At 33.2% G+C, this 144,179-nt stretch overlaps 13 protein-coding genes, 1 long non-coding RNA gene, 1 other non-coding gene and 1 pseudogene across 19 annotated transcripts; 4 read left to right on the forward strand and 12 right to left on the reverse strand.

Annotated features, from left to right (window-relative positions):
• The first annotated feature begins 6,215 nt into the window (after window positions 1-6,215).
• LOC123916146 (transcription factor MYB83-like) lies at window positions 6,216-9,789 on the forward strand. The gene is made up of 2 exons (XM_045967526.1): window positions 6,216-6,794; window positions 8,295-9,789. Exons 1-2 carry the CDS (start codon window positions 6,490-6,492, stop codon window positions 9,013-9,015), a joined length of 1,026 nt encoding a protein of 341 aa, XP_045823482.1. The 5' UTR covers window positions 6,216-6,489; the 3' UTR covers window positions 9,016-9,789.
• A 6,872-nt stretch (window positions 9,790-16,661) lies between these two features.
• Window positions 16,662-17,080, reverse strand: LOC123917312 (annotated as a pseudogene).
• A 6,919-nt stretch (window positions 17,081-23,999) lies between these two features.
• On the forward strand, window positions 24,000-33,562 carry LOC123913926 (protein DETOXIFICATION 43-like). Of its 2 annotated transcripts, XM_045964850.1 has the most exons (13): window positions 24,000-24,240; window positions 28,422-28,588; window positions 29,438-29,559; window positions 29,846-30,121; window positions 30,329-30,525; window positions 30,635-30,770; window positions 31,249-31,345; window positions 31,433-31,533; window positions 31,942-32,105; window positions 32,264-32,452; window positions 32,585-32,680; window positions 32,778-32,899; window positions 33,024-33,562. In XM_045964850.1, the coding sequence occupies exons 2-13, from the start codon at window positions 28,509-28,511 to the stop codon at window positions 33,076-33,078; spliced, it is 1,635 nt and encodes a 544-aa protein (XP_045820806.1). In that variant the 5' UTR covers window positions 24,000-24,240; window positions 28,422-28,508; the 3' UTR covers window positions 33,079-33,562. The 2 variants fall into 2 exon arrangements, with proteins under 2 accessions (XP_045820806.1, XP_045820805.1); XM_045964849.1 differs by having other exon boundaries at window positions 24,091-24,240; window positions 32,264-32,680.
• On the reverse strand, window positions 31,528-35,021 carry LOC123913927. The gene is made up of 3 exons (XR_006811749.1): window positions 34,832-35,021; window positions 31,909-33,990; window positions 31,528-31,761 (listed from the first exon to the last, which is right to left on the reverse strand). It is a non-coding gene; the product is annotated as an uncharacterized LOC123913927 (long non-coding RNA).
• Window positions 34,901-35,003, reverse strand: LOC123919165. The gene has a single exon (XR_006813080.1). It is a non-coding gene; the product is annotated as a U6 spliceosomal RNA (small nuclear RNA).
• A 6,073-nt stretch (window positions 35,022-41,094) lies between the features above and the next one.
• On the forward strand, window positions 41,095-46,033 carry LOC123915314 (ETHYLENE INSENSITIVE 3-like 2 protein). The gene is made up of 9 exons (XM_045966449.1): window positions 41,095-41,387; window positions 42,329-43,554; window positions 43,949-44,011; window positions 44,103-44,165; window positions 44,242-44,301; window positions 44,384-44,446; window positions 44,529-44,588; window positions 45,015-45,080; window positions 45,447-46,033. Exons 1-9 carry the CDS (start codon window positions 41,095-41,097, stop codon window positions 46,031-46,033), a joined length of 2,481 nt encoding a protein of 826 aa, XP_045822405.1.
• Window positions 46,034-48,333: 2,300 nt separating this feature from the next.
• LOC123914000 (poly(ADP-ribose) glycohydrolase 1-like) lies at window positions 48,334-57,806 on the reverse strand. Its single transcript, XM_045964956.1, has 12 exons — window positions 57,668-57,806; window positions 53,537-53,783; window positions 53,177-53,374; window positions 52,727-52,830; window positions 52,282-52,486; window positions 52,081-52,185; window positions 51,500-51,618; window positions 50,670-50,813; window positions 50,273-50,348; window positions 49,969-50,166; window positions 49,391-49,453; window positions 48,334-48,756 (listed from the first exon to the last, which is right to left on the reverse strand). The coding sequence occupies exons 2-12, from the start codon at window positions 53,771-53,773 to the stop codon at window positions 48,601-48,603; spliced, it is 1,605 nt and encodes a 534-aa protein (XP_045820912.1). The 5' UTR covers window positions 53,774-53,783; window positions 57,668-57,806; the 3' UTR covers window positions 48,334-48,600.
• LOC123913999 (pentatricopeptide repeat-containing protein At3g24000, mitochondrial) lies at window positions 53,970-57,000 on the reverse strand. The gene has a single exon (XM_045964955.1). It carries the CDS (start codon window positions 56,998-57,000, stop codon window positions 54,037-54,039), a length of 2,964 nt encoding a protein of 987 aa, XP_045820911.1. The 3' UTR covers window positions 53,970-54,036.
• Window positions 57,807-58,014: 208 nt separating the features above from the next.
• Window positions 58,015-60,377, forward strand: LOC123914001 (small RNA-binding protein 11, chloroplastic-like). The gene is made up of 4 exons (XM_045964957.1): window positions 58,015-58,307; window positions 59,693-59,761; window positions 59,848-59,954; window positions 60,056-60,377. The coding sequence occupies exons 1-4, from the start codon at window positions 58,031-58,033 to the stop codon at window positions 60,116-60,118; spliced, it is 516 nt and encodes a 171-aa protein (XP_045820913.1). The 5' UTR covers window positions 58,015-58,030; the 3' UTR covers window positions 60,119-60,377.
• Window positions 60,378-63,723: 3,346 nt separating this feature from the next.
• LOC123915315 lies at window positions 63,724-68,910 on the reverse strand. Its single transcript, XM_045966450.1, has 7 exons — window positions 68,787-68,910; window positions 68,528-68,599; window positions 68,344-68,430; window positions 67,802-68,234; window positions 66,779-67,707; window positions 65,489-66,691; window positions 63,724-65,384 (listed from the first exon to the last, which is right to left on the reverse strand). The coding sequence occupies exons 1-7, from the start codon at window positions 68,908-68,910 to the stop codon at window positions 63,724-63,726; spliced, it is 4,509 nt and encodes a 1,502-aa protein (XP_045822406.1).
• Window positions 68,911-72,245: 3,335 nt separating this feature from the next.
• On the reverse strand, window positions 72,246-74,643 carry LOC123915316 (replication protein A 70 kDa DNA-binding subunit B-like). The gene is made up of 9 exons (XM_045966451.1): window positions 74,479-74,643; window positions 74,081-74,360; window positions 73,880-73,976; window positions 73,678-73,799; window positions 73,505-73,589; window positions 73,121-73,414; window positions 72,931-73,033; window positions 72,643-72,831; window positions 72,246-72,416 (listed from the first exon to the last, which is right to left on the reverse strand). Exons 1-9 carry the CDS (start codon window positions 74,641-74,643, stop codon window positions 72,246-72,248), a joined length of 1,506 nt encoding a protein of 501 aa, XP_045822407.1.
• Window positions 74,644-79,327: 4,684 nt separating this feature from the next.
• Window positions 79,328-82,002, reverse strand: LOC123917460 (replication factor A protein 1-like). Its single transcript, XM_045969186.1, has 9 exons — window positions 81,808-82,002; window positions 81,425-81,692; window positions 81,230-81,326; window positions 81,010-81,131; window positions 80,782-80,866; window positions 80,332-80,619; window positions 80,076-80,193; window positions 79,810-79,998; window positions 79,328-79,695 (listed from the first exon to the last, which is right to left on the reverse strand). Exons 1-9 carry the CDS (start codon window positions 81,979-81,981, stop codon window positions 79,450-79,452), a joined length of 1,587 nt encoding a protein of 528 aa, XP_045825142.1. The 5' UTR covers window positions 81,982-82,002; the 3' UTR covers window positions 79,328-79,449.
• A 1,081-nt stretch (window positions 82,003-83,083) lies between these two features.
• LOC123917461 (zinc finger CCCH domain-containing protein 30-like) lies at window positions 83,084-88,114 on the reverse strand. 2 transcript variants are annotated; one of them, XM_045969188.1, is made up of 2 exons: window positions 86,850-88,114; window positions 83,084-85,927 (listed from the first exon to the last, which is right to left on the reverse strand). In XM_045969188.1, exon 2 carries the CDS (start codon window positions 85,914-85,916, stop codon window positions 83,724-83,726), a length of 2,193 nt encoding a protein of 730 aa, XP_045825144.1. In that variant the 5' UTR covers window positions 85,917-85,927; window positions 86,850-88,114; the 3' UTR covers window positions 83,084-83,723. The 2 variants fall into 2 exon arrangements, with proteins under 2 accessions (XP_045825144.1, XP_045825143.1); XM_045969187.1 differs by having other exon boundaries at window positions 87,609-88,091.
• A 9,628-nt stretch (window positions 88,115-97,742) lies between these two features.
• LOC123915317 lies at window positions 97,743-102,684 on the reverse strand. The gene is made up of 3 exons (XM_045966452.1): window positions 102,032-102,684; window positions 101,525-101,967; window positions 97,743-99,085 (listed from the first exon to the last, which is right to left on the reverse strand). Exons 1-3 carry the CDS (start codon window positions 102,682-102,684, stop codon window positions 97,962-97,964), a joined length of 2,220 nt encoding a protein of 739 aa, XP_045822408.1. The 3' UTR covers window positions 97,743-97,961.
• A 2,243-nt stretch (window positions 102,685-104,927) lies between these two features.
• LOC123912699 (putative F-box/kelch-repeat protein At5g24040) lies at window positions 104,928-124,781 on the reverse strand. Of its 3 annotated transcripts, XM_045963253.1 has the most exons (3): window positions 124,552-124,771; window positions 105,832-106,874; window positions 104,928-105,208 (listed from the first exon to the last, which is right to left on the reverse strand). In XM_045963253.1, the coding sequence occupies exons 1-3, from the start codon at window positions 124,618-124,620 to the stop codon at window positions 105,109-105,111; spliced, it is 1,212 nt and encodes a 403-aa protein (XP_045819209.1). In that variant the 5' UTR covers window positions 124,621-124,771; the 3' UTR covers window positions 104,928-105,108. The 3 variants fall into 3 exon arrangements, with proteins under 3 accessions (XP_045819209.1, XP_045819211.1, XP_045819210.1); XM_045963255.1 differs by lacking the exons at window positions 105,832-106,874; window positions 124,552-124,771 and adding an exon at window positions 123,565-124,531; XM_045963254.1 differs by lacking the exons at window positions 104,928-105,208; window positions 105,832-106,874 and adding an exon at window positions 121,643-121,954 and having other exon boundaries at window positions 123,565-124,781.
• A 2,987-nt stretch (window positions 124,782-127,768) lies between these two features.
• On the reverse strand, window positions 127,769-136,362 carry LOC123915318. Its single transcript, XM_045966453.1, has 5 exons — window positions 135,205-136,362; window positions 135,146-135,157; window positions 134,625-134,742; window positions 129,601-130,787; window positions 127,769-128,179 (listed from the first exon to the last, which is right to left on the reverse strand). Exons 1-5 carry the CDS (start codon window positions 136,311-136,313, stop codon window positions 128,110-128,112), a joined length of 2,496 nt encoding a protein of 831 aa, XP_045822409.1. The 5' UTR covers window positions 136,314-136,362; the 3' UTR covers window positions 127,769-128,109.
• Window positions 136,363-144,179: the final 7,817 nt, after the last annotated feature.

Raw genomic sequence — 144,179 nt, forward strand, 5'->3', positions numbered from 1 at the left:
CGCAAGATAATTTTTTGTCATAAGTGCAAATTGTTTAAAATACAAACATAATTTTGTCCTATGTTGTTTCCTGCCGTATTATGTTATGTACTTATCTTTTGTTACGAAGTTTTAGCATCAAAAATATAAATGTGATACTATGTAAGTTATAAATATTGTCTACATTTTTTTTTTGTCGATTTCTGTAGCTTTTAAATCACCCATAAACCGTGTTTGTCAAAAAAGAAAAATCACCCTTAAACCGGTAGAGAGAAGAAATGGAGAGAAAATGAAAAGAAAAAAAAAAAATCCATTTTCACAATTTTGCAAGAAAATTAGACTTGCACACTATGGGTGCGTTTGATTTGCTAAAAAATAAGGGGCAAGACAAAAATAATTGTCCGGCGTTTGATTAAAAAAAAGAAGGAAGGACAGCACAAAATAAATGCTGATGGACAGGACAACTAAGTGATTTTTTGTAAGTTACAATGGCAACAGAACCCGTACCCGCGGGTACCCGCCCGAACCCACCCCGAATTTGACGGGGAAAAACCGATTTGACTGGGTTTGGGTTCGGGTTTGGGTTTTCCCCGATTTCAAAACATGGGGATGGGGCGGGTAACGGAGATATTGGTACCCACCCCGAACCCGTCCCCGAACCCGCCCGTTTATATAAAATTACTATATTACGCCTATTTATTTATTTATAATGTCACATATCATATAATTTATCTACTTGAGTTAGGATTTTTAATGAACAATGGTTCTTAGTTATTTGTTTTTTTAGCAATTTCAGTGAACAATGATGTAGAACATTCTTGGTTATGTGGTTGTTTTGATGGTATTTTGGAATATTGGTTTGTACCGGTACTATTTTATGGTTTTGATAATTTTGGTTTGATATTTTGGAATATCATTTCATTTGTATGTTTAATGCATTGAAATTTTGATTTGTACTTTATTATTTGAATTTTTTTGTATTGTATGTATGTCAGTGTTCGGGAAAATTTTGCGTTCGGGTAAGGTTCAGCAGGGCAGGGCAAGGTTCGGGGATACCCGAACCCATTTGGGTATACCCGAACCCATTTGGGACGGGGATTGGGTTCAATTTTTCATCCCCGTCGGGTAATGGGCGGGGAACGGGTATTTATCAATGATTCGGGTATGGGGAACGGGGAAGGTAAAACCCGTACCCGCGGGTACCCATTGCCATGCCTATTTGTAACCCACTAAAGTGGGGGACAACTTTTTGTTCGGTGGACAACGGTTAAAAAATACTCTTTTATCATTTGCTTCTTTTTATTTCTTGCGTCTTCTTCCTCCTTTTGCTACAACTCTGCTACTGCATCCCTCTTCCCTCATCTCTTTCAAGTAGCATCTCTGATGTTCGATGTCGTCGCCATCGCCGTCAACTGCTTTCCTTCTCGGCTGTTAACCCACAGTGTCTCTTTCGACCAATACGTCATGTGGCGACTTGTTCCACTGCTCACACCCTTGTTCTCCCTATCACGCAGCCACTCTCTTCCACCTTGGCCGCCACTCACCACATATTTGTGTCGTGAACCAGGACGACAGAGAGAGATGAACCAAGGGGCAGAAACATCAATTAAAATTATTCAAAGTTCTTCACAACATGAAATATAGAAACTTTGTGGTGGGTATTGAGGAATAGAGTGAAACCATGGAGTGGTAGGTATGAGAGTAGAAGGAATTGCATTGTGATGAGGAGAAGAACCGGAGCGGCGGATAGAGAATTTGGAAATTTTTTTTCTTTCTTTTTGGTTAAAATAGTAATATTTTTTTTAATCAAAACAGTAAAATAATATTTTTTTTACGGTTAAAATAATATTATTTGTACCAAAAAATATATTATTTATTTAAAATTTTAGTATGTGTCTTTTTTTTTTTTGACAAGAATTATTATGTGTCTTTATACAATGTAAAATTAAATCGTAGATCACAAAGGGTATTATGGTACATTTTCTATTATTTTGTTCAGTACATTAACATATCAAACGAGGCACAGTACAAAATTGTTTGTCCTGTGCATTGATCATCAAACACAGTGAAGTACAAACAAATAGTCGTCCTATAACTCAGTCACTTGTCCAGTACTGTTCTGTCCTGTAACCATCTTTTGCAGATCAAACGCACTCTATAAGATTAGTGACAAATTGTTTTGGAATCATACCTGTGTTAATTAGTAAGTAGTTCTGTAGTTTGAGAAAATATTTTTGTAAAAGAAATAACAAAAGCAACTTTGAAAACACAGCGATAATATGAAAGATAGTAAAAATGCGAGGGACAGTTTATAATTAAGAAATTAAACAGAATGCATTCTTTCATACTAAACAAATTAAAGTGTTCATCTTCTTACATGCTTGAGGCTAGTTTATTGTAGAATAATGCTCTATTTCTATATTATTTAGTTACCCACGTTGGTTTGATTAAGATAATTCTCTTCATTTGGAACAATTTTGTTTGATTAAGATAATTTTTTTTGTCGCATAAATCAGACATTCCTGCAATTATAGAGACAAAATTTTCAAATCTTGTGGGATCCAAATAGACGACAAACTCTTCGTAAGAGTTTTAACTGTTGCATACTCAAGTCGGAAATTGAACCAACCTAAGACCCTGATTAAGCTAGAAGAGACTTACACAATATCATCTATGCATTCTTGGGTGATGACATAATTCAAGAAATTCAAGTCATGAATAACGTTTTTCTTAAATTTAGTATCTTAATCAAATAAATATTATTTTGACAAATAATTGATATTTAATATGGTATAGAGTTCAAATTCAAGACCTCACAATCGTGTGTGTGGATTTTAATGATATTTATTACAAGATAAAATGAAAAAAACAATACAATGTTGGGATTTTTCTGTTCAAATAAAATCATTCTATTTGGCATTCTAGTATAAGGGTAAAAGGAAATAAGGGTAGATAATGGTAAACCTCAACCTTGTACTTCCATGTTTGTTCTTTCAAAGTACTGTCACTTTTTTAGCTCTTGATTTTGTTCTAAAGTACAACTACTTTTTGGCATTCTAGTAACAGATTTTCTTACTATAAAAGTGTATACAATAATACAAGGTATAACACATAATCACTAGATGAGTTGTTTTTTCTTGTCTTTGTAACAAAGTAGAATGTTGCTTGAGATACCCTCATAAGCATTAAAAATAATAAAATTTTATTTATTAGTTTTTTATATACCCTTTTCATCTAGGACACCTGTAGATAGGAAAATTGATGCTTTAAAAACATTTGAGTATTTTGAGAGATTTCATATTGTACAAGTCTCTATCAAAATAGAGATTTGGGGAGAAATGATTAATAACTATATTGCCCTTGTAATATTCTATTTTAAAATTGACAAAGACTATTGGAAAATGACTAATATTTTAGGTTCATGATATTTTATTATTTTTGTGCAAAAATAATTTATATGTATATGTATATGTATGTAGGGGAATTAGGTAATGGAAAGGGAATCACTTATGGGGAGATACATAATTTGACAGCTAGGAAGAAAATGATGGATCAAAGAATGTGTCATAGTTTATCCACACAGTTGAAAAATCTTAAGAAATGGATTTACTAATAATCATGGATTTAAACAAGGTCAATTTTAATGAAAGCTGTAATAGATCACTTTGTTTATACGAGTGGTCTTGTTATAAAGCCAAAACTTTTCCATTGTTTTAATTTTTGTTGTAACTATATTATTGATATAAAATATCCACCTATTTTGTTAATGACTAAAATTATTCACTCGAATAAACTTAATATTGGTTTTTTGAGTATTGCAATTATCAAGATATTGCACATAAATGGTTAGATTAATTTTTTATTTGAAAATAAGTTAAGGGTAGGAAAAAAGATACATATATAGTAGAGTAGTTACTATAGATAAGAAATACACGTATAGTCCTTGAATGACAAGCACAAGTCCTTATCAAACCTTGAAGATGGAGTAAAATACCAAAAAAATTAACTACTTGAAGTTTTAGATTTAAATATAACTTTATCACAATTCTTTTACTTACATTTTGGTTCCTCAATTATGAAAATGCAAACAAATGTATTTTCTGTTAAAAAGTATTACATCGGTTGCGAGATAACTCAAATATATGTTTAAAAGTGAGGTTGAATTTGATTACCCCATATTCTGTTTAAAAGTCCCACAAATGTAGTTTTGATCACCACATATTCAGGTCATCTGTTAAAAAGTCCCACAAGCCGATTTTTTAGGATTGGGTTAAACTTAACTCTCAATTCTAAGATTTTCAATTACAATGTTGCTGGCAAAGAGCTCTAAAAGAAGAAACTAAATGATAAAATTCGAAATCATATCATATTTTTATATTAATTTATATTAAAATAAATATCATTTTAAATATATTTTGTCTATGAGTACTGGTATCCAACATGATGGATATCAAAATATTTACCATTATATATTATGGTTATATACAACATTTTAAAACTATAATTACATGTGCTTAATTAGATGATATTTTTAACTAAGGTTTTCAAAATGGAAAACCAAATTTTTTTTGAGGGGACAAACACATAAAACTAGTGCATTAATTGGAGACAAAGCATATTAATTATATGCCAAAGTTATCAGTATATCTCTCAATTCTTAACATCTCACAGGACCAACCTATGTTTTACTTTTTCATTTTTTTAAAACATTTTTAGGCCAACCAGCAGGCAATATATCTTCTGATTGATATTATTAAATCTTCATTCATGCAATCTGTTGCACCCAATTTAACTTTTGAAAAGAAGTACACATTAATTAAAAGAAAGAGAGTGCATAAATGCATTATTGTTCAAAATCAATGATCCCAATTATGTTGACACCTAAAGTATAACAAATCAACCAAAACATTGATCTTAAATGGTTAATGAACTCTCCCTAAAATGAATCGTTTAAGAGTTACTTCGCAGCTGAACTCTAGATTAGTAGCGTTCTCTTCCACCAAATAAAAGACGAATTTGCTACAAATATATAACTACAGCATATAACTACAATTGTCCTCATTGAGATCAATTAAATTCTGAAGGGCAGTAATGAATTTCAAAAAATTAAATGGTAAAAATTTGTGTACTTAAAAAATCTCAAAGTCATAATATCTTGTAATATGTCCTTTTCATCTTTACAGAATGAGAGCCTTAATCTCTAATGTATGGCAATGACAAAATTATGCCATGAAGAGAAAAAGATAATAAAGAGAGCATTGCTTTATTAGGGGGTGTTCATTGTTTGCTTATGAAGTATACCAATAAGTGGTTAGCTCCCTAATGAAACTCATGCAAAAAATGTAATCTTCACACAACTATATATAAAAATAATGTTTTCAATTAACAAACAAATGTATGCTAAAATTGTAAGCTACACACAACATATAAAAATAAATTTCACATTAACAAACAAATGTATCAAGCGTGCTACACTTTTGCCATTAAATTAAAATCCACATGCACTCAAGAATGAGAGATCACTACTTTCAAAAAAAAAAAGAAAAAAAAAGAATGAGAGATCATTCGGATCTTCCATAGCTTGATTCTTTTTAGTGATCGTGCGAATAACTACAAAGACTAATTTCTCGAATCAAATATATAAGATTACAATGGGCTGCAACACTTTTCCTCAAAAGTTTTAACACCACTGCATTTTTAGAACTGAATTCAAATTCAAACCCTTATTTAAGTCGGAAAGACTCGAACTATCTCTTTGGTCTCTCTAGCTTAATTAACACGGTAGTTTCAAATATGAATCCAACCTAATATAAATATATTCCATCAAAACTTTAAATTAAGAATTTTGTTGTATATCTATATAATTTTTTTAACTCGAGAGATTAATCTTCAGAGTAAATATCAGGGATGCACCATGCCAAATAAACAATTGATAGGCGGCAATGGCATAGAGCTCTTTCTATCTCTCTCTCTATAGCCTCAATACACGTGAAATTGAAGTTTAAAACCAAATGAGAAAAGAGAGAGAGAGAGAGAGAGTATATTATGTGAAGTGGAAGCAAAATATACAATTTGTACCACATACAATAAATAAAAGATGAAGAATGATTACCTTGTGAGTGAAGTAAAATGTATCGAAAAAGACAAGAATTGAGTCAAAGACAAGAAGACCAACCATCCCTCTCTTTCTCTCTTTCATCACTCTCTCTTTAGGGTCCCCCTCCAATCCGTTTTCCACTCTACCTATATCAACCAACACAATCCTCTCTCTCTCTCTCTCTCTCTCTCTCCCCAATGCGGCATATTCAAATTTTAAGCAAACCCCACAAACAATCACTACCATCATTACATTTTTCCCACCCCATGAAGCTTTCTTTGTTTGTCTCTTAAAACCATCATTCATCTATATAGCTTTCTCAAAGATCTCTTTCAAAAATCACTTAAAACAAGAAAAAAGCACTTATTTCTTCATAAGAACCACTAGACTTTCTCTCTTTTTTTCTCCCTCTAATGCAAATGAGGAAACCTGATTTGATCATGGCAAAAGAAAACAACAAAATGAACAATAATGTTAACAAGAGCAAGCTAAGGAAAGGGTTATGGTCACCTGAGGAAGATGAGAAGTTGATAAGGTATATGATAACTAAAGGACAAGGTTGTTGGAGTGACATTGCTAGGAATGCAGGTCTTCAAAGGTGTGGCAAAAGTTGCCGTCTTCGTTGGATTAATTACCTGAGACCCGATCTTAAACGCGGTGCATTTTCGCCTCAAGAGGAAGAACTCATCATTCATTTCCACTCTATTCTTGGCAACAGGTACAACATTCTATTTTCATTTTCACTTCAACATTTCATACTTGGTTGGACCGTTGATCATCTAACTAGTCCACATCGTAGTTTTAAATTGAAGTTGCATCCGTAATATAATGTTGTAAAAATCTATGCAAAATAACTAACTACAATTTATAATTGCGTGCACGTGTCTGTCGTGTTTTTATTTTACCACAATGTAAGCGTTAACAACGTAATTAGAACTATAACCACAATCTAAAACCATATTTCAACGTGAGAACGTGACAAGGATACTCTTAATCAAGAGATCTACGTCCGATCTCTCTCTAAAAACAAATTATCTCGAAGGAATGAATGATAGATACATGAAACCTTAACAAAACTATACCTACGAAGAATGAAACCTTTGAGAGATCCAAAATGAATATACAAGAATGATTTTTAAAAAGTATACAAACAATGGATGAAATGTCTTTGAAAGGAATTAGTTATTTAACAATTAAATGGGTATATGAAATTTAATTTTCATGGATATAAATGCATTATTAAAAGAGATCCTAAAATGCACAAAACCTTTTAAAGGGTTTGTCAAACAAAAAAAAACCCTCTAATAAAGGGAAAAATGTGCACATTTGAGATTTTATCCTTTAAAACAACTCTTTTAAATATTTTCTTCTGAAATTAATTTTCCAATACAAGTTTAATTTACATATGCATGTTCTATTATACGTGCGAAACATTTAATTTAATCATAAAAAAGAATTATTTCTACTAAACCATTCTTTTTTGACAAACTAAACCATCCTTTTTTATTATTGGTTTTTGGTTTTAACCATCTGATTTACAGGAGAAAAAAAAAATCTTATTTTGACTAACTGCTGCTAATCTAGACCTTAATATTTTTCCAGTAAATTTAATTGAATATAATTTTATAATTTTTCAAAAAAATAATTGATTGAAAATTTGCTTTAGTTCAATACTCCAATTGGCTGCATTATTATTATAATATATAAAATGACTTAGCATAAAAGCATGTCTGGGTTTGTGGCTGCATTAGGCATTAATGTCTATAGCTTTAAACTTAAGAAATGGTCTGACCCATAAAGGGTTGATTATTAATACTTGTAAAAGACTTTTTAATTACGCCCCTATTTTATTTTTATTCCTTGAATTTATTTTATGGATTTATCTCCATGTAACTTCTTTACCCAAAAAATGTAATCAATAAAAAATTGATAAAAATATATTATATTTCCTAAGTTGTTAAAAAGACTACAATTAATTTTTAAAGTCCATGAATTATGCATATTTACTACTTTTTATTTAATTCATCAACTATATCTATTGAATTATTATACAAAATTCCTTATAGAAGTATCAAATGAATTATAATTGATAAAAAATGAGAGTGCTTCTTCAACTATTAGTATTTCTATTTTAATAATTGTAACATATTTTGGATATAAATGGATTTTGGATTTTTCTTCTTTCGGCTTATTTATTTTTTACTTTGAACAATCTCAGATGGTCTCAGATTGCAGCACGTCTCCCTGGTCGCACCGATAATGAAATAAAGAATTTTTGGAATTCTACATTGAAGAAGAGATTGAAAACCAACAATAACTCCACTCCATCCCCAAACAATAGTGACTCATCAGATCAACCCATATTAGATGTTTTTGATATGAAAAATAATGTGATCATGCCAATTAATGAGCAAGAACTCATGACATTGTGCATGGACTCCTCATCTTCAACTTCATCATCATCCATGCAATCCATGCACATGCATGCTATGGTTTTAGCTGATCAATTTGATCCATTTTCCTTGTTGTCTACTAATACTCGTTATGACATGACAACAAGTTTCCATGATCATGACATGCCAACAAGCTTAACACAACAAGTTGGAATGGTTAATGATATTGGGCTTAGTGATGATTATGGGATTTTAGATGCTAACAAAATGGGGTTATTAGAAAATGATTTTGAACTTCCTCCACTAGAAAGTAGAATTAGCATTGAAAACAAGACTGCACCAATTGATCATAATGGGAAAAACCATATCAACCACTTCAATAATAGTTGCTTCAATAATACTAATCACATTCAAAATTCCAATGTAGAGGACTTGTTTGGGTTTGGAAATCATGGGCAAGGGGAAAATTTAAGAATGGGAGAATGGGACTTAGAGGGTTTAATGCAAGACATATCCTATTTACCTCCCCTTGATTTTCAAGTTTAAGTATCCTTCCATTAATTCTTTGGAATTTCCAATTCCACTATCATCTTTCTCTCCCTTATGTCTTTGTGAAAATGGGATCCTCTACGACCTCTCTCGCTTCTTCCAGAAAATCTCAGCTTTTGGATTAATTGATCATTGATAAATAAAACTATCAACTGTTAGATTAATTCAACAATTGAAATTTGACTGTAAGAAATAGACGAATTGAAGAAGATCCAATTCTCTATATTGAACCAAACACCTTAAGGAATATTAGGCACCCATTCTTTCTTGTCTTTAGTTCTTCCAAAATGTAAACAAAAACAAACCCCTTTTGCTTGATACATATATATATCATGTCTTGTCACACACATTGTTATTTTTCTTTCTTGTTTTACAAAATTGTAACCAAATTGTATTGTAGTAGATCTATATACATAGTTTGACAATGAAAATTGCCATATGTGTATAGGGTAGGATTTTTTTTTTTGTTGCATTCTTTAATTTGTGCCCTTGTGGGTAATTTCTTTGTGAAGCATTTTATATCATTTTTCGGTATTATATAGATTTGTAAAATAATCAAAGGATCACATCTTCAAGAGAAATGTGAATAGAGGTCATTTAGAGATTTCAAAAGAGGCAGAATAAAGCTATATAGCTTAAAAATGTATGTATCATTGTTTATAGCACTAGGAATAATGTGGAGTTGCAAGTTGTTATATGTTAGTGTTAGGTGGTGTACAAGATGCAATTGTAAACAGTATACACACCAATAAATATCAAATTTGAAATTCATTCACTTTGTCTCTCAGTTTATAGTGTGGTTAATTACTCTCCTTTTTTCCCCCACCATATATACAAAGGGTATTGTGAATTAAGGAAAATCAGTTACAAACTAAAGTTGGTAAAAGTTTAGGAAGATTTTGGGCCTATTTAGATAAACAACTTATTTATAGCTTATAATATAAGCGCTTATCATGATAAGTGTTTATATATATAAGCTTACTTATTTCTATAGCAAAATATAAAATAAAGTTAAATAATTTTGTATAGCTATAAATTGCTTACATAAGTTATCTTGAAAAACTAATGATATTAATTTGAAAAAAGTTATGAAAAGTGTTATAAGCTATTTTTATAAGTTCTCTCAAATATACTAACAAAATTTATGTTAGTAGATAAATTGAAATAATTCAACCCAAACAGGTTGATCATCACAAAGGGGTTCTATTAATATATGGTGATTCAGTATTTCACAAATATCAAATATCAAACATAAAAATTGCACTTCATCTATACTATATATATATAAACAGGATACATGAATTTTTGTGTGGACTTTTCATAATACCAACAATACCCTTGATTTTTTTAGTAGTAACAAAAATCTTTTATTAACAAACTCACTATAACATAAGACACATTTTTTAGCAGTAAAATTTTTTTATTAACAAACTTACCATAACATAAGACATTTTTTTTTGGACATAAGTTAGACACAGGCAGAGGCACGGTGTGCCTGGCCCGCTAGTGGATAATAATGAAAACATAGACAACTATTGACAACAGAAGAGAAAAGAAAAATGAAAATGATGATTCAAACTATTTGAGCGTTAAATAGTCTAAAAGTTAAATTTTGAATTTGAAATTTAAGAAAGAAAATACATTATGAAATATTATGATAATGGAAAAGACAATTTTTTGAAAGAAAAAAAAACCCAGTACAAAGAGGGTATATAAGAAACAATGGAAGTGCAAAGCGTAACGAAACTTTTTTCTTTCACAACTAGCCTCAAGTGAATCGACTTTATAAAGCCCAACCTGTTAGCCCAAATAATACAACAAAGCAATCGTAAAACAATTTTGTAATACAAATTAGGCAAATGCTAAATAGTGCCCCCGGGGCACTCTTTAAGCCTTTAAATAGTAAGTTTTTTATAGAATTTTTCTCGGAATGCGTAAAGTCAACGCATTGAAAATTGTAGTGTTTAACTTTTTGAATAAAAAGTTTCTTTAAATAGAATGCTTAAAGAGTGCCCCGGGGGCACTCGTTAGCAAGACCCTACAAATTAATTACAATAAAAAGTAAGACTTATTAACAAAAATTACTCGTTTCTTCAACGTATATTTATTTATTTATTTAAAAAACTTTCATTTGAGACTTGAGAGAGTGAAAAGGTTTGGCGGTTTGTTTTGCGTCAAATCCATCACGGTTTTGCTGGCACCATTACGACAGACAAACATGATTATGAAGCTCAATATCAATAGGACACCGTACGTGGTTTCCATATATACACTTATTAATGGGGCTGTGAAGAGCTAAATGCCATTTTCAAGTGCACATGCAATATAATATTAATATTTCTATATAATAATAATCTCTTCAGATTTTTTTTGTTGATATTTTTCATAAGATGCACTTTTTCTACTAGTATATGATTCTTACTTTTTTTTATTTAAATTTTTTATTTCTTAATAAACACATTTCTAATTATTTTAGGTTTTTAAAAAGATAATCGGTACAATATATCTCATGCGAGTAGGTTATAATACATGATATTATGGTCCATTTTATTGAGAGGATAAGAAAGACAAAATATGATATTTTTTTATACTCAAGAGATAATATACAATGAGTAGCATCTTGCGCTCCGCGCCACCTTGCCTTCATTTTTGCCAGTTTGTATTTGCTGTTTTTAGTTCACTAGTAAGGTTTGACGTGCCCCCTAGTCATTTATAATCCTTTTTATTTTAATCTATCGAGGGTTTGTAGATGTACCATCTTATACGATAATGTGACCATGTTAAACCGAAGAGTGACTCGAAAGTGCATCAAGCATAAAAGGGAGAGAAGATTGAAAAAACTTGAAAATGCATCGAGCAGTTTTGGTATGCTTTTATCAAAGAGCTTAATACACACCGGTAATTTGAATTGTCCTATCTCAAATTTAATTTTGAGATTAACCACTTGTGAACTCGATCGGACTGCAGGCCATCACCATCGAACAGAAAAATTATCAATTAAATATTATTTTTTGGTGACGAATGAGATTGAAAATATGGAAGCATCAATGAGAAATCTAATCTAATCTAATTATGTAAAAGGAGTATGGATGCAGAAACCCTAATCTTAGCCTATTAAATGTTGTTGTCAACTAGCAAATGATGAATTTCTCAACGATGTAGAACTGATTAACTACTTTGTACTTTCTCAACTAATGTCCATTATGAAAGCAATATAGTACGCTAAGAGCAAGTTTTTCCCACCAATCCACTAATTAATCTATGAAAATTAGTGAATATAGTAAGAGTAGTGGAAGCCGGACTACTTCTGTACGTTTCCGCACAATCAACTTATATAATCATTTCTCCATAACTACACAATGCATTTTGTCCATACATATTATGGCAGACAATTGAAAATTATCTGCACCAATTTACATTTCAGAATTTTTATGATGATTATACTTTTTTTTCTTAATGTTTTTCTTTATAAACAAATTTCATTGTCAAAAAAAAAAAAATTATAGTTAAGTTTGAGTAAATTATTATTCAAATTAGTAATCGATTAGAATACTACCAAAATGATTGACATTTCTAAGTTAAAATATAAACTATGAAAATCTACAAATTATTGATGGGTATTTAACCCTCTCACTTCGTGCAGTAGTGTCAACCTGTCTACCATATTGAAAGTATCGAAAAATTAAATCTACTCCGAGTATAACCAAAATTTATCTACATGCCGCTTTCATAGCAATGGCTTTTAGTTGGGGTCGGGATATCTAGTGGTACATATATCATTTATGCCGCTTTCATAGCAAATGACATTGAAATGGATCTTTGGTTATGCTCACTGGTCTACACTACTGCACGAGTTGAGGGATAGACCCATTTATTTTCTTGTAAGTTGAGTTTCTTAATGAGCATGTAGCGAGATATGTACCTTGGGGATGAGCATATACATTATCTCAGTCATTGGAGTGTAACAAAGTGATCTGTTGAAACCGCTCATTTTTACTCGTGTTACACCATCTTGTTCAAAACATCAAAGATAGTTGCAAGTTTTTTCATTCGTTATTGGTATCTTGATGATGATCGAGATTGTTATAGGGTCAGGGCCGGTTCCGATATTTTGGAGGTCCAGAGCAAATAATACAAATAGACCCTAAATAAAAAATATATTTTTTTTTAAAAAAGAACATCATTTATTTAAAATATAAATGACATCAATAATATAAAAATAGTTATATTCTAATCAATAATAAGAAAATACATTTTCAAACTAATATCATTAAAAATTGATATTGTTTTTAATAAAAATTGCAACATAATTTTAGAAATTAATTTTTTATTTTAAAAGAAATAAATTAAATATTTATTTTAAAAGAAATAACAAAATATAGTTTAAGAAAAATAAAGTAGTAAAATTATCTATGGATTATAGAGTGATTGTATTTATAGAAAAAACTTATAATTTTATAAAAAAGAACACAATTTTTTAAATAATTTATGTAAAGTTTAATATGGATGGATACAATTATTTGTTGGTGGTATGGTAGTAGTGGGTTCAATTTCCACGGTCTATTCTCTTACAATAAAAACAAAATGAAACAAAAAACAAACTATGTTGGGAATCAAACACGTTCGCTCACCCCCATGTACAATATGCTGTCCACTAGGCCAATTAGGATTTCTTGAAATTTATCTGCAAAACTACTTGTTCTATTTTTAATATGTTGGGCTTGCAAAAAAAAAAATTTGAGGCCCCAATTTTTTAGAGGGTCAGGGCAAGCAGGGCCCTAGCCCAGGGCCCAAAACCGGGCCTGTGTAGGGCATTTAGGGAAAGTGGCAAAAACACTTGACATTATTTGAGAGTTGGGTCTTGAATTGAATATTAGTAGACTAAGATCTTCTGATCTTCATGTGATGACAATAAAGTTCGTGAGAGGTTGTTTCGTTGGACATTGAGAGGTCTGCTTCAGGGGTGAAATTTTTCGAAGAGGTTGTTAGTCGGGATAAAAGTTTTATCAAGAATTTGGTCATGCAGATAGCTGTCAGAATTTGGTCATGCAGATAGCTGTCATGATTGTTGAGTGAATTTCTTCTACTTCGATCATGCATGAGTATGGTCATACTTTTTTTTGACCTAAAGACATGCCAACCGGTTTACATGAGTAAGACATCTCCAGTTGCGGTTTATTGTAACTCGGCAAGACCCAACCTCTACGGACTCCACTGCATTTCATTCGCACCAGTCCTCGTCACAACAATTTTCTCCACAAAATTATTATTTTGATTGATTAAATTCCAAGTCAGCATGTCAGATAAAAAATTGACCTAAAATTGTTCAAAATTGAGAGTGATGAATTGAGAAACCTAAAAATGCAATCAAGGATATACTAAAAATGCAATCAAGGATATACTATGAGACTTAAATTCATCGTTTCAACATGTAGTGGCATCATATCATATACTCATAATGTCAACATGACAACATCGAACGGACATATGCACTTAATCAGCTCAGTTGCATTATATCTATAACAATATATAAAGGGGATAGGGGAATTTGGGCTGGATTTTTTTTGGTCAATTTTGTCCTTCACTATAATTTGAAATAACACATAACAATAATATCAACAATACCCTTGATTTCTTTAGTAGCAACAAATTTCTTTTTTATCAACAAACTCACAATAACATAAGACATATCTTTTTTTTTTTAAATAAGTTAGAGACAGGCGGACGCGGAACGCGCGTGCCTGGCCCGCTAGTTACTATTAAATAAATAATTGATTAATATAATTTCTCTTCTGCAAATTTTAGTGTTCAATGTCTCACAGCTGTTGCCATTTGGTTTTGAATCTATATATGAATATTCTATACTACTTGTACAGTTGTACTGCATGACCAAAAGTGAGGGTAGCACAATCTTTCAACTTCCGGTGCCAACAAAATTAATGGAAACAACAAAACTAGCTAGTAATATGGTAAGCGGCTTGGTATAGTGGTGAGAGGTTTGGTAGTATATTAGAGATTTTGAGTTTGATCATCAGCTTCATTATAAACAAACAAAAATTAGTAATATGCGCGTTCTCTGCATCCAATAGCATTATAGTTTCGTTTTGTTATATTAGTTACAATAATTGTTAAGTTTTAAATGCAGTTTTGATCACATACACACTTCATATTATATAATGTCAAGTGTGTGGCAATCATCAGACAAGTGTGTATTAATTAGAGTTCGAACTCTAACTTCAACAATTATAATATTCATACTATTTGAGTTATGATCACGTGGACAACATGCACTCCATATATATTTTAAGTTTAGCACACTAAAGAGAAAAAAGGTTTAGCATGCTACTTAAAGTTGAAAAATATACTACGTCTATATTGTTAACTTTATATGATTTCTTCTGGATCTGGTTTTATATGCTTTTTAAAAGAAAAATCGTATATATAATTTATAAATATTTGTCAAAAAGGTATTCCTATTTTTTATTGTTAAAGAAAAGAAGTATTCCTGAAATGTACTATAAACATAGAGGACATGGTGGACAACATCGTCCATTTGAGTATTTTACATAGGAAAGACTACTTTTTGAGAATTTTATATAGCTTGAACGCGTGGCTGACACACGAAAGTGGAAGTACCAAACTTGAGCAATAATTCCACTAAAGAAACACCTTTATGCAATAAAATGTATAAATATATAAGCAGTGTCTCCGGAATTTAGGAGGTCCTGTGTAAAATATAAAAGTGGTTCCTTAACATAAAAAATTTAATTTTTTTTTAAAAAAAAAAAATTGTCGATTTAAATTGCGTATAATATAAAAAAAATAATTTTTATTCTTGTAAACATATAGATTATCAATATTAAACCAATTGCATCAAATCAAATGGGATAAGAAATACAAAATAATTATCTTTGTATATAAGTCAAAAAGGAACCTCATAATCTAAGTTTAAATTTTATGAAAAGATTAAAATGGACTAAAACTATATTTATGAGTATAGATAATTAGTCTATTGATACTCATATGATATTATATGAACATTAACAATATATAACTATTAGTTTAGGGCCTAAAAATTAATCTATTAATAAATATCTGATATTTTATAGGTATAAATAATATATAAGTAATATTATAGGACCTCAAAATTTTGAGATGAGGTCCTCAAAATTTTGAGGCCCGATGCCGTCGCCCAACTTTACACATGTGTGCAAGCCGCCCTGCATATAAGTAATAATAAATGTTCTTTGTAAGTTTTGATCACTGAACTATACTATAAAAACAGATTAAATATGCTTTTCTCTCCATAAAATTATTAAATTTTGTTAATGATATCATTAATCAATATTATTCAATATCATTTAATATGCGAGTGCAATTCATATACTTGTATGTACAATATTCTTAATGATGTCTTCAATGTCATTAACATAATATCCGAAGACATAATATCTTTGTTAATCCTTTCATCAAAGGATCGCAAGATTTATTTCAATAAATTTTAAATATTCAATCAACCACATAGCCAAGTCTTTTACAAACTCGAAAATTTTATATATTAATCAACTATCACAAAATAATGACACTTTTGTCATTTTTTTTTAAAAAAAAATCAAGGTCAACTTTCATTCAAAACGATCAAATTAAGTAGGGCGGGGAGCTTGGCCGGACTGTCCAGGCCTTGGTGCATCATTCCTACGCCTGATGAAACATTGTGGAGGCTAACACTTCCTCCTATCAGTGTGTGATCCGACTCTCACAACATGAGAGTGAATGGCACAAGAAACACAGTACTGCATCTTCACATACAACTTAGGAAGAGTGTATTGATGATAAACACAAGCTTCCTGAACATCTCTAATAGCAGCCTGTTCAACAATGTTCCACACAAGAAAACGCTTAATAACCTTATCCTTAGGGCAGCATTTTTCGCAGTTAGAGCAACAAATGAATATGACATGGCCACAACCATGCTTGTTGCGACCTCCATTCCTACGCTTGAATGTCATTGTGGCCAAAACTGGGAGGTTGTTCGGCGGCAATCTGTAGCACAAGGATTAGGGTTCTGCCAACACTTTTGTCATTTGACCATTGTGTCGTATGCATAAATTTTATATCATTTTTCCCTTTCTATTACATTTTTAATATCCATTTCAATATGAAGTTCCACTACTAAGGAGCACTTAGATGAGATGACGCGAATCCTTTCAAACTTAACCAATGTCTTGGGTTTGATATCTAGTTTAGGCATGCAGCAACGTTAAAACTCTTAGGGAGAATTTGCCGCCCATTTGAATCCTACAAGACTCGATAAATTAATCTATGCCGTTGTGCGTAGAAGATACTTGATTTATGCCAAAAAAAAGTTGTACTCCACTTGAATGTATTAAAGATGTCATAACAAATATGATCATAAAAATTTGTCATGACTAACTTTTATTTCATGGGCCCACACATACAATTCATACACACCACAAAAATTAGATCTAATACTTTAGTATTTATTAAAAAAACCAATTTCATAGCATAACTAATAATTTGATCATTGTGTAAAAAAAAAACTAATAATTTGATCACAACCGTTAAGTATTGATCGAACAGTTCAAATTAATAAAGTAATATAATCACTTAAAATATAAATCATTATAAGTTTTAGCACACATTTTTTTTTTTTTAAATTCAACAGAACATTCTCCAATCGTTATGTGTGTTTATTATCTCTTCCAATATTTTTATTTGTATATACACAATACGTTTTCCTTAACTAACTACTGACAAGAACGTTGTCAAAATGTACCGATCATCTATCTTTAACTTATATATATATATATATATATATATATATATATATATATATATATATATATATATATATATATATATATATATATATATATTCAATTTTGTGTAAAAAAAAAAAACTTATATTAAATTTATAACTTAATTTCATTTTAATTTTAATTTTTAAAAGTTCACATTTCAAATAATTTTTTTTTTTGAAATTAACTTTGCTACTTTAAAATTAACTTATATTCAATTTTATGTTGATTTTAAAATTAACTTTGCTACTTTAAATTTTGCATTTGCAAATTTATAAAAAATTACATAGCATAGCTAGCTTGTATAAAATCAAACTGATTTGCTGCATGTAATTTTGAGAAATCCAATGTTATATCAAACATGTACGGATTTGGAAATTGTTTTTCCAATGAATGGTTATAATAGGTGGCGGCTGGAATATACATAACATATATATAGTGAGAGAGGAAAAAGAAATCCACAACTTGTTTTATATATAGTTTAAGAGATGATGATAATTCAAAACAAGTAGCTAATGTTGCACCATGATTAATGAAAAACAAGCAATCACCCATACGTAATCACAATGTATGTATAATACAAAAACTATACACATATTGAAAAATGAAACAAGATAAAAAAGTTAGGTCCTTAGTACACATTTTTAATTCCCAAGATTTTGTGATATTGGAACTTAATGGGATTCCCACGTTGCGCACAAGAGCACACGCTTTGATCCCCAACGAATGAGAAGCACCACATTTTGTAGCCTAAAGTAAGACATTATTATATATTACTACTATCCTATCAAATACAATAGACCTAAAATGACATGGAAACGTCGACACTACTAATATAAAAAATATAAAATATTCACACCGTTATATATTTATCAAAAATTTAAATTGAGAATCAAAATATATATATGTGCATCTAAATTAAGCAAGTTATATATTTGATCTTTATTTATTTATCTACTATCGAAAAAATAAAAAAACAAAGGATTTTTTTTTAAAACACTTGTCCGACACGTGTTGTACAAGTGTCTTACATGTGTCAAACACTGATTCAAGAGTGTCGAAATAAATGAAAGTGACTTTTTACACCTATTTATGCTACCTGACACATGTCGTACAAGTATCATACGAGTGTCGGACACCAAAGTATGTCGAACACCGGGAAACCCTATTTATATAGAGGTGTCCGTGGCTAATATCCTCTTCTTTTTTTTTTTAAGAATTTTGAACTTATAGCTAACTAATCATAATATATGTGATAGTGGACATCATCTTTGTTTCTAAGACAATTCTATAAACGACAAATATATAATTACCAGATTAATTTACATCTGAAATGTTGTGGGCTATGTTTAAACGTGTCCATCCTATAGCACACTAGAACATTTGTTTTGGTATTTATTTGTTTTTGGTGAATATTTTTTTGGTATTCAATAATTGTATATTTGGGAGCATTATTTGAGCACTTAGAAATATTTATTTTCATAAAAGAAAATGACAATATTTTGTAATAAAATATTAGATCATGCGGCGGCGGTGAATTATATTAAACTTTGTCGTAAAAATGGGTTTGACCTAAATCCATTTAAATTTCAATTTTTTTATGAAAATGTGTCTAAATTTGTGTAACTTCCTATACATGAATGATGTGTAGTTTTTATAAGGAGGGTTTCTATGTGATTTTGTACTTATAATTGTAAGTTAATAATCATCGGTCTTTTTTCTGTTTTAAATAATTATGATTTTCTCAAGGTAAATTAAGAGCATTATGGTCTCATAAGTATAGCTCAAATGGTAGTCACCAGAGATATTATTGGAGTGACCGGGATTCGAACTCCGGATTCTACACTTCTCCACATTTAAATGTACGAGAGTTTAGCAACTAGGCTACTTGACAAAAAAATAAAATTAAGAGCATTATAACATCATAATAACTATAAATTTTAGAGAGATATTTAGTAATGTCTATACATTGATTATTAATGTACAGATTTCACTGCTAAACTTCCTCAGTTGCTGACCTCTCAACTTATGCTTTCTCTATGAAAGATGTTCATAATCTTTTTAGAAACGACACGATGAAAAGCTTCTTACTTAGAGAATAGTTTCTCTTTTTGTTTTTTTTTCTTAGCTTTGTAAAGAAAATGCATACATTTTTTTTGTTGACAATGAATATGAGGATTGGACCCAAATATAATACTCAAACTCTTTACCACTAAATTAAATTTAATGACAAAAAAATGCATACATATAAAAGCGTGATAGTAAAGACTGTTCCACCAATTTAAAAACAAAAATTGTCTACATTTTGGGAAGTGATTGTCTCCCGTGAGAATTTCACCGGAGACAATCCGGTGTTATCCTTGCCTTTCAATATTTTTTTTTTATTGATTGGATTGCTTGCAAAAAAATAATCGATTGCTAAGATTTTATGGAGATAAATTTAATGGGAGAGAATCCCATCCCCAACATTTTCTACATGTGAACCAACCAAGACCACTTAATTTTTTCAACTATTTCTAGCACATATTGTCACCTTTACATTAATGTCATTTCTAATCAACCAACCAAATGAGAGAATGTCTTTCCACATTTACCATTTGCCAAGATGTTAAAAGCAAGAAAGTTTTCCACCCTCCAAATTCCACCTAATAGAAAGTCAATGAAAATGCTATATTAGTACTAACACCTCTTACTGCGTCAAACACTGATGCTTGACACTTTGCTTCCTTTACAAGAGATAGCACTCGCACCGTCTCTAATAATAAGACTTTTTCCTCTTTTGTCTCATAAGAGGTAACGCTGCCTATCATGTACCTTAAGAATATATGTTATCATCGTACTCCTCCCTCTAGTTGTTAATATAAAAAAATATTCATTTTTTAGATATATTGAAACATTAATGTATCTAAACTATATCATAGATTAAATACATCAATGCTCTAATGTATCTAAAAAATGAATGTTTTCTTATATTGACGACCGGAAGGATATATGTTAAAATTCTACAAATAGTAATTATTTATTGGAACAAACAACTTTTTATTTTAAAAATATAAAATACATAAATTTCAATATTGTCGTTAATTCGTCAATAAAATTGCACCAATGAAAACATGATGTGTGGAGCAATAGAACAATAACCAAATAATTAAGCGGAATAAACAATAATATAATAATCGAAAACAAGATAAAGGAGAAGAAAGAACACGGTAATTTGTTTACCCAGTTCGGTTAAATAATGACCTAGTATGGGGGAGAGAGCAGCTCATCCGTTCCACTATATCAAAGAGTAACTTTACAAAGAAATTCCCAATTGGGTTACAAGAAATAATCCTAATTCTACCCAAAACCCGAATCTCTTCCCGTGGCCAAGAGACTAAATTTGATAAGTGTTTCCCAAGGTTTACCACAAAGATAGTTCGCCTACCCTAGAGTTGTACCAAGAGAAAACTTTTTTTCCTCTCTAAAATTCTAGCCCTTGTGTGGTGGCAAACCCTAATCCTTGCCTCTACATCTCTACTCTCTTTCGCTCTCCATCCTCCTTGAACTCTCCCATTCAAGAACACCGGCCAAGTCCAAGTCCCACTTGAACCTTGACCTAGGTACCATCCTCCACCTCCTTCCCGCAAGCTGTACCTCCCCTTCATCCCTCGGAATGCCTTCCACCCTCATGAAGATCTTGTCTCCCACTACCATAGGATGTTTGGCAGCACCCACAATATTCACCGCACCCTCTTCAGACTCTGGAGTGATCAAGTCCGTACCTCCCTGAGAAACGCTTGTTCCCCACTATCATCGACATTTTAGATAGCTCAACAAAATTCACCACCCTTCGACCCCCGGAATGCCTTCCGTCCTCTCGAAGTATTGCTTGGCTCCAAACCAACTCTGGAATTTTAGGCGGTTCCACAAGCTGCAACATCAAACTCTTCTTGTATCCAACTACCTCCAGCAGTCTCACAAGTTACCAAGTCTGATTACCGTTGCTTTCAATTGCCTCCCTGAATATCCTCTCAAGGTCTTGCACTTCTTCAGCCACAATTGAAACATAACCCACAAGGTCTCCATGGTCACACCCCTTTGGTTCAATAATACCACTCTTCTCCCTATCTCCGATTAGATAGCCAAGAGTTAATGTTGACTGTTTACCACTATTGGAAAACTCCACCTCAAACTGAGTTTCCATTAATGTATACCCACCATGATCTCTACTTTGTAACACACAAGACCTCTCCAACTCCTCTGAAACATACTTCAAGCTATTGTTAGTCTACAACAATTCCAGTTCAGTTCGACACATAGTAAACCTTGTTCACTAGTCCAACTAAACCCATGTCACTAACAGGTTCACCCGAAGTCCCACAACTCAACCACATTATGAGAGTCACCACTAGTTATAGATGCATGACCAACTATCTTTGCATCTAAGTTCAGAAACATACCTCATATCGTGTAAAGAAACTCACGATTGTCAAACTTCGTAAGACAAACTGAACGCATACATTGAACCTTCAAGCTTTCCCGTTTTCAAGATGAACAACTCCACCTTCAACTAGCTCTAGAGTCTCAAAGTATTCATTCTTTGAACACATGTGAAAGGAGCATCCAACATCCATGACTCAACACTTCACCGAATCTCAACTTCCACTAGCACCTGAGTATTATTACCACCGCCTCTCCAGGTCGACCTTCTTCTTCACCATCTCCATTAACTTTTTATCTTCGAGGCACCGGGTAACAACACTCCATGTTTTATCCATCATTCTGAACATTAAAATTGCTTCCATCTTCACTTTTCACAATTCCAAATTGCTTTCGGAAAGTCCCTCGATATCCGACTTATAACCCATGGTGCTTGCTTCAAATTATTTCGATTGCCCCACAGTGGGCACCAATTATTGTGAATTCGTCTTAAAAATCACACATCAAGATTATTATTGGTGTGATTTTTAAGACGAATTCACAACAAATATAAATATTTTATCTTTGAGGATATACATTAAGGCACATGTTAGATTTTCTCTCATATAAGATCATGTACAAAACTTCACATATAATAATTTTTTATAAAAATGTTCAAGGCCGGCCCAACACTAAAGAGGGCCTAAAACGAACTTTAAAGGGAGACTTTTTTACTTATTAAAAGAAAGAGTAAAAGTGTAAAAAAAAAAAAATACAAATAGTCTTTTTTTAATACAAAAATCAAATATTTATACCATGCATGGAAACACTAGCTTTTTTTCGAAGGCCTTAGTCTTTACTCTGAGGTCATTTTCTTGTTGTAAACTTATGACTTATGAGAGACCGTTTTCTCTTGATAAATTTTATATATTTTTGGAGGCCTAAATCCCTTGCTTTATTTGCGCCGGCCCTGAAATGTCGACAGCTGGTCAAAGATATATGATAATAATAAATGGATAATAAAATTATATTTATTAAAATTTATTAAAAATAGTATATTAAACAAATAGTATGTATTTTACCAAAAAAAAATAGTATGTAGATAATTATCATTTTTTAAGAGATACTCCATCCGTTTTCTTAAAAGTATTCAGTTCTATCATATTTAACGTTTCCAATGAACTGTCCAGTTTGTGTTTTATGGATACAATTTGTTAATTATACCATTTGTCAATTATTGTTATCTTTTTCAATATATTTTTTTATATATATTTGAAAAACTAAAGTTTTTTTTTTAAAAAAAAAGAAAGTTTGTTCATTTTTATTTACGATAGTAAAGTTTGTTGCTTCTTTGTTATATTCATATTTAAACAGAATTTGTTACATATAATAATGGTTCATTGAAGATTTAAATAAGATGAGTACTAAGGTGCAAAAAAATATGAATTTATTGGTGAACTAAGATGAGAATATAATAGGAAGATAGAGTGCAAAAATCCACTTTCTTAATTTGGTGTTATCATTCTAACCGGACACTTTTAAGAAAACAGATGGAGTAATAAAAAGGAGGGGCTCAAGCTCTTGTAGCATATGGATGCAGGTGGCTCCTCCCCTAGTTGAATAGTCCCTCTTAATATTACCTTTGCTTCTTAGAATAACTAGACCATTTGTTACTTTGTGTCTTTTTCCTTTCTTCTTTAAATTACACCCTCAAAATAATATAACAAACAAAAATGCTTTTCACTCTCAAGCTCATATACCTTTTTTGCGCACTATTTATTGTTATCATATACACATTAATATATATTTTTAATTCAAATACTAGGGAAGATCGAGATAGAGGTTTAGTGGGGCATGCAAAGGGTACTTATAAAAGGGGTGTGGGAGGGCTATGTTTTCTAAGCAAGAAGAGTGTGTGACCTTTGTGAGGGAGAAGACTCTAAGAGGTTCTTTCATTCATCACTCTCTCCCATTTCAAGAATCAAACACTAGGAGCACTGAGGTATGTAAATTCCTTCAATCAGAAACTTTCTTCATGGTTGAGTTTATATAGATTCTAACATGTCTATTGTTGTTAGAAGTTGGTTATTCAACCAACGTCTCACGTAGCAATAAACATACCTAAGAAAAGTTGAAACAAATTTGAGAATGAAAAGATAAAATAAGTTTCTAAATTCAACTAATATAGTACTTGTGTACTTGTAAGGGTTTATTAATTTAAATATTTATCATAAAATATTATCAAGATATATATAAATGAGACAATTGAAATTTATCAATAGAACAACCGGCATATATTATTTTCTTGATATCTATCACTGCTAATGGTTAAATGATAATTAATAATAATAATAATAATAATATAAAAAAAGAGTATAATACTTAAACTCCTTGCAAACAAGTTTAAAGATGCAATTTATTGTCCGTCTATTTTTCATTCATTCATTCATGTATATATTTAATAACTAAATACACAACCTATATAAAACCCAACAATAAGCAAAACCCAAAAGACAACAAAACAATCAAGCAACTAATTAACAACCCAAAAGGCACTAGCTACATTTCTAATTGGCATTGCTTGTGCCTATTAGCTTTAACTTTTAATGAATTTGGCTTTTTTGAAAAAACGAATCTAGGCGCATTTCACATTTGAGAAGGTCTTTGATCAATGTATTTACTTTGCATTAAATTAATTGACACATAATTATTTAGATGGTTAACTTCAACTTCATATATTTTTTTCATTTTCATTCTTCCTTCTTAGTGCATATTTGTACTAGTGATGATATAGTGAAATCATACTAAGTCATTATAACTTTGGTATAAAATATACATTTAAACTTCCACAAAATTACGGTGTCACTATGATTATGTTAAATTCGAGTGCACTTAGTTTAAATTAACATCCATAAACTAAAAAGCCTGACAAACACACTATGATATTAACACTATTGACATGTCAAAATGGGAGTAGTGAATTATTTATTTCCGACAATGATGGGTACTTTTGTTTCACTAATCACTCTCATCATCCATGATCAATTCCGTGCTTAAAAATGTAGTAATTATTCTATGAATCCCACCAAAAAGAAAATATGTTAAAATAATAGTGATGTTTTGTTGTATTCTATTACATCTAATAATTTAAACCTACCTACTATAGCTATTAGCTTTAGTGAATAATCGTGAATAATCATATAAAAGAGAAGTCACTAAGTTTTGATTTAGTGGTGAGAAATTTGTGTAATATATACGAGGTCTGAGTTCGATTATCTGCTTCATTGTAAACAAAAAAAATAGGGAAAAAATTTAGTGCATTATTTTCATGTCATTCTTCAAGTCAAATTAAAATGCATTTTTATAATTTTAACAAATTTAAAAAATTTATGAATTTTAAAAATAATGATGATTAGTAATAACTATTTTAAGTGAAAAAAGACACAAAAAAACACCTCAAGAATGAAGTAAATTTTGTTTTAATGTGTAAGGACACTTTTTTTATATATAATAAATATAAAATTTTTCACATCAGCACACAAAATCCACTTAGTGGCAAAATCCAATAGTTATATCTATCTCAAATGCTTATGCGTGCAACTTGCATGCCACTTAGCTTCCATTTCTAAGTATCACTGCTCATTTTATGCTCATGATTAATTAGTCATATTTGTAACATACTTTTTAAACATCATATAACTTTGTGATTAATAATGTCTTTGTTAGTGTGATCCACATGTACGGATTATCTTAAGAGGCCCACTAATTATTGAATGAAAAAATAGTAAGAAAAAATTTAGTGTGAGTGAGTGATTTTCCTGTAGAAATTAGTGGAGTTTTTAATCTGAAATTTTTAGATTTAGAATCTGTCTTTTTACCACTAAATCAATCTATTAAAATTATTAAATGATAAATTCTTCCAATTTTTATTTTTATTAAAAAAGTCATGCTAACAAGTTTTTAGGTTAAGAAAAGTTGTGTTGGAAAAATAATTCTATATTTTCTTAAAAATCGACTACATATGATTTTAATAAAATGCTACTGTATTAGATTATTAACAAAAGCTCTTACGACAATTGTTAACATTTTATAAAATAAAAAGATGTTCAATGTATCCAAAAAATTTAAAAGGTGTTTTCTTATTTTTCTCACATATTATGGCTATTCAATTTTTTCCATGAATGGCCAAAACTTGTTCCAATTTAGTTCTTTCTTTTCCTTTTCTCATTCCGTAGTTGTTTAAACTTGTTCCACTATATTTACCACATAAATATTTCTAGATTTATAGTAAAATAAATTATATGTATGTTTAAATTCTTTTAAACTTGACTATGCATACCGGTTAATTTCATTATTTAAAAAGTATGAGAAATTTAATTTAATTTTATCGTTAGTAAATTTATTTTTTTTGTTTTATGAGCTTTTAATCATGTCCACAAAATAAAACTTTTAATCTTGATTTGCCATGTACAGATCTTCCTTTATCAATAGTCAATACCTTTATTTTAAGAGTGTTAAAAATGGACTCTATTCAGTATCCACTTTTTTGGAATTCAAATTATTAGAAATTTATATGGCGTCTAAATAATTTAGCATGACTCATTGTCGGATTTTAAGTGTGAGTGATTAAGTCTCACATCAACTATATATATAAATACGAAAAATGTTAAATTTATAAGAGAGATGATCGATTAACCTAATAGCTTAAAGTTTTGGGTGGAGATATGACGTCTCCCTCTTCATTTGAAATTCATAATGAAATTCAAGTTCATATTTTTTTGTAACAATTCTAATATGTATTACTTCTTCATTTGATTTTCATTTGAATCTCTTAAGTTACAATTAAATGGATTTCCACTCCCAACAGCCATGCAACTATAGAACAGATCCGTTCAAAACAACATTATCTATTTTGCAACAGAAATTGGGATATGTTACATCATAGAATTTTTTTAAAAAATTAATATAAAAGAATTATATTGTATCTAGCAATAGATTGTACCCACAAGGAAGATATTCAGTTATAAAGTATTATTTAAGGTATTTTACCCATAATTTGGTTGTGTGTGGTTCTCAATCAAGACATTTTTCTCTCAAATTGAATAAAAACAATTTTGATATATTAAGGTAGGCAATATATAACTAAAATTAGAACTACAAATGAAATATAATATGTTCTTCTGATGTAGAATTGATTTGATTAATACAATTGTTATCATACTAAATATTGTAACCAATATTAGAGCTTATTAGAGAAGGAGGGAGTAATATGTAGATACATTTATAAGTCATATTCAAACTTTTGGCTTTTTCTAGACTTAAAACTAAGATATTAGACTCAGGTGGTTAATCAGCTTTTCTTAGAATGAATTGTTCATGAGAATCCAAGTTCGATTCCTAATGAAAAGATTTATTACTAGATTTTACTTATCTCAGAGCTGAACTCTGAATTTATCGTCTTTTCTTCCCCTAAACGCTAGAGGAGTTAGTTAATACCAAAAAAACAAACAAGCACCCGAGCTACAATTAAGCTAAACTTTTCATTATCATAAAAATTATATAGATTTTCTGTTATGTTTCTATCAGGGGTGTATGGAACTAGGGAAGGTTTTTGAATTACAAGTTGTCACGTTCTTCTAAGTTGTTTCTAGCCATTTTTTAACACTTTCCATCTTATGGGGTTTGCTTATCTTTATTAAAGAATAATAGTTTGGCACTGTTACTTTATAAAGAGTTTCGTAGAACTATAGTAGAGGATGGTTCAATCATAAACATGATATAAACAACATTTATGCAACTATATAGTCTTCTACTCTTGCATTAACACTAGTTATATGCAACATTATAAATAGTTAAATACATCACTTTCTTGTGACCTTTCAATAAAGGTACCACATTATTTAGCTAATTTAGTGTATGTTTTAGTTTCACTTTAAAGGAGGAAAAATTGTTTCTAGAAGTTTAAAATTGATTTTAACATGTTTTGATGTTCTTCGGTATAGCTGATTGCTTTTGAAATTGATTTAACGTCCACTCACTTTAACATAAATCACTGTACATTCAACTTACTGTTAGTCAAAATCAATTTTACATAATTCATTCAAAATTATTTTGTTACCATATCATACTTGTTTCTTCATTTTGATGGTATAAATTATTGATCGAATCGCCTTAAACTTGCAGATTATTAAGATTTGGTTCAACCTCAAGGGACTTTGGTTTGCATAATCCTCTTCTTGTTTGAGTTGTTATCTAAAGATTTAGGATATCATGGACGATAATGGTATCACAAATAATGCAGTCAAGAACAAGTGGATAATGCCTCTATCAGTTTTCTTCAAAGATGCAAGGTACCCTTAATTTATCTAATCAAATTATGACCCTTGTTTCATGGAGGAACAGGATCATGCTAACTAGATTTATATAACATGATGATATATTATAATGCAAAGGTTATCTTCTTGTATATATATTGTTAGAGTCATTATATGTCATTATCTACCTAAAACAAAAATTACATGTCATTATATATTTTAATTTAATCTCACATGTCTCTCTAAAGCTTAGGTAAGGGCATTCATGTAATTTTACCAAATCTTAAATAACATTTTAGTCCTTTAATATATGCAACTATTATGGTTTTAGTCCTATAGATTTTTTTTATTAGTTTTAGTTTTAATACCTAAAGTTAGGAGGGAGTTTTTCTTTTCATGTGTTTTTTAAAAAAACCACACATGTTGTCGGAAATATGCTTTCAGATGAAGAAAAAAAATGTGCTTTCGTCTGAAAGCATATTTCTGAAGCACAAAAACAAAACTCTTTTTTAAGTATACTTGTCACATTTAGGTTGAAAAAAGAAGTTTCCAAAATAGGAAAACTCTCTAGTTAGTTATAGTTCGCACAATATTTGATTCGTGTTGAATTAGTCCTTATAATATGTGAATTTTATTCATTTTTGTCTCTAAAATATGACATCGGTTTTATCTTGCCGCCGAGACTAATAAAACATACACCTAACATTATAGGGACTAAAATCAAACAATGAGGACCAAAAGTATAAAAATTATATTTTAGGGACTAAAATCAACAAATAATTGTTTAGGCACAAAAACCAAAAACACTATATATTACAGGGACTAAAAGGTTCTTGTAAGTCTTTTACAAAGTACTAATAGTTGGTTCTATTAATGTGATTGTAGCCTTGTATTCAAGATGGACTCCCTAGCTAAGGAGATACTTGGGATTGCATTCCCATCTGCACTTGCTGTTGCTGCTGATCCAATTGCTTCTCTTATAGACACAGCATTCATAGGCCACTTGGGTACATTTCTTTCATGTCACTAGATCATGTTGTTAACAAGGATCATTCTAGAGAGCTTCTTTTCCCATTCCCGCGTTTCAGAAAATTGCACCTGTCCGGAAGTATACTTTTGGAGGCCCAAAAAACTGTGGTTTTGTCCAGAAGAAGTATACTTCCGGAAGGAAAAAAAAACTGTTTTTTTCAAAAGTATACTTCTGAAGTGACTTTGAAGGGTGGGAAAAGAAGCTCTCTCATGTTAATGTTGTGGCTTGTTTGAAACTAAACTTTCATTTTCTCATGTGTTTAGGGCCGGTGGAACTTGCGGCTGCAGGAGTTTCGATTGCTGTGTTCAACCAAGCTTCAAGGATTACTATTTTCCCGCTGGTCAGTATTACAACTTCATTTGTAGCTGAAGAAGATACTATTGATAAAATTAATAGCAGAGCAGCAGAAAAGCAATTCAATGAAAGCATTAAGCCAAAGACCAATGAAGTAATGCCTGATGATCATATGCTTCGAGACATAGAAGCTGGTGCAACCAAACAGGATTGTACCTTGAAAAATGAGACAAAAAATGGAGATGGTACTTTCTAACTTTCTCTTTCTATGTTTGTACATAAATGTCGACATGAACACAAATAATAATTTGAGAAAATGGTATAATTACAACGTGTTTGTGTCGAACACCGAACACGCCTTCAATATGAAGCGCCAGTGTTACATAGGATATGAGAGGGAAATGAATGTATTGCAAGTTTTGTTGTTCTAACATTCTAAATTTCCTTATCAGATACAAATTCAAAGATGAGCAAGTCTTCTATTGTTACTGGCAATGGTAACAAGAGTGAGTCAAAACCTATAAGCAAGAAGAGGCACATTGCTTCAGCATCAACGGCATTACTTTTTGGCACAGTCCTTGGTCTTATTCAAGCTGCAACCCTTATATTTGCAGCTAAACCTCTATTAGGTGCAATGGGTTTGAAATATGTAAGTATCTTTATCATTAAAAGTACTATGCTCAAATGTTTATTACTTCACTATCTTAAGTACATTGATGTAAGCTTTTGTTAAGTTGAGATATTTCTCTTTTTTGTAGGATTCTCCTATGTTACCACCAGCTGTTAAGTACTTAAGATTGAGAGCCTTGGGTGCTCCTGCAGTGCTTCTCTCCTTGGCCATGCAAGGAATCTTTAGAGGGTTCAAAGACACAACAACTCCTTTATATGTCATTGGTAGGTTCAAATAATGTATTTGACATGAAATTGAAGCCAAATTAGGACTTTGAGAACATGCAAAAGCATAAATTAAAACCGCAATCGTTAAGGCATGAAAATATGTTTATAAGTGGTGGGTAGTTCTCATCTTACAAGCCGTTTTATAAGGGTCGAGTTAGGCTCAATCTAAATCACAGCCTATCCGAGATTCATTAGGCCACCCCTATCGGGTCACTCGTTATTGGACCAATCGGGTCACATTAGATTAGGATATGGTATGAAATATGTTAATAAATGGTGGTCAATTCTCACCTTACAAGCTTATTTTGTAACGGGTGACTTAACCCAATCGCAATTCAAGAGGCATTTCAAATCTAAAGGAACATAAGAAACACATAAAGAACACCAAATAAAAAGTTAGATGAGAGAAGATTTGTTTTAAAATGTCAGTCTTTTTCCCTAACTCGGTTCATTTCTTTGTTATGTTTCAATTTAGTTTCCGGGTATACATTGAATGTTGCTATGGATCCACTACTTATATTTTACTTCAAATTGGGCATCAGAGGTGCAGCCATTTCACATGTGCTCTCTCAGTAAGTATTACTTTGTTTTATCCTAATAACAATGTTCAAACATTTTTATTCTCATGACTTCAACTTATAAAATGGTGATACTTTTAGGTACATTATGGCAAGTTGCCTCTTGTTGATATTAATGAGAAAAGTGGATCTCCTACCTCCAAGCATGAAGGATTTGCAGATTTTCAGGTTTCTTAAAAATGGTATGATGGAGTACATTAAATAAATATAGTATGTTTGTATTAGAGTCTATATTTTAATTGAAATCTCACTCTACTCTATTAAAAATAAGAAATAGATAAAAAAAAAAAAAAATTCACCATCACAACAAAATATTTTTCCGGTCAAAAGACGACCATTGGTCTTAACCCTCCAGTTCCAAAGAGAAAGGAACTCCGGTAATCAGAGTTTGGCCGGAAGATAAGTAAAATCTGGTCAAAGATTGTTCCAGTTAGAATTAAAACTCGGATACTTCCAACTGATAAAAGATAACCATTTACCTCTGAGACAGGAAAAAAAAATATATATATATAATAATCAAACATACATTGATCACTTATTATGATGCAATAACTTACTTATATGTTGGAATTTGTTTTCAATTTCAATAGGTGGTCTGTTGTTGGCCAGAGTTATAGCAGTGACATTCTGTGTGACCTTATCAGCCTCATTAGCAGCAAGGTTAGGTCCAATTCCAATGGCTGCATTCCAAACTTGCCTTCAGGTTTGGATGACATCATCCCTTCTTGCCGATGGTTTAGCCGTTGCTATACAGGTACATCAACATAACATTTTTATTCTTGTTATTGAGATGTAAGATATACACTTCTTTGTGCAAAAATGTAATGAAAGTTTTTTTTTTTTTTTGACAAGATATAATGAAAGTTAAATAAGCATTAATGTACTTACTGATTAAGTTTCCCTTTCTAACAGGCAATTCTAGCATGTTCATTTGCTGAGAAAGACTATGATAAAGTGACTACTGCAGCAACAAGGACACTGCAAATGAGTTTTGTTTTAGGAGTTGGACTCTCTCTTGTAGTTGGGGGTGGATTGTACTTTGGAGCTGGAGTATTTTCAAAAGACGTTGCTGTTATTCACCTAATCAGACTAGGCATCCCGGTATATTTTCCTAGCACAACACAATGGATTAGTTTGTTATGTTTTATATTAGGTGTAAAAGTTAGTTATACTAGTGAATTACATCTAATTTTTTGTGTTCTAGTTTTATCTAATTTCATTTTAACTCGCCAGTTTGTTGCTGCTACACAACCTATCAATTCATTAGCTTTTGTCTTTGATGGTGTGAACTATGGAGCATCTGATTTTGCTTATTCTGCATACTCCTTGGCAAGTTTTCATGCTCATTTACTTCCTAAATTTTTTCGTATTTTGTCATCTTGATCTATACATATTTATTTATAAATTTTTTTTGCTATTTTTTCAGGTTCTGGTCTCATTAGCCAGTGTTACTTCATTATTTATTCTCTACAAGAGTAAGGGTTTTATTGGGATCTGGATTGCTCTAACCATCTATATGAGTCTTCGTATGTTTGCTGGTGTATGGAGGTAAACTTTCCTTATATTCTTTACAAAACATTCATAAAATTATTTATGGTAACTCTTCTTCTTCAAAGATCTTATAATTCTATTATACAATATTGTTTTACAAACATGTCGAATGCATATGCAGGATGGGAACGAGAACAGGACCCTGGCGTTTTCTCAGAGGCCGCTCATTGTCTTGAGGATATATATTACAAAAATAAATTTCATTGTGTAGCATTACGTTTACATCACTTTTCATCCTTTTAGGATCAATTGTCTGTTTTTTAGGACACGAAGACTTCTCTATACTATAGTGATAGATAGTCTTGGACTGCTCCATTTATACGTGCTAGTGTTGTATCCAGTATCGTCAATGTTGTCAATTGCGGATTGCCGAAAATAGTGGTTCGTTCAAATTCCGCACTGCTAAAGCCACTATTTAACAACACTTTGTACTAAACAGTGTTACGCGGAACAATAGCGATTAATTCAAATTCCGCTACGTTATAGCACTGTAGTACTGCTATAGCCCCTATTTGACAACACTGAGTATTGTTATATCAAGTTTTTTCTCCCTTTTGATGTATCATCATGTGATTATGTTGTTGTACTTTGAAGATTATTCTTCCAGCTGTTAGTATGTAAACTCGAATGCATAATGAAAAATAAATTGCTTTACAATCATTTAAGTTCAATCTCATTCTCTTTGTCTAATAATTGCAAACTAGCAATCATCTTCTGCTTATTTTTTAAGTTATACCTCTCTTAACACGCTACACAATCCAATGTACCTAGCTAAACGCACCCTAGACACTGTTTTAAAATGCAGTCGCAATACAACTTATGCTCATGGAAGCTAAAAATGAAATTGAAGAGAGTTAACAGAATTTGATAAACTACAAGACATTTAATAACTCACCCGTACCAGTTGCAGCTTGAATGAGAAATTCGTCAACCAGGTGCAGCCCAGAAATAATATCTGCATTCTGTTGATACAGAGTTAACTAGAAGACCAATCTCTAATTCCATTATGAACTACAATCAATCTGAATGCATAACACTGCTTGAAGCAACAATCAATCTTGGGTTGAAACTTATGTATGAGTTACAATCTACAATGAAAACAAATACACAAAATTCAGAGCCTGTTTACTTGCATATTTTTATCTGTTCATTAAGATAAAACAAAAATCACTATTGCCTTCACAATTTTCTTTTACAATTTTTGAAAACAAATCCATTAGTTTCATCTTAACTCCATGACATCACTTAGGTATAATGTAGCATGTAGCAAAATCATAGATAGCATTAGGATTTGAAATAGTGGCTGCGGTCCTTACTGTTGTAGAGAATCGCAGTCAAATGTGGCCTCAAAAGCGAACGCGTTGCAGTTTTGGTTACATAAAAAGAAACCTATGAAGCAGAAACACTCCTCGGATTAAGAGTGCCCCAGTGTCCGACACGCATCGGTGTCTGCACCGACACGATACTGACACATGATTATATTGAATTATGTCATTTTCTCAAATTATTATCGGTGTCAATGTATCAGTGTTCGTGTCATATCCGGTATCCGTGTTTGTGCTTCATAGTTTAAAACCCTGGATATCTTGGTATAGCAGCAACACTTCCATATCCCAATTGGGACGAAACCAACCATTAATCAGCAAGGCAAAATGATAAAATAATGGATCTTTACACACTCAAACCCTAAATTACTCCTATAATCTGAAACAATGTTATCAAAATCAAACAAAAAAAATCTATTTTAGCATAAAATCCACCATTAATCATTAATTCAACAAGATAAAATAATGGATTTTTACACATTCAAACCCTAAAATCACTCTCATATTCATATAAACTAAATCATGAATGAGTCAAAAATCAAACGAATAGATCTTTCTTTGTTAATATAAAACCCTAAAACACATGAAATGATGATGAAAATACCTGAACAACAGAAGGAAAACGAAAGATGCAGAAGATTTTCTGGGAAAATCCGAAGGAAAAAAATGGCAAAAAAATTTGGACCATTTCTCGATTTGTGCGTGTCATCCTTGCGCAGGGGCCATGCTAATCTTCTCTGTATCGTTCCAATTTTATCGGATGTCCCCGAAGGGACGAACTATTGAGTGATTTTGCGTTATATAAAGACTTTAATATTTACAAATGTAATCGATGTGGGACTTTTGTTACAAACAAACAAACAACGTATAATGAAGTTCTCTGCTTCGCCTTACTTTTGTTACAATGTCTTTCTTATCAAGAACTTCACTAACTATACTACTTCATATTCTATTTTAGAGTTCCAAATCCTGAAGTTCTTCATAATCAAGGTTCATCCGCCTAATGACTCGAAGATCAAAGAAGTTTTCCGGTACCCTCCTAAGGCCAATTGGATTAAGTGCAATACTAATCGTGCTGCAATAAGTAGCTCGGGTCCTGCTGCTAGTGGTGGTATTTTGAGGAACACTTTTGCTGCATTTTTTGGTTGTTTTGCTCACAATCTAGGTATCACATATGCTTTGCATGCTGAGTTAATTGGTGTAATGCTAGCTATTGAAATTGCCCATAACAAAAGATGACATTATCTTTGGATTGAAAGTGACTCTCAACTTGTTACCTTGTCTTACAAGAATACCAATAGTATACCTTGGAATCTTAGAAACAGATGGAAAATTTGGTACTTTCTCTCAAATGACTTGCATCATAATTCAAACTTATAGAGAAACAATCAATATATGTGGTTCCTCCTCAGCTTATTTATGATTTTATTTGTAATAGCTAGATTGAGGTCTACCTGAATACATGTTTTTGTTAATATTTACAATGACACTGCACTTTTTTCCTTAGCATGGTTATCCCAAGAAAATTTATTTTTATAGGTGAGATTTTTTTATGGGTAAACTATGTTTTCGATCCCTACTTTTATATTGAGTTTTGGTTTTCGTCCCTATACTTTAAAATCACTTGTTTTTGTCCCCAATTAATTTTCAGTTTTGGTTTTAGTCTCAAATGTTAGGTTAACTAGCTGTTGACTAACGAAAGTCCACGTGAAAGGAGATAATGATGAAATTGCATTTTTTTTCTTCTAGAATTAATTTTCAGTTCGTGAAATTGGAGTGAAGAGGTTATGGAGCATGAACAAATTCTTTGTCTGTTGCCAAAATTCCTCGACGTATGAAGAGAGATGAAATTAATTGTTTAGTCGGTGTCACAAAATATTAGAAGTAATAAAGGGTATTATGAGTTATTGAAAACAAGGTAACAACTAGTTGTTGTAGTATAGTGGTAAGCATGCCCGCCTCTCACGTGGGTGACCCGGGTTTGATCCTCGGCAATGGTGAAAATCTTAACATTTTGTGGTTTTCTTAAAAATTTTATTTTGCATTGAGTTGAGTTTGTGTATTAGAAACTTAGTGCGTTTTCGTGATTTTAAAGTACAGGACGAAAATCAAAATTCAAAACTATGAACTTAAAAACAGATTTTACTTTTTTTTTTCTTTTTCAATGAGGCATTTGTTTCTTTTTTTTCCTGTAAGTCTTGGCCTAAGTCCCCTTCCCTCCAAGTTGTATTTTTTATTCTTTTTTAATAGTAATATTTAGACTAAGGTACCAATCTAATTGGGATGCCAATTTGATCTCTTTCATCCACTTAGACCCTTTTTTTGCCAAAAAATTGTGGTATCGAAATATCAATTGTTAGATAAAATTAAATGTTTTCTGGTGGATAAAAGCAAAGAAATATTTGCTTGTAATTGGTCTGTTTGTTGCGTCACATTGGGGTAGTCGGAGATATATTAATAAAATATTTAACCTATATTTTTCTGAGCAATGTAGACTTAGTTTACCTCACTTGCCACAACATTCTCTCTCTCAAGTGTGAGTCATTTAATTCATTGTGCGCTCCCTTAAATGAAAGCTTTTTCATCCACAAACACTTGCATCATCGTTGCCGCTACTCAACGGAACACGTCGACCGTGATCACCTTTGTCAGAAAGACTTTCGATACAAGGAGTCGGTTGAACACTTCGTCAAACCATCAGCTCTAATACCACTTTTGGGTCACAAGGGGCAGCCGTAGGATCAGTGACGGAGCCAGAACTTTTGAGCGGTGGGGGCACTATATATTCCCCACTATATATAAATTTTTCATATTAAATATAAAAATAACTTTTTATTTTTTAATCGTCGTTTATATTGCATAAGTTGTTTTCTACGATGTTTTATATTCTCAAAACGTTCATATTTTTTTCATTATCAATTATCAATAAAAATATTTCTCTCTAACAATGGAGTTTCCACTATTATTAACACAAATTCAAACTCACAAAATATATAATAGGCCGAATGTACCCAAAGATCCATTAAGTTTCGCATTTTTTACAGTTATGTCCCTTGAGCTAATTTTTTAGGTAACAACCGAATCCTTTCAATTTTTTAGGTGACAAATAGGTTCATTACATTTCTAACTTGTTGCATTGTTATCCTTCCAATTAACCTTCTTACCTTGTTGCATTACTATGGCCATTAACGTTGACTTTCACAATGGTGAATATTTTGATGAAAAAGACACATATGTTATAGGAGATTAACGGGAACAGTAACGGTGCGCAACAAGTTTTTGTAACAGAAGATTTAAAGGGTAAAGATGCAACAAATTAAAAATTTAAATGACATATCTATTACCTAAAAAGCTTAAAGAACTTAACTATTACAAATGTGAAAACATGTATTTGACATATATATATATATATATATATATATATATATATATATATATATATATATATATATATATATATATATGTTATTCTATATACTACTTAATTTTTTTTCAAAACTTTGTGAAGGCACATGCCCACACAAGCCATCAAGTGGCTCCGTCCCTGCGTAGGATCATCCACATTGGGCTAAAAACAACTATACAAGTGAGTTGGAAACCACACTTTTACCCAAAACTTTAAGCCTTAGAAATTTTAAGGTGTTAGGTTTATGTGTTAGGTTTGTGGTTTTCAAACAAACGGGGCCTTAGAAATTTAATATTATGATGGGAGATGATTAAAGGTTGGTCAAATCACTGCAGTTTTAAAAAATTAGAGCTAAATAAAAATTTATCCTTAAAAATATAAAGAATTTTGATTCCAGTTCCAAATTTATTATAATATTATTTTTTCACCACCAATTTAATTTGGTTCGAGGGACAGTTCTGACATCAAGTAGTTCTAGACCTCTCCCAATCGCAATCGCAGTTGCGAGGATAGATTATAATATCTTTTTAATCCATATATATTATTTAATAAAGATATTATTTAATTCATCATTTAGTTTTAATAAAGATATTATTTAATAAAAAGGTATAAAATATAGGCTAGGTGTGTATGCAATGTATTATTTTATTTTATTTTCCAAGTAATTCAATAGCCAAACTTACACACTTTTTTTTTTGGTATAAACCTTTGGTTTATAAGAGAATTGGGTAATCTAGAGTTTGACGGCGAAATAAGTAAAATATGACTAAGAATTATTTTCACCATAAATTAAACTCGAGTTCTTTCAAACAATTTATTTTAGGAAGATTTCATTAATCAATTGAGTTCAATGTCTTGGTTGAACTAATACACTTTAAATATTAAGAAAAAAGAAAAGGAAATCTTAGATTTAAATCCTACCTATATGTAAATCAACGTCTCTCGGAGCTATCAATTGAGTTGCACGTTCAAAACTAATTAATTGAGTTTTTTTTTTTCGTCTAGTCTATAGGTTAGAAATTCCACCTTAAAGGTGAATAAGTGAGTTTCCGGGATTCGAATCTCGATTCCTGCATAATATATGCAATGTCCCTACCAACTGAGTTAAACTCATAGTGACAATTAATTGAGTTTTTATATGAAAATCAAGTGAAAATAGGTATTATCTATACTAATATATAAAGGCATAACATTGTTCTGGTGTAGCATTTCTTTAAAAATTCCAAAATACCCTTAAGGGATTTTTTATTTTTTATTCACACTCTTCTTTAATAACTTCGAAAGCCAGCTACTCTTCTTTAGCTTCCAAAACCAACTCCGCCCTAGAAGTTTCTATTCATTTGTTCCATTCTCTTAGTTTACACATCTTCTCCATATTTCTTCAACAAAATTCATAAAAAAGATATATATAAAAAATCTAGAATATAATTTTTTACACAACTTAGCATAATAGAAAAATCGGATCAAACAGACGGGCACTAGCCACTAGTATATACTCCCTCCATCCCTAATTATAAGCACTCTTTCAAAGAAAAAATTTGTCCTTAAATATAATCTCCTTTTCAATTACCTAGACACATTTATTATTACTTTTCCAAACATAACCCTATTTTGCATTGAAATACGTAAAGTTAACTACAAATATATCTTTTCACAAAAGACAATATAGTAATTGTAATATCCAAAAAATACACATTTATTGCATTGCCAATTTTTCTTAATAAGCGTGAAAAATTTCAAAGGGGGGTTATATTAAGGGACGGATGAAGTGTATAATGGAAGTTACTTCCTTTGACCACAATTATAAGCAAAATTACTCTTTTTAGAATAATTGATGTATCTGGACTATAATACAGACAGATACAAAGTTTATTATTTTTTAAATCTAAAAATTCTAAGAAATGTTTATATATTTTTTTATAATATGTTTATATTATCCTTGTTTTTTTTTAAAGGCCTATAAATTATCCTTGTTATTTTTTTGAAATAAAACTATCCTTATCCTTATAAAGTATAACAAAGTTATCCTTAGCTATTAAGAATTATGGATTCACTATTATCATAAATTTAAATTTAAAGTGAAATATAATTTTTAGGTTAAATTTATGAAAATAGTGAATACATAATACTAAAGTGAAATATAATAATGCACATAATATTAATATTACATTTTTATGCCTAATTAATAAATGCACATTTAGTCAAAATAAAATAAATGCACATAATAATCAACAACAAAAAATGCACATAATATTAATTAAATAATATTATATCATTATCCTTGCATTTTTTATTGAGTATATAAGAATAGTGTTGGTGTCAATAATCTTTATCCATTCTCACTAATCTCTTAATTTGTACTCCATTTTCACTCTCTTAATTTGTGACACTTTTCTCACCTCAACAATCTTCCTCTCTCTATATTCCAAAAAAAATAAAAAATAAAAAACATCTCCCTCTCCTCATCACTTATTGTTGTGTTGTTACATCCTTCAGTTGCTTTGTGGTAAAATTCGTTACCATTGTTTCCTTTATATTTTCATTTCTTTTTGTATTATTGGTAATGGTGCTTTACCTAGCTTGATTGTTTTCATTTTAATTTGTAAAAAATTCCCACAGATGGGGTCTCATATTTTTTATTTTTTTAAAATAATTTTTTTTATTTATGCTTTTTTTATTCAAAAAAATGTAGAATTTTTTGTCAAATCTACGTTTAGATCCAAAAGTAAAAATCATATCATTCATGTAGATATAACTTGCACTGTTTTAATTATGTATGCATATAAAACTTGAAAGATTTTGCGAGTCTCAGAGAGTTTAACAGCGAAATACACACGAATAATCGGAGTATTATGGATTTGAACACACACCTTTTTTTTTGTATAAGCAATTTTAGTTGTTAGTATTACAATATTATGTTAATTTTTTCCCCTTTGTCAGGACTTGAACTTTGGACCTCCTGTTCCTTAACCCTTAGTTTTTTAGTTTTTTAAAGTAAAATATTATAAGGAAAATGCTACTTATCTTAAATTACTTTATTATGAGACCATCAGATAGTGCACTGTCTAAATAACCTATCCGATCCACCTCTTTATCTTTAGCCGTCCATGTTTACCAATAAAGACAAGATCTAACCGTTAAACACTATTTGTGGTATAGGTTCGTGAAATTTTCTTTTGCGTTGAATAACACCACTGATATTATTAATTTTCTTCATATTTACAACAATTATAAATTTGTCCTAAATAGAGTGTTACTTTTGTATTGAATTTTTTTATATATAAATAATGTTAATGGTCCGTTTGAGTGAGAAATATGGGATAGAGACATGATAGGATAATCGGTTGAATAAAAATATGATATAATAGTGACATGATAAATATTTACCATCTCGAATTCTCTTTTTTTTTCTTTTTTTTTTTTACTCATTTAGTAAATTATTTAATATGCAGAAGCTAGCAATGGATCCCAAAGTTGATAAGGGCTTTGTCACTGGCCCTTCAAAGGGAGGAGCCTCAAACAATGCAAAAGGAAAAGGAAAGGAAAAAGAAGAAGGTAGTGAGGAAAAAGATTTAAGTATTGAGGAAGTAGAGGAAATGATATGTAAACATAAAAAGCACTTAAGGATGTTGAAGTACAAAAGAAGACGAGGAGAGTGTAGTAAATCGACCCGTAATTCATTGGATCAATTGGAACAATTGAAATTGAAATTGAATAGAAAAACAATGTTTCGTGCACAAGATGGTGTATTAAGGTACATGCTTTACTTTTATTTTCAAATTACATTTTTCTACAATGCTTAGACAAATATTAAGGGTCTGTTTGGCCTAGTTTTTTTTTTGACCTTATGCAATATAAATTAAGTTTTATATTATTTTATAAGTTCACATCAGTGAAAATTATAATTTTATAAGCTATTTTATCATAAATTACCTTTACAAACTTATAATAATATATAAAAATTGGATAAGTTGTTTGCATAAGCTCTAAATAAGACGAAAATAAGTCAGGCCAAACGATACCTAAAGTGTTTTCGTACAATTATTTTCTTAATTAATAACTTAATTATTATTTTTTAAATCAAAGAATTCTATGAAATGTTTATATTTTTTTTTGTAATATGTTTATATTATACTTTAGAAAAAATTCATAAAATTATAAAATTATTTCATTGTCTATAAACATGATACTAATTTTTAAAAAATAAAAAATATATTCAACATTCACTGCGTTGTTAGTAATATCAAAATTTAAAAGTGTTAAATATTACTTTTTCCGTCCTAAAATATAAGGGCAAATTGATAATAAAAAAATTGATGTATCTAGTCCAAATCAGTAACTAGATACATCAACTTTCTTTGACCAATATTCGCTTATATTTTAGGACAAATGGTGCATTTGATTGAATTTTTGGTAAGTAATATTAAATGATATTTATTACAATTTTGAAATAATATTATTTAGTCAAAAAAGTATAATATTATTTAGTCTTTATCATTAAATAATTATTTATTTATCTATCATTTAAAAAACCAATATTACTTAAATATGTTGATTTATTATCATGTCTACAATAAAAATCATTTTTTTTAATTGTGAAACTGAAAAAGTTATTAATTATTATTTACTAAAATGATCCTAATAAATATTTTACTACTATCTTTTCAAAAGTATCTTGACACGTCGTGTGGGCAGATACATTTTAAAAATGATGGAATCATGTGATGCTCGCGGCTTTGTGTATGGAATCGTACTCAAAGATGGAAAAACAATAAGTGGCTCCTCGGAAAGTTTGAGAGCATGGTGGAAAGAGGAAGTAAGGTTTGATAAAAATGCTTCACTTGCAATTTTAAAGTATGATGAAAAAAATGGAAATTCATTCGTGAATGGTATGTTGAATGGGAAAAAAATAACACCTTATTCATTGTATGAAATAGCTGATACAAAATTATCTTCGATTTTATCTTCATTAATACAACAATGCCAACCACCGCAGAGGTATTATCCGTTGGAAAAAGGCATTCCACCACCGTGGTGGCCAACGGGAAAAGAGTCGTGGTGGAGTGAAATAGGAGTTGGTAAAGATCAAGTTCCTGACGCCCCTCCTTACAAGAAGCCTCATGATCTGAAAAAGATTTGGAAGGTTTGCGTCTTGATTGCGGTAATTAAACATTTATCGCCTAACTTGAAGAAAATTAAGGATACGGTAAGAAGGTCAAGAACATTGCAAGACAAGCTTACCGCAAATGAAACAAGTATTTGGGCTGCGGTTATTGATAACGAGGAAAGAATTGCTAGAGAAATGTATCCGGATTTTTTCGCAAATGAAACTTCTTCGCAATGTGTTGATCGTCGAGGGGCTAATTCCAAAAGAGTTGAGAAAACTAGTCTTCCTCATGGAAGTGCTTTTGTTGAAAGAGGTGGAGAATGGAACCAAGTTCAACCAAATTTCAATGGTGTTGATGTGGCTCCAATGAACAATCTTGTTGAGAATGGTGGTAATAAGAGAAAAGTTGATGAACTTGTTGAAAGCACAATTACTACAAAAAACAATGAGGGTTATACTTGTATTAATCCTCAACTTCAATACCATAATCAAGGAGTTGATGTTAACAATTCATCACACTCTAACTTTTCTATCATTCCACCTTTTGAGGTTGCTAACAAGAGAAAATGTGAAGTTGGCAATGGTATGAGATATAGTTCTGATCATTATGAGATTTACTCTTTGCAAGATGATATGAATGTAAGAAACAATCACCACCTTCCAAGCATAATAGGAGGAAGCAGCAGCAACAGCATCAATAACAACAATAACCAATTCCATATGGTTGATGTTGGAGCAAAAACTCATCAACATGTTGCACCTCTTCTTGATCAACATGTGCAAGTTGCACTACCCGTTGCTGCAAATCATACAGGTAAAATCATGGTTATTATCAATATCTTACTATATACATGTGAATAGTATATATCTTGATTTAATGCAAATTAATTACTCCATCGATATGAATCTTTAGTGTGTATCTACATTAGATTATGAATCTCATTTACTTTGTACCCGATTTACTTTCATGAAAGCTAATGAATCACTGTCAAAACTTTGCAATTCTAGTTAGTTTTCATACTTTAACCTTTAAACCTTGAATTGAATACCCTTCGTAAAACTCATGTAGGTCTTTTAGATCACCAACCTAGTTATTTATGCGAAGCAAATATTATATTTTTATATGTTATATATATTTTTATATCTTATATTTTTATATGTTATAAAAACACATCTTCTAATTCAATTTCAATTTGATAACCATGCAGGTAACTACTCTGGAGGAGGAGGAAAAGAAGTGAATTCTGATTTTATGGATACGCATAATTCAGGTATTATGTTGAAGCAAATATTCATAATAAAATTCGATTAACCTTTCAAAAACACATCTTCTAATTCAATTTCAATTTGATAACCATGCAGGTAACTACTCTGGAGGAGGAGGAAAAGAAGTGAATTCTGATTTTATGGATACGCATAATTCATGTATTATGTTGAAGAATAATACCACTATGAATCTTATCATGAATCTTGGTTCTAATTGAATTTGATAACCATGCAGGTAACTACTCTGGAGGAGGAGGAGAAGTGAATTATGATTTTACAGATACGTTTAATTCAGGTATTCTGTTGAAGAATAATACCACTATGAATCTCATCCTGAATCATGGTTCTAATTCAATTTCAATTTGATAACCATGCAGGTAACTACTCTGGAGGAGCAGGAGGAGAAGTGAATTCTGATTTTATCGATACACATAATTCAGGTATTCTGTTGAAGAATAATAGCACTATGAATCTCATCATGAATCATGGTTCTAATTCAATTTCAATTTGATAACCATGCAGGTAACTACTCTAGAGGAGGAGGAGAAGTGAATTCTGATTTTATCAATACATATAATTCAGGTATTTTGTTGAAGAATAATACCACTATAAATCTCATCTTCTTTTTTTTTTTGGTATTCAACGGGGCCTAAGCCCATGTATCTTATTTACTTTGATGAAAGTTGATTTATTCTAATGAATATCACTTTTTAAAACTTAGCGTTGCTAGACACTTTTTTTCATCAAATTTGTATAGTGAGATACTCTTTTTTTTTCATTTGATTTCTTACTTTAATCTTGATTTACTTTGAGATTCGAAGATGATATATTAACTTACAAGTTTTCTATTTTGCTTGTTTTTCACTTAGGTCTTTTAGATCACCAACCGAATTATTTATGCGAAGCAAATGTTATATTTTTATATGTTATATATCTTATTCATAATAAGATTCGATTAACCCTTCAAAAACATATCTTCTAATTCAATCTCAATTGATAATCATGCAGGTAATTACTCTGGAGGAAGAGGAGGAGGAGAAGTGAATTCTAATTTGATAGATATGTATAATTCAGGTATTCTGCTAAGAATAATACCACTATGAATATCATCTTGAATCTGGTTTACTCTAATGTATATGATTTACTTCTTTTTTTTTTCATTTGATTTATTACTTTAATCTTGACTTGTTTTGAGATTCCAAGATCATATATTAACTTACAAGTTTTCTATTTCGCTTAGTGGTTATGGTAATTTTCAAAGTTTGAACTCAAAACACCCTTCTTAAAACTTCTTGAGTGTCTCTTAAATCATCAACCGAGTTATCTATGCAAAGCAAATATTACATTTTTTTTATATCTTATATATTATGTTCATAAAAAGATTCAATTCACCCTTTAAAAAAATTCTTCTAATTCAATCTCAATTTGATAACCATGCAGGTAATTACTCAGGAGGAGTAGGAGGAGGAGTGGATTCTGATTTGATGGATATGTATAATTCAGGAATTCTGCCGGAGAATAATACCACTATGAATCATGTTGTGCCTGTTGGCAACATGACTCCTACTCCTGGTATCAACCAAAACTTTGAGCCTCCAATCTACCCTGCAAGTGATCAAGAGAACAACACCATCATGAGTGACATGATAACTCCAACTCCTGGTGTTAATCCAAACATGCAGCCTCAAATCTACACTTCAAGTGATTCCATGATGGCTACTTCTATGCCAGTTATGAACATGGCTCAAACTTCTGGATTTAACCAAAACATGCAGCCTCAAATGGACAAGAATTTCTATGGTGAACAAGAGGTTGGAAATAGCTCCTATAACTATGAAGTGACTAATGCTGATGTTGAAGCTAATGTTCCAATGCATGGAAATGTGTCAACAACAACCATTGATGATTTGAGGGCATTCAATTCTCTATCTGATGTTGATGCTTACAACAATTATGCATTTGGTTCTTCTTCTTTTGAGGAAACACCAAGTTATGATTTCTCTTGGTTCTACAATAAAGAGAATTAATAACTTAGATTAAGTCTTACCTTTTTATTAAAACTTTCATCAATTTTCAAATAAGCCATCTTTTGGTAGTTTATGATTTTACTTGTGCTTAGGTGATGTATAAACATTGTGTTATGTGTCTTTTGTTAATTTGGTGTTGTCTTATTTTTATTTTGTTTGGATCATGGTGTTGTTTTATTTTTATTTTGTTTGGATTATGGTGTTGTTTTATTTAGTCTATACATAATATGTCTCTTTGTGATGCCTGCATCTATATACATAGTAGTATTAAGCATATATGTGAAAGATTAATGTGAGTGTCTATGTCTAAATATACTACTATATATTTATATATTTATGAAGAATGAATTTCAGTATTACATATTCAATATTATCATAAACTTATAGTAGTATAAAAACAATGCACATAAATTCATCAATAATAATAATGCACATAATACTTAGATATTATAATTGAAAATAATAGTTAATATTAATTAATATTATATTAGAAAAAAGAGTGGGGTAGTTTTCTATTTCCTTTTGGGATAGTTTTCTATTTCCTTTTTGTTAATTAATTATAGAAAAAGTGGTATAGGGATAATATTGTTATAAAAAAATTAAGTAAGAAAAAAACAAATTATTGTAGGTTATAAAATATAAAAAAGTAGAATTTTATAAAGTGGCAAGTCAAACTTTGAATTCAAGATAAAAAAAAATGTGCCTACATTTAACGTCCAACGCGTTTCAAATAAGATTACTCATAGTGAACAAAACTTATAAAAAATAAAATAAAAAAGTAAAGTAAAGTAAAAAATACTACTCTATCTAATCCTTAATATAAAATATAAAATAAATTAAAAAAATATAAAAAATAAATAAAAACTTACTTTTTAAATTCATAGAATAATTAATGTATTTGATCTATAAAATAGACTAGATCCATCAACCATATCATGAATTTAAAAAAAATTATAAAATCTTATTAATGAATCTTAATAATGAGTTAAAGCTCAGCATTTTTCAAATAAGATTACCCATAGTCAACGAAACTTATAAAAAATAAAATAAAAAAGTAAAGTAATAAATACTATTCTATCTAGTCCTTAATATAAAATATAAAATAAATAAAAACTTTTATTTTTGACAAAAAAATAAATAAAAATTTACTTTTTAAATTCGTAAAATTATTAATGTATTTAGTCCAAAAAATAGACTAGGTCCATCAACCCTATCAATCTAAAAAACAAAACAAAAAAGTCTTATTAATGAATCTTAGAGTTAAATTATGTCTATTACTTTCGTAAAATGGAGGAAAATATGAATACTTTACCATACATATATTATTGTGTATATAAAATAGTGTTGGTGTAAGACCAAAAAGAAAAAAATAGTGTTGGTGTCCCTCCTTTGCACTCACAATCTTTATCAATTTAGACAATGAATCCTCTCAAAAAAAAAAATCTCAATTTTTACTTTTCGATCAATTTTACACCATTTTTCTCAATTTAAATATTATTTTATGTTTTGAGTTCAATGACTTGATTCCCACATTATTTTCTCAAATTTTTGTTTCAACAGAGGATCTTCGATCAAAACAAAATCTCAAGTTCTCATCAATTTCTATCATCCATTCCCACAAACCCATTCAACAATCTCAACTCTTTATATTAATTTGACACTCTTTCTCACCTCAACAATCTCACTCTTTATATTCCAAAAAAATAAAAATAAAAATCATCTCCCTCTACTTTCTTATTGTTGTGTTGTTATATTCCTTATCCATTTAAAAGTGAAATTTTTAATCACTAAGCTACTTAACAAATTTTTTTATATTTTTTTTATTTCCAATTACAATGAAAACAATCAACCTAGGTAAGGTAATGCACCAATAATAACAAAAAGGAAATGAAAATTAATATAAAAAAATGACCGAAAAACATTGATAAAGAACTGTACCACAAAACAACTAAAGGATCTAACTAGAGGTGCACAAAATAACTTATATCCTTTAGTTGTTTTATGGTACAATTCTTTATCAATATTTTTCAGTCATTTTTTTTTATTAATCTTCATTTCCTTTTTGTTATTATTGGTGTGTTGCCTTACCTAGTTTGATTGTTTTCATTGTAATTGGAAAGGGAAAAATAAAATATAAAAAATATTTGTCAATTAGCCTAGTAACTAAAAATTTTACCCTTAAAGTGAACAAATGAAGTGTTCGAGATTCGAACCTCAGCCCCTGATATAAAATGTGACGCCTCTAACACGTGAGCTTCACGAGACTAATTGAAAAAAAATTAACCGGTGAAAGACACGTATTAAGTGCGAATACACATTATTTTTAAGTAAAATAATATTACAAAGTTTTGTAATATAGCTTCACAGTCAACAGTCCAAATTATGCAAGAATAACAGAATTTCTAGCTCCTAAATCAAACTATATACATGGTATATAAAGGTACAAAACAATGTTAACTGTTTCAAATCTATTCTTTTTTCCTTGTAATAGCCAGATTTTCTTCAGAAAGAGAATAAACATCGACAAAATTCAACGACAAACAACAGAACAATACATATCTGACAAATTAGTCCATCCCAGAACCATGAGCATATACTGACGGCAGGAGCCATTTGAGGAAACCAACATTAGTTTCTCCTTTTGATCTGCTTGATGAGTACTCAACTAGCATGTTCCATAGGTCTCCAACTGTCCATCTCTGTGACAAAATCCAACACGCAACCTGCCACGACACCAACAAAACTCTCTAGTGAGAAATCAACACTGCGAGGAAAGTCCTAGTTGAGTCAATATGTTCATGGCACTTGGCTAAACAAAGATGATTGATGCACAGATAGTATTGGCACCACTCTCCTCTTATGTTAATCAATGAAGTCATGAAAAGAGTTTAGAAAAAGTGATACTCATCATCTTACAAAACCGGTTTTGTAAGAATACGATATACTCTATAAAAATTTAATATGATATCAGAGCATATTGAGTTGAGTCGTCCACCATATTATCCACATTTCCACATCAAACTCAATAGTGTTGGACATGAGTAGGCATGCTGAGAAAAACTCGAGTCTCACATTAAAAAGAGATCATGCCTGAAAAGAGTTTATAACAAGTGACGCCCTCACCTTACAATGCAATTATGTAAAGATGAGTTAGGTCCACTTTGAAAACACAATAGAGGTAATGTAGATAGTGTGGTTATTCATTTCTAAAACAGACCACAGAAAATGGAAAGTTAGTTTGAATATGGAAATCTATTAGCTGAGCTCAGCCAATCCCGTTGATGTCTCTTTTAATCTGAATGCAAAATTTCAAATAGATTGTACAGATACAACTATTTAATGTATATGTCAAATTACCTTGTCTAACTTCTGCAATTCCCCCAAGCCAAATGTGTAGTATGCTATGAAAGGTCTTTGAGCCTGCAAGGTATGATGAACCAAGACAAAGTTTAAGGTCTACAAGCATGACAGGTCAAATTGTCAAAGGTATAGTATTACAGTAGTTGCTGTCAACAGACCCCCAAAGTTTCCTTTTATTACATGTTGCAAATTCCCATCATGTAGCACCTTTTCTAAAATATTAAAAATTAAAAAAGAGGGCAAGTATTTAGTTTGTTGAGTCAATTTTCAATGTTTCATTATCACCAACCGTGTGCGACCAGTGGTCACATGCTGATTTTTAAAGTCCTCAATCGTCAAACTAAGATGTTTCAATGGCATTATTGACTATTCCCGAAAAAAATCTAAAACTGAAAATATCAAACATGATATGGTTGACTTGATCTCAACACTCAAAACAAGAATGCATAGAAATATCTACGTGCTTTTCCTTGATGTAGGGGTAATCATAAGCATTAATTTCTAATTAATTCGGATAAGTAAGCAGTGACTACAGCTACATATTGATACACTGATAGCTGAAAATATAACATTACCTGAGAAGCTGCAAGCCACTGAATAATGGTCTTCACTTCAGGATCTCCTCCAAATGCACCACATCCCCAATTTCCAGTCGCAACCCCAATATCATTGCTCTTCTCCATCATAACCGAATCATTATGAGAATTTCTTATGTCTTGATATGATTTTTCTCCTTCACTTGTTTCCATAGATGTTGAGGTGACAGCATCAAACTGTGAAGAAACAAATAATGTTAAAAACAGATAACTGAACAACGATCAATGCAGATATAACAGCATGTAAAAACAACAAAAATCACGTTGATTCTAGGTAGCATACATTCTCTTGTGGTATTTTCTTATACTGTTGATATTTAGATTGCTGCAGAAAACCACAGAATGCTTTGTTGATCTCACTGCAGGAATGAGCAGCCTCAGTTTATATAATTATAACTTTAAAAAACGAATAAAAAGAGAAAATATTAACATCAAACTATATTATGTCCCACAACAATCAATACAATAGGATTTCTTTTCTTCACATTCAGATAAAAATGGATGGTTTCCCGATACTCGTGTATCGAAGGGAAGACTGAAGACAAGGGATTCTTCAAAGGGGAAATATCAAGCCCAACTGATTTTAGATTATAAAGTTTATCTTAGTATATCCTCATACTCGCACTATAACAGTGAATCTGCATCCTAAAGAGTGACCACATAAATGAAGGTTAACCAACCGGAGGAGATATTTTTCCCTGTATTGTCTCATCCCTGGGCCACATAATGCATCAATTGCAACAATCCTGGTTTTACGTCTTCCAAGGGCATCTACATCTTTGTCATCCATATAATCCCCAGAAAATCGAAATGATGATGCATATCTAAAGAAATCAGGAGATGTTATCATTGTTAGGTTAGGAACAAAGCACACAATAACATAATGAGACATCACATCACTTTACCAATTATATGCATATTGTTACTGACTTACTGTATAGAAAACACTAATTTGCAATATTCTCCATTCTTAGGAAGATATATAAGTGTCCGTTTAATTTGTAAAAACATTTACTATTTTCATTTCCTAAAATTTGTGTTAATTTTACTTGATAACAAAGATATAAGAGACTCTTGAAATGCACCACGCCTATCTAGCATTTCATCTTCTCTCTATCACAATGGTTCACTTCAAGAATCTCCCATCAAGTTAAAATTAACACAAATTTTAATAAATGAAAATAAAAAATGTTTTCACAAAGTAAACGGACCCTAATTTTGAATTAAAAAAACTGTTCCAACCAAATGTGCAAACATGAAATAGTGAGAAGAAAAATCAGACACATAAATGGTTCAATTTACTGCAAAAAAATTTACACCAACAAATGCAGGAAAAACAAAAGATAAAATTCATCATGCCAGTCATAACAATCAGGAAACATGCTTTTTTTCCAACTTACAAAGAATTAGGAAAAGAACCTACCATCATGTTTAAAGTAAATAATGCCAGTAGTAAGCCCTAAAAATATTCATTTCTAACTGAAAATTAGATCCATTGAGTAACACTAACCCTTTATAACTTGAGAACCTTTCCACACCAACAATATCTATAGCCTCATTATCCGCCATGGACGGCAAGAAAAGCATGCCAGCAATCAACTCTGGACTGATCATGAAGCGAATTTCCTCCTATACCAGAAAATTATGAGCAAATTTACTAAACTCAAGTAAGAAAAATATCGCAATCTGCATAATCTACCCAGGGATGCAAGTTGCTAATACAAACTGCACCCTAGACTACATGGATATGCCTATAAAATATGTTAGGAACTAAGGCCCTGTTTGGATAAACAACTTAGTTAAGCGCTTATCACATAAGTGCTTATGTATAATCTATTTATGCACAAAAGATAAAATAAAACTGTTTTCATATAAGCTATCCTGGAGAGCTTGTGAAATAAGTTGAAAACAGCTTATAGACATGTCATAAGCTGTTTACATAAACTCTCCCAAACAGTCTCGCAAGCTTTTATATCAATAGAAATAAGTCAATCTAATCATGCAGTATGTCCTTAAGAAGCTACACTTGCCTAACATCTAAGCAAAAGAGGCTAAGGATGAAAATATAATTATAAACATATTGCATTGCACCTGTACACAACCCCTACGAAGAGCACCACCACCAAGATATTCATTTGCAAAATCTACTTCAACAGCTTCACTTGAGTGGTCTTCTATGAGTCCTGAACTGTGAACCTATTAAAATGCAAAAGTATCACCTATTACAAACCAAGTGAATCATTAAAATAGATTAATTTTGTTAACAGTTGAAAATAAATCTCCGTCAAATACCTCAAATCTGCATAGAGGCATAACAGAAGTGCTCCAAAAGTTAGCATTTGGGTAAGAAATGTGAAAAGAATCATCTTCCCAGGGAAATACTTTTCGCTCAAATGAGACAACACCCTTAGGCATATCAGAGCTTATCCTTTCAAAATAGTGAATGATGCACCAAATCTTATTTTCCTGTTTTTGACTGTAATCATCATAGAGACTCCTGAAAATGCACAAGCATAGCTGATATAAAGGATTTCAAGAAAATTTTGTAATATCATATGAAACAAGGCATTATGGTCAATTCTTTCTATACTTCTCTTTCATTATTATTGAGTCACTCTCACACACAAACATGCAAATATACCAACGACAGTTTGTCACCACTAGGAAAAAGAAAATGATCAAAATGAAGACGCAATTGAACAAGTGAATAAGAATAATATAGCTTAAGATTTCTTACGCAAACAACTCATCAAAGTTAACTGGTTGAAGTTGTTTCTCATATCTGTCATGGACTGGGAATAGACATAAAAATGAGCATGCAAGAAGAGCAGCAATCAACTCCTGTAAAGAAAGAAGTTGCAATTGTAAATTATAATTATCATACAGCATGCAAGTCACAACCATGTACCATTCAACGGCAGAAGAAGCAGACTCGGTAATGCAAGAGTTTTGACAGTGATAATGGTGACAGTAGTAACCAAGTTGTATTATTTTGAGTAATTGAAGAGCAAGTATACTTTATATTGTTGCAGTACAAAGTAAAAAGGTTTAAGAACTTTAATGTCATAAGTACTTGTAGGCAGAATTCAGTTTCCAAACAATCTTCAACCATAAAAAACAGGTGAAAAAAATGAATGCATATTCTACCAAAAAGAATAAAGCACATAAAGTTTGGTAACAGGCAAACCTGGGTAAGGAACACTGCCCCGGCTTCTTGTGAATCCAGCATGCAAAGACCAGTTCTGACAGTGGCTCCGACTCCATCAATAACCATATCCGCATCTTCATAGTGTGCTTCCAATAAAGAAGGCAACCTCAAAAGCAAATCTCCCAATGCTGGAAGCACCTCGTCAAACCACTTTCTACACTCCTCTCTAGAAATCAGCTGAAAATAACAATCACGATTCTTTGATTTTATTCATAGAACAATTGATCAATCAGCTATAAACAGAAAAGCCCATGTACCCCAAAATGCAAGGAAAACCTGTATTCAAAATTAAAATTTTTGAGGTTTTAAAAAGGTGAAGTTACCTGTGTAGTATATTACCTCGTCGAAGAAGAGGGCATATCCATGTGCAGTGGAAGGGGCTAAAGGTTCAGGGGAGAGAGAAAGAGAGTTCCTGAGTTCAGTAATGAAGATGAATAAGAGCCGGCCCGAGTCAACTCGGCCACATCCAAGCTCTCTGAGAGCTTCCACCACTTGAGACGGCCAAAATAGAGAGGGGGGGCGCATCACCACTGGTAAATATGGTAGAATTGATTTCCAGTCTTCTCTTTTCTCCATCTTTTAATCTCTTCACAAAGGAATAAAAAGAAACTGCTTACAGCTTACCAAAATGTGAAGCAAAGTGAATCTTTCAAAAATGGAATTATTATTTTTGTTCATATTCTCTGAATTTTATTGTATATTTGGGACAATAGTGGCATGTATGAGTATGATTCAGAAACAATATAAAAAAAGCTAACACAATGTATCGAAATCAAACTCAATAAACTTCAAAATATAACATTTTATAACTACTACATCCAACAATAAAATTCAATCCACTACCAGTAGTCTGAACAAGAACAGTTGCCACCATAGAAATGATGAAACCGATATGAATCCCTTACTATGATTTTCCTACCAACAGTTTTACTAACTAGCTTGAAAACAGAGTGGCAATCACCACAAACACGAAGATTCTTAAAAATTCTAATAGGTGAGCCTTCGGGACTATTGATCAACCCAAATGCTAGGGCAATTCTCTCACTATGGTTCCAAAGATTGTGCTCCTTTTGTTCATCATCTGTATCTTGCAACGCATAGCTTGTGTCTGGCACGTAGCCTTCGTCTCTAGTCATCTTCCTGAGCTCTTCCAACTTTGCATAGATTTGTGCAGTTTGTGGATGAAACTGGTCTCCCATTCCAAAAGTCGTAACCTTGTTTTTTAACTTGATCCAACTGCAGGCAGGTTTCTTCTTTAAGCTTTGTGATTCCATTTGCTTTCTCACATTCTCTACATCTCCCCACTTTTGGGTAGATGCACAAACATTTGAATAAAGAACATAGGCCGAATCATCAGATGAGTCCAGCTCGAAAAGACGATCAGCGGCTTTCCTCCCGAGCTCCAAATTTCCGTGTATTTTGCAAGAAGCCAACAAGCTACGCCAAACGAGATCATTTGGTTGGACTGGCATCGAATCAACGAAAGCTTCGGCCTCAGCAAGCCTTCCTGATCGGCCAAGAAGATCAATTATGCATACACAATGCTCTATTGCAGTAGGGACACCAAATTCAGTTGTCATTGAAGCAAAGTATGCAAGACCCTCATCCACCAAACCCCCATGGCTGCAGGCAGACAGAAGTGAAACAAATGTGACGTGATCAGGTCTCAGTCCCAGATCGATCATCTCATGAAAGGCCTCCGTAGCCTGGCGGAAAAACCCATGTCTGGCCAAAGCTGATATTAAAATGTTCCAAGACCTCTGTGACCTACTTTTTGGTAGGGGAAGGATTCTAAATACATCATCAATTTCTCCACATTTGCCATACATATCCATTGTAGCATTCAAAACGTATTCGTTTGACTCGAACCCCAGTTTAATAATCCAGCTGTGAAGCTGCTGACCCTCATCCAGTACTGTCAAGTTACCAATAGTAGCAAGAGCAACAGAGAAGCTAAACTGATCTAAATCAACCCCGTCATTTCTCATCCTTGCAATAAATTTTAGTGCTTCCTCTCCAGGCCCATAATGAGCATTTGCAGAAAGAATGGCATTCCAAGTACTAGAATTTTTATTAGCTAATACATCAAAAATATAGTTACTTGCGTTAAGATCACCACATTGTGCATACATTGTAATTAGGGAGCTTTGGACATACGTATTTAATTCAAATCCTGCCACAACTATGTGTGCATGGATTGGCATTCCATGTTTCAAAAGATAATCAGGAGACAAACAAGCACCGAGAAGATTGACAATAGTAATGTAGTTTGAAAGCAAATCTTCTCTTCTCAATAAGTTGAAGGCTTCAATTGCGGCATTTGGATCTTTGTTATCAGCATGGCCACCTATCAGTGCATTCCATGTTACCACATCTCTCTCAGGCATAATTTTGCACACCTTTTGTGCTTCAGCCATCAATCCAAACTTCCCATACATGGTGACCAATGTATTACCTATGATTGCATTGTAATGTACGCCAAAATGAATCACAAAGGCATGAACAATCTTTAGTTTTTCTAAATTATAACAGGCAGATAATGCAGTCGTAAAAGTTATGTAGTTCGTTGCCATTCTTGTTTTGAGCATGTCAACCAAAAGTTGCAGGGCATGTGAATGCTTTCCATCTTCAACATGGCTTGCCATCATGGAATTCCATGAAATTAAATCCCTCTCTGGCATTGTATGAAAAACAAACTCTGCATCCTCACATGATCCAGCCTGAGAGTACATACTTAAAAGACTATTACCTACACAAACATTTGATTCCAGTCCAGATTTTATTATTAGACCATGAAGTCCTCTTCCCCACTTCAAATGTTGTGCAGAACCACATGCCGGTAACAAGGCAGATATAGTAATATAATTTGTTTTTGTGTGAGTACGACGCATCCAAAAGAAGTGTCCTAGAGATTCTTCGAAACGGCCATTATGTGCAGTTGCGGTAATAATTGAATTCCACGAAATTGTGTCTCGTTCCTTCATGTTATTAAACACAACAGATGCCTCCTCTACATTATCGTAATTGCTAAACATGGATATAAGGGAGTTTGCTACAGAGACGCTACTAGTGTCTAATCCAGATTTGACGACATCTCCAAGGATGTGATAACCCAAGGTTTTATCCTCAAACATTCCACAAGTTCTAATAACTGTAGCCATTGTATTTTCATTACAAATTAGCCCATTGTTCCTTAAATGCCGATAAATGTTTAGAACTTCTTTTGTATGCCCATTATCTGCATAGCAAACCATCAAAGAAGTCCAAGAGACTATATTTGGTTCCTCAATCTCCTCAAAGAGTTTGTTAACCTCAAAAACCGAACCATGTGTACCATAAAAGTGAAGCAAACTAGTACCAACAAATACGTTAGACATCAAACCACATTTGACAACATAACCATGAATCTGAAGTGCCCCTTTAGTCATGCACCCTGACCTATCACAGGCAGTCACCAAACTAGCAACTACGTAACTGCTTGGGGTAACACCATATTCAAACATATGGCAAAAGAATTTCATAGCTCCCTGGAACCAACCCACACGAACAAACCCCGACATCATGTTATTCCAAGAAGCATCATTTCTATCCAACATATTATCAAAAACGTGTTGAGCATATTTCATGCTGCCAAACTTGGAGTACATGTTAATCAAAGTATTTGTATAGAATGTGTTGAGTTGAATAACATCTTTCACATAAAGTGCATGCAATGCTTTCCCAACAATTCCTTCAGAAATTTCTGAGAAGCCTTTTTGAAAAAATCGTGAAACTTGGGAGTTAGGGTGGTTTCTGATGAACATATGGATGCCATAGCTCAAGAATTCGTTTTCTTTTACGCATGTTTTTAGCTGATTTTGGCAATTCAAAAGGGGCGAGTATGGAACGGATGGGGCATGCACAACACTAAGAGTACACAGCTTTCTACAATTCCTAGCCAGCTCTAATAATTGAAGGAGGCCGGCCGACAAATACTCGACACTTGTGAATAAGAACTGCAAAGGGCTTACTGCAAAAAAAATTGCGGTCGTCCCATATTCCCAATTAGTGTTTTTCAATCCACAATCCTATTCATTCATTCAACAATATCAGAAAATTTACTCATAACAGAACATAGCTATGTATATGACAACACCACCACATCAGAAATTAACTAAAGAATCCTAGTACATCATCATCATAATATTCAAGTCATACATTACAACACAAGCCATTAATTAGTATATAATTAAATATGTTTTTGGTCCTATAGTTTCCAAGAATTTTCATTTTAGTCCTGAAGATTTTTTCAAACTTTTTAGTCCTGAAGTTTTTTCCGTCAATGTTTTTAGTCCCTGCTTTTCATTTTTTCCGTCAATGTCTTTAGGGACTAAAATGAAAATTTTGGCGGTACTAAAAACATATTTAACCCTAATTATAAAACAATTAAGTTAAGTATCTATCTAAGCATGAAATGTTTATAATACTCACATGGAGGAATATATGTGGCTTTTATTCTCTCTCTGATGTGCGTTTTGACCCTTTTATTTTCTCTCCTTGAACCTTCAGTTAGTTCAGTTCTTGAACAAGTAGAAGAACCCTTCCAAAGCCCTTGTTGCCCTGAGTGCAGGTTTGCTCCAGTCCCCCCTATCTGCTCCCTGTAATAAAAATGATACTTTCAGATTTAATCTAAACTATCGGCCGGCGTAGGAGAGGGACGGCGACGGCAGTGATGAGAGGAGGAGGAAGATTGAAAAAATCTTTTCCTTTTTCTTCTGTATGTATGTATGTATGTATGTATAAATTAATTAGAAAAGTTAATAATTTTAAATTGTTTAATCTAGACCATTGAAAATGTATGTGCCATGTGTCGTGTATCCATTGAAAAAAATACTACAGTCACAAAAACACACACGAAACAAACCCCATCTCCCTCCGCCACTCTCGACCAACCAACTGCCATTTGAGAACAGTTGTCAACTCCGACCACCGCAATCACACCGTCGTTCCCAACTTGTCATGGCAGCACTGCGAGACATTTCTGCAACCTTGCTTTCTCGCTCCAAACCCCACACTTCTCTTTTTCAATGTCTCTTCCTTCGTAGAAAGACTTCCAAGATTTTTGTTAAAGGTACATTTTTTTGGTTGTTTCATGCTCTTTGTTGGTCTCAGACTTTCAAGTTTTATTTTTTATCGTCTTCAAATTTGAGTCACCTTCAATTGCTTCGATTATGAATAATATAAAACTATATTAGATATGTTTAGCTCTTAGACTAAATACTTTTAGCATGTAAAAAAATGAATTAATGGTTTAACCGGACCCTTAGTTTTAGCAGGTGAGTAAACTAAATTTATGGTTTAATTGAACATTTTTGTGGAAAAAACATTTGTGGAAGACAAAATTGTTATTTATTAAAGTGATATTGATGACCTTTTTACAACCGTCTCTGGGAAGATTTGAACTTCATCCCTTGAGGTTATAGGTCAAACTCTTAACACTGAGCTGACACCTGATGAACATTTAATCAAACATCTAGGTTGCACAATCTCTTGCATTGTATAGCCATGAGCATAAGTTGCAATTGAACGTGATTCTCTTTAATATCAAGGATCATGACGTGATTGCAATTGTGATCGCGGTCACGACTAATTCCTTTCTCGTCAGTAAACGAACCATATGTGATCCGTGAGAAACCTGTATCCGATGAAGAGCAAAGAAAATTTTGATTTCAAAAAGAAAATCTGGCATTGCACTCCATTCATGTACACAACCAAAGAATTCATTCAACTTTCCACCCTTTTAATCAAATCAAATTCAGGACTCCATAATGATTATAGTGGAAATCATATACATGCCCATATAATATAAGATAATGGTTATGATCAATGTTGTCAAGATTGAGATCTGGCCTAGGATCGAGAGGGGAGTAGTAAGATCGCAAAACATAAGATCCTATGAAACAATTACCTATGATCGGGAGGGAATTGCAAGATCGTAAAATGAAGGATTGTGTGATTTTACAATGTAAATCGCAGTTTTGATAACCTTGGTTATGATTCTGTTGTTAGCCAATTGATCCGCATACTATCACTTTGATAACCTTAGTTAAGATTGCGGTTTTGATAACTTTGGTTAATATTTCGATTTCTAATGATGAAGCTTAGTTTGTAGAATGCTTTCGAAAGTGTACTTAATGAAACCTTTAGCCTGATGTAAAAACAACTACATGATACTCACTATATCTACACACCATAGAATGCATCGCGAATTGCTTGTGGTCTTAAATGGGATTCATAAAGCCGCTCAAGTCTTACGGTACTTGAAATTGTGACAGGTTTTTTATGTTAGATGATTTCATTTAGGCACCCTTCTATTCTTGCTCCAAAGGGATTCTTTTAGTGGGACTCTTGTAGTGTACTCATCAATTATTGCCTTGATTATTTTGAACATATCTAAGGTTTATTGCTGTTGTATTGTTATCTTGCTGATGCCATGACCTATAAATCTTGATGCAGGTTTAGCATTTTCTACTACAGAAGAGAAATTAGCCGAAGCTTTTTCTCAATACGGAAATGTTCTGAAAGGTATGTGTCTGTATTGTTGTCATCACACGCCCAAAACCTCTCAGATTAAAATTCTCACGAATGCATTATTTCACCTTTTTTTCCAGCTGATGTCGTATTGAATAAAGCCAAGAATAGATCGAAAGGTTTTGGATATGTGACTTTTGCTGAGGAGGAAGGAGCCCACAAGGCACAGATTGGCATGAATGGAAAGGTTGGAATCTAGTAACCTAATTTTCTTTTATTTATGTTAGTTATTCAAACATAGCCTCAACGAAAAACAAAATTCAGAAAATGAATCAACGCTTTCTGCAGATATTACACGGACGTGTCTTATATGTAGACATAGATCCACCTAACAAGGAGAAGAAAACTTAGAGCAGGCAACTAAAAATACAAAGGTTGGTAATGAAGATAAACAGACAGACCTACAAGGTAAAACTGCACCTAACCTAAGGAGGGAAAGAGCCGCAACGCCTCCGAGCGCTTCTGGTTGATAATGTTAGTGTAAAGTTTCATATTTCGATTAACCAATGAATATATGCACGGTACATGGTCACACCAATTATTAATGAGTACTTTTTGCACAAACAGTCTACTTATTATCAATATATTTCATTTATATTTTTGGATTTCAGACTCATTTTCCCAATCAAATGTATATGAAGTCTTTCCAAGACGGAGTATTCAAAATTAATTTTGAATAAACTTGATTTTAGCTAAAAGTAGTTCTAGTTGCTGCTTATCTGATGGCTTTCTCTGTTATGTGTAAAAGTGGGAAACCAGATCTTATAAACTCAAGGAAAGACTGCATATAGCAGTAGTAGAGGTGTTAAGACTGGACCTTTTTCTAGTGCTAGCAAGAATAAAAAAAATAAATGCAATCAATAAATTGAAACTATTAGATCATGAAACTCACATTTTGCCTATACAAATCATGTTCAGAACATGCACTCGAATTGAAATATGAGTTGCCCGATCTTTTATCTAACCATTTTGATTTTACTGCTACTAAACATTTTTATTCTGACATGGAATATTTCCCTAGCAAGTGAAGTAGCTACACATCTTTAGATTGGAGATAGCAATGTGCAAGTGCTTTAATGATTAATATGATAAGAAAAAGGTTAGGAGCTTCAAGCTTGTTTATTTCTAAAAAGCATACACTGCTAACATAGTTTGGAGACAGTCAAGCCTTACACAACAAACACACTCTTTCACATTTTTATGTAAACAAAATATTGTCTCTTTCGAATATTCCCCATTGTGTTCAATGTTGCAGGTTTTTATGATTTTCTGTTACCAATAAGGTCTGCCATAATTGGTAGATGGTTGAGGTCCCTTAAACTAACATGCTTTGGGTGGTTGATTATTGCTGGTATGGTTGGAAATGTCTTGTTGGAAGAGGCAAGACTTATTTCAAAGATGCCTACACTACACCTTAGTGAGAATTATCACTTGTTTGAACTTTCTTCTTTGTCGTGTCCCAAGGCTGTTTTGAACGTGAATTTGGTGAATCTACAAATAGTAGCTTGTGTATGGCCGCACATATAAGTGATTTGTCCTGAGTTCCAAACACACATTTAGTGTATGTTTGGTTTCAATTCAGGAGCAGCCAGAATTGATTATGAACTTGTAGAATGAATTCTGACTTGTTTGGTTCCTCAAAACTAGAATGGATTCTGCCTTCAGAATGGATTCTACTTGAAGCTAGAAATTGTAGCTTCTCATTCTAGAATTGATTTTTACACTCAAATTATTTGTTCAACTCACTTTTGTATGAATATATCCAAACATAAATCAATTCGATCAAACTCAATTCTATCAAAATCAATTCTGTCAAACTCAATTCTATCAAAATCAATTCTGTCAACCGCAGAACCAAACACATACTTAGTGTCTTATTGATGGTTGGGGACGGACACCTTTCATCTAATATACATGGTGCCGAGATGAGATATGGTGTTGAGATAGGTTTCCCGCGGGGCCACTCCTGACTATTTGAGGCCCGGTTTAAAAATTAAAATTGGACCATATATAAAAAAATGTTAAAAAATTAAAAAGATTTATCCTTTATTTAAATTATAAGTAACATAAGAAACATCCGACAATAAATTGGTTCAATTAGTAAGAGTCTTCGTTCCCTTAAACATGTGGTCATGGATTCGATTTCATGGCTCATGCTTATGAAGAAACTTCGGTTGGAGTTAAGAAAATCCCTAATCAAGAATCTTGTAATTATTATAGGGTCTCAAAATTAATATTGGTAATATATAACTATTGTTATAGGGTCTTAAAATTAATCTATTGACTACATCTGTTATTTTATAAATACTAACAATATATGATTATTATTATACGACCTCAAAATTTTGAGTTGAGACTTCCAAAATTTAGAGGTCCGATGTCGTCGCTCACCTTGCAACCCCCTTGGGGCCGGGCCTGGTTTCCCTTTTAAAAATGTGAGGACATGGCGGCGACCTCCCTACCACGGCTGAGATAAAGTGGTGAGTTCGAAAATTTGTTCTTACCTATGGGCGAAAACTTTATGTGAGGGACCGTAATTAACCATGGTTGAAGTGGGGGTGGCAAGATCTAAGTTTTGCTCCAATTCATACTTGGAAACATGATAGGGGACCTCATTTAACCAGAATTATTTGGTTTAAAATTTTAAAACAGTTATGTTCTGTTAATTTAATATTAAAGTATATACACTTGTTCAAGCAATACTCTTCATGTGAATATAAATTTTGATCCGTTGATTATTTTGACAGTATTTTGATCCGTTGATGTACACACCTAATAAGTTTATGTGAATATTAAAACTCATTTTAGATAATTACACCTCCAACAATAATTTTAATAGCATCTATTCAAGCAATACTCTTCATTTTATTGACTTATCCAATCCTGAATCACTTATTTTAACTTACTTATAATAAAAGCTAATTAATTAAAATAAAAGCCGTTTAGATTGACAGTTTTAACATATATGTATTCAAGTTGAGCTTGTAATAAAATTGTAATTTTCCTTTCCACATAGTCACGTGATTTCAATCAATAAATAAATAAAATACTTAAAATCACAGTCCACAAATGTTTGAAAAATGCATAATGCACATGCTGCAAATAATAAGTTACCCCAATTCTGAACTTGAATGGTCCAAACTTTCCCATAGCCTCTCAGGATCATCCTGAGAAATTAATTAATTGAAGTACAACATTGTTTTAAAATTTTCATAAATTCTCAAGTGGACAAAAGAAGAAGCCAAATTCTGATTTTTTTTAGGTCTGAAAATGATTTATGATCCATAATTTGAATGGGACCCCAACATAAATTACAAATGGTAAAATTTTATAAATACACTCGAAGTAACGTCAAAATCTGTATTTGCATTTGTTTCAAAAAAAAAACTGTATTTGCATTCATTCATAGTAAACAACACTTGTATACAACACTTGTATGTGTGTCTTTTAACCAAGCTTTGGTCCCATATATGACAACACAACATTTAATACAATCCTTACTTCCTAACAAGCAACGGTCATATATGGAAATCTAGCTACATGTCCCACACCTGCAACCAAATCTCAACAATGAAAAACTCAACCATTCTTTAATTTTGGCCCAATAAAAATCCACCTACCAACTTTATTGACACTGTATAGGCAAGGGTCGACATGATTAAGACACTGAAATCTTGAATTTCATACAGTATTTTTTTCACCATGACAATTTCTCGTGCACGCTACTAATTTCTTATTTAACAATTCTGTAGCATACTAGTTTTTAACCCGTGCCTTCGCACGGTACGTTAATTTTAATATTTTTTTCGAAAAAAAATAAAAAATACTCTTAAAATAAAAATAGTGATTCTAAATTTATTTATTAAGATACACATAACAATAACCATATTATACATACCAACAATACTAATAACAGATATATTTAATTCAAAAAACACAAAATTATCAAATTTAATCTAAATTTTTTGAAATACTTCAGGATACACAACATTTATGGTTGATGTTTTTGGCTTACCATTATCATCAATTATAAGTATCTTCAAACCAGACCGACTCTTCACTCTTGATATAGCTACATATAACTGACCATGTGTAAAAACAGGTCTAGGGAGATACAAACCAACATGAGACAATGTTTGTCCTTGACTTTTATTAATACTCATAGCAAAACAAACACACAGTGGGAACTGACGTCGTTGAAAACTAATAGAAACATTAGCATCTGATGGAAATAATCTCATTCGAGCAAGATAAACAACATTACCAACATACTTTCCAGTAACAATTCGAGCTCCAATAACACTTTCTCCAAGATATGTCACCGTGAGACGGGTACCATTACAAAGGCCAGCCGAAACATCAACATTCCTTAACAACATAACAGGTACACCAATCTTCAAAATAAGACTATGGTTAGGTAAACCAGAACACTTAATTTCATTCAAGAACTCAGTTGTAATCCAACGATGATCAATAATCGAATCATTGTCACATCTTGACACAGAATCACAACTTAAATACTCCCTATCCTCACCAGGAATTAAAGATAAGACATAATTATTTACTTGTTCAACAACTTCCAGAGTGGGACAAAGAATAGCTCGATCCTCAAAAAAATTTGAGACAAACATATTCTTAAGAAAATCAGGATAAATCGCATCAACAATGTCCCCAATTGGATTAGTGATATTATGAACCAATATATCATGAGGAATTTCTACAATTGATTCACCATCCATAATATCACCAATTTTCCCATCACCAATATCAAGAATCCATTTAGCAAAATTAATAACACTTTCATTTTCAACCTGAATAGATGAATACTGAAGTCGCATGTTAATGAGAAGCCTTAATACCCGACAACTACGCCATAGATAAGAAGAATTAATGGTAGCATGAACAATATCAGCACGATTACCCTTAGGAACAACTGGTAATATTTGACGAAAATCTCCACCCAAAACAACAATTTTTCCACCGAATAATAAATTAGCATTCTTCATATCAATATCACTCATCAGGTCCTTAAGAGTTCTATCAAAAGCCTCGAAAGCAAGTTTATTTATCATTGGAGCTTCGTCCCATATAATCAAACTCGCCATAATTAATAACTGAGCTTTATCGCTATTCTTTACAATTTTACAACAGGATTCTTTCGATAAAGCTAGCGGTAAAGCAAATAGAGAATGGGCAGTTCTACCACCTGGAAGAAGAATAGACGCAATACCGCTGGAAGCAACATTCAATACAATTTTACCCTCAGATCGAAGTTTATATGAAATTGTTTTCCACAAATATGTTTTACCAGTTCCACCATAACCATCAACAAAAAACATTGCACCAACTCCACTATCAACCATGCTAATAATTTCGTGATATGCAGCCATTTGTTGAGTATTCAAATTAGAAATGTGCTCTTCAAATAACAACTTCATTTCATTATAGTCATATTTAAACTCATTTTCAATCAAAATATTGTTAAAACGTCCATTATTTGATGAATGGAGCTTAGGCATGCAATCATAATCATTAAGACATTTTCCGTTATCTCGAAGGAAATTATCAATATCAAGAAGACAAATCTGTTCCAATTCTTCCGAGGATATCACAAGATCTAAATTAAAAAAAAAAATTAATAATACAAAAAAAAAAAAAACCAAAAAAAAAAAAAAAATTAAAACTGAATTTTAAAACGATAAAAAATATAAATAGACTTACCAGGATCATTCAACAATTTGCGTTTTTCAAATAAAATACCATCGACCAGAACATCCTTTAGCTGAGACCATACATTAAAAGGATCACTCATAGTATTAGACATTAGTAACTCTGCAAACATCTGACGAATAGAATACCCCGAACCAAGCAAGGCAACCTCATTAATTGCATGTATGAATTCAAGATCATCATCTAACAAATGCAATGCACCACAAGCTTCTCTAAATGAATCATAAACATGACCATTAACAGTTCTTAAATCCTCATAACTTGTACAACCAACTTTAACATTCAATAGCAATCTCAAATAAAACAAATCTCGATTACTATGAGGTATAAATGTCAAACGACCAATAGAACAACCCTTTTTTCGAGGTTTCCAAAATCGACCATCGGAGTCATAAGTAAACATAGATGGATACTGACCATAAGTCAAATGCCGACCATGAGGATATCTCTTATTAGCTTCCATCCAAGCCAAAAACATAGTAGGTTTATTTCTATTATTGCTCAAAACAGATGTCAAATCCGATGAATCATTAAATACAACCGACTGCTTTCTTTCCTCATGAAAAGTTAATCTCATAACAGAAGGATATCTATTATGAATACTATAACGAAAAATCCTCCAGATAGATTCAGATGGACTAAGGAATCGACAGTCATAATATTGTTGTATCTCATCAACACACTCATCATCACGCAAATTCAGTTTAGCAGTAACCCGATCAACACCTTTATGTATATATTTGAACAAATATTTGATGCAATTCGATTTATTACAATATTCAATATTCACATGAGCTTGATACTTCATCAAAAGCTTTGGATTATAAGGAACAACACTTCGATTATCCAACACTATTTCTTTTTTTATCACAATTTGACCGAAATCCCTTCTTCTATAAACAGGATATCCATTGGCATCGAAAGTTGTTTGAGGTACAAACTTTTTGGGATAAAATTTCGAACAATGCTTATCTTTCATGCAAGGAGAAGCTTCAAATGAACTACCGCATGGTCCATGAACCATAAAATTACAAACGGTTGAATAAAGCTTCGGAAACAAATTCTTATCTGGCAACTCAGCACAAATAACAGAATCAATAGACTCAGCCGAATGAAGCTTATCTCGAGAATCCAACCATAAAAGAATATGAGCATGCGGTAGACCCCTTTTTTGAAATTCAATAGTATACATGCCTGCACAAAATAAATAAACAATATATTTGAGTTTTTTATAGGATAACAATAAATTTAGAATCAAATAATAAAACAAAGAAAACTCACTTGCAATAACTCTACCAAAAAAATTACCCTTCCGAAAATCAATCATCATCTCATTCAATTTTATTTGAAATACTCGACAACTGATGTCAGGTCTATACACAGCATAATTGCGACATTTTTCCATATGACGCTGAATTTCGGGCCATTTAGGATTGCATGTAAAAGTCAAAAACAAATCCGGATAACCAATTTTTTTGCATATAGCCATCGCATCCTGACAATTATTGAACATATAACGCCTTCCTCCAGTAAAAGATGAAGGCAAAACAATTCGAGAACCAATGGAAGATGCAACTACATCACCACGATTTACCGCCTCCTCAATTCCAGACAAAAAATCAGATCGAATCTTGGGCTGATTTTGTCTAATATACGATAATCTCTGGGATTCAATCATTGAATACAAATCAACAACAAATTGCTGAAATAACCTCCTACTTTTAAGAATAACAGTATCCTCTAAATTTCTTTCCATTAATCGATACGCAATGAATGCCCGTAAAGACACGCGAACCAATTTTTTTTCTGAACAGCTTGTAGTTAATAAATTCAAAGGTATATTTTCTTGATATTGATCTTCACCAAAGGGAAATAATAATGGATATTGTAATGGTAAATACTTTGGATGTGTCTCATGAATCCTTTGTAAGAAGCCACCACACTTAGGTACGATTATATCCCTACCATCTTCTTCATCACCAATATCTCCAACAATCAAGGCAGCAACTTCATCAAGATGAGGAACATTATATATCCGAGGGTCATATTGTCTACCACGAAACAAACGCAAAGAAACAGGAATAGCCTGATCAACTTGCAGAAAATCTCGAACCATCCTAAAACCTTCAACCAACAAATTATTCCCATCCATAACTTGCAATAAATCTTGAACCAAAATAGGATCAATAGGATTCTCTAATTCATATGATCTACATATAAAATTTTAACAAACTTTATGAAACACCCTAAAAAAAAAATGAAAAGAATAAAATAAAAAATTCAAAAAATAAATTTAAAATAAACCTGAAATGTGATAAGCGATTGGAAACTTCATTCTCAGTATCATATATATATAATTGAGCAAATTTTGGACGTTGACCAGGCAATGGAACTAAAGATCCAATTTGATGATAATTTTGGCCAGAAATAACAAAATGCGGAGGTCCAGGACTATTATCAGATTCAATTTTTCCACCAATTGATGTGAACGAAAACATATTATTATATGATCTAATATTTAATAAAAAATTCGAACTTTTTGGATGAAGACCATTGAAAAGATTTCGTAACAAAGAAGGAGGTTCAATCATAGGAGGTAATGTTACGTTCCCTTTTTTACAACACAATGAAATTTTAAGATGGGATTTTCCTTTATTTTTATCAGCCCTTTCTTGATACCAAATAAGAGCATTACAATCAACGCAGCAAACATCCATGTCACCAAAATCCATGTAATCTATAATTAAACAACCACCAATAACACAAGTAAGTAAACATACAATAATATTATAACAAACAAAACAGAAGATAAACATAAATTAGACGAAATTTACATGCACACCTACCCTGCGCTTCACTTGATCGAAAAAGTTTACTATTTGACTCATCATACTGAACATGATATAGCTTTTGATACAAATCAATAGTAGAAGCTTCGATAAAATACAAAAATAAAAATCAAAAACCAATTAACAACAAATGTATACACAATAAAACATAAATATATAAAAAAAATAAAGGATTCTATACATGATGATTGATTTTCTGTTAAGTTCAATTTTTTCCCTTTCAAATAAGATGTTCCTGCCTTTGAACGATGCACTGCAACAAAGAAGAAATAAATAAATAATAAATATTATTATTGCTAATAAATTTAATTTAATAAATTACACCATATAAATAAACAACCAAAAAAAAAAAAAAAAGCAAAATCTGAACACAAGCAAACTAATAAAATAAGAAATACACCATAACATAGTGCAAGTCCCAAATAGAATTATGATCTTACGTCCACGTCTAATACTAATCTTTTCCACAGCAACTCGAGGTCTCATACGCTTATTTTTCAATATTTGTTTGCGTAGATATCGCCTTTCTTTGCTAATGCTTGCAGCATACCGTAAATCATCCATTTAATTTATACTAAGTATGGATGCTAAATATTATATATAACGACCAAACCATAAATTACCTAAATCTAAATTTTTCAAACGAAACAACATGATTAACTATGATCTCTTGTTTTTTTACAATGTGTGGAAAGGATCACAACGATCACAATATATATAGCCAGGACTCAAATAAGCAAAAGTAGGACAACACACCATATTTCAAATTAATTTTCATTTTAAATTAAATTTATCCAGAAATAAAATCAAAACTACATAATTAACCATCAAATAAAATTATTGTTTTTATTCCACGAAAAAAGAATCAATAGTTAACTTCTTTACTTGTCAGCACAACATGTTTAACATGTCAGCACAGAATGAAAAGATTCTACACTAATATTACCCTATTAGTATAGGTATCACAACAATAAAACCTAAACATAATCCAATTTTATTTATTATTAAATATATCAAAACTTCAACAATACAATTTTAACATTTTAACAGATGAACAAAACCAACAATAAGTGAAAAATACATGAAAAACCCCTAGGAGCAACTTGACACGAAACCGCCAAAAGCAAATAATAGCACTAACAGTCTAGGTAATAGGCTCAAATAAAAGTAACGCATGCAGATGTACACCACACCACATAGACAGGTGACTATATAAGCTATACAAAAATACCTATAATTTTCAACAAAATAACCCAAGTAGAAGTAATATCTACAACGCAACCCTATGCCATTTACAATCTACAACCTACATCTACAATCTACATCTACATCTACAATCCTATGACATGAAAATACAGACACTCCACGTGAAAGAACCAGAAAACAACACAAAACAACAATTTAACAAATCAACCATTTTAAATATAATTTAATTATTACTTAAAATTTAGGCAAAATTATAATACAGGTCCTTTATCTTATTTTTTTGTAACACTTTGATCCTTTATCTTTTTTTGTAACATTTTAGTCACTTTTTTTGTAACAGTTTGGTCCTTTATTTTGTTTTATTTGTAAGACTTTGATCCTTTATTTTTTATAAATAAATAAGATACGGATCAAAGTGTTACGAAAAAAAAAAGATAAAGGACCAAATTGTTACAAAAAAAATATAAAGACCAAAGTGTTACAAAAAAATAAGATAAAGGACTTGTAGTGTAATTTTGCCAAAAATTTATTTACACAAATAAATAAATACACACATACACATGCATACCAAAAAAATATTGATCAATCAAATCAAATCTCCATGAAATCGAAACAACCTTCCCATCAACGTTTATTAATTAATAAATATCTTCTTCCAAAGTTAATCACACCAGAATCAATTGATTTAATTGACATCTCTATAGAAATAATAATCACACATCTAACTCGATTAAATCACTTTTTTTAATCAGACAAACCAGACCACCTACTAAGCTAAGTAAACGAATCCATAAACATCTTTTAATCTTTTAAAGATAAACACACTGCAAGCAACCTATTTATTTGACAACGCAATAGATAAAACCGACACGTTTAAACAAACACCAGAACATTAATAAATTTCGATTAGCATTAACTCCTCCTAATAAAAATATCTAACAACACGTCTAATCACAAAATAACTTAACACGTATATAAAAGTTTAGACGAATTATTATATTATTATATCATATCATATATCATACATCTATCATATACCATACATCACTAAGATGCACATATATCATTATATATTATATATCATTAAAATAGCAAAAAATTAAATTTAACGATCATGCACAACAAATTCAAACATAATAACTCTCAGTACAATTTAACATCTAATTAAAAATATTAAAAATAAAATAACCAACAGGAACATCTGTTAAAACAATAAACTGATGAAATCAACATCACTTAAGCATAATTTATTAAACAACAACACCAAAATTCGAAAACTAACTTCACTCAACATTAAGATGTGCGACGAACGATCTGCACTTCCAAATAATTGTCTCCTCTCGGTGCATTAAATATGACCTTGTCTTTAAAAAGCAAACATTTTTTCTTAATAAACTTCTTCCATCCAGAATAAATAAACTTATCCTCATCACTCTTTGACGAAGTAAAAATAGGAGATCTAAACACTTTCCCAGAAGCTACATCCAACAAATATATATGCCTGTGAGACTCCAACAAACAATTTCTTGAATATTCTCTTGGAAAATTCTGCACAAAAAAAACAAAATAGAAAAACCACTGAATTTTTTTTTCATTGAGACAAAAACAAAAATAAAAAAACCTTTTAAAACCAAAAAAAATAAAATTAACCAAATACCAGAACATTTCTACCCCTAGCAACAGCAGTAGTAACTTTCATCTCCCAAGAATAACAAACAGGAACTCGTTTCCTGCCACAACAACCAACCCACTCTAATCATAATGATTAACTAAACCAAAAAAAAATATTATATCACCAAACATCAAATAACCAATATACAATCAATAAAATCAAATAGAATAAAATAAAATAAACATAAAAGCAAAACCAAAAAAACCCCAAAAGAGTAAAAAACTCACCTCTGAGCATAATCCATAGCGAAAACAAAAAAAAAAAGGAGATCTAAAAAACCCCAGATATGAATAAGTCCTTCAAAACATTTAAGATGAAGCAAGTAAGGTAGACACATATATATATATATATATATATATATATATATATATCACGAGGATTCCAATTAAAGCTACATAAAAAACAATCAACGCTGACAGTTGCACATTAAAGGTATCCGACAATAAAATAAAGTAAAGAATTTATTCCTTACAAAAAGGAATATATTCTCCATTATTCAAAGCACATACATCCAAAAATATCCACAACAAAAATACACTTTTGGTCCATATGGCCCACCAACAAAAATACAAAAAACAACCCAAAACTTATCCATAAATAGAAACAACAGTAGAAAGGCCCAATAACGTCTAAAACAACACCATGCATCAACGTAAAATTAAAATTGTAACAATTGAACCAGACGTTGAACCAGACAAACCAGATAAAACTCAATAAAACCACAACACATTAATAATCTTATAAAAACAAATTCAACATTCACCATTCAAACAACTGTAACAAATACACCACAATCCACTAAAACCAAGTGGAATGCCATAATATAATACAATACATACCAGCATTTCCAAACCTATTCAAAATAAACTAAAACTTAGGTAATAAGTTACCGCAAAGACATCAATATTACAGACACACATCAAAATAACTAATACCATACATTAACAGAGCAATCCATCAAAATATTAACTTAATACATATCATACAATAAAACACAGAAACATAACATTCCAAATCCATTTCAGTCTCTTGGACGCTTTGAACCAGATGAGGAAGCACGATCGTTGTCCAAGCCAATGGGATAAGCTGCTGACAAATATAGATCCTCAAGATCACTTGTTGTAGTGGTGGATGGAAGCAACTCATTTAATTCCCCAGCAATTACATTACTCAACAATCTCCTCCTAACAATCTGAATCCACACAAAAATGGTATCAATAAAGAAACAGACATCAATACAATCATCTACATCTATATCTATAATCTATAACCTATATTCTATATATTCTTTATATTGTATATTGTATATATACCACATATCTATACATATCTATATCCATATCCATATCTATTACATATATCTATTTATAAATCTATATAACACAAGAAAAAAACATGATCCAAAAACAGAAGATTACCTTAGATGGAGTAGTATAAAGTCCTTTCCCTCTAAAATATTCAATTACAGCTTTATGATTAGACACACGCACCAGATCAAAAGAACAACCAACAAAATCAGGCCCATGAAACGTTTTCTTGACAATCCACATAATACTCTTTCCCATGATAGCAGCAAAAGCGCGATAAAAGTTATCACTATTAATCTCCTACACAGAAGAATAATTTACACGCAACAGAGCAGACTACATCAGAATAAGAACAACTATCACATAATCAAAAAATTTATCTGATCAATAGACCATTACCCGAGCAGAAGTATCATAGACAGCCAGTTTTGCCATTACATGGTCGAAAGAAGTAACCAACGCATATCCAGTTTCATCCTCTACTTCGACAGTTAACTTCACCCTATCCATACCAACACGAATAAAAATCATCAACAAAACATATCAATTGTGAAACACATATTTTAGATCTTCCAAATAATGTACTTACTTAGGAGCTGCTTTAAAATCAGCTGCATTGCATTTTGTACAATGGAATGCCCCAATATACTTATCAAATATTTTATTACACTTGCAGATAGGGTACCACCAAGGATCCATCTTAACAATATCAAGCATTCTTGCATTCACAATAAAGGTACCAAGCTCTGGATCAGATTTCAGCTCACCAATAGTCTTCACAGGATAATCCTTCAGGAAATCAATCATCTCAGAAAGACGTGGTTCAAGAGAGGAACGAAGAAGACCACCATAATTTGCACTCCTACTTAAATATAACACCAATCTACAAAAAGATTTAAAAACAAAATCACTAACATATATAATAAAATTAGTTAATCACTCCTAGAATTCATACTCTCATCATAACACTCACCCACTCTTAAATCTCAGCAGCTCATCCGTGGCTGGATTCACATGAATTTTAGTAACATTTTCAACACCTTGAACTAATGTCCCACCTGCACTACACAAAAAAGGTTTCAATAACTTCGCAAGATACAAATAGCTAACAGAAAAGTATAAATATGAAAACTACTAAATGATAACCTTGAACATAATTGATCCTAACAAACTGCAACACCACTATAGGCAATCCATTGGAACAACTCTTCACAAGATTCTTGAAATCATCCACAAGACTACCATATAGCTCGCAGCAAAAAGATTTCCTGTACCACAAAATCAAAACATCAAAACAAACACATAGCTTACCAACCTCACAAACTACTCAAAATAAAAAACTTCAAACCTTTCATTGTTTAACTTAAAAGTCACAGATCTGATAACTTTTCCATCGGGATAAAAATCCTTATTATGCTGAACTTTAGTAATAACACCAACAACATCTAAAATTATACAAAAAATATTAATCACTTAGGGATAATACCAAAACAAAAACTACAAATTTCATAAAACACACAAACAATAACAAAGAACAACATTCACTCACCAACCAAATACTTATAGCATTCCTTTTTTTCTTTTTTCTTAAGAACATCATCAGCACCAATCAAAGATAACCCGTATGTTGGGATAACAGCACAGTTACTACATGGTTCCACCTTTGTATTCTTGTTAAACTCAAACTTGTACCTGTGAAAAGTTGAAACGGAATGACCAAAATTCAACTTCACAGAAAGTGATGAAATCCTATAAACCCTTCCCTCAACAATCTTTTCGTCGAACACACAGAGAAGATTTTCTGGGATCACCGCTTCAATTTTGTGACCCTGCGAAAGACACAAGTAAAATCATCCAAAAAAAATTAAGAAAAAAAACCCAACAAAAAATCCTAATGTCCAGCTAAAAGCAAATAAAGTCACAATAGATCTAGGCAAAACAACTCACATGTTTGTCAATCAGAACCATTGCAACAGAATCAAACATCTCAGGCTTAAAAAAGTCAGGAACTCTCCATCTTTTGAGAACTCTAACCTCATAAATTCCATCATTTTTTGAGGATCTAACACTCAAGATGTTGTCACAAGAACTCTTTCCTTCGATGCATGCCATGATTCTTCAAATCTCAAGAACTACAACAAACAAAAACCCACCGAAATATTGTAAGAAATAAAAGAAATAAACGCTTCAGCACACATTCCAGGACAAACAAACAAAGAGAGCTACTCTACCCTATGCCAAATATGGAAAACTGAACAAAGCACACGCTCACCTGTCACACTGCAGTGAGCAAATAAACAACACAGCAGCTCTAAACTGAATATATAAGCAAAATGGAAGTATGAATGACAACCATGACATCACTTATAGCAATAAACAGTATAAGTTGAAATTTTGACTTCTAACCAATTTATTAATGTATTTTAAAATATTTTAATACACAACATAGAACCTTCTTTCCACTGATATATAGTAAAAATATAATATTAAGCATTAATATTTGATCCAAATAAATATAAAAAAATATATATATATATATAAATTTTGTATACAAAATTAGCAAAAAAAAAAATAGCATAATTTAACTTAATGAATAATATCATTCTTCATATATCAAATTTCACTCACTTATCTTTACAAAAATTCTTTTAATTTTGAAGCCAAAAAACAATACTCAAAATGTAACACAATAAACATAAAATCCATTTTTTAACTTAATATTTCATTTCTTATAGAAATCTTTTTTGGATGAAAAACACCAATACAAACAAAACGCCACATATATACTGGAAAAATAAAACTAAAACATAAACCAAGATACTAATAGACTGATCATTCTATTAATTTATCCAAACAGACAAAATACAACCACACATTCACAGTAATCGTTCATACTAAAATACCCCCACTTCACGAAATTCATGTTTCCATCGAATTCATTAAAAAATCAAAAAATTACAATAAATAAAAATATAAAAATAAAATCAACAATATGAACTCAAAGGTCGCCCAATCAAAGACACACCTAGATTTTAAATAAACTGCAATATTTCAATCATCTAAAATCATTAATAATACAACTATTAATATATTTATTAATTTCTTAGTTTCTTAATAACCAATAAATTATAAACACTACATAGAATAAAAATAAAAACTCATAAAACAATAGCTAATCAATAAACAACCATTAATAATTAACACTACTTAATTAACTAAATTAATAATTCATTAACAACAAAAGGACATATGTTTATACATATAGTACATAGTACATAATACATAGTACATTACACAAGTGATCACTAGTTAAAAATACCAGAAATACAATTAAAACTTAACCACAACACAACATAACAACATATTTTACACATATTTTACACAAACTAAAACTAAGATCTGGATACAAAACATCCTACTAACAGAACAACATCCATTTATCTTCAAACACAGCAAGCCAAGAACAGCTAACAACCACATCCACAAAAAACACACCAGCTTATTTGTCATCAAATTCACAAATCTTAGAAATCTTGTTCTTGTACACGGCATCAACAACATCATCATCAAATTCCAGCTTTCTTTTAGCAGATATTTTCCTCCTAGCACACATAAATTTCTCAACAACCATTGATCTTCCATTCCTATTTTTTTTTCTCTCAAAATCAACAGGAGCATCAAACATTACAGGACTCAAATTCAGCTTCTGAGAAATAAACTTGTTTGAAGAACTCACCTACAAAACAAAAAATAAAATAAAAATAAATAAATAAATAAAAAATAAAAAACTAAATTCCAACATATCAACTAAAACCCGCAAAAAATAAATAAAAATTGATACTAACTTCTTCATCAACAATTTGCATGGAAACAATACCAAGACCATCATTCTTGGAATCCACGTTCCCTTCAAACAAAGAAGACTTACCAACCTTGCTATCATTAATAAAATTTGACAATGAACTTTTCCCACATGCAATCTGCTACGCCAAAAAAATAAGCACCAAAAAAATAATCCAAAAACACAATAACAAACACAACAAAATTAGATAAAAGCTACTAACATTATTATCAACTTGGGATAGATATTCTTCATCAAACATAGTAACAACATCAGAATCATTGCACAATGAAGTGACTTGGAATGAAGGTAAATTATCAAAATCAGCATCATCCCTCTGTTTAACCTTACAAAGGTAAAAACCACCACAAATAGACTCCAATTCAGCTGGATATAAAGAGCAGCTTTCATTCTGCAAGCATTTAAACAGATCATTAGCAGAAAAAATTAAAAAAAAAATCAACAAAAACACAGCCAAACAACCACAAATACCATGGACAGCAAAATAGGACATGTCTCTACTGCTAATTTTTTAACATCTTCATCGAAAATTGCAAACACAGCCATCTCATCACCATGCTTCACCTTAAGCTTCAACCTAAATCTATCACAAAACAAAGAAAAAAAAAATTATCTCCATGCAGATACTTAAAAAACTTTCAACAACTGTCTACAATATCAATATAAATTAAGTAAAATTTAAAAAAATTAACTAACAAAAAGGAAAACAAACCTTGCCATATTCTTTGATTCATCATCATTAAACCACATATCAACTCCCTCAACAACAGAATCGAAGGAAACAACTACAACAGCAACACCATCAAAATGTGAATCAAACAAATCAGCTAACTTTCTTACCGGAAGCCCAGCGACAAACTCATGCAATCTCCTTGAAAAATGATTTCGATTGAATTCCATCTCTAGCTATGCATGCAAATAACAATTGACTTAGGTGTATGCTATAGAACAGAGCAATACCACTATAAATAGGCAAAATAGTATGACAATAATTAACTTTAAATTTGCATTTAGGAGGGAAAACATTAACTGAAATAATGAAATTGAGCCAAAAAATAAAAATAGACTATAGTCAACGTAAAACAAAATCTTCCAAAGCTCCACAGTAACTAATAAATCACACGACCAATAAAATAAATCAACAATGGGCCCAAAAAAAAAAAAATAACCACTCAAACAAACAACAAAATAAATCAACAATAGGCCGAAAAAAAAAAAACCCTTCACACCAAAAACAAAATGAAACAACAATGGGCCGAAAAAAAAAACGAACCATTCTCTCCAAAATTACTAATTAAGCCCACAACAAAAACAACACACCCCCTAATAACAAAACACAAACCCACACCTTTAACACAAATCATTCTTCAAATATTTTAAAATTAAATTAAACTACAAAATAAAAAATAACATTCCCAAACAACAATCTCTTGACTAAAATTAAACCATTCTTCATTAAAATATCAACAAACTTATCTATACTATTTTTTTCCACAATAATACAATAAAGAATGAGCACCACCAATAAATAGGTACAAATTTTCAATACAAATTCATATAATATAAAACATAAAATATAAAATATAAAATCTATAACAAATAGAATAATAATAATAATAGAACAAAAATCATAAAATTCCTAAATACTACTAAAGATAAAAGCAAAAAACAAAGATCACTTAAACCTCCATCAATTGGGATTGAATATATAAATAAAAGACACACAAAAAAAAAAGTCAAAGTATAGTATTTGGGCCCCACATTTTAACTTGATGTCACATATGTGAATGAAATCTAAAGTGTCCAAAATCTGTATTCTTTGTGTCAAATATACATAGTTATATATATATATATATATATATATATATATATATATATATATATATATATATATATATATATATATATATATATATATATATAATATAATGAACAAATAATTAACAAAAAAATAGTATCAACATATATAATTATCAATGCACTAAAAAAAAAAAAAAAAAAATAAAAAAAAATAAAATAAAATAAAATAAAAAAACACACAAACATTTAAACACAGCCAAACACAATACATCAAAACAATGATTTACTTCCAACCAAACACAAGATTATCACTCCGCCAAAAAAATATATATACCTTATTATCCAATTATTAGACAAAATAAAAAATCAAAATAACTACAAATATTAATATATTATAAATTAATTAATACATTTCGAAGGCAACATAAAGAAAAGCACCAAATAATTGCATATAAAAAGACCACAAGGAACAACTAAAATTAATTAACTAATTAATGGAATAACACAACCAAAAAACTACAAACCAATAGATAAATTGATACTCATAACCTGAAATACATATTGACATTGTTATAGATAGTGATAAATGGATCTGATATATTGATACTGAGCTACATAACAAACAAAATAAATCAAAAATAAACCAAAAATGGAACACACAAAACAATAGAGGAGACCCATAACCAGACCCAACAGATAATTCCATGTGAAACCATATTTCACTCAATTTATCAACTCATGCCATAAACCAAAATGACTGAAGGATACCACAAATTTTTTTTTTCTTTTCAATTGCTCAATTCCAGTTTATTATTTGAAAACAACATCATATATATTACAATAACATATTGTAATAAAGGAACAAAAAATTAAAAATTCAAACCAAATCAAATAAAATTCAATTCAACAATCAAAATTCAACTCAAATTTTCAAATTCAAATTCAATTCAAATATCTATACAACACCAATATAGTTGACATGAATACTTGACATGAATATAATTCTTATTGATATATACACAATACTGGAACTTATTTCCATTAAACTTAATATATATCTTACATATCTTGCATCTTACATATCTTACATCTTACACATCTTACACAAACAAACATAGATATAAATAAACAATATAAACATAGACATATTAAACACAACAACTAACATTTGTAGGACTTATTGATACGTTGATATATATACAATAGGTTCAACATACAAACAAACAACCCTACTATTTCTCAAACATGATTACACATCAATCCTTCTCAATTTTGACTTTTTTTAGACGAATACTACGCTTAGGCTTAGCAGCTCCATCAAATGCTTTGGAGAGATTCCTCTTAACAACAAACGGACCATCACTTTCATCATCAATGTCAACACTTGAAGTAGGTGGAGTAACTATAAGATTGTCAACAAATTGGAGAGCCTCAGAATCATCATCAGCAACATTATCATCACTCAAGCTTTCGGATTCGAAATCAACAACAGGAGACATCACCTAATATAATAATAAAAAAAAAAACACTCAATCTAAACAGCCAAAACAATCAACCAAAAAACTAAGACAACTAAAACGAAATCCACAGCATTCAAACAAAACTCACAAACAAACCTTTGTTGGAGTACAAAAACCTCCTTGAGAACAGAACTTCTCAATAATAACAGGGTCCATACAAATTCTTCTTACCCTATATGAACCATCACCCATAGAAGACTGCTTACCAGACACTGCAACAGCAAACAACATTTTCTTCCCAATCAAACCATCAAACTCAATAGGATGTGGTCCACCATTTCTAGCCTGTAATATCACCAAACAATAAGAAGCCATAAAAAACCAAGCCAAAGATCAAACACAAAATTAATTCCATACTTTACCTTTGATTGAGCAACAAAAAATGCACATGATTTTTCAAGAATATAGCTCATTTCAGAATCAAACACAACTACAATGCAAGATGATTCACCATCCACAATTTCAAACTTTACCCTAAACCTGCAAATAAAAAATCAACTACCATCAACAACTACACTCACAATAAATATCCAACTTAGAATATAAACTACAGCAACATAAAATCATAACAATATATAAAAAAAATAAAAAAAAACTCAAAAAAACAAATTACATTACCTTGGTATAACTTGGAAAACATGTCTGTCACAAGAACTACAGAAGTAAGAACCTGAATCAGGAACTACAGCTTTGTGACATTTGCACGCAGGATACCACCAATTCTGACTATCTACTACACCAACAACTTCACCACAAACAGCAAAAACACCATCCTCAACCAAAACATTCAACTGAGCCACCGTTTTTTTGGGATGCATCTGAAGAAATTCTTCTTCAAGAGAAGGTCTTGGCTGACTACCAATCAATGGAACAATAGTATCGCTCTCAATACCATGCACCGCAATACTGAATACAAACAACCACCAACAACCAAACCCAAAAAACATCAAACAAAACTAAACTAAACCAAATCAAAACAACTAATAAACAAAAACATCAAAAGAACTAATAACCAAAAACATACAATCACAGCATCAATGCAAACAACTAAACATAACACACACATACCTGCTCTTAAATGATTCGAGCTCTGGAATATCAGCATTAACAAAAATCCTAGTAGCATGTAAAACATTTTGAATAGATGCCTTGTCTGCAATAAATCAAATATCATCATAAACTATAAATTAGAAATCACAGATATAAATTAAAAATTAAAAATAACAAATTACAATCAAAAATCAAAAATTAATAATAATCAACCTAACAATAACTCAGTCAAACACAGCAAAATACCTCTAAACATCTTCACCTTTGCAAATTGAACAGCAACAATGGGCAACCCAGAAGTCAATTTCCCCATCTTCTTATTTAAATCATCAACATAGTCACCAAACAAAGCACATTCACACTTACCACTGCATAAAATCAACAAAAAATAAATAACATATAAACAACCACACCAGAACTACAAAAAAAATCACCAAGCTAAACAACACATATCAAACAAACTTACGTGTGATCAGTAAGCTCAATGTTAACCATCTTAGTAATCTTGCCATCCCTTATATACTCTCGCTCAGCAGATATCCCAGTCATAACGCCAACAACATCTGCAATTAAGCTGACTAAATTATTAGCAACAGACCTCATAAAAAAAACATTAAAAATAAATATACCCTTAAACTAACACCCATCCACCACCACTTACCAACCAGAAACTCATAATCATGAGTAAACGAACAAATCTCATCAATGTTTGTGAAGCTAAAACCATATTGCGATATATCAGAACTCTGAGAAGGTTTGACTACAGTCTTACTTTGAAAACCAAGCTTGTATCGATGAAGAGTCGTTCGATACAAACCACTCTCGGGAAAAATAGACAGAGAGGATATCTCATACACTCCGCCCTCTTCCAACTTCGAATCAAACATATTAATAAGTTGCTTCCTAACAGAAGCATGAATTTTCCCCCCCTATCAATAGATAAACCAACAACTCAATCAATACAAACAACACACATGAACAACAAAACAAACACAACAAAATTATATTATATTAAATTAAATTAAATAGAAAACAAATACATACCTTCCCATCACATAGAACCATCTCAAGTGAATTGAACTCCATTGGATTCATAAAAGCAGGTACTTTCCACAGACGAAGAACCCTAACCTTAATAGCCCCAATTTCTTTCCCAGGTAATAAATCAGCAACATCTTCAAACTTACAATCCAACTTCTTGTTTTCGCAAAACACCATATCTTCGGTCTTAACTATACCCTTTAGTAACCAGAACACAAGAAACAACTGTCCACAATCACCAATTTATAGGCAACAAAAATCCAATTAGGAGGGAAAATACCCTACAATTCAAAATTCAAATCACGAATTCATCTTTGGGGGGAAAAACTTAATACCCAATCCCTCCTCCCCCAAATCAACCTACCCAGATAAACCTTCTGACGAGAAGACGATTCCACCTCCACCAAATAAACCCAACCCAAACAAACCTACTCGACGAACCACGAACAACTTCACGGAAGACGACCAGATTCAGCGAAAATACACACTGGCAACCCTAAAACTGCAACCTAGACCTACGCAACCTCTTCCAGGAAAAAAAAATAAAAAAAAATAAAAAAAAATAAAATGCAATATATTGTATTCTATTCAGACACCCTACAAATACTACTCACACACACTAAAAACTTAATCACCTTGGCCCACCAAACATAATCCTACGTGGCATACCTAATATCAATCTACAGTAGCAAAAAAACGTATACCCTGTGTCAAGTATATAGATGTATAAAGAATGTTTTTTTTCTTCAAATTTCTCATTTCTCATTTTCATAACGTCTATTACTTAAGTAAAAGACTTTCTTCAAATTTCTCATTTCTCATTTTCATAACGTCTATTACTTAAGTAAATGACAACCGATATTTTGATAATTTTATAGATGCTGTAGAAAATTGGTAAGGTGGCAAAATAAAATCTTGTAGTAGTAGTAGTGGATCACAAATTAAGTATCCAAACTTCCAAGGTTGTACAAAAAACAACTTGTGACGAATTCTATAGTCTAGATATCAATTTCAAGTTGATTTGATTGCAAATTAAGTATCTAAGTTTGCTTTATACTCAACAATTAGAAAATTCTTAATCATATTGGTACAATTACTAAGCTTCAAGGACTAGATAGACCAATTCTAAAGATGAACCAACAAATTAACCATTACTTCAAATTAATTTCACTTCAGTTTAGCCCACAAAAGGCATCATACCACACAAAACTGCAATAAAATGTCTTCTAGGGTCATCTATAACAAAAATGAAAAAAATAATAATAAACGTGGATTCGAATTATGAATAACAGTAGCTTTGAATTGGAAAATAATCAGTACAACACAGTTTTGAATTGAAAACAATTGGTACAACTCAGCTTATACAACATAAGAACAAAGTAAACTTCACTGTATTCTAAAATATCTGCTTGCAATAAATATTCAATAGCTCAGATCACCACTAATTCCTCAATAAGAAACTCGGTTCAATTTCCTACATATGCAACATAAATTTGATGACAGAATCTTATACACTTGCAGGAAAAGGAACTTATAAACAAATGAAGCTATACTGGTTTTGTTGATTTATAAAAACCATTCAGCTTTCTTTGATAGAGGGGGTTGGAGTAAAATGAGAAAGAGTCCTGTTTTGGAAGAATACCGAACCTCGACAGGATTTTCTTTTCTTTTCTACTGGATAACATTAACAAGCTCAGAGAGAAAGAGTTCTTTATCCCACTCTCTGAAGCTTTTAGGTAAAATATAGAATAATGAATGACAAAAATTAAAGTGAATAAATAAAAAACAATTATCCTTCAGGAACTTTGCAGCCATCCTTCCATGATTCGGGGGGCTCGAATTCACCAAAAGAATATGTACCTGAAGAAATTAAATTAAATATCTATCACAGCAAGATGTAGCAAAAGGGTCAAATATGACTAGACTACAAGTTGATCCAGCTGCATTTGCTCGAGCCAAGCTCCTAAAACTGAATGATCAATAGACTCCACTTGAGGATTGGAATTCGGATCAGTAGATGCAATTGGACCAGAAGCTGCCAGCTTCTCTTTTATCTCAGGCGGGGATTCCTTGACAAGGGAATGAACCCAAGATAGATCAGGCTCCTGCCCATTGTTTCCATGCTCAAAAGAGGTGGATCTTGGTGAACGTCCAAACTCATGTCCATTCACCGACCAATCTGCTTTTCCAGTAGGGGATCCCCACTTGGACCAGGAGTTACCAGGGGACCCAACAGCCGAGACAGGATTGTTAGCACCAAGTTCTCTTGAACTAAGGCTCCGCATCTGTTGCTGCTGCATCTCACGCTGAGCAAATGCTGACAATCGAGAACTCATTGGAGAGAGGGGTTCCATACTTCTTGGTGACATCCTTCCGGGAGAAGAGACACCATATGAAGCCTGGTGGAATAGAGGATGCTCGACATTCTTAGGAGACATGACATTTGTATTAATAGGTGATAAAGAACTTTGGAGCTGTTGAAACTGGTTGAAGACAGCAGATTTGTGTGTTGGAGAAAATACAGAAGCTGCTGCTGGGTCGGAATACCGAGGAGAAGATGAAATTTCAGCACAAAATAGATCTTCGAGATTTGATGGAGTTAGTGCTTTAGACCGACCAGATCGACCCACTGAAATAGCACCAGGACGGGGCTGTGAGAAACAGCTCAAGTCATTTAGTATGTGCTGTTGACCATCAAAGTCTTGCAACATATTGTTGAAGTCGTCAAGTGGCATATCACGGGCACTAAGAGAAGATCTCAAACGACTAGTTTGAACATTGCTTCCTGGTAAATGAAGAGCAGGCACATTTGGCTGTGGCCAAGCATTATTTGAGTGAGACATGCCATTAGCAGATGGAGATAATGGCTGTGCAAAGGGAGATGGAGACATGGACGAGATTGATGATGGTGAACTAGGAAAAAGACTCATTGCAGCAGCCATGTCCATGACATTAGCAGCAGAAGCAGCTGATCGAGGTGAAGGAACAGCAGATCCAGTGGACACATACAACGGACGAAGCTCTTCAGTTATGTGAGCAAAAAAGCACACCCTTCGGTTACAACTAGTACCATCTTTGCAGAGCCTTGTCCTATACTGAGCTGGGTGCAGCCAGCACTCAAATACTCCATGAGCATATTCACACATATCCCCACGTCTACAAGCCCCTTTTCTAAAATCAGGGCATGGCACACAGCTGTAATGAAATTTTCTGGGGTCTCTCCTTCGAGCATTCTCTCCAGGATGAACAAAAGGACACTCGGTCCAATCATGAGAGTATGCCCGAGAACAGGGACGAACCTTGAACGAAAACATGCGGAATTCATCTGTAGCATATATGCTGTTTTTTATATCAGGAAGTGATGGATCAATTGGATACTCTTTCTTTTCTGATGTAAAATTGGCAGCTGTGTCGGTAAACTTGGGAGTAGCCCCAGGAGAGGATGGAGACCCGTTTTCATTTGATGAAAAAGGGGCAGCTGAACGAGGACTTGATGAATTAACAGATGCTGGAAGAGAACAATCATCAACAGACCCATCAGAAGCACTGTCTGAGAGAAGTTCTTCAAGAATTGTTTTCACACCACCAAGCTTAGGAGGAACAACAATAACATCAACTGGACGGTTTCCATTAGCATCCACACAATTGATATCAGCGCCAGCTGATAAAAGCAGTTTCACAGCATCAACCGCATTAACAGAACCCCCTGAAGCAGCACAGTGAAGAGCAGTGCCTTTATCTGTCCCACAGGAGAAATTAACATCAGCCTCTGGACATGAGAGTATAAGCTTTAGAATATCAATACTCCCATAGGAAGCAGCCACCATTAGCGGGGTTCTGTGCTCAAGAACAATTTGTTTAGATCCATTTTGACGGACATACCAGAGGCCAACTTCGTTAATAAGAGAAGCATCACTATCTAAAGCTACCTTAAATTCTTCAAAATCATTGTTAGAAGCAAATTCAAGTAAGCTGGAAAAAGAATCATCAGTACGAACAGTTAGATTTTTCATGTCTTTGACGTTGTTTGAAACTTCTACAGCAGATGATGATGACGATGATGGAGATGACGAAGTTGAAAGAGATTTTGATTTGTCAGGACCACCGCACATCCTTCAATTAGCTGCACAATAATGATCATTAAATTAGTACGTAATCAAAAATGAAATCAACAAACAAAAAGTTGGTTAAATCTAACGAAAGTAAACAAAAAGTTGGTTAAATCTAACGAAAGTAAAGCAAAACAAAAACAAAAGGATGAGTCTAAAGTTTAAACCGCTAGCTGGGTATCCAACAATATATTTACAGATGTCACATACTATAAGTACCTCTTAGATTTTTTTTCAAAAACATGCTACACATATAAAATAATTTAAACTTAAACATAATCTCACGGCCAAAAAAGTAAGATATATCAAATACCCCATGTCATGAAATTAAAATTGAACACCTTCGCTCACACAATCACACCACATTACCAGGATTAGGATAATCAAGTACAACTGAAATTACAGTGTACAGTTTCTTTTACACAATTACAACTTACCAAAAAAAGAAAAGGAAAGTTATTGCATAACACAACAAGACAAGCATACCCTTTTTATAGATGAGATGAAAAACTATGCAAGAGTAAGTATCTAAAAATAGCAGTACCTTAGCATGAACATTACAAGTAAAAAATCACATAGATATTATGAAATTGAAACACAATCACAAAATTAAAATGAAAAATAATACACTCTAAAACATTATAAACAAATAGTTTAAATATGATTTTAGTCCCTACAATATAATATTTTTTTGTTTGGATTTAGTCCCAGCAAATTAAAAAAACATTACTTCTAATCCTAACTTCAGCTTATTGGGCCACATGACACCATGTGGTATGATTATATTGGGTCACTACAAGGACTAAAACTAAAAACATTTATAATTGAAGGACTAAAATGATATACTATAAACCTAAACAAATTATATATACATCAAAACATGATAAAAAGAAAACAAACACAAGTTAGTGGAAGTTTTTCCACCATTAATCATACCTCAAGAATACGTAAAGTTAAACACCATTTAATTTCCCAAACAAAACTAAAAAGTTGTGAACCAAATAAGAACAGAGTCACACACGCACAGTCAATAGCGTAAAAAGAACTAAATATATAAAGAGTTAGGCTAATATTCCAATAAAATCGCATAAACACACACAAGACACATGATTCTTTACGCAAAGAAATAGATCTGAATAAAATCCGGAATCATATCACAAAGAATAATTAAAGTTACTACCTCGTCAATAGAAATATAAAAAAAAAAAAACAAAAATTAAAAAAGTAAAAGAAAACAAATAAGCATGATTCTCTTATTCCCATTTTAACGAAGCAAAAATCGCATCTCTTGTATATATCAAGAATCTACACAATCAGAAAAAATCACAGAATCAAAGTAAAAACATAAAAAAAAAACTAAAAAATCCTTTTATTAATTAAAGAATTAAAGAAATAAAAACAAAAGCACAAATTCACTTCAAAATCTTACATAACACTGATCATGTTTTTCATTTTAAATATAATTTTCCTTCATTTCTATCTCTACTATATTTTAACTAAATTATTATTGTTATCATCATTAAATTAATACAGAAATTTGCAAAAAAAATTATCAACACGATGCAATAGCAATACGAATATAATTCAAAGTATAAAATTAGTGTAAAATGCTATAATGAATGATGATAATTGGAACTAAAAGTTTTCAGATCGAGTAAGAAACTCGATCGGTTGAATTGAAGAGTGAAGACTCACCGCGATTACGAGTGGTTATGATGAAGATCGGGTTGAAAATTCAATGAAGTTGAAAAAACGAGTGGAAAATGAAAATTAATTCATCAATCTGAATGAAAAATGGAGAATGATGAAGAATGAATCCGAAGAAGAAAACGAGATCTGGTTGTTCAGTTCAGAGCTTCCATTGATAGAAACGAGGAAGCATTTTTTCAGAGAGAGAGAAGTAACGTTTTTGAAATTGAATTGAAATGAAATGAAAATGAAAAAGAAACGAATTTAGAGTGAATTTAAAAAAGTTTTGGAGTGAAATGAAATGATACTGAAATGAACGCTAAATGAAGTTGAAATGAAGTGTTAGAGAGTGGGTCCATGGGGAACCGGGAGAGCAGGTAAGAGAGAAAAGTGGGGTGGATAGGATTGAAGAAAGATTGAAGGTGGGTTCAACCGGTTGACTGTGGCGGATTTTATTGAGAGAGAATTAAGTGGAGTGAAATTTTGGATTTGGAATCCGCCAATTACAAAGTAGCATATGGATGAAATTTGGAGCTTAAGGTTAAAAGCTAGTGGTCACTTGTGGAGTCAAATCAAGTGTAGAAAAAGGTAAGATGCATCACTATAATTAATTACGGTATTTTTGCCTAATTAATAAGAAAAATTAGAAAAGTTATCTGTTTTATTTTTATTTTTTTTTGTAAAAATCGGTTTATTTTAAGATTTACTATAAGCTGTGAAGTCTCGATACTTCAAAAATGGCAAAGAATCGTGTCTGATATGTACTCGATATCGATACTCATTTGATATTTTTTGATATACGTATCGGAGAAGTATCGGCAATTAATATTATTTTTTAAAATAAAATATCGATCGAAAATATTGATACTTGTCGGATACTTCTCTGATACGCGTATCAATCGAAAAAGTATTGGGCAACTAATGTTCTTTGATGATAGAAACGTAGGAGAGGTGACTGATATAATTCATATTTTCTCTTAAGTATTGAATGTTAGAGTATGATGTTACCAACTATGTCTTTATTAGTTTTTCTCATTGTCATGACTTGAACTCTGAACCTCCAACTCCTTAACCCTCAGCTCAACTAGCTTAACCAGTTAAGTTCTCACCCCCCTTTTTGTTTTCTTATTTTGAGTAATTTAAATGTTAATTTTTATCATTATCGATTTTAGTTATGTTTATATATTATGCATTTATATATTTAATTTTTAAATACCGTATCCCCGGATGTATTGTATAGTTGAAAATTTTCTCGTATCACCGTATCGGAGTCGTATCGTATCGGTATTGTGTCACGTATCAGGGCTTCATAGACTATAAGTTATCTTCTTTTCTTTTTTTATTTTACCAAAAAAAATATTAATAAGTTATTTGTTAAGTTATTTACTGTAAAAGAAAAAAATTATTGTTTCCTTTAAACAATACTGATTATTTGATAAAATATTAAATATACTCCTATAAGTTATCTTCTCTTCTTTTTCTATTTTTTAAAAAAAAATTAATAAGTTACCTTTATTTACCGTAAGAGAAAGAGTGCTTATTATTTCTTTTAAAAATAGTTATTATTCCTTTTTGTCACTAGGTTTGGTCTAGTGATGAGGGATTTGGGTAGTATGCAGGAGGTCATAGGTTCGATCCTCTCTAGCTCTATTGTAACCAAAAAAAATAGTTATTATTAGATAAAATATTAAATAATAAGTACTCTTCAAAGAAAAAAATAAAATATCTAATTTGGTTTATTTTCTTATGACTCATCTAATTTGTTTTAAAAGATGTTTGATTTGGTTTTCGAAAAGAAATATTGGAATTGAAATGATTTAGAGATGTTTGGTTTGCAAAACGAAATGTTATTGTGAAAAAAAAATGTTAGATGATTAAAAGATATTTGGATTATCTTGTAAATATTTGGAAAAAAATAATATGAATTATCTCTACAAATTGTTCATCTTGGATCGGTACTTTAAATATATTTAAAATTATAATAATGATATATGTTATTGTTTAAAAGTATAAGGTAATATTCATCCTTATTTTGACGATTAAAAGAATGATTTATTGATTTGATTAAATAACAAAATATAAATACGTGACAACAAAATATTACATCATTCAAGTTGATATGTAAACAAGAGTTAACCCTTAAGTTGACAACAAAACAATCAAGGCATGAGACTTTAAAGTCTCTGAACATGCCTTCATAAGAAGAAAGGTTAAGAGTATCATTTGAAACACCATCAGTATTGCACTTAATTAAGGAAGAGATTGGAGATTGACAAATGAACTCTATTGATTAAATGAGCCTTAGGAAGATGAATGGAAACATTACAAGCTTTAAGCACAAAAAAAAAATCCTTTTTTGACAACTTAAGGGTCCGTTTTGGATCGATACTTTAAATATATTTAAAATTATAATAATGATATATGTTATTGTTTAAAAGTATAAGGTACGTAATATTCATCCTTATTTTGACGATTAAAATAATGATTTCATTGATTTGATTAAATAACAAAATATAAATACGTGACAACAAAACATTACACCATTCAAGTCGATATGTAAACACGAGTTAACCCTTAAGTTGACAACAAAACAACCAATGCATGAGGCTTTAAAGTCTTTGAACATGCCTTCATAAGAAGAAATGTCAAGATTATCATTTGAAACACCATCAATATTGCACTTAATTAAAGAAGAGATTGAAGATTGACAAATGAACTCTATTGATTAAATGAGCCTTAGGAAGATGAATGGAAACATTACAAGCTTTAAGCACAAAAAAAATCTCTTTCAGATATTAAGACTCTAGAAATAATGACACTAAAGTTCTTCAAAGGATAAGAAGTTATTTGTATCTTGCTTGATTTATAGCAAACCAAATAGAATTAATTATGAAAACATCAACATCAGTTATATTCAGAATTTCAACCTCTATCACACTAACCGGAAATAAATCAAATATTGAACTGAAAGATGGAGCAATGTTGATTAAGGAAAAGAACCATGTCAAGATGTTGGCTCCATAATAACATTCAAAGAATAAATGAGAGCACTATTGAGCAAACTCTTTGCATTATCTTATCATCAGTGGACAAACTTGTTATTGCCCAAAACAAGCTCTGACATAAGGGAACAATGAATTGGAAAACATCCTTTAACGACAAGGTCCCAGTGTTAGAGGGTTTCCGGAACAAATGATAAAAACTTCAAAAGGGATAATAATTCGGTGCAAAAGCTGATAAAGTTGCGGGGAAATAAGTTGCAGCTCAAGTGGAATGGACCAGTGGCCATAAAAAATAAAATATGAAACCTTAGCCTTTAAAGAATAATGAACATCTTAGAGATTTGCAAAACCAAAGTAAGAGAGTATAACACCAAGAATCTAATCAGGAATTAATCTTGTCACCAACACCAAACTGTCAAGTACAATTAGATAACACTTGGCTTACACAAACCTTTAAACCACTCCACAAAAAGAAAATATGATGCTTAATTAACTTATCATGTTTTAAAATTCTACTACTCATAACTATACCCCAATGTTCAGTAGAACTAAAAAGATTCCAAGATAATTTAAGGTCGGAAGCTTCATTAATCCTAACTAAAGACCTCATACCCAAATCCCCTCGAGAGATATGTTTACAAAAATTATTCTAAGCATCCGTGGCCAACTTTCTCTTATTAACATCTTTACGGTAGGGCTATCTCTCAATCTAGGTTAAATTTCACAGCTAATTTGTTGGGCTTTCATTTAGGCTCTCTTCCTTTCATATACCTTGTTGTTCCTATATTTAAAGAAAAACCTAAATCATTTCACTTTCAACTTTATATACTGACACGTTGAAGGCAAAATTGTCAGCATAGAAGGCTTCTCTACTTTCTATTGTTGGGAGAGTTCAATTAGTTGAGTAAGTAATTCATGAATGTTGATGCATTGTATTTTGAATTATGATTGATCCGTTAGCCTTTTAAATAAGTAGTTAAAATTAGAGATGTCAAAAATAGGCCGGACCATTAGCCTACAAGCTTGGGCCTAAAAAATCCTAGCCCAAATGAAACTGTACCTTTTTTGCCCATGCCCAAATGAAAATTGGCTGGGGCGGGCTATCCCATTGGGCTTCGGGCCAGCCCATTAACGAAAAAATTATGTCATTTTTGTAAAAATAATATTAATTAAAACACATAAACAAATTATTATCTAATTGAAAAGTTATTATAAAAAATTAATATAATTAAATGTGTAAGCATAATAAAAGGGTCATACTTACCTAAAACTTTTAAAAAAATTAAGTTTATAATTTATTAATTTGATTTAATTTCTTTTATAAGAATTAAACTCGAGTTTAATTGATATTTAGTGCTGATGTAAAAATTATTTACACTTGCATACAATTATATAGGGAAAAAATCATGTAAAAAAGATCGAATAAATTAGTAAAAAATAAAATAAAATGGGCCGGGCTATCCCATTAGCCCATAAGGGTCGGGCTCATAAATATATAGCCCAATAAAAATTGGGCTGGGTCAGACTAGTCCATATATAGGCTGGCCCACAAGACTAGGTCGGGTCAGCCCATTTGACAGTTCTAGTTAAAATAAAAATAGAATGTTTTTACTTAAATTTTTTATAGTTTTTACTAGTTTAAGGAAAGAATACTTGGACACAACTTCAAATAATAAACATTTGGGCGCACACACAATTTAAAGTAAAAAAAATAATAAAATATTATTAAATGATGTGATAATTTTTATTTTTTTTTAATTATGTTTGTTCTGAAATATTTATCATTTAGCTAATAAAAGAAAAAAATGATAAAGACATTGCATTATATATGCAAGAGTCTTGATTTAAACTCCAGACACTCTACTTATATTCAGTGAAATTTTTAGCTACTGACTAACGAAAAAACTATTTTTAAGAATATTTTATTTTAAGTTAATCTTTCTTTTTACCGGCTATTTTTTCGTTTAAGCTATTTTATTTTATTTTCACAACAATAAATTATATACGTGATATTACTTAAAATTACTTTCAGTAACCTATATCTATATATAAAGACAAAACATTATTTTGGTGTAGTTTTTTTTTTAAAACACCAAAATACCCTAAACATTTTTTTATTCAAACCCTAATAACTTTCAAAACCAACTACATTTTTCTTTAACTTCCAAAATCAACTACACTTCAACAAATTTCATAAATATATATATATAACTTAGCATAATAGAAAAAATGGATCACACGAACGGGCACGGAACGTGCATGTCTGGCCACTAGTATTTTTATAATGGAAATTAAGTTGGGTGAATTTCCCATAAAATTGATAGATTGTAGTAATCAAGAAGAGCCATTTTAATTCATGGCTTATTATGTAATGAACTCAACATGAATGATAATGGTTACTGTTTTATTCTAAAAAAACACAAACGAGATAACGACTTTATAATTAAAATGAATAATAACTTCACTTAGTATATCTTAATACTATTTTATACTAAATTAATAAAAGCTATTAGTAATGCTTAAGTATAACATTATTAAAAGCTAAGTCTCATTCATAGACTTGGAAGCAATTAAATTGAATGAAAACGACGCATGAAGAAAAGAATAATACACTGTATTTGCATCTTATAATACCGCCAAAATAAGCATCTTTCACTCTTTGCAGGCGGGAAAACGAAAACGAGAAAGCACTAATGAATGAATCATGCTTAATAGTATAATAATAATAATTATAAAGAGATAGACAAAACATAATAATTGTGTCACTATCTAGAATTTGGAATAAATGCTATTATTTTATTTCTACTAGTATTTTCTATAATATAAATGAATTTTTTTAGTACTTGAAACATAATTGAATTAATTAAAAAAAAAATGTCCTAATGAGTACAACTCAGTGGTAGGAATATTGCATGTAATATGTAGAGATTGAGTTCGAACTCTGGTACATATATATTAAATAAGTGAGAGTACCAGGGTTCGAACTCAATACATATAATAATTGCAGTCATGGTTCAATTTTTGAATTCTACATATGTTAAATCACCCTGTCTAATAATCACAAATTCCATAAAAACAATAGTAAAATTTAACAAATAACTATGCAAATCATATTTTAGATAAGATTTTTCTAAACGATTCGTCTTCGCAATATAACCTGGTTTTTCCATGACTCTATCTGGGTGAGGTTTGTTTGTGGGCTCGTGAATGGAAGAAGCATCTCAATGACATTGGAAAACGACCTTAATGTTTTTGGACTATCCCATTTTAGTTTCCTCTAAGGGGTTCTATTCCACTGTGGGGCTATACACCCCCCCACTTATATGACTCCATTATTATCCTTAATGTCTTAATCTATTTAGTGCTTCCAAATGACATAATTGTTTGTATATCTCACTGTTGAAAAAGAGTATTCAAAAATAGACAAAAGTCTGATGAAATTGTGACCGATGAATAATATTTGAATAATTTTTTATATTTTGGTCAAAAAAATAAATAATATTTTATATCAATTTCAAATTAATCATCTGACCGCAAACTTTACAAATGGTCCAGATATAAATTTATCTATAATTATAAATTTTTGTTGACTAGTATAATCATTAATTATATAAATATAAATGTCTTGACTATATATAAATTTCGACTCGGCAATAGTTCAATTTGAACAATCACACATTGAGTTCATATTGCATATATATGAGCAAATTATTATGGTATTATTTACCAATAACTTTTTTATCAACCTCAGATTAGTATTTTTTTGACTAAACCTCAGATTAGTACTTGTTTGTCGTGGATTATGAAAACAATAATTTTAATGTGGACATTGGTGAGGTATTGAGACTTATTGCATACTATGAAACGAATTCAAGATTACAGTTGAAGTTTTTGAATTTCGAGCTTAACTTACGGATTGTTGTAACTAAATTTTATAGCAAGAATAAAGATGATGATGCAAAAAAGAAAAAAGAAAAAAAGAAATAAAAGACCTTCATAATTTGATGAGTTATTAGGTTGATGATGCAAGGTATGCATCTGGACAATATATCTACACACATGTAGTGTGGTCTATTAATGTATCTATCACCTTCACCATACACTTGGCCCTTCAAATTTCTATCATGACCTATATTTTTGTAGAAACTGGTTAGGCTATATGAAAACATGAGAACAGATTCCTTGTCGTTTGTATGGTGTTTTTCATCCTTTCCAGTCCATTGGATTCGGATCAAATCTAAAGCTCTAAAGAGTGCCACATGTCTTTTTTAGGTTCTTTTATTGCTGTGGATATTTTTTTTTATACTGTTTTTTTTAAGGAATTTTTACACCGTTAATCAATCATAATCTATAGATTATTAAAAACATTTGACTCTACACGAAAACGTTTAGGTTCAATGACCATCTCCACACCTAGTCGATAACACAAGGAAAGTCAAGCGAGAAGAGTTTATTTTTCTTTTAACATTTGTGTTAGGATTCCAAAATAGTAGTTGCAAAGACTATTAATAATATAGTGGCCATTCTAACTATATGCTAAAACACTATAGAATAAAGTAGAATATAATTGCTAAGATATTATCTTTGTAAGTGACTTACCAATTGTATTTTTCCATTTGGAAATGATCTTTTCCTAAACATCAAATTTCCATTTGCATCAATCCAACAAGAAAATTGCTTAGTATTACAAACAGTTTCGCTACAAAAGAAATGCACAATAATATAATTGGGCATTCACCACATAGACATGTTTTCTGTCAAACACAAACATCATTTTCTTCCTTTTCTTTTCTATGGGAAAAAAGTTTAAGCGAGTTTGATTCCAAAAATTCATTAGGGTTAACAAAAGACTCAAGACTCAAAAAACACCTACAAAAGTACCTACATATTAATTGTCCACTAACAAGTAACAAGTCCTAAGACTGATAGCAGAAGTTGAACCTACGTTCTTGCGAGGTATGAATCAACTCCTTACGAACATCATTTCTCATTTTTTTTTTTATAAAAGGAATGCATTAGTATTCCTACATTTCGTAGTCAAGTCTTTTTGCATCTCCTTAATCTCGAAGTATATCTATATAACCACTATGTAATAATACTCTTGAAGAATAATATGAACTTATTTTATAATAAACTCATTCCATAATGTAACATGAATACAATCATGTAAGTCAAAATTTATAAAATCTGTAGTAGAAGAGATAAACCAACAATATAAGCTATTAAAACCATGAATTAGCTAGTACTCCAAACTTCAAATTGTTTTATGATGACAAAGCTTACAAGCAACAATAGTTGAAAACATACTCTGCCAATTTTTTGTCAAATATTTTTAGATTTTAACTAAGTATATAAATAAGAGTACTATATGGTTCAAAATAAGCTGTGAAACAAACACTAACATAAAAAAATACAAAAGTTAGAGAGGGGGCAAAAAGAAAACTGAAAAATAGGCAGAGAATAAGAAAGAACATTTCAATGCTTAGTTAGTAAAATAACTTGCATGCCTTCAGAACAAGGTTGTACTTGTAACACAAATACTAGTATATAGTTGGAGGATTTACTTAGAAGTGTGATTGAATTAAGAAGAAAACGTGAAAGGACTAAATAAATTAAGCAAATATTTACATAGAAGAACAAAGAAAAATCAATCTGAAGTTCAAAGACAGGTACTTTATATTGCTTCTGATTAGAGGAAGGAGCTGACCTCAGTTTTTCAAATCAGCACATGGTTTCATATGGCTCAAGAACATACTCTAATAGAATGGTTATATATATGGCTATTTAGATTCCTAATAATCTTTCAGTAAACTTTTGCCATGACTATAAGAATTTTGAAGGAGCTTGTAACTAAGATAAGAAAGTGATGAAAAAAGGAAGGCACAACTTTGTTTTTCATTATCAAGTAGAGAAGAAAATATTATAAGATTCACTGAGAAAAATCACATAGAGTGAGAATCTATAACCAATTAGAAATTAGAATTCTTTTCAATATAGTACTTATCAAACATGAGCATTACTGGGAATTGAAACAAAATACCAAGTCTTCTTGGAAAGAGAACACTTTTGACATCATAAGGTTTCATTGGCTCAAGGACATACTCTAAGTTATATCACTGATTCTCCAATAGAATGGTTACATATATGGCTATTTAGATTCCTAATAATTGCCTCAGCAATATATCTTCCTTCTTTCAGTAAACTTTTGCCATGACTATAAGATTTTTTTTGAAGTAGCTTGTAACTAAGATAAGAAAGTGATGAAAAAAAGGAAAGACAACTTTGTTTTTCTTTACCGAGTAGAGAAGAAGATATTATAAGATTCATTGCGAAAAATCACAGGGTGAGAATCTATAACCAATTAGAAATTTGAATTGTTTTCAATATACTTATCAAACATGAGCATTACTGATCAATTGAATTTCAACTTTACAGCACCATAGCAATGCATGCAAGTGGTCCACATCAAAATAACATCAACCTTGAGAAAACTCAGGTGAGATCTATGTATATTACTGATCAATTAAGTTTCAACTTCACAGTGCCATAATAATGCAAGTGATCAACATCAAAGCAAAATAATATAACAAACCTTGATTAACCACAACTTGTTTACAAAAGAAACTTGAAGAATCCACTAGAATGCTTATCCGGTAACCCAAATTTCACCTCATTTTAAAGCCATCTTTTCACATGAATATATAATTAGAAAATCATTGCTAAACTAATAGTCTGCAAAAGTAACAATGAAAGAAGATAATAAACAGGCATCAACATTGTTAACTTGCCATGGTGATATATTCATATAATAATTTAATTTTTTCTATTTCCGCAAGTACAAGTCAAAAAGATTATCTAATCCAACAACGGAAACTAAGCACAATAATGCAAGATAACATACTCATTTAGGAAAACAGCATTGGACGATCAACCCCCAAGGTCGCGGCCAAAACAAGTTAAAATATTCAGGACAATCAGACAAAGCCAAAAGCCGACCTTGATCTAAGTGAAAAACACAGTTCCCATAACGGAAGTTATTAAAACCAAAACTAGGGAAAGCATCATCAATAAATATAGTTAAGAAACTTCATAATAAGTCTCTGAAAGCCTCATAAAGAGTTACCAAGAAAAGAACATAATAAACAAGCATCAACATTGTTAAATTAAATCTAGTTAAGAAACTTCATAATAATACTAACTTACCATGGTGATGTTATGCATATATTCATTTAATATTTCAATTTATTTTATTTCTATAATACAAGTCAAAAAGACTATACAATCTAACAACAAAATCTAACCACAATAATGTAATATCACAATCACATTAGAAACCTTTCGGTGCAAGATAACATACTCAACTAGGAATGCAGCTTTTGACAATCCACTCCGGTGGTGGCCAGAACAATTTGAAATATTCGGGATGACGATACAAAGGGGAAAGCTGACGATGTCCTTGATCCAAGTGAAAAATACTCATTCCATACTCCATTTTCATATAAGAAAAGAAAAAAATATTATTCATAAAGATCACACAATTCCCTTTGGGAACACACAAATCCGAAGCAGAAGCAGAAAATGAACATCCATCTCCCAAGAACAAAACCCTATCCCTTAAATTCTTCAACTTCACCCACTTCCTCCCTTTATCATCAAGCATAAACACATCAATCCTTAAATTATCATGATCAATATCCACCAACAACAACTTACCCTCACTCTCCACTAAGTATTTCATGTCCCCACTATCAACCAAAGGTTCAGCCACTAACTGAACACTCGAGTCGTCCTCCTCCTCCTCCAGTCCAACGATAACTGTCCGACCAATTCTATTGACCGCATAAATCCTCTGTTTGAAAAGGCAAATGTCTGCAATGAACGTTGACACATCCGGGAACACGCTACAATGTCCGTCGCTACAACGAACAAGTATCAAACACTGATAACTTCTGATCATGCTGAGAACGAGAGGTTTACTACCATGGAAAGTAGTAGCAACAATGACCTTTTCAGGGTATATACAATCAGTGCGATATTGCGAATCTTCTTCGACTATGAACTCGCATCCCAAATTGAGAACAGAGAGTTTGTTGAAATCAAGCATGTAAGGAAAATGAAAAGCAAGAGAGTTAGTTTTGTGGATTGAGATGAGTGAGGATTGTGATAATTTGGCTTTACCAGATGAGTTTTGAGTAATCTTTATCAACCAAGGACGAATTAGGGTTTGATCTTGTTGTTGTGGTTTGATGAGGAAGATACTGCGTTTGGAGAGGTAGCGGAACGAAGTGTTTTTGTTGATGGAATCAATGGCGAATGGTAGTTTAGGGATTGGAAATTTGAAGGGTAAAATGTTGGTATGGTGAATTGGGATTGAAGAAGAGCGCCAATTGGAACAAATTGATCGGAAGCGAATGAGATCGATTTCATTGTCGATTCGTTCCGATATCAGAATAAGAATATCGGTAGGCAGTTGAGACCAGTCTGGTTCCACCGTCGCCATGGATGATGCAGCCGATTCTCTTGTTTTGTTCTTGGTTTCTATTTTTGAACAAGCCATTCTTGTTGGTTTCTATTTTGGGAACGATGAAATAGAAAACAGAAGTGACGAGCTAAAGAAGAAGAAGAAGAAGAAGAGTGTACAGCGAGGAACGATGGAGCCGGGGTAGATGACGATGGTGAAGAAGAAGATAACGATGATGATGATGAGGTTTTAGGGAGGTTGAAGGTAAAGAGCAAAGCAAGGTTTTTTTTTTTTTGACTTTTATCCAATTCTGTTGGAGTTTGTTTTTTCTTTGAATTTTATCCGATTATAAGAAATTTTTATGTATGATTATAAGTTTGTTAAACTAATTTATGATAAAATGGATTTTTTTTTTAATTTTATCCCATTAGATTTTTGTGATTATGTAAACAGCTTATGCAATTTTTATGTATTATTATATATTTTTTAAGGTAGTTTATGATAAAGTAACTTATAAAAATATAATTTTCACTAATATAAACTCATAAAATAGCATAAAACCCAATTTATATTGCATAACTTCAAAAATACTATGTTAATTCAAACATACTCTTAAATTTTATTTTAATAATAATCTTGTCGATTTTTTTTCTTGCCAAAATACCATATTTTTTCTAAAAATTTGTGTAACGTCCAACTTTCGCCAATGAAAAAAGTGGCGCCATTGAACCCACTTGTGCCCTTAATCATAAGGTAGATACTTGTGTCCCTCAAATCAATCATCCTATACACATCAATATGTAATTGGCATGAAAACAAAAGCATTGTTGGTGCTCCATATGCAATTCAACTCAACTCCCTTTCATGCCGAATTAAATTTGTGACACAAATAGTGTATAGTTGGAAGATTTACTTAGAATTGATGAACAAGTAACATGTAACAAAACAAAACGTGCAAGTACTAAATAAATGATTAATTAAATATATATTTACATATTTTATACGTCAGAATAGAGGAATTAGAATAGTGGCTATCATTGGTTGCACTTTGGAGGTGAACATTGTTGTCAATGAGTCATGTCCGGTTCAAGTTAGCATGTGTTTGGCGTCATAGTGGGTACACCAGAGTCATAGTGATTTATTCACTATGATGCCAAACACATGTTTAGTTACTTGTTGGAAGCTAATGTTATAAGGGTTGAGATCCCTCTGATAATTCAAGTTTAGTTTTTCCTTTGTTTCAGACTTAGGACCCTATTGTACCAACATGAGTGTTAAAGAAGTCCCACATCGATTGCAAAATGACTCGAATATGTGAGGACAATCCTCACCTTACAAACCGATTTGATAAAGACGAGTTAGATTTAATACTCAATTCTAAGTATGAGTAAAAAAGAGTCCTCAGAAAACTTCATGAAGATGAGGCACAATACATAAGATATCGATTTCAAACTAAAAGGAATCTCGAGTACAAGCCAAGGTGTAACTCATAAATTAGCCTACTTTGTATAATAAAGTGATTTTCTGCATCATTAGCTCTTTATTCATTGAGTAAAGTTTTGAAACATGGAAAATAACAATGCACGAACGATTTTGAAGTAGCTTCTAGCAAAGATATGAAATGTAATGACCGGACCGCCCAAGAAAAATATAGAATAAGCCCAAATTACATTAGATAATTTTTAGGTTATGATTTTTAGAATGTTATATTAGGATATCAATGCTATAAATAAAAGCATCGTAAAATGTAATAATCAAGCAAAATGAATGAAAAAAGTTAGTTTGTTATTTTAGTGTATTTTTTAGTACTATATTATGAAAAATTATCTAATGCAACTTGAGCCTATATTTATATTTTCTTTGCCTATATTGGGTCATTAAACAGTGATAATAATAAGATAGATAAGCGAGAACTGTAGTAATGTAACAATGACCAAAAGCCAGAAACCAATAAGAACAATTTTGAAAAACAAAAGTACAAGATCCCTTTCAAATAATGAAAAAAATGAAAGAAAAAAAAGGAACTACAGCTTTTGTTTTTCATTACCAAGTAGAGAAGAAAATATTATAATATTGATTGAAAAAAATCACATAAATAAAGGGTAGCATCAATAACCAATTAGAACTTAGAACTCTTTTCAAAATTTCAATTTTTCTCTCGATTTGTGTCGCCCCTGTATAAAGTAACAAGACTTTCTGTTAGAAACTAAATAAAAGATTTCGGGTTCGTTTGGATTAATTTATTTTTGAGCTTATGAAAAAGCTGAAAAATAAATTAATCCAAACATGCCCTTAAATCGTAACAAACAATGCCAGGGAAAAATTTAAACTAAGTAAATTGATAAATTAGATTTCTAACTCTAAAACTAAGAATTGCGCATTAAGTAGTGCAGACATGATTTATGCATGTAGATTTTGAAATCTTTTAATTAGTAATCTTTAAATGCAAGATAACATACTCTTCTTTCCAGTTTTCCGCATGCAGCTTTTGACAATCCACTTTGGAGGTGGCCAGAACAAGTTGTGATACTCTGGATATTCACTCAAAAGAGAAAGCAGACCTTGATCCAAGTCAAAAACACACATGCCACATATCTTGTTTTTCTTGAAGAAGACATTGTCCATAAAGATGACACAATTCCCTTTGGAAACAGACAAATCCGAAGTAGAGGCAGAAAACGAACATCCATTTCCCACGAACAAAATCCTATCCCCCAAACTCGTTAATTGCACCATTTTCTTATTCTCATCAAGCCTCAATATAAGAATCCATAAAGAATTCTCGAAATACTCGTAAATAATGGCCACTAGCAACAGCTCACCCTCACTCTCTATTAGGAAACCTGAGCGTTCTCCACTAAAGACCTCATGTGACATGTCCAACTGTAAATGTCTCATATCCCTTTCCTTCGACAGTGCAAATATTCCCATCGAAAACACAGAAGTCTCTGATGGACTGGAACCACTTGTCGGGGATCTCTGTCCAACGCCCATCCTTGCAGTGCAATCTTACCAGATGGCCGTTATCGAGTAAGATGGCGAGAACGAGAGGTGTAAGTGTAAGAGCAATGACCTTTTTAGGGTACACGTAGTCATAGCGCAAGCTTTCGTCAAGGATGAAATCAGTTCCTAAATGGCGGACAAATAATTTGTTCAAGTCGAGCTCGAAAGGATAAGGGGAAGGACATTGAAATGGGAAGAGTGAGGATTCATATAGTTTGTTTTTTCCAGATGAATTTTTGGTAACTCTAATCAACCAAGGACGATGAACTAGGGTTTGATCTTGTTGTTGTTGTTGTGGCTTGATGAGGAAGATACTGCGTTTGGTGAGGTAACGGAATGGAATTTTGGTGTTGTTGATAATATTAGAAAATTGAAAGTTGGTGTCATGGAAGATCATGGAATCATAGGAAGTAGAGTGATTGTCGTCGGAATTAACATATTTAAGGAGTGGAAATTTGAAGGGTAAAATGTTGCTATGGTGATGTGGGGTGGAAGAAGAGCGCCATGTGGAACAAATTGATCGGAAGTGAATGAGATCGATTTCGTTGTCGAGTCGTTCCGATATTAGATTTAGAAGATCATTTGGCAGTTCAGACCAGTCTACCTCGGCCGCCATGTCTGCTCCTGCTGCTGTTTCAGCTGACTCTCTTTCATCTTATTTGTGAGTAATAAAGAGCTAAAAAAAACCTTGAAAAAGAGAAAAATATGCTAGACGGTTGAAAAATTACTATCATTAAGGATAATCTAACTCAATATATGCAAGACAGTTTCAATTTTATTTTATTTTGTACTCTAATATTTTTTTTTGAGGTATATTTTTGTACCCTAATATTAATTCTTAAAACACCACTATCATTAATCATTACTCCTTCCTTCCGTCCCAAAACTTTAGTCACGAAGATTAAGAAATAATAAGTAAAGTCATTTTTACCCTTACTTTCATAAGAGTACAAATGGTAAAGTATCACTAAATATGCATTGGTTCATTAAATGGACTAAAGTTTTGGGACAAAACTAAAAAGATAAAAAGATCGACTAAAGATTTGGGACGGAGGGAGTAATATATGCTACAAAATTATCACTTTAAAACAATACACCATTTAAATGCGAGTCTTTAAGTTCATGCACTACAAAATTAGTTTATCAGCTATCCGCTATTTTTTAGCGAACAGAGTCTAACAGGTTTCGAATTTTGCATAAAAAATTGAGTGTTGGATTTCTGAAGGCTAAAGACCTAAGATTCATTTCTCGAAAGCAACATTGAAGACTATACTTCATCCTTATACATTTCTTAACTCATTTGCATTTTTTGTACTTATTTTGTGTAGCTAAACTTTTTTTTTTTGTTTTGGAAAAGCCAAAGAAAGATTTATTAAATAAAAGAGGCATAAGACATGCCAAATAGAAACATTACAAAGTACTGTCAACTTGGGATAAACAGAATTACATTTGAAAACTACGTCCAAGTGCCACTAGTTAAACACTTAAGCTACCCAAGGCTCATCAGGTGCACCCATGTCAGCAAAACAATGGATCAAAATTAGTCTCCCACTACAACAATAATTCCAGTTTTAAACATCAGATAAAGCTGCAGAAAAAATACCAAACTGCAATCCTTAGCCGCTTTGCAGAGAACACCCAAGAGTTCAAACAAACAGAATTTACCAAACCTCAAACATGTCATGGCATTCAGCACCTTTTAATTTAACTATGAGCTAACATGAGAGCTACCAAAGGGAAAACTTTGGACAATAAGGAGAAAGCCGAAAAGCTAAAACACCAATCCGACACTAACTGGACAAGGAGTTTGGGATGCTACCGAGATAACCCCGAATCACAAACAAAATTCCCCAAGAACTCTATTAAGATTACTAATCTTCAAACTAACCGACCACTGCTGTAGATCAGAAGCCCCCTGCTACACCAGGAAATTGATATAGCAGAAGCCAAACACACATCACAGGGAAACGCATCCAGAATTGTCCACCGAAAGTCCGCTACTCACATTATATTCCTAAACAACCTAGACATGCTCTGAGATTCAAAAACCAGCTACTCACATTATATTCCATCTTCCTAAACTTTTAGATTAGGTTAGTAGACGAACCTCTTTAGAGCTACTTGAACTATGTGATGAACGATCAACAATATTGAATCTTATCTAAAAGTCCAGAACAAACAACAATATTGGATCTTACATAAAGATTTGTCAATGATGTTACATGTTTCGGATGCAATAGCAAAGGGAAAAGAGAAAACTAATTTCTTTCTGATGTCTAATACTCCTATGTCCCTAGCTAGCTTTATGGCACATTCCCCTACTCCATTTTCCTTTAATTCTCTCTCTAAATCAACATTTGGAGGCTTTTACTAGGAAAATCTCTAGATGATAGACTAATCCAAGATTAGTTATTATGGCTATATAAATCCTAACTCTGAAGCTAATATAACACCTCTCTATATAACCTAATATCCTGGAACATTGGTTGAAAACTGATAAATGAAACTAATTTTGCACATGAGGATGTTCAACCTTATTATCTCTTCACATTATTTTTATTTTTTATCAATGAATTATTTAAGCAGCTTATCCATAATCAAAAAGATAAATGAATTCTCAGAACCTGATTCATACAAGATAGATAGGAGGGGAACTAATCAAGTGTAACAGCTGTAACTACTAACTGCTGTAACAAAATGTAATCAATAGGCAGAAAAGAGGAAGTTGGAGGTTGTCTAGACAGTTAGTCAAAATTGGAAGAGTTCAAGGCATTTTTTGAGGTCGCTTCTAACTAATAATAACATAACAATGAACAAAAGCCAGAAACAAAATGTACTAACATAGCAACAACCATGAAATAAAAAGGAAAGCCAACATTGTTTTTTCATTGCTAAATATTATAAGATTCATCAGAAAAATGACAGAAATAATGAGAAATTCAATATTTCAAACATGAGCAGTTCAAGGAATTGAAACTTTTACATCCATTTTTTCATCTTCTTCCTCAATTCCTTCATTACTTCCCTTCATCAAAACTCTTTACTTTTCTTCCTCTCCATCTTCTTCATCTTCACTTTCTCCATCTTCTTCATCTTCACATTCTTCATCTTCATCTTCACTTTCTTCATCTTCATCAAATCTTCATAACAAAAAAATTCAAAAAATTCAAAATCAAAATCCAAAACCTAGAAGCAATGAGTCAAAGTTTTTTTCTCAACAATCTACACAAAACATAAACAAACCCATAAAATTATGATCATGAATTAAAAGTAGGGAAATCATTGAGCAGTCACACAATTTTAAGTAATTTAACAGAAAGATTGTAATGGACAAAGAATCAAACAAACATAACTCATATTAGACAAAGAAAGTTTTCTGTCTCTAAAAATTAAATATATTGGGATTTAGGACTTTGTTGGTAAGTTTATAGTCTGCAAAAGTAACAATAAAAGAAGATAATCAAACCCATCAAAATTGTTACATCTAGGTTTTGTGGTTCTTTTACCTGTAGTATGTTATTAAAAGACATGAATGCTTCAATCCCAGCTATATTTATTTTGAAACTTACCAGTACTATTGACTGAAATATGTGCCAAAACCATAGTATTTAGTTCAACAATTCCCCTTTTTAGCCTATTAAGCAACAGCTACCTACCTCTACTCCAAACGTCAGATCATATTGATATTTCTAATTTGTTTCAATATTATTTATGAACTATCAATCACAATTACATTATAAACTTTCAATGCTAGATAACTTACCCATTTTCCCAATGCAGCTCTTCACCATACAATCCAGAAGCAGCAAGTAAGTTGAAATAATCAGGATAATCAGACAAAGGCAACATCTTATTTTCATCGTTTAAATCACAAATTCCACAACCGAGGTCACTCACATTCATATTGATCACACAATTCCCTTTGGCAAAACCCAAATCGGAAGCAGAAGCAGAAAATGAACATTTTTTCCCCAAGAACAAAACCCTATCTCCTAAATTTGACAACTCCACCCACTTTTTCTTCTTCTCATCGAGCCTATACACATCAATCCATGCATCATAATCACCAGAATTCGTATCCACTAACAACAACTCACTCTCAACCACACATAATCTAAGCTGGCCAGGACACAATAGCTCAGCTTCCACCAAATCAACGCTTAAGTCCGGTCCAACCATAACAGTCTCAGCCATCTCTTCTACCCTGTCTACCACACAAGTTCGCCCTTTAAAATTGCAGATGTCTCCAAAGTAGCACTCTGAAAGTGAAACATTAGGGATATTCATCCAACCATCATCCCCAGGCCGGAACATACATGGATCCCGCAAGTAGTCGTATGTGACAATGTGAGGTTGTTGTTCCCCCGGATACGTGGCAGCTACGACTTTATCATATCGATCATTTTGAAATGAGTCGCTGGGTTGGAGCACGAATACTTGTCCGAGATCGACGATCGAGATGTGATTGAAGTCGAAGACGACGACTTCATCAGGGAAATGGAAAGGTAAACGTTGGTCAAGATCGAGTGGATGCCAGAGTTGAATTTTACCCTTTACATTTGGACCTATTCTGATCAACAAGGGTTGGAGAATTTTTCGAGGTTGGTGTTGGATTGGGATTGGGATTGTGGTTGGTTTGATGAGAAAGATGTTGTGTTTTACGAGGTAGCATATGGAATCGTTGTTGTTGCCGTCGGTTCCGAAGGGTTTTGGAAGCTTCAACGGTAAGAAGTGGTTGGGACGGAAGTTTGGGATGGAAGAGCGCCATGTGGAACAGACAGAACGAAAGCGAAGAAGATAGAATTCGCTGTTCAGTTTTTCGGATATTAATTGAAGAAGTTCCGTTGGAAGAAGAGACCAGTCAGGCTTAGCCATGGATGGTGCTGCTTCGGTTTGGGCAAATGGAACATAGGAAGAAGAAGACCGTTCGTGTCAATAAAGGGACAAGGAAATTGATCGTACCTGAATATCAGAAAGATTGACGGCCGGTCCGTTGAGCAAGCTTCCACACCGAATGGGGTTTGTACCTGCAGGCACTCCGATGCTTAAGTCAGCAAGAGAATGAGAGAGATACAAGAGAAGAGAGAGAGTAGAATGCCTAATGATTCTGAATTCCTGACTCTCCTGTCTAGGAGAGTTTATATAGTGCCCCAGCGCTGGGCCAAAGGTTGGTCTATTGGGCCGGGATAACCGGCCTAATAGACTCAACTGCCAAGATAGTCCCTGTATCGTAGGGGAAGGCCGTTATTTGCCTCTATCTTGGTTGGAGCCGTTCCGCTATTCGCGGGTAATGGATAGACTCCGTGACAGATATGCTTGAGTGATTGAGCACGTGTTAAACGTGCTACTTAGCTGTTAAGCTATTATGGAATGGGTCAACGTGCGTGGATGGACGAGGACGTGATTAGCGTGGGGCTAATCCGTTATGTCGAGCAGGACACGCCATTGGCTGACGTGTCGGGGAAGTTCCCCATTATTGGGCTGTGCCCCAAATGTCGGGCATAAGGGATTGGGTCAGCTCTTGGCCCAGTCCAGAACAGGAGCCCCCCCAAGTCGTTGCTCCTAGTCATAGGAGTAATGACTTAAGGTCCAGGCCCACATGTCGAGGAGTTGTTTTCCCCGTCACTCCTAGGAGGAGTTTATGATTCATTGATTATGATTGTTTGCCCGTTTGCGCGAGGAGCACATTTGTATGTTGCTCGTAAATTCCTCTGTGGCACGACGAGGAGGATTTTCCAAGGAGGAAGTTTCCCTTCGCTCGTAACGCGTGCCACGATGTCCGAGGAGGAACTTACGGGGAAGAGATTTTACCTTTGAAATCCTCGACTAACTGTCGAGGAGGTGTTGCGTTAATTGCATCTTATTGATGCTGCCTGTTTTTACGGGCACATTTATTTAGATGTTTGTTCCACTCGTCCGTAATTTGCGCTTGTCCATTACGTCGAGGAGACGTTTTCGTTGGGGATAACGATGAGTCCCTCGAGGATCGTGTCGTCAGTTCGATGGGACATGAAGAGACGAGTTTTTTCGCCTTCCAACGCCACGTGTGTGGGCTAGGAACAGGCGCAATAATTGCTTTGGGAAGACGCGCTTTAATTGCGTTGGTTTACGAGGAGGCTTATTAGCCGTTGGATTGATCGTGTCTTTTCGTTTTCCGCAGAGTGAATCAGAGCCATTTGATGGCTTTTGATCAGGATCGTTGGATCTGGATCAACGGTTATGATGCGGTGAAGTGCATTGGTTCGTGATAGAGGCGCATTGGTGGGGGGTCTATAAATAGAGGAGGAAAGGTTCATTTTGAACTTTTCACTCTCTTTTCTCTTGCGCTGTTGCTGTGTTCTCTGGTTGTTCAAGGTTTAGCATCAAAGTTCTAAAAGAAAGCTTTGATTTTTACTTGCCCAAAGTCTCAATCTTTCACACTTTCACTCTGACAAAAGGTAATGTGCTCTTTTTCTTCGTTACTGTGTTGATTTGAGGGTGTACTTTCCCCTTTTGATTTGGGTTTTCTGTTCTTTCTCGTGTACCCATTTTATGTATGTTGTTTGGGTTTAAATGACCCTTCACCATTGTTTGTTGGTGGTTTATGTGTTCTGGTCTTTTGAGTTTCGCATGTTGTTTTTGAGCATCCTTTCTATCGTTTGTGATTTTGGGTATGTTGTAGTTGTAGCTTAATAGCGGTGAAAACCATTGCCCAATGCCGTTTGTTTTAGTGTTTTTGGCTTGGAATTCTGGGTTATGCGAAGAACACCATGCATTGGATGAGTTTCTGGAAAAAAAACTATGAACATGTGTTGGATGCCCATGCATTTCTGGGAAAAGTATGAAGAACATCATGATGAACACGATGAATCTGATAGTTTTCTGGGGATTTTATGCGTTTCGTGTCGGGGAGAGGAACGTTGTTTCCTCTCCTCGTTACGGCTAGCCTTCTCCCCGTTTAGTATAGCAAAATTTTAGGTTAGTTAGCCTTGTGTCGGGGAACCTCTCCCTGTTTTCGCGTTCGCGAATCTTTTCAGTGTCTTTATGAATCGTATGAATGTCGGGGACCTTCTCCCCGTTTTTCGTTGAGAGGATGAGTTTGTAAAAACTCTGTGTCGGGGACCTTCTCCCCGTTATTTCGCTGGGAAATTTTTGTAGATAAGTTTGTAGAAAACTCTTTGTCGGGGACCTTCTCCCCGTTTTTAACTTTGAGTTTTAATGCGAAACTAAGTTTACTTCTGGGCGTCGAGCAACGTTGTTAGCTTGTGTCGGGGAATGTCTCCCCGTTTTTAGGCTTTCTCCTCGTTTCCTCTGTTGTTTTTATTTGCCATTTTGATAAGGGCTTTTGGTCGGGGACAGCGTCCTCGCCCTATCCTACGCCCTTTCACTTGATCTGCGGTGAAAGGGTGGATTTGATAATTGTCGAATTCATTGTCTTTTCGCTGCTTTTCAGGTATACAAAATGTCGGATACAGAGGAGATTACGGGGAGCCAAGTGGTGTCCAAACACAAGCTGGTCGACACCATAACAGATCCAGAGCTGGACTGGGTCGCGCCCGAGCTGAGGGGCATTGCTTCGACGCTCACTACTGAGGATCCTCGACTTTACACCATCGTCGAGGACGTTAGGAATGAGCCAGTGAATTGGGAAACCTATTTGCCCGAGGAAGGGGAACGTATCTGCTCGACATTCTCCGAGGATGGATTCGCTATGTACGAGCTGGCCTTTAAGGAATTGGGCTTTAAGTTGCCCTTTAGCAATTTTGAGTGCGAAGTTTTTGGCCGGTTGAAGGTGGCTCCGTCACAGCTCCACCCCAACTCGATGGCGTTCATCCGGGCGTATCCAATCCTTTGCCGATATCTAAATGTCGAGGCCACCGTTCCCCTCTTCTTCCACATCTTTAAGATTCAGAAGCAAATAGTCGAGGAGAAGCAAGGTTGGGTGTCTCTAAAGCATTGCTCGGCGAAATTTTTTAAAATGTTCGTGGAGTCTGCCCGGGGTTTCAAGGAGAGATATTATGTTGTGAAGCCCGTGACGCAAGCTGCCCGGGATTCTCTTTACATGGTGAGGGGATTGTTTAATGAGGATGGATCTCCCCGACTTGATGACCAAGGGGTCCCTATGACTGAACGGGTACCCCGGTTCCCTTTGGCTTGGTCTTTCGAACATTTCGAAATGAGGACCGAGGAATACTTGACCGCTGCCGTGGATCTATCCCCGGAGGAACAGGCAGGGTTCTTGAAGCTCAAGACTTATGTCAAGGGCTTCAAGCCTTGTACTTACACTGTCGCTTCGGGCGCTGTTGCCCTCGACAAGAAAGGCAGGCCCAGGGTTGAGCCTCGGTTTGTGAATACCAAGGCTTTGCTGGCATGCAAGAGTGTCGAGGAGGAAAATATGTTGCTCGGTATTTGCTTTTATTTTCCCTGCTCGTATTATACTTGTTTTATTTTTTGATAATGTTTTGTTACTTTGCTCTTCCTCGTGGCACTGACCATTTACTGTTTTGTTGCAGATAATATGGCCGACCTTGCATCAGAGCTCTATAAGTTGGCTGCCGAGCACAAGGGCGACAAGCCGAAGAAGAAAACAAAGAGGGCCAAGGTTGGGTCGAGCAGCACAGTGAATCTGGAGGGAGCTGCTTCTGGAAGTTCGAGCCAGTCTTCCCCGGTGGTGAGCTCCAAGGCGCCCCTGGGTAGTCGGGTTAAGAGGCAGAGGGACGAGGCCCTGACTACTATAGTGGACCTATCGGAGGGGGATGGTGGTTTCGTCCTCCCTCCTTGCCTGAGCAATGGAAGTTTCTTCGACAATAATCCTCCACAAGTGCCTGTTTCGGAGAGGAATCATGTGTTGGGCACTTCTGCAGCTGCTCGTCAACAACAACTAAATCGGGATGTCGCTGCGGTTATTAGGTTGGCGGAGACGGCACTTGTTTTGAATGAGGGTGGCCCGACTCATGAGGTAGAGAAGTTGGCCGCTAAAAACAGGAAGCTGGAGGCTGAGATCACTTTGCTGGAAAATGATCTGCTCGACCTTAGGTCCAAGCAGGAAAATTATTTCAAGAATATGGAGGAGGCCCGACTTGTCGCTGAGCAACTGGAGAAAACGAATAAGGTGCTCGAGGACCTTAAGGTCAGCAATGCCAAGCAGAGGAGTAAGATGCTGGAGGAAATGGCTATGTTGCAAACCAAGTGTGCCCCTCTTGAGGATGAAAAGGAGGAAACCCTCAAGTTTGCGACTCGAGGAGATCTTGTGAAGGAAATCCGGAGGCTTGGGGGCCTGATGCTGGCGAGCATGGTGCATGGATGGAAAAATGCCATTGCCCAACTCAAGATTGTGAATGTCGAGCATGGCCTAATTACTGAAGGCATTCACAAGCTTAAGAAGGTCGAAAATGGGCAGATCGTTATTCCGGAGAAGTATAGGGAGATGGCCCTTGAGGAGGAGAAGGATGAAGAAGAAGAAGATGATGATGATGATGACGAGGAGGAGGAGGCTGAAGGGGAGGCTGTCGAGGAGGACAAGGGTCCTGATGGGGACAAAGAAGGTCACGACGAAAGTCATTGAGTCTCCTCGACCAGTTATTTTTCAGGCCTGCGCGCCATAGTCTTGTACTTTATTTTTGTTTTTCAGTTTCTAACAATTTGGGGGCCTGCGTGCCCGGTTTTGTAATGTTCGAACAAGTGGGTTTTTATGCCCGGTATTTTTATGACAGTGCCCGTTTTGTTAATCCTGCTCGTCTATTTTATGCTCCTCGTTTTTATGTTTAAATTATTGTTTTCGTTTTGCTAAGTTATGCCTGCGTGGAATATGCATGTCTTTATGCTTGCTCGTTTTTAACTTAACAAATTTTTGGTTTTGATATTCGTATACTTGCTCGACATTGTTGTATGCCTGCCCGATAAAACCATTTTTTATATTTGCAAGTTTTTGTTCCGAGCGCGTTTCGTCGAGGAGGTCGTCCTCGGATTTAACTTAGAAAGTTTAGGGAACTATCTAAGCGCCTAGAGTTGTTTTCTGAGGCTAATACGGAGGCCGACACGTTGTTGTGCCCGTCCCCGCGGCTTGAACTTCCCATCGCGAGCTGGGCGTTAAGCCTTGGCACGAAAGACGAGGAGCTTGTCTTAAAGATCATCCTTGTCGGGGAGATGCTCTGCCCTTCCTGAGCCAGAGTATCTCCTTTTCAATGGTTGGATCGAGCACGTGTGCCCGCGTGCTCTCCGTTGTCGTGCTGTCGGGCTCGTTGCTAGAGGATCCGAGCAGCCTTCTTTGAAAGTGTTTTTCGGTTTGGCAATAACTTAGCTGTAATATTGTTTTAGTTTTTGGGCGTTCCAAGGTTGAGGAAGTTTCTTTCCTCGAAGGTCCTCGAGATAATATGCGCCATTTTCTGTTTTGTCGATGACGCGATATGGTCCTTCCCAGTTGGCCGCCAGTTTACCGTCCTGGGAGTCCTTAGCATTTCGTCTTAAGACGAGGCTGCCCACTTCAAATTATCTTTTAATGACTTTAACGTCATGTCGGGCAGCAATTTTTTGTTTAAGGGTGGCTTCTCGAAGAGATGCCCCCGTACGAATTTCTTCGACAAGATCTAGCTCTTCACGGAGAGCTTCGTCGTTCATTTCCTCTTCGAGCGGTTGCTCGGTTCGGCGAGATGGTTCGCCAACCTCCACGGGGATGACTGCTTCTGTTCCATATACCATTCGAAATGGAGTCTCCCCGGTCGTGGAGTGTGGTGTCGTACGATAGGCCCAAAGAACGTTTTCAAGCTCCTCGACCCATTTCTTTTTGTTTTGGTCCAATCTTTGTCGTAAGCCGCGCACGATTACTCTGTTGGCGGCTTCGGCCTGCCCGTTAGTTTGGGGATGTTCCACTGAAGTGAAATGTTGCTTGGTCCCCAGGGCAGCGAGGAAGTCTTGGAATCCTTTGTCCGTGAATTGTGTCCCGTTGTCTGTGACGACGGCTTGTGGTATTCCAAATCGGCAGAGTACGTCGCGTTTGAAGAAACGGAGTATCCTGAACGACGTTATGTCGGAGAGGGGTTCAGCCTCTACCCATTTGGTGAAGTAGTCCACGGCAACTATTAAGAACTTATTTTGGTGAAGTCCCATTGTGAAAGGGCCAAGTATGTCCATCCCCCACCAAGCGAAGGGCCATGGCGATGTCATAGATTTGAGCTCGTGGGGAGGAGCTAGGTGCATGTCCCCGTGTCGTTGACATTTGTCGCATTTTTTCACATGGTCCTTAGCGTCTTGCTGCATGGTGGGCCAGTAGTATCCTGCTCGGAGAGCTTTTCTGGCCAGCGATCTTCCTCCCAGGTACTGGGCGTTGATCCCCTCGTGTACCTCGCGCAGGATGTAGTCGATTGTTTCCTCGTCGACGCATTTCAGGAGTGGGATTGAGAATCCTCTTCTGTATAACTTTCCGTCGAGGATGACATATGCACATGCTCGACGTCTAATTATTGCTGCTTCTTTCTGATCGTCGGGGAGGGTTCCATTCGCGAGGAAGTTATAAACGGGGGTCATCCAGCAATTTTTGTCGCCAATGACATTTATGTCGAGGACGTTGGTCGCCTTCTCGATGCTTGGTCGAGGGAGTACTTCCTGAATGACGGATTTGTTTCCGCCTTTCTTTTTTGTGCTCGCCAGTTTGGACAGGATATCTGCCCGTTTGTTATGCTCGCGTGGAACGTGTTGCACCTCCACGGACTCAAACTTAGTGATTTTTTCCTTCACTAATGCTAGATACTCAGAGAGGTTATCATTTTTTGCCTGATATTCCCCTAATACTTGTGAGGCAACGAGTTGTGAATCTGTGAAGATTTTAACTTCTTTTGCCTCCATGTCCTCGGCCAACCGCAGTCCTGCTAGGAAGGCTTCGTATTCTGCCTGGTTATTCGACGTCGGGAAGGATAGCGCTAGGGATACCTCGATGATGATCCCGTTTTCGTTTTCCAGGATGATACCTGCTCCTGCTCCCGTGGCGCTTGATGCTCCGTCGACGAATATTGTCCATTTGTCTGCCTTGTTTGTCGTGGAGGCTGGACTCGTCATTTCGGCCACAAAGTCTGCTAGGACTTGTGATTTCAGCGCTTTTCTGCTTTCGTAACGAATGTCGAATTCGGAAAGTTCGAGGGACCATTTGAGCATCCTGCCCGCCATATCTGGTCGACCAAGCAATGATTTGATGGGTTGGTCGGTCCGGACTACGATTGTATGTGCTAGGAAGTAGTGACATAGTCTTCTTGCTGCGTTGATCAAGGCGAGGGCCACCTTTTCAATTTGTGTATATCTGAGTTCGGGTCCCTGGAGAGCCTTGCTCGTAAAGTACACTGGTTTTTGTCCTTCCGCTGTTTCTCGGACAAGAGCTGCGCTGACGGCCTCGGATGCGACGGAGAGGTAGATGTATAATACTTCCTCGACATCCGGGCGTGAGAGGACTGGAGGTTCGGACAGGGCCTTTTTAAGATGTTGAAGAGCCTGCTCGCACTCGTCCGTCCATTCGAACACAGCTTCCTTCCTAAGTAGTTTGAAGAGAGGCAATGCGTGTTGAGCAGATTTTGCCACAAAGCGGGATAACGAGGTCAGCATTCCGTTCAGGGTTTGTATGGATTTCTTGTTGCTCGGAGTTGGGAGCTCCGTAAAGGCACGACATTTGTCGGGGTTGGCTTCGATTCCTCGTTCTGTTAGGTAGAATCCGAGGAACTTTCCTGCCCGTACCCCGAAGGTGCACTTTTCTGGGTTGAATCGCATATTGTGTCGTCTGGCCTGCTCGAAGACCTTACGTAAGTGGGCGGTATGGTCGATTTCCTCGTGGGATTTTACGATCATGTCGTCCATGTAGACTTCGAGCATGTCGCCTATTTCTGCTCGGAATACCCTGTTCATCATCCGCTGGTATGTAGCACCAGCGTTTTTTAGACCGAAGGGCATTACGTTGTAGTAATAGTTCCCCGACTCGGTCATGAAAGCTGTTTTTTCCCTGTCGGCCACAGCCATTGGGATTTGGTTGTATCCTGAATATGCATCCATAAAAGACAATAATTTAAATCCAGAAGAATTATCGACTAATTTATCAATGCAAGGTAAAAGATAGGAATCTTTAGGGCAAGCCCTATTGAGATCGGTATAGTCAACACACATTCTCCATTTTCCATTAGATTTTTTAACTAGTACAACGTTTGACAACCAGGTAGTGTATCTGGCTTCAGAAATAAAATTTGCCTCTAGGAGGTCTTTTACAGCTTTTTCAGCAGCCTCCGCTTTTTCGGGAGACTGCCTACGCCTACGTTGCACTACGGCACTAGCAAGTGGGTCGACAGTAAGTTGATGACAAGCAATGTTTGGATCCAGCCCGGGCATGTCGGCGGCGTGCCATGCGAACAAGTCAGCATTTTCTCTAAGGCAGGATTTTAGCTGCTTCCTCGCCAACTCGGGGAGCCCTGTACCAATCTTGACTCCTTTTTCTGGATCCTCGCCAAACTGGACTATCTCGAAGTCTCCATCAGGAATGGGGCGGTAATGCTCTTTGCTCGCCTCGTCGTCCTGCTTTTCTTCTTTCTTCAGCTTTTTCTCCTCCTTATGCTCTTTCTTGGAGGTGCGGCTGTCGAGATCAACTGAACTCACATTTGGGCCGGGCAGACTTGATGGTGCTTCCGGGGAAGGCTTTGGTGACGTTTCCGAGGAAGGTTTTTGCTTCTTTGGCTCAGGAGCTTTGCCAATGAAATTGTTGCCTTTGGACGCTGCGTCGAAGCACCTCCTTGCAGCTTCAATGTCCCCGTGTAGAGTAGCAACCTGCCCTTTGTGGGTGTAATACTTCATCTTTAAGTGGGCAGTGGAGGGGACAGCGATAAGGTCTGCTATGGCCGTCCTGCCAATGATGCACTGGTAGAGGCAGGGGCAGTCCACGACCAAGAATTTTACCCTGATCGACTTGGCAGTGTCTTCGGAGCCAAAGGTGACGATGAGGTCGACATAACCCCAAGGCTTAGTAGTTGCTCCATTGAATCCAGTGAGGTCTGAGCCCAAGTATGGGGTGAGGTGTGTCTCGTCCAGCTGTAATGTCCTGAACAAACTGGCGTACATAATGTCGCATGAGCTCCCCGGATCTATGAGTACCCGACGAACGTCCATGTTAGCCATGTCTGCCCGGACAAGGAGGGGAATTTGAAAGTTGGCTGACCCGCCGGGCAGCTCCTCGAGATAGAAAGCTAAGGGCATTGATCGCCCCTTTGCCTTGTCCAGTGTTGCGTTCATGTTCGAGGACATGTCGATGAGCTCCTCGAATTTTCTTTTGATGGACCCGATGGTGTGCTTGTCCATACGACCACCGGATATGACGAATGAATCTGTGAAATAGTCCCACGTGCTAAGTGTAGGACCAGTATAGATGTCCCCAAAACAGCTGGGGATAGCAAAATCTTCTGGCCGGGAGACGCTCATAGCGATCTGCTTGGTACTGTTCTGCCCGGCAGGTGGGGGAACTACCTCCTCGACGGCGCGAGTCTCCGCGGCCGTCAAACTTTGAGTGAAAGATTGAGACTTTGGGCAAGTAAAAATCAAAGCTTTCTTTTAGAACTTTGATGCTACACCTTGAACAACCAGAGAACACAGCAACAACGCAGGAGAAAAGAGAGTGAAAAGTTCAAAATGAACATTTCCTCCTCTATTTATAGACCCCCCACCAATGCGCCTCTATCACGAACCAATGCACTTCACCGCATCATAACCGTTGATCCAGATCCAACGATCCTGATCAAAAGCCATCAAATGGCTCTGATTCACTCTGCGGAAAACGAAAAGGCACGATCAATCCAACGGCTAATAAGCCTCCTCGTAAACCAACGCAATTAAAGCGCGTCTTCCCAAAGCAATTATTGCGCCTGTTCCTAGCCCACACACGTGGCGTTGGAAGGCGAAAAAACTCGTCTCTTCATGTCCCATCGAACTGACGACACGATCCTCGAGGGACTCATCGTTATCCCCAACGAAAACGTCTCCTCGACGTAATGGACAAGCGCAAATTACGGACGAGTGGAACAAACATCTAAATAAATGTGCCCGTAAAAACAGGCAGCATCAATAAGATGCAATTAACGCAACACCTCCTCGACAGTTAGTCGAGGATTTCAAAGGTAAAATCTCTTCCCCGTAAGTTCCTCCTCGGATATCGTGGCACGCGTTACGAGCGAAGGGAAACTTCCTCCTTGGAAAATCCTCCTCGTCGTGCCACAGAGGAATTTACGAGCAACATACAAATGTGCTCCTCGCGCAAACGGGCAAACAATCATAATCAATGAATCATAAACTCCTCCTAGGAGTGACGGGGAAAACAACTCGACATGTGGGCCTGGACCTTAAGTCATTACTCCTATGACTAGGAGCAACGACTTGGGGGGGCTCCTGTTCTGGACTGGGCCAAGAGCTGACCCAATCCCTTATGCCCGACATTTGGGGCACAGCCCAATAAATGGGAGACTTCCCCGACACGTCAGCCAATGGCGTGTCCTGCTCGACATAATGGGTAAGCAGCACGTTAAACACGTGCTCGTCCATCCACGCACGTTGACCCATTCCATAATAGCTTAACAGCTAAGTAGCATGTTTAACACGTGCTCAATCACTCAAGCATATCTGTCACGGAGTCTATCCATTACCCGCGAATAGCGGAACGGCTCCAACCAAGATAGAGGCAAATAACGGCCTTCCCCTACGATACAGGGACTATCTTGGCAGTTGAGTCTATTGGGCCGGTTATCCCGGCCCAATAGACCAACCTTTGGCCCAGCGCTGGGGGCACTATATAAACTCTCCTAGACAGGAGAGTCAGGTATTCAGAATCATTAGGCATTCTACTCTCTCTCTCTTCTCTTGTATCTCTCTCATTCTCTTGCTGACTTAAGCATCGGAGTGCCTGCAGGTACAAACCCCCCCTTCGGTGTGGAAGCTTGCTCAACGGACCGGCCGTCAATCTTTCTGATCTTCAGGTACGATCAGAAATGTTGTAGCTTTAGGGTTTTTGTGTGGTCCAATGTTCAATGTGAACGACTTATTTATAAGCAAAATTGTTTGGTAAAATATATGTTTAAAAACTTAAATTATTATTTTGACAATCAACCGTATAAATAAATAAATATTTTAAAAATATAAGATAAGTATGAATTTTCCACATTGAAAAAAGAAAATTGTTTTTTTTATAATTAAGAGTTTTATTAAAAAAGTGTTTGGCTGAACTTCTCATTTTAAAGAGAATAAAAAGCTAAAAAAAGTCGGGTCAAACAAGCTCTAAAAAAGAAAAATGTTGTACATGTGAACTTATCTGAGTTGGTAGGGATATCACACTACATGTGTAGGTGCCCGAATTCAAAACAAGGGACACTCCACTTATTTACATATGAGTGGATTTTTTAGTCACCAGACAACTTGAAAAAAAAAAACTAGTATATCTACTTAAATTCCTATCTACTTAAAAGCCTCGGAATACTAGTTAAATGACCCTTAAAAAAGGCTTAATTAATAAAATGGTCCCTTAAAGACATTTTTGGTTTCATATTAGTCCCTTAAAGAAAAAAAGGTCTAAATAGGTCCCTTAAAGAAAAAAAGGTCCGAATAGGTCCCTTAAAGACATATCCGTTAATCAGTTTGGTCCTATTTAGACATCTTTTTAGGGACCAAACTGATTAACAGAGATGTCTTTAAGGGACCTATTCGGACTTTTTTTTCTTTAAGGGACCTATTTGGACCTTTTTTTCTTTAAGGGACCAATCTGAAACCAAAAATGTCTTTAAGGGACCATTTTATTAATTAAACCAAAAATTTATTATTTTTACTAAATTATCCATTATAAAGTTACTTTTGGTAAATGGGCCAAATTTTTGTATTGGCTTTTGCTTATTTTTAAGTTTTTAAGTTTAAAGTTACTTGCATGACCGACCGGAAGAATCTATATGTTTTAAATGTTGTGAACAAAATTCCTTATCGTATAAAAATTATTTATTTATTAGGTTTTATCGAATGTTTGGTGTAATTGATGCAAGAGATTGAATTTGCCTATTCAAAGATGCCAAAAGTCTTCTTTAGTTTGACATTATTTTTTATGGAGAACGGATTTCTTCCGTTGCGCTTTTCACTGGAAATTGTCCGGTTTGTAAGTAAAATTAATGGTTGAAATTGCACAGGAGAAGATAATCTCTCCTTATTATGGAGGGAATCTCCTTTTGTGGCAATTGGCAAGCAACAATGTGCTATGTATCAGCCTCCCTTTTATCACCAGTTTAATGGTAATTGAGAACTTTTCGGGCAGTATTAGGAGATAAAATCGAATCAGCACCATGATTGGCAATCTACCAACACTGCCATTTTTCGTATATGCAACAATAGTAAAACCAGGCCAACCATGATCAGATGATGAATAAATTTGCGCATGATATGCAATTGGATCCTATGCGGCAATACCCTCTTGGCCGAGGATAATTTGGGCATTTCTCGATGGCCCGTGTGTTTCCCTTCTCGTGTTTGATTGTAGTTATTCCTATGTTTGAACTTGCCTTAGCTTGCCTTAATTGAAGTCCATGTGAATTGATTGTTGCAATCAAGTATGATCAGTGAAATATGACAGGTAAAAATATTAATTTCTTGCTTCTGCAGAATCATTACTGTAAAATTGAGGTTGATGTTACTACAAGAGGTTGTTACTTTACTACAAAATTTTCATTTGGCAAATGTGATTTTTGAGGATAAGTAACAATTTAAGTTAGAGTTTGTGATGAATTTCGGTCATAAAAGTGATTTTAGGTTTCTTTAGATCAATTTTAGCTAGAACTTATTTAGTTTTGCTAAGTTTTAGATTTACAAAGATTTTGAGCAGCTTATCCATAATATTTTTCAAATTACATTGTGGGGGAAGCCCATTCTTCTCTTTATTTTTGACCAAGGATGCTTTTTCTTAGCACTGCAATAAGGTAACCTTGTCGAATTAAACTGAGCCCTCATGAGGTATGTTTAACCCAGAAACTGTCAAAAAAGGAGTACTGTGTGATAAGTGCCAAAAAGTAGTTAAATATCTTACTCAATTAAGGCAATTATCGACTGATTTTCAAAGATATTTATAATTAAAACCCCAAAACTTTGTACATTTTAACTAAAGATATTTTTATATCCTAATCCTAACTTTTTAAGCTTGGATGATCAAAAGAGGAGAAAAATTAATTCTTTTTCCAAGAGACTGGTGGCTGAGCGACCAGGTGGTGGCTGAGCGACCAATTTAAAGAAAATCTTGGAAAACAAGCAAAGAATTCTACACGTGTCAAATAACCCCTTCACCAAGCCAAAATGGTGGCTGAGCGACCAGGTGGTGGCTGAGCGACCAATTTAAAGAAAATCTTGGGCATCAAGCTTCAACTTTTATACGTGTCAGAAAGCCCCTTCACCAAGGCAAGGTGGTGGCTGAGCGACCAATTGATGCCTATAAATAGCAATTCACTCTTACAACAACCGGAGGAATTCAGAGAGTTCAAAGACAGAGCAATTAAATGAGGGAATTCAGAGAGTTCAAAGACAGAGCAATTAAATTAGAATTAAGCTTAGGTCATAGGCAAGAGAAGGTGGATCCATCCAACTTGAGAGATCAAGGGATTGATGTGCACTCTTTGTTCCTCTTTCCACATTTGTAAGTTTACCACCATGACAATGAGTGGCTAAATCTTTTGTTGTTGGGATTAGGTGTAGCTCATTCATAAATATGTACAACTCTTAATCATGTTATATATGTTTTAATTTATCATCAACTTAGTGTTATCTTTGATTTGCATGTTTATCTTTAAGATTTGAATTGTTATAGACATATTTCACTTTGAATCAAATGGAAAAGATAATCACTTATTAAAAATCCTAAAACTCTAGACATAGATTTAGGTTTTTAATATTCACTTTTGTATTGAAACTTAATGCTGTTGTGTTATTCAAATGTTTCGAGACATCGGAGTTTAAATAATACAATTTAGCCGTTATATTAATTATTCAATCGAGACATCGAGGATTAATAAGTATAACGTGATTCTTGTCGTTATCTGGACACAGAAACGTCCGTGAGCAATACGTGATATGTTGATGATTAGTTAAAATATATATGAATGTTTTAGAAACGTACATATAAGTGAAAGAGTGAAGTCTAATCCCGACAACCTTTTCTCTCTGAATCTTTAATCACATTTTTATTTGCATTTATATGCTTTTGCAAGTTTTTACAACAAAACAAACTTTAAATACTTCACTTAAAATTATGGTAATTGTTGAACGGTTTTTAATATCACACTAATCCCTGTGAAGACGATAATTCTAAAACTTACTTTTGTACTTCCAACACTGTGATAAGGTAAGCTTATCGAACTAAACTGAGCCCTCATGAGGTATGTTACCAGAAATTTGCCTACTTGTATAATGAAGTGTTTTTTTGGTATAAAATGACTATTGACTATTCTTTCAGTAAAATTTTGAAAAATTGAAAACAATGTATGGACCATTTTCACTAACGTATGAGATGGAAATTTTTTGAGGTTGTTTCTAACTAATAGTAATAGCATAACAATGAACAAAAGACAGAAACAATACATACTAACATAGCCATGGAATAGAAAGGAAAGCCAACTTTGTTTTTTCATTACTAAATATTATCAGATTCAACAGAAAAATGACAGAAATAGTGAGAAATTCAATAACAAAAACCCAAATATTTTCAAAATCCAAAACCCAAATATTACTTCCATTTTTTCATCTTCCTCAAGTCCTTCATTACTTCCCTTCATCAAAACTCTTTACTTTTCTTCCTCTTCACTTTCTTCTTCTTCACTTTCTCCATCTTCTTCCTCTTCACTTTCTTCATCTTCATCTTACTTTCTTCATCTTCATCAAATCTTCATAACAAAAAAATCCAGAAAATTAAAAATCAAAACCCAAATATTTTCAAAATCCAAAACCCAGAAGCAATGACTCAAAGCTGCAACTTTGATATATTTCTCAACAATCTACACAAAACATAAACAAACCCATAAAATTCTGTTCATGAATAAAAAGTTTTTTTTGGATGTTTACCATAAACAAACCCATAAAATTCTTCAAGGTAGTAATAAAGGATGAGCTATCATAACTCATTCTTCTAAGTGAACAAGAAACAAAGAGGACCGATCAAGTCATATTGTAAGTTACTCAGAATTTAATTTTTCACAATGTCAGTTCTAATAAAACAATAAAAAAAAAAAAACAAGACTTTGCACTTTTCCGTCATAGTTACGGAACATGCACTTGAAGACAACAAATGGTAAAAATAGGATTCTAAACAGCATGAGAGGTTTGATTTTGTTACAAAAATCATTTCTTTAAAGGGCATTGTAGGTTTTGTAAACAATGGAGTAGAGAAGCCACTATGTTTGGTCTAGTGGTGAGGGGTTTGGATAGTATGTTATAGGTCTTGGGTTCGATCCCCAGTTCATTGTAAAAAAAAAAAAATTATAAAAAAAAAAAAACAATGGAGTAGAGCATCAAAACTCATAATCGCCCTTCTAAAGTAGGGCAATCATTGAGCAGTAACACAGTTTTAAGTCATTCATTTAATAGAATCAAACAAACATAACTCTTATTAGACTAAGAAGGTTTTCTGCCTCTAAAAATTAAATATATTGGGATTTAGGACTTTGTTGGTAAGTTTATAGTCTGCAAAAGTAACAATAAAAGAAGATAATCAAACCCATCAAAATTGTTACATCTAGGTTTTGTGGTTCTTTTACCTGTAGTATGTTATTAAAAGACATGAATGCCTCTATCCCAGCTATTGAAATTGAAATTGTTACATCAAATTTTTTACATCAATTGAAATTTACTGGCACTATTGACTGAAACATGTTGCCAAAAACCATAGTATTTAGTACAACAATTTTCCTTTTTAGCATATTAAGCAACAGCTACCTCTACCTCTTCTTAATACCATTGCCACAACTACCTCTGATCCAAACCTTTCCCTCAAAATCAGAGCATCTGATCAAAATCCCATTTAGAGAGTCCTCATACAAACTCGATGGTTCTACCTCTTCTTATTACGAGTTCTCTTATGTAACACTTGCACCAGAAAAGTTAAGCATGACTATTTCTTATTCAAACTCACACTTTTGCCTTTATTCTAGTTAACAAATTTTGTACTTTGTAAGTATCTAGGTTTGACTAAATAAGAATGATGAAATTATTCATTTTATTTACAAGTTTATTCTTTAGAAATGTAGTTTTTTTTTTTCGAATTCAAATTTTCTCCCTGAAGAGAATGTGATTTTCTGACCTCTTATTCTCCTTAAGTTGTTGGACTTACTTGTAAATGACACAAAACATGACTGAATTCATATCATCTTATTATCATAGTGAGAAAACTCAATAGTCCAAACGTCAGATCATATTGATATTTCTAATTCGTTTTCTACATTATATATGTACTATCAATCACAATTACATTAGAAACATTCAATGCTAGATAACTTACTCTCTTTCCAAATGCAGCTCGTGACGATCCAATCCAGAAGCCACAAGTAATTTGAAATAATTGGGATAATCAGACAAAGGCAACATCTCATTTTCATCCAAGTTGAAATCACAAATTCCACAACCGAGGTCACTCACATCGATATTGATCACACAATTCCCTCTGGCAAAACCCAAATCGGAAGCAGAAGCAGAAAATGAACATTTTTTCCCCAAGAACAAAACCCTATCTCCTAAATTTGTCAACTCCACCCACTTTCTCTTCTTCTCATCGAGCCTATACACATCAATCGATACATCATAATCACAAGAAGACGTATCCACTAACAACAACTCACTCTCAACCACACATAATCTACTCTGGCCAACACACAATAGCTCAGCTGCCACCAAATCAACGCTTAACTCCGGTCCAACCATAAAAGTCTCAGCCCTATCCTCTTCCTTGTGTAGCACACAAGTCCGCCCTTTAAAATTGCAGATGTCTCCTAAGCTGCAGCTTGAAAGCTTGGGGATCTTCATCCAACCATCGTCCCCAGGCCGGAACATACACGGCTCCCGCCAGTAGTCGTATGTGACAATGTGAGGTTGTTGTTCCCCCGGATACGTGGCAGCTACGACTTTATCATATGGATCATATTGAAGTGAGTCGCTGGGTTGGAACACGAACACTTGTCCGAGATCGACGATGGAGATGTGATTGAAGTCGAAGACGACGACTTCATGAGGGAAATGGAAAGGTAAATGTTCGTCAAGATTGAGGGGATTCCAGAGGCGGGTTTTACCCTTTACATTTGGACCGATTCTGATCAACAAGGGTTGGAGTATTTTTTGAGGTTGGTGTTGGATTGGGATTGGGATTGTGGTTGGTTTGATGAGAAAAATGTTGTGTTTTACGAGGCAACACATGGAATCGTTGTTGTTGTCGTCGATGCCGAAGGGTTTTGGAAGCTTCAAGTGTAAGTGGTGGTTGGTGAAGATAGAATTCACTGTTCAGTTTTTTGGATATGAGTTGAAGAAGTTCCGTTGGAAGCTGAGACCAGTCAGGCTCAGCCATGGATGGTGTTGCTTTGGTTTGGGCAAATGCAAAACAGGAAGAAGAAGACCGTTCGTCAATACAGCGGCAAGGAAATGTTGTAGCTGTAGGGTTTTTGTGTGGTCCAATGTTCTTCAAACACAGTAACAAATGTACCAAGGGCACATATTCATTTTGAATTTAATATATATACAAATTTACTCTACACGAGCATTCAATAATATACCAACACATAACATAATATATCATGTATTGTGTTTAAGAACACATGAAGTGTCAATACATCACTATATAGATGTGTAACAGTGCATACAAATTAAACTCATTAATTTTTGCCTTAAATTAAGAGTTTAATGGATATAGGCAGACAGAGTAAAGAAATTTATTTTACACACTCAACCAATAAAAATGTTTCAACCTTTCATATCATATCAAGAAAGTAGGGTTAAGTAGGATGACGTGGCAAAAAACATGGTTGTAATTTATTGACAGTGTAAAATTATTTTACGTTGTCGATGCATATTCATTTTTCTCTTAAATTAATCATTTAATTTTGTTAGATTACACCGTCAAATTTTTAATAATCATTGTTACAAAAATTTTCATGTGGTTGTTTATTGAATAACTAATAGCCGTTGCAAAAATGCTTACATGACCATTAGCTAGGAGAATTTATATGACTCGATGTTATTCAAATGCAGATCATTTATTGAGCTTCATGAATTGCTTTTTAAAGGAATATTATAGTGATATGATACTTGCAGTCGTTAGTAGTGATCAAAATGATCAAATGGTGCAAATTTCACTACTTTTGGTGATTTGGTGAAGAGTAAGAGTCTTGCTAAAGCTCGTCATGTCATTTGGCTAGCAACCACTTGGAGTATATGGCGAACTCGAAACAACATTATGTTTCGTGGAGATGTGTTTAATTTGGCCTTACTTGTTGATCAGATTATTTTTATTTCTTGGGTTTGGTTTGTAGGTCGAATAGAACTTAATCCTTCATTTGTATTCTCAGACTGGTGTAACGATCCATTAGCTTGCATTCTAAGTATCTAATGGTTTTCGTAATTTTTGTAAGGGTTGAGTGCCCCTTGCACTCTTTTTAATTCAATCCTTTTGCTTATAAAAAAAAAATGAAAATATAAGAAAATTTTCTCAAAACTTCATTTAAACACATCATATCATTATATTTTAGATTAAATATTTGATGATGGAAATAAACCGTAAAATTTTAAAATAAAGAGATTAACTTTGAAAAATGATAAAAATAGAGGGATCAAAACTAAAAGTTTATATAAAGTGCATGAATTTTTAAACATAATGCCACTTTTAACCCACATGAGTTGATGGATTAATATGGTGGTGAAGACTTAAGACTTTGGACTAGAGCGTGTTCTTCCTAGGTGGTAAATTCAAATCCTCATGGTGTCACTTTCTTTGATGGGTTAGTCAAAAGGTTTGACTTCAACTGAACCGGTTAGTGGACGGTGGAATCACTTTCCTTTAGATTAATCGATTCTCAGAGCGGATGTTAATTCTTAAAAAGAAAACATATTGTCAATTTCCAGTCAAACTTTTTTTAGGCCTTTCAAATAATGATTTATTTGTTAGAGTGGACTACTTTGATGCACTAGTTGTTACCCTCTCAAACACATATTCAAACACATATCAAAAGAAGAAGAGCATAGTCGGTGCTGCATATGCAATTAAACTCAACTTTTCTTTCAATAATAATAAGAAAATACCTTTCATGTTGAATAAGACTCCACTCCCTCCGTCCCAAAATATAAGCAAATATGGGTCAAAAAAACTTAATGTATTTGGTTAAAGATTTGGACCAAATACATTCATTTTTGTTGACCGACTTTTGCTTATATTTCGGGACAGATGAAGTACTTGTTAGTTGTGACACAAATAGTGTATAGTTGGAGGATTTAATTTCAAGTAATGAACTAGACTAGAGTAATAAAAGGTGCAAGTATTAAATAAATGATTAATCTAATATTACAAAGAATAGTAGATAAAATCAACATTAAGTTTAACCAAATGTACTTTATATATTGTTTCTAATTAAAAGAAGGAGCTGATTTGAGTTTTTCAACTCAGCAGTAGAGTGAGTACATGGACCCAATAGAAAATTGTTGCTGTAGTGAACCACAAAATGGTTATATTCACTATTTAAGATAATCAATAATTTTTCAAACGTTAGGACAAATTACATTGTTGGGGAAGCATCTTAGTACCATTGTAAGTTATGCTTATCTAAACAAACTGAGCCTTCATGAAATTTGCCTACTTGTACAATAATAAAGTTTTTCTTTTGGTATAAAATGAGTTTCTGCATCATTATCTAAGGCTCTAACTAGTGAAAGAAAATACTATTAAGACATAATAAGAGATTAAATTTGCATATTCTCGCGTTTTATGCATGAACAACGGTGAACCCAGTGTTGTGTCTTATCATCTCATGTCCTCTTTCTTTCTCTTCAACATATAAAGTGACTAGGCTTTCTGTTAGGAACTAGTAAATGAATACTAACTGCTAACTACTAACTGAATACCAAACACGACTACATCTACATCTAATCCATTTCCAAACTATAACTACTAACTGCTGTAACAATATGTAATCAATATTATATTACAAGTCTGCAAACAAATAAATACAAAAGAAAGGATGAAAACAAGAGCATTTCAGCTCAACTTTTTTCTGATCATAAAACCTTTCATGCTGAATGAATAAGGGTGTACTTGTGACACAAATAGTGTATTTGGAGGTAACAAAACGTGCAAGTACTAAATAAATGATTAGCCAAACATTTACCATTTTCTCTAAGGCATCCAGAGATGGAAATTTTTTGAGGTCGTTTCTAACTAATACTCCCTCTAGTACTTAATATACGAAAACATTTACTTTTTATATACATTGATGTATCTAGTCTATATCAATGTTTCAATGTATCTAAAAAATGAATGTTTTCTTATATTAAGGACCGGAGGGACTAGGGAGTAATAACATAACAATGAACAAAAGCCAGAAACAATACATACTAACATAGAAAGAACCATGAAATAAAAAGGAAAGACAACTTGTTTTTTCATTACTAAATACTACTATAAGATTCATTGAGAAAAAAGATAGAAATAAAGAGTGAGGAATTCAATATATCAAACTTGAGCAGTACTAGTAATTGAAACCAAATATCAAGTCTTCTGGGAAATAGAACACATTTAACAATATCACTACCATATTGTCAGCATATTAACATGTTTTACGCACGAACCCAACGTTGTGCCTCATGCCTTTTTTTTTTTCTTTCTTTCTCTTGCTCCTATTTAAAGTGACTAGGCTTTCTATTAGGAACTAAATAAAATGATCTACTTCATCCCAGAAAATTCATTACCTTCATCCCTAAATTTCATCAAACCGAGAAAATCAAAACTCTTTACTTCCATTTTTCCATCTTCTTCCTCAATCCTTTCATTACTTTCCATCGTCAAAACACTTTACTTTTCTTCATCTTCTTCCTCTTCACTTTCTTCATCTTCATCTTCACTTTCTTCATCTTCATAACATCTTAACAACAAATAACCCATAAAATTAAAAATCAAAACCCAAATATTTTCAAAATCCAAGACTTTGAAGTCATAGTTACGGAACATGCACTTGAAGTCATAGAGGTTTGATTTTGTTACAAAAATCATCTCTCTAAATGACATTGTAGGTTTTGTAAACAATGGAGTAGAGCATCAAAACTCATAATCGCCCTTTTAAAGTAGGGCAATCATTGAGCAGTCACACAGTTTTAAGTCATTTAATAGAAAGATTATAATGGACAAAGAATCAAACAAACATAACTCTTATTAGACTAAGAAGATTTTCTGCCTCTAAAAATTAAATATATTGAGATTTAGGACTTTGTTGGTAAGCTCATAGTCTGCAAAAGTAACAATAAAAGAAGATAATCAAACCCATCAAAATTGTTAAATCTAGGTTTTGTGGTTCTTTTACCTGTAGTATTTTATTAAAAGACATGAATGCTTCTATCGCAGCTATATTTATTTTGAAATTTACTGGTACTATTGACTGAAATAGGTTGCCAAAAACCATAGTATTTTAGTTCAACAATTTTCCTTTTTAGCCTATTAAGCAACAGCTACCTCTACCTCTTCTTAATACCATTGCCACAACTACCTCTGATCCAAACCTTTCCCTCAAAATCAGAGCATCTGATCAAAATCCCATTTAGAGAGTCCTCATACAAACTCGATGGTTCTACCTCTTCTTATTACAAGTTCTCTTATGTAACACTTGCACCAGTAAAGTTAAGCATGACTATTTCTTATTCAAACTCAAACTTTTGCCTATATTCTTGTTAATTTTAACATTCTTATTTTGTCAAACCGAGATACTTTAGAAATTATTCATTTTATTTTACAAGTTTATTCTTTAGAAAAAGTAGTTTTTTTCTAATTCAAATTTTCTCCCTGAAGAGAAAGTGGTTTTGTGACCTCTTGTTCTCCTTAAGTGTCTGTTTGGCAACACAAATAAGCTAGCTTATGACTTGTTATATTAGCTTATAAGCTTGTTTCATAAAATTAGAGGTTTTGGTAACAAGTTTTTTTACTAGCTTATAGTTTTTTTTCCATATGCTATTTCAAGTAGCATTTGAGCTTATAGCTTACTACCCACTCATATAAAATAATCATGTACTTTTATGACATTTTGTACATATAACAGCTAAATTTACCAAACACTTTAATTTCATTCTATTATAACTTATTTTTAACAAATAGAACATAAGTTGTTGGACTTACTTGTAAATGACACAAAACATGATAGAATTCATATCATCTTATTATCGCATCCCGTATCATAGTTAGAAAACTCAATAGTCCAAAAGTCAGATCATATTGCTATTTCTAATTCATTTTCTATATTATTTATGAACTATCAATCACAATCACATTAGAAACTTTCAATGCTAGATAACTTACTGTTTTTCCCAATGCAGCTCTTCATTATCCAATCCAGAAGCTTCAAGTAAGTTGAAATAATCGGGATAATCAGACAAAGGTAAAATCTTATCTTTATCCAAGTTTAAATCACACACTCCACAACCAATGCGACTCACGTCCATATTGATAACATAATTCCCATTGGCAAAACCCAAATCGGAAGCAGAAGCAGAAAATGAACATTTTTTCCCCAAGAACAAAACCCTATCTCCTAAATTTGACAACTCCACCCACTTTTTGTTCTTCTCATCAAGCCTATACACATCCATCCATGCACCATTATCACAAGAAGTCGTATCCACTAACAACAACTCACTCTCAACCACACATAATCTAAACCGGCCATACGATAGCTTAGCCACCACAAGATCAACACTTAAGTCCGGTCCAACCATCACAGTTTTACCTGTATGGTCTACCACACAAGTCCGCCCTTTAAAATTGCAGATGTCTCCTAAACCGCAGCATGAGAGATCGGGGATCTCCATCCAACCATCGTCCCCAGGCCGGATCATACACGGCCCCCGAGAGAAGTCGTGTGTGACAAAGTGAGGTTGTTGTTCCCCCGGAAACGTGGCAGCTACGACTTTATCATAATGGATATGGGGATATAGATTATTTTCAAGTGAGTCACTGGTTTTGAGCACGAACACGTGTCCAAGATCGACAATGGAGATGTAATTGAAGTCGAAGACTTTACCAGGGAAATGGAAAGGTAAATTTTCGTTAAGATTGAGGGGATGCCAGATGTGAGTTTTACCGTTTACATTTGGACCGATTCTGAGCAAAAAGGGTTGGAGAATTTGTTGAGGTTGGTTTGGGTGTATGATTGTGGTTGGTTTGATGAAAAAGATGTTGTGTTTTACGAGGTAGCCTATGGAATCGGTGCCGAAGGGTAGTGGAAGCTTTAAGGGTATGTGGTGGTTAGGACGGCAGTTAGGGATGGAAGAGCGCCATGTGGAACAGACAGAACGAAAGCGAAGAAGATAGAAATCACTCTTCAGTTTTTGGGATATCAGTTGCAGAAGTTCCGTCGGAAGAAGAGACCAATCAGCCATGGATGGTGCTGCTTCGGTTTGGGCAAATGCAAAATAGGAAGAAAACCGTTCGTCAATAAGCAAGGAATTGTTGTAGCTGTAGGGTTGTGTGTTCAAAATGGCCAATGGCTAATTTGAAAATGGGGAGTCCTTCATGTATTAAATTTTTGTTTTTTTTGAATTTTTTTTTTTTTTTTTGATATTTTTTAGGGAAAAAAATTTCGGATTTTTTTCGAAAAAAAGATTTTGATTTTTTCTGGAAAAAGTTCCGATGTTTTTCGGAAAAAAGTTCCCGATTTTTTGGGGAAAATAGTTTCGAAATGGTCATCTGAAAAAGTACTGCTGATACAAAAAAGAGTGAAAAAACATAAAATATTTAAAACTTTTTCCGAATAAAATATTAGAACTTTTCCAGAAAAATATCGGAAACTTTTTTCCGAATAAAATATCGGAATTTTTTTCCCGAAAAAAGAACGGAAACTTTTTTGTTCAGACAAAGCCTCCGAAATTGTTTTTATCTAAAATCGAAAATTTCCCCCGAAAATCAGGAACTTTTTTCCGAAAAAAAATCAAAATTTTTTTGCCCAAAAAAGATCGAAAACTTTTTTCCAAAAAAATCAAAAACTTTTTTTAAAAAATAGAAAATAATATAATACTGACAGTACACCATAATATCACGTACATATTCAATCTGATCCACAAAACACATGATTCATTGGTGAGAGACCTATCATGTTCTCCCACCCTAGAATCCGCCTAATTTAGAATGCAAATTCTACAAACGAAATGAATAAATGATATGACATGTTAGTCAGATAAAAGACTGATTTGAGAAAATAAAATATTACTTTTCATACACATTCGGTGTAAAGTAGTTTTACACGCTAAAAAAGTCACAGTCACTCATATGTGGGGGACTAGATATGGTTAAAGTCAAATGTTTTCAATTAACAAAAAGTGTTGAAAACATTTACACTAACAATGGATATAAATTATATCCATAGCATAATATAAAACACCATAAATGTTATGCTCCTATGCCACATTCACATGAAACTGCACAGAATTTTGATAATTATGTACACAATTGTCCTATTTGTAGGACTCAATTAAACAAAACTATTTGAATAAAAAACCAAAAAATGGGGCACAAGTGGTTAATCAGCCCCTCTTAGGACGAATCGTTCAGGAGAACCCGAATTCGATTCCTGATTGGAACAACTCTTGGTCAGACTTTACTTAACTCGCGCCGAATTCTGAATTAACGGAGCCCCCTCTCCTTGTAAATCTCCAGAGTTAATACAAAAAAAAAAGGAGAAAAAACTAATTGAGTAAAAAACTTCACTAATTACTAACGTTTACTTGCCTTAGTTTGCCTTAATTGAAGTTCAAGTGAATTGATTGTTGCAATCAAGTATGATCATTGAAATGAGACAGGTAAAAATATTAATTTCTTGCTACCTCTGCAGAAATATTACTGTAAAATTGAAGTTGATGTTACTCAAAGAAGTTGTTACTTTACTACAAAATTTTCATTTGGCAAATGTGATTTTGGAGGAGAAGTAACAATTTAAATTTGAGGTTGTGATGACTTCAGATCATAAAAGTAATTTTAAGTTTCTTTAGATCAATTTTAGCTAGAACTTATTTAGTTTTAGTAAGTTTTAGATTTACAAAGATTTTGGTGAATTTGTGAAAGAAAAAAAAAAGGGGGTTTTCAAAGATTTTTAGATACTGCTTCATTAGCCTTGCGAGTCTGCCTCATTAGCGAGGCTAATTGGTTCAACAAGAAATGCAGATGAATATCTCTGTCTCGTTACGAGGCACATGGTGAAACTAAGATTCATTTCTTGAAATTCGTCCTTATTTCATGAATACATTTCTTAACTCATTTGCAATTTTTGTAATTATTTTGAGTTGCTAAATTTTTACATTAGGATAGTAGTTGATCCTCTTTAGACCTACTTGGGAACTAGGTGATGAATGATCAACAATATTGAATCATCTATAAGTTCAGAACAAACAACAATGTTGAATCTTAAGATTTGTGAGTTGTGACTGATTTTACAGGTTTTGGATGCAAAAGCAAAGGGAAGAGAGAAAAGTAATTTCTTTCTGATGTCTAATATGTCCCTAGCTAGCTTTATGGAACTCCTTGTAATGCACATTCCCCTACTCCATTTTCCTTTAATTCTCTCTCTGAATCAACATTTTGAGGCTTTTACAGTACTAGTAAAATCTCTATCTGATAGACTAATCCAAGATTAGGTATGAGTATATAAATCCTAACTCCTAAGTCGAAGCTAATGTGAAACCTCTATATTATATAACCACCTAGTATCCTGCAACATTGGTTGAAAACTGACAAAAATGAAACTAATTTTGCACATGATAAGGATGTTCAACCTTATTATCTCTTCACATAATTTTTATTTTTATCAAATCCATATCAAAGAATTATTTCAGCAGCTTATCTATAATAAAAAAAATAAATGAAATTCTCAGAACCTGATTCATAGGCATAGGAGAGTAAATTGGAGGTTGTCTAGAGAGTTAGTTAGAATTGGAAGAGTTCAGAGTTCAAGACACTTTAAAATGTGCCATGAGGATAGTATACTCAATATTATATTACAAATCAGCAAACAAATAAATACAAAAGAAAGGATGAAAACAAGAGCATTTCAGCTCAACTTTTTTCTGATCATAAAACCCTTTCATGCTGAATAAAGGTGTACTTATGACACCAATCATCAGCACTGTGGATTTAATCTACTGGGTTCACCTTTGAACCTCTTCAAGTAAGGTCCATAATAGAGGGATCCCTAGAGTTTCCTCCAAGAAAGTGATGAAAATTAAACAACTTTGTTTTTTCATTACTAAATATTATAAGATTCATTGTGAAAAATGACATTAGCAGAACTAGGAATTGAAACCAAATACCAAGTCTTCTGGGAAATAGAACACTTTTAACAATATCACTACCATATTGTCAGCATATTAACATGTTTTATGCACGAACCCAATGTTGTGCATCATGCTCATGCCTTCTATTTTCTCTTGCCCCTGTTTAAAGTGACAGGCTTTCTATTAGTAACTGAATAAGAAGATCTAAATCCTAATAAATAATGTCGGGAACAATTTATAACAAGTACATGTACATTGATAAATTGATTTTCTATCTCTAATACTGAGAATTATACATTATTAAGTTACATTATTTATGCATAACAAATAAAACCTCCAAACATTTAGTAATAAAGGATGAACTAGCATAACTCATTCTAAGTAAACAAGAAACAAAGAGGACAGTTCAAGTCATATGTAAGTTACTCAGAACTGCATTTTTCGCAATGTCAGTTCTAATAAAACAAGCAAAAAACCAAGACTTTGCAGTCATAGTTACGGAACATACACTTGAAGACAACGGATCGAGAAAATAGGATTCTAAACAACGTGAGAGGTTTGATTTTGTTACAAAAATCATCTCTCTAAATGACATTGTAGGTTTTGTAAACAATGGAGTAGAGCATCTAATCTCATAATGGACCTTCTAAAAGTAGGAAATCTTTGAGCAGTCACACAGTTTGAAGTCATTTAATAGAAAGATTGTAATTGAGAAAGAATCAAAGAACCATAACTCTTATTATTAGACTAAGAAGTTTTTCTGCCTTTAAAAATTAAATATATTGGGATTTAGGACTTTGTTGGTAAGTTTATAGTCTGCAAAAGAAACAATAAAAGAAGATAATCAAACCCATCAAAATTGTTACATCTAGGTTTTGTGGTTCTTTTCCATGTAGCATGTTATTAAAAGACATGAATGCTTCTATCCCAGCTATATATATTTTGAAATTTACAGGTACTATTGACTGAAATATGTTGCCAAAAACCATAGTAGTATTTAGTTCAACAGTTTTCTATTTGAGCCTATTAAGCAACAGCTACCTCTCTACCTCTTCTTAATACCTTTGCCACAACTACATCTGATCCAAACCTTACCTCAAAATCAGAGCATCTAATCAAAATCCCATTTAAAGAGACATCTATAAACTCAATGGTTCTCCCTCTTCTCATTACAAATTCTCTGATGTAACACTTGCAACAGTAAAGTTAAGAATAACTAATTCTCATTCAAACTCACCCTTTTACTTGTATTCTTGTTAACAAATTATGTACTAGTTACGTAGCTAGGTGTGATTAAATAATATATGATAATATATGATTCACATTCTTGGTTTAGGCATAACCTAAGTTTTTTCTTTATTAAAATAGGATAGAATGTTGAAATTATTCATTTTATTCACAAGTAACACACTTGTTTATTTTACATATACTATGTTCTCCTTAAGTTGTTGGACTTACTATGTAAATGAAACAGAACATGATAGAATGCCTATCATCTTATTGCATCCAGTTTCATAGTTAGTTAGAATTTAGAAAAACTCAATAGTAAAAACATAAGATCATAATGATATTTCTATTTCTACATTATATAAGTACTATAAATAACAATCACATTAGAAACTTTCAATGCTAGATAACATACTAATCTTCCCAATGCAGCTGTCCATGATCCAAACCAGATTTTGCAAGTAACTTGAAATAGTCGGGATAATCAGACAAAGGCAAAACCCGACCTTCATCAAAGTTTAAAACACTCATTCCAAACTTCAAGGTAACATCACTCATAGTGATCACACAATTCCCATTGGCAAAACCCAAATCGGAAGCAGAAGCAGAAAACGAACATCGATTCCCCAAGAACAAAACCCTATCGCCTAAGTTTGACAACTTCACCCACTTTTTCTTCTTCTCATCAAGCCTGTACACATCAATCCGTACATTAACACCACCATAGCATGAAACCACTAGATACAACTCACTCTCAACCAAACATAATCTAACCATGCCAGGATCCGATATCTCATCTGCTACAAAATCAACGCTCAAGTCCGGTCCAACCATCACAGTCCGACCGGTTTTGTCTACCAAACAAGTCCGCCCTTTAAAATTGCAAATGTCTTCACAGGCTGAAACATTGGGGATCTTCGTCCAAACATTGTCCCAAGGCCGGAACATACACATCTCATAATAGCGGTTGAATGTGACAATGAGAGGTTGTAGTTCCCCCGGACACGTGGCAGCAACGACATTTTCATAATAAACATATGGATATGGATAATTTTGAAGTGAGTCACTGTCTTTGAGTATGTATAGCAAGAACACATATCCGAGATCAACGATGGAGATATGATTGAAGTCGAAAACAACCTTACTAGTAAAATTGAAAGGTAAACGTTGGTCAAGATCAAGAGGATGCCAAAGATGAATTTTATTACCGTTTAAATTTGGACCAATTCTGATCAACAAGGGTTTGATGAAAATTTGTTGTTGTTGTTGTTGGTTTGGGATTGTGATTGTGGTTGGTTTGATGAGAAAGATATTATGTTTTACAACGTAACATACAGAATCGTTGTCGTTGTTGTCGGGTAGTGGTGGAAGCTTGAACGGTAAGTGGTGGTTGGGAGGGTGGTTTGGGATGGAAGAACGCCATGTGGAACAGACAGAACGAAAGCGAAGAAGATAGAAATCACTGTTCAGTTTTTGGGATATGAGTTGAAGAAGTTCTGTTGGAAGTTGAGACCAATCAGCCATGGATGGTGCTGCTTTGTAGCAAAATACAAAATAGAAAGAAGAAACCGTTTGTCTCGTTGTTATAATACGGTAGCAAGGAATTTTAGGGATGTGTTTCCGGAATTGTAGTTGTAGTTTTTTTTTTTTTTGTCAATGGTCAATGACTAGTTAGTGGTCAATTTTTGAGTTAATTGCGGTAAAGATTTAAAATTTAATGTGTGTCATAATATATTGATTCTTTAAATTTTTAAGTTTTAAATTGATTTCCTTAAAAAAAAAAAAAGATTTAAATTGATTATGTATTTCCTTCAAAAAAAAAATTAATTATTTAATAAATTATACATTTTACTTTTACCTATTATTTGGTATAAAAATATGGGTCTTGCTAAACACTGCCCCGAGTACTCTTTAAATATTCCATTTAAATAAATAATTTACTCAAATAGTTAAACATTACAATTTTTAATGCATTGACTTCACACATTTTCATAAAATTTAACAAACACTTACTACTAAGATGCTTAAAGAGTGTTCGGGGGAATTATTTAGCATTTTCTTAAAAAAAATTATGTAACCGTTTATTGAATGATATGACATTGTAGGTTTACTTAGTGATTTCGAATGTGCTTATATGGTCGGAAAAATCAATATGTGTCTTGAAGGCTATGCACAAAGTTTCCTAAAATACAAATCATTCATTGAGCTTAATGATTTACTTTACAACTTTATTCAAGTTTTGCAGGGATGACAAACGGGTGACCACGGGGAGTTTTACACTACCCAAACTCACATGAAATCACCACTTGAATCCAAACTCAAACCCAAAAGCTGTTCGGGTGGCAAAACAATACCAACACCCATTGGGTTCAGGTTTTTCCACCAAAACTCATACCCGCAGTGCATTTTGCACTACTTTGCAAATTTAAGCAAAACAAGGTGTGTAAACCCAATCAGTTAGCAAAACATAACGTAAATTTAAGAAAAAACAAGAGAATTTAGTCATATTGTCAATCAGTTAGCAAGAATATATGTTGTAAATTTAAGTAAAACATATTGTATGTGAATTTAAGTAAAACAAGGTCTACCGATTGAAAATGCAAAATATAGATATTATGTTGTTGGTTTGGGATTGTGATTGTGGTTGGTTTGTTGAGAAAGATATTATGTTTTACAACGTAACATACAGAATCATTGTCGTTGTCGTCTGGTAGTGGTGGAAGCTTGAACGGTAAGTGGTGGTTGGGAGGGTGGTTTGGGATGGAAGAACGCCATGTGGAACAGACAGAACGAAAGCGAAAAAGATACAAATCCCTGTTCAGTTTTTGGGATATGAGTTGAAGAAGTTCTGTTGGAAGTTGAGACCAATCAGCCATGGATGGTGATGCTTCGTATTTGTAGCAAAATACAAAATAGGAAGAAGAAACCGTTTGTCTAGTTATTACAATACGATAGCAAGGAATTTTAGAGATGTGTTTCCGGAATTGTAGTTGTAGTTTTTTTGTTGTTGTTGTTGTTGTCAATGGTCAATGGCTAGTTTGTGGTCAATTTTTTAGTTAATTGCGGTAAAGATTTTAAGTTTAATGTGTATCATAATATATTGATTCTTTAAATTTTTAAGTTTTAAATTGATTGCCTTAAAAAAAAGATTTAAATTGATTATGTTTTTCCTTCAAAAAAACATTTGATTATTTAATAAATTATACATTTTACTTTTAACAATTATTTGGTATAAAAATATGGGTTTTGCTAAACAGTGTCCCGATTACTCTTTAAATATTCCATTTAAATAAATAATTTACTCAAATAGTTAAACATTTTAATTTTTAATGCATTGACTTCGCACATTTTCATAAAATTTAACAAACACTTACTACTAAGATGCTTAAAGAGTGTTCGGGGACACTATTTAGCATTTTCTTAAAAATATTTATGTAACCGTTTATTGAATGATATGACATTGTAGGTTTACTTAGTGGTTACGAAAGTGCTTATATGATCGGAAAAATCAATATGTGTCTTGAAGGCTATGCACAAAGTTTCCTAAAATACAAATCATTCATTGAGCTTAATGATTTACTTTACAACTTTATTCAAGTTTTGCAGGGATGACAAACGGGTGACAACGGGGAGTTTTACACTACCCAAACTCACATGAAATCACCACCTGAATCCAAACTCAAACTCAAAGGCTGTTCGGGTGGCAAAATAATACCAACACCCATTGGGTTCAGGTTTTTCCACCAAAACTCAAACCCGCAGTGCATTTTGCACTACTTTGTAAATTTAAGCAAAACAACGTGTGTAGACCCAATCAGTTAGCAAAACATAACGTAAATTTAAGAAAAAACAAGAGAATTTAGACATATTGTCAATCAGTTAGCAAGAATATATGTTGTAAATTTAAGTAAAACATATTGTATGTGAATTAAAGTAAAACAAGGTCTACCGATTGAAAATGCAAAATATATGTATTATGTTGTTGGTTTGGGATTGTGATTGTGGTTGGTTTGTTGAGAAAGATATTATGTTTTACAACGTAACATACAGAATCGTTGTCGTTGTCGTCGGGTAGTGGTGGAAGCTTGAACGGTAAGTGGTGGTTGGGAGGGTGGTTTGGGATGGAAGAACGTCATGTGGAACAGACAGAACGAAAGCGAAGAATATAGAAATCACTGTTCAGTTTTTGGGATATGAGTTGAAAAAGTTCTGTTGGAAGTTGAGACGAATCAGTCATGGATGGTGATGCTTCGTATTCGTAGCAAAATACAAAATAGGAAGAATAAACCATTTGTCTAGTTATTACAATACGGTAGCAAGGAATTTTAGGGATGTGTTTCCGGAATTGTAGTTGTAGGTTTTTTTTTTTTTTGTTGTTGTCAATGGTCAATGGCTAGTTTGTGGTCAATTTTTTAGTTAATTGCGGTAAAGATTTTAAGTTTAATGTGTATCATAATATATTGATTCTTTAAATTTTTAAGTTTTAAATTGTTTGCCTTAAAAAAAAAGATTTAAATTGATTATGTTTTTCCTTCAAAAAAAAAAAATGATTATTTAATAAATTATACATTTTAATTTTAACAATTATTTGGTATAAAAATATGGGTTTTGCTAAACAGTGCCTCGATTACTCTTTAAATATTTGATTTAAATAAATAATTTACTCAAATAGTTAAACATTTTAATTTTTAATGCATTGACTTCGCACATTTTCATAAAATTTAACAAACACTTACTACTAAGATGCTTAAAGAGTGTTCGGGGACAGTGGACACTATTTAGCATTTTCTTAAAAATATTTATGTAATCGTTTATTGAATGATATGACATTGTAGGTTTACTTAGTGGTTACGAAAGTGCTTATATGGTCGGAAAAATCAATATGTGTCTTGAAGGCTATGCACAAAGTTTCCTAAAATACAAATCATTCATTGAGCTTAATGATTTACTTTACAACTTTATTCAAGTTTTGCAGGGATGACAAACGGGTGACCACGGGGAGTTTTAAACTACCCAAACTCACATGAAATCACCACATGAATCCAAACTCAAACCCAAAGGCTCTTCGAGTGGCAAAACAATACCAACACCCATTGGGTTCAGGTTTTTCCACCAAAACTCAAACTCGCAGTGCATTTTGCACTACTTTGCAAATTTAAGCAAAACAAGGTGTGTAGACCCAATCAGTTAGCAAAACATAATGTAAATTTAAGAAAAAACAAGAGAATTTAGACATATTGTCAATCAGTTAGCAAGAATATATGTTGTAAATTTAAGTAAAACATATTGTATGTGAATTAAAGTAAAACAAGGTCTACCGATTGAAAATGCAAAATATAGGTATTATGTTGTTGGTTTGGGATTGTGATTGTGGTTGGTTTGTTGAGAAAGATATTATGTTTTACAACGTAACATACAAAATCGTTGTCGTTGTCGTCGGGTAGTGGTGGAAGCTTGAACGGTAAGTGGTGGTTGGGAGGGTGGTTTGGGATGGAAGAACGCCATGTGGAACAGACAGAACGAAAGCGAAAAAGATAGAAATCCCTGTTCAGTTTTTGGGATATGAGTTGAAGAAGTTCTGTTGGAAGTTGAGACCAATCACCCATGGATGGTGATGCTTCGTATTCGTAGCAAAATACAAAATAGGAAGAAGAAACCGTTTGTCTAGTTATTACAATACGATAGCAAGGAATTTTAGAGATGTGTTTCCGGAATTGTAGTTGTAGTTTTTTTTTTGTTGTTGTTGTCAATGGTCAATGGCTAGTTTGTGGTCAATTTTTTAGTTAATTACGGTAAAAATTTTAAGTTTAATGTGTATCATAATATATTGATTCTTTAAATTTTTAAGTTTTAAATTGATTGCCTTAAAAAAAAAATTTAAATTGATTATGTTTTTCCTTCAAAAAAAAAAAATTGATTATTTAATAAATTATACATTTTACTTTTAACAATTATTTGGTATAAAAATATGGGTTTTGCTAAACAGTGTCCCGATTACTCTTTAAATATTCCATTTAAATAAATAATTTACTCAAATAGTTAAACATTTTAATTTTTAATGCATTGACTTCGCACATTTTCATAAAATTTAACAAACACTTACTACTAAGATGCTTAAAGAGTGTTCGGGGACACTATTTAGCATTTTCTTAAAAATATTTATGTAACCGTTTATTGAATGATATGACATTGTAGGTTTACTTAGTGGTTACGAAAGTGCTTATTTGGTCGGAAAAATCAATATGTGTCTTGAAGGCTATGCACAAAGTTTCCTAAAATACAAATCATTCATTGAGCTTAATGATTTACTTTACAACTTTATTTAAGTTTTGCAGGGATGACAAACGGGTGACCACAAGGAGTTTTACACTACCCAAACTCACCTGAAATCACCACCCGAATCCAAACTCAAACCCAAAGGTTGTTCGGGTGGCAAAACAATACCTACATCCATTGGGTTCAGGTTTTTCCACCAAAACTCAAACCCGCAGTGCATTTTGTACTACTTTGCAAATTCAAGCAAAACAAGGTTTGTAAACCTAATCAGTTAGCAAAACATATCGTAAATTTAAGAAAAAACAAGAGAATTTAAACATATTGTCAATCAGTTAGCAAAAATATATGCTGTAAATTTAAGTAAAACATATTGTATGTGAATTAAAGTAAAACAAGGTTTACCGATTGAAAATGCAAAATATAGGTAATTTAACATATATCCGGGTAGGTGTTCGGGTTTCGGGTGTGAGTTTGAGTGATTCCAAACTCACACCCGTGGTATCAGCTGTCACCCAAACTCGGTCAACTCGGGTTTCGCCCGTTGACTTTGGTTTGAGTTTGTAACGGCATAAGGGTATTCATAGTTGCTGGTCTCAACCATTTCGGGAGGTCTCATAATTAATGGAATTAGTTTTATTTGTGGATCAACTGGTGTGAGCTTTGGTTCATGGTTCAACCGGTTGAACCGCTATTGTACCAGATAATTAAAAAAAAAATAGTGATAAAGAATAAATAATAATTTTAGGCCCAATAACTCGATTTTTTTTTTTGGCAAAATGCAGCCAAAGATTTTAATAGATATGTCCTTCTAAGTTTTTTAAATAATATTTGTCAAAACAAAATGTTTTTTAAATAATAAACAGGTTAAATTTGTAACATCTAATTTCTTTTTGGGTTGGATACATTTTACCTATTTTTTTACATGATAAAAAAGAAAGTTCACTTTATAGAGAACTTCTTTTCCAACTCTCATTTTCTCGTGCCCTACGAATGAATCAAAATACTAATTTTGTCTATCTAAGTAGCGGATGACATATTAAAAATATTTCAAAAATTTATCATTTTATAACGTCCACTACTTAACTACCGAAAAAATAAAAATAAAAATGCGTAGAGTGCACGAGAAAGTCGGTTGGACGGAAAAAAATCTCATTCCTTATCCCTATTAGAATATGAACTACCCAAAAAATCTCTAGAAAATAGACTAATTATCCAAGATTAGGTGTGACACCTCTATAAAACCCAGTATCCTGCAACATTGGTTTAAAAATGATAAAGATGAAATTCATTTTACACATGAGGATGTTCAACCTTATCTCTTCACATATTTTTTTTTTATCAAAGTCAAGTAGATTAAATTTGCATATTACTATCATGTTTTGTGCATGTACGGTTTGTGTCTCGTGTCCTCTTTCTTTGTCTCAACCCTGGATAAAGTGACAAGGTTTTTTTTGTTAAGCTAAATGTGAAGATCCAAATCCAAATAAAGGATGTAGTATCATCCTAATCTAAGTAAACAAGAAACATGATAGATCAATCAAGCCATAGATAAGTTACTTAGAACACTAATATATTTTTCACAATGTCATTTCTAATAAAGCAAACAAGAAATAAAGAGTTTACAATCATATGTAGTATGCACTTGAAGACAACAAATAGAAAAATTGAATTCCAAACACAGAAAGGATTGATTATGTTCCAAAATTTATCTTAATCATGATAAAGATGCACAGGTTCTTTTGAGTTTGGTCATTTTAATTAGGCTTAAATGCAGTTTTGCCCCCCTATTTTGATTAAATCGGAATTTTACCCCCCTGTTTTAAAACGCGGACTTTTACCCCTCCTATTTTTTAATTTTTTGAATTTTGCCTCCCCCCTCTAAAATTCTGCTTTCAAGTCACAACTTCAAAGCTTCGCACACAACTCAATTTGGATCAATAATTCACCAAACGGATATCAAAATGACCGTAATCGAGTTATATTTCCACAGAATCAAATCTCACTAAATTTGGAGTTACAAAAAGAGATTAATTACCGTTTTAGTGAAGGTATGTCCCCCAACATTCTGCACAAAATCTGCTTTCGAGTCACAACTTCAAAGCTTCGCACACAACTCAATTTGGATCAATAATTCACCAAAAGGATACCGAAATGACCATAATCAGGTTAGCTTTCCACAGAATCAAACCCCACTAAATTTGGAGTTACAAAGAGAGATTAATTACCGTTTTAGTGAAGGTCTGTCCAATTACTAATTTTGTAGAAATCTACTTATGACCTTCAAATTCAACATCGTCTACCAAACACATCGTAACTCCAAATTTGACGAACTTTAAATGACAACAAGGGTAATTTCGTTAGCTTTCCGGACATGTAAATACTATTGAAAAATGAGCCACAGGGTGAGAGACATGACAAAAGTACCAGTAGTAGTTCCATACAATAATTGATTTGGACAGACCTTTACTAAAATGATGATTAATCTCTCTCTGTAACTCCAAATTTAGTGGAGTTTGATTATGTGGAAAACTAACTCGATTGCGGTCATTTTGGTACCCGTTTGGTGAATTATGGATCCAAATGGAATTCTGTGCAAAGTTTTGAAGTTGTGACTCGAATGCAGATTTTGTGCAGAATTTTGGGGGACATACCTTTACTAAAACGGTAATTAATCTCTCTTTGTAACTCCAAATTTAGTGAGGTTTGATTCTGTGGAAAGATAACTCGTTTACGGTCATTTCGGTATACGTTTGGTGAATTATTGATCCAAATTGAGTTGTGTGCGACGCTTTGAAGTTGTGACTCAAAAGCAGAATTTTAGGGAGGGCAAAATCCAAAAAATTATAAAACAGAGGGGGTAAAAGTCCGCGTTTTAAAACAGAGGGGGTAAAATTCCGATTTAATCAAAACAGAGGGGTAAAACTGCATTTAAGCCTTTTAATTATTTATTCACTTGGATACTTTCATTGAATCAAGGCCGGTCTCAGGGAGGTGCAAATAGCTCTACGATGCTGGGCCTACAGATTTTTATTTTTTACTTTGGACGTGTAAATCGCAAGTCAGTGTAGCCCAAGTCTAAGTGGGTTGGGCCAGTGGAAGTAGATTACTTACATG

The sequence above is a fragment of the Trifolium pratense genome, linkage group LG3, assembly GCF_020283565.1.
Source record: "Trifolium pratense cultivar HEN17-A07 linkage group LG3, ARS_RC_1.1, whole genome shotgun sequence".
In the NCBI taxonomy this organism is placed as follows: Eukaryota; Viridiplantae; Streptophyta; class Magnoliopsida; order Fabales; family Fabaceae; genus Trifolium; species Trifolium pratense.

Coding starts and splice junctions, on each gene's coding strand:
- LOC123916146 (XM_045967526.1), top strand. CDS start 6,490: ATGCAAATGAGGAAACCTGATTTGATCATGGCAAAAGAAAACAACAAA. Junction 6,795..8,294: donor CACTCTATTCTTGGCAACAG/GTACAACATTCT, acceptor GAACAATCTCAG/ATGGTCTCAGATTGCAGCAC.
- LOC123913926 (XM_045964849.1), top strand. CDS start 28,509: ATGGACGATAATGGTATCACAAATAATGCAGTCAAGAACAAGTGGATA. Junction 30,771..31,248: donor AACTCCTTTATATGTCATTG/GTAGGTTCAAAT, acceptor GTTTCAATTTAG/TTTCCGGGTATACATTGAAT. Junction 32,106..32,263: donor GTTTAGCCGTTGCTATACAG/GTACATCAACAT, acceptor CCTTTCTAACAG/GCAATTCTAGCATGTTCATT.
- LOC123915314 (XM_045966449.1), top strand. CDS start 41,095: ATGGATCCCAAAGTTGATAAGGGCTTTGTCACTGGCCCTTCAAAGGGA. Junction 44,012..44,102: donor TATGGATACGCATAATTCAG/GTATTATGTTGA, acceptor ATAACCATGCAG/GTAACTACTCTGGAGGAGGA. Junction 44,589..45,014: donor TATCAATACATATAATTCAG/GTATTTTGTTGA, acceptor ATAATCATGCAG/GTAATTACTCTGGAGGAAGA.
- LOC123914000 (XM_045964956.1), bottom strand. CDS start 53,773: ATGGAGAAAAGAGAAGACTGGAAATCAATTCTACCATATTTACCAGTG. Junction 50,167..50,272: donor AGAAAATACCACAAGAGAAT/GTATGCTACCTA, acceptor GTTTCTTCACAG/TTTGATGCTGTCACCTCAAC. Junction 49,454..49,968: donor AGTGGCTTGCAGCTTCTCAG/GTAATGTTATAT, acceptor CATACCTTGCAG/GCTCAAAGACCTTTCATAGC.
- LOC123913999 (XM_045964955.1), bottom strand. CDS start 57,000: ATGTTCATCAGAAACCACCCTAACTCCCAAGTTTCACGATTTTTTCAA.
- LOC123914001 (XM_045964957.1), top strand. CDS start 58,031: ATGTATGTGCCATGTGTCGTGTATCCATTGAAAAAAATACTACAGTCA. Junction 59,762..59,847: donor ATACGGAAATGTTCTGAAAG/GTATGTGTCTGT, acceptor CTTTTTTTCCAG/CTGATGTCGTATTGAATAAA. Junction 59,955..60,055: donor AGATTGGCATGAATGGAAAG/GTTGGAATCTAG, acceptor CGCTTTCTGCAG/ATATTACACGGACGTGTCTT.
- LOC123915315 (XM_045966450.1), bottom strand. CDS start 68,910: ATGGATGATTTACGGTATGCTGCAAGCATTAGCAAAGAAAGGCGATAT. Junction 68,600..68,786: donor GATTAGTATTAGACGTGGAC/GTAAGATCATAA, acceptor TCTTTGTTGCAG/TGCATCGTTCAAAGGCAGGA. Junction 65,385..65,488: donor CAAATTGTTGAATGATCCTG/GTAAGTCTATTT, acceptor TTTTTAATTTAG/ATCTTGTGATATCCTCGGAA.
- LOC123915316 (XM_045966451.1), bottom strand. CDS start 74,643: ATGGCATGCATCGAAGGAAAGAGTTCTTGTGACAACATCTTGAGTGTT. Junction 73,415..73,504: donor CTGCTGAGATTTAAGAGTGG/GTGAGTGTTATG, acceptor ATCTTTTTGTAG/ATTGGTGTTATATTTAAGTA. Junction 72,832..72,930: donor TCTATGATACTTCTGCTCGG/GTAATGGTCTAT, acceptor TCTTCTGTGTAG/GAGATTAATAGTGATAACTT.
- LOC123917460 (XM_045969186.1), bottom strand. CDS start 81,981: ATGGTGTTTTGCGAAAACAAGAAGTTGGATTGTAAGTTTGAAGATGTT. Junction 81,327..81,424: donor TGATTATGAGTTTCTGGTTG/GTAAGTGGTGGT, acceptor GCTTAATTGCAG/ATGTTGTTGGCGTTATGACT. Junction 79,696..79,809: donor GTTTTTGTACTCCAACAAAG/GTTTGTTTGTGA, acceptor TTATTATATTAG/GTGATGTCTCCTGTTGTTGA.
- LOC123917461 (XM_045969188.1), bottom strand. CDS start 85,916: ATGTGCGGTGGTCCTGACAAATCAAAATCTCTTTCAACTTCGTCATCT.
- LOC123915317 (XM_045966452.1), bottom strand. CDS start 102,684: ATGGCGGCCGAGGTAGACTGGTCTGAACTGCCAAATGATCTTCTAAAT. Junction 101,968..102,031: donor TGGACAGAGATCCCCGACAA/GTGGTTCCAGTC, acceptor GTCGAAGGAAAG/GGATATGAGACATTTACAGT. Junction 99,086..101,524: donor GCGGAAAACTGGAAAGAAGA/GTATGTTATCTT, acceptor CGGTGGAACCAG/ACTGGTCTCAACTGCCTACC.
- LOC123912699 (XM_045963253.1), bottom strand. CDS start 124,620: ATGGCTGAGCCTGACTGGTCTCAGCTTCCAACGGAACTTCTTCAACTC. Junction 106,875..124,551: donor TATCCAAAAAACTGAACAGT/GAATTCTATCTT, acceptor AAACTGAACAGC/GAATTCTATCTTCTTCGCTT. Junction 105,209..105,831: donor GAGCTGCATTGGGAAAATGG/GTAAGTTATCTA, acceptor TTTGTTATGAAG/ATTTGATGAAGATGAAGAAA.
- LOC123915318 (XM_045966453.1), bottom strand. CDS start 136,313: ATGGCTGATTGGTCTCAACTTCCAACAGAACTTCTTCAACTCATATCC. Junction 130,788..134,624: donor CAGATGTAGTTGTGGCAAAG/GTATTAAGAAGA, acceptor TTTTCAAATTAG/CCATTGGCCATTTTGAACAC. Junction 128,180..129,600: donor GAGCTGCATTGGGAAAAACA/GTAAGTTATCTA, acceptor TTTGTTGTTAAG/ATGTTATGAAGATGAAGAAA.